Source organism: Notamacropus eugenii, chromosome X (genome assembly GCF_028372415.1).
Source record: "Notamacropus eugenii isolate mMacEug1 chromosome X, mMacEug1.pri_v2, whole genome shotgun sequence".
Lineage (NCBI taxonomy): Eukaryota > Metazoa > Chordata > Mammalia > Diprotodontia > Macropodidae > Notamacropus > Notamacropus eugenii.
The window spans coordinates 11,648,403-11,792,581 of NC_092879.1; the positions used below are offsets into that span (position 1 = coordinate 11,648,403).

Genomic DNA, 144,179 nt, shown 5'->3' on the forward strand with positions numbered 1-144,179 from the left:
TATATCAACGAGGTTAGTATATAAATTGTTCTCCTGGCTTTCCTTATTTCTTGCTTCATTATATATCAGTCCATACAAGGCTTCTCAAGTTTATCTGAAATCTTCATAGTCTTTTCTTCTTATCAGTAATATTTCATTACATTCACATACCACAGTGAGTTCAGTCATTTCCCAACTGATGGGGAAACTTGTTTCCAGTTTTTTGCTAATATGAAAAGTGCTGCTACAAATATTTGCATATAGGGGACTTTTCCTTCTGTTTCTTACCTCCTTAGAATATATGCCCAGTTGTGGTATCACCAGATCTGAGGATATGAACAGTTTAGTGACTTCTAGTATAATTCCGGATTGTTTTCCAAAATGATTGGACCAATTCCCAGTCTGTCTCCTCACAGTTTCTCCAACATTTATTTTCATTTTTGCAAGTTGATGGCAATCTGATTAGTAATTTGGAGCATAATTTCATATAATTATTGATCATTTGGAGGGTAGACACCCCCCTAATTCACCAGTGGGTTTGAGACCCCTCGGTTACCTTCAACTTGGTTTAGCCCGTCTGCTGAAAGGATTTACCAGGGCATGGCTGCTGTACATACAACAGTTTCCAGGAGCCACAGATAAGAGTTAGGTGGAATAGGTGGACATCAAAGGTGGAAAGCAGCCCTGAAAAGGGCTTGGCAGCCTTCACATTGGAGGTAGTAGTCTTCCTGAACACACTCAGTTCACTTACCTTGGTAGTGTACTTTCCAGGGATGTACACATTGATAATGAGATTGACGCATGCATTGCTAGAGCTAGATCAATGTTTGGGAGACTCTCAAAGAAAGTATGGGAGAGAAGAGGTATTAAGACTGCCTACCAAACTGAAGGTCTACAGAGCCACTGTGCTGACCTCATTGTTGTATGCCTATGAAACATGGACAGTCTACCAGTGTCATGCAAGGAAACTGAATTGCTTGCATTTGAATTATCTTAGGAAGATCCTGAAGATCACCTGGCAGGATAAGGTACCAGACACTGAGGTCCTTTCTCAAACTAAACTGCTAAGCTATGCTTCAGAGAGTGCAACTCTGATGGGCTGGCCATGTTGTCTGAATGCCAAATGTATGCTTGTCTAAAAGACTATTTTGTGGAGAACTCACACAGGGCAACACTCTCATGAACTTTGGAACTGAGTGTGTGACATGGGAGACCACTGGCACAGGACTGTTCAGCATGGTGTGCCCACATCAGAGAAAGTGCTGTGCTCTATAAACAAAGCAAAGCACAACTGAAGTAATTCAAAAGAAACATAAGATGTGAAAATTTCAAGAATTCACCCCAAATGTTTACATGGACTTTTTGTGCCCAACCTGTGGTAGAACATTCCAAACTCCTAATGGTTTAATCAGCCACAGTCAGACACAATGTAACTTGACTCTAGAATAGTGATGTCATTTTGGTCCTTTTTGAGAATGAACAACCAACCAACCAACCATTGATCATTTTAACTTCTTATTTTGAAAACAGTATGTTTTTATCTTTTGATCACTGATCTTTGGAGAAATGTCTTTTGGTCTTATATATTTGTGATAATTTTCTAAATATGCTGGATATTAGATTTTCATTGGAGATATTTCCTAAAAAGTCCCCCCACCCCCACCCCAACCTCCCCAAGAGGCAACTGGTGGCACAATGCATAGAGCACTGGGCAGGAAAAGTTTGAGTTCCAATCTGGCCTCAGGCATTTACTAGCTGTGTGACCCTGGGCAAGTTACTTAGCCCTGTTTGCCTCAGTTTCCTCATCTGTAAGATGACCCAGAGAAGGAAATGGCAAACCACTTCAGTATCTTTGCCAAGAAAGCCCCCAAATGGGGTCATGAAGAGTTGGATATGACAGAAAAATGACTAAACAATAAAAAAGCACCTTCTTCCCAGGATTGTTGTAAGAATCAAATGTAGTATTTGCAAAAGTACTTAGTACAGTGCCTGGCACATAGTAGGTGTTATATTAATGTTAAGTCCCTTCCAATAATCAAGCCTATCTGAGTGGGCACCTTTTTGTCCTTGTTGTACTGATTTTACTGATTCATAAGCTTTAAAAGTTTATGTAGTCCAGAATTATCTATTTTATTTTTTCTAAATGCCTTGACCTCTTGCTTAAGAATTCTTACCAAATCATAATGTTTCCACCTTCTGTTTTCCAATTTTTAAAATATACTGTAATCTTTTATGTTAAGATCTTTATGTTAAGCTTATTACAAAGCTAAGATTATAGAACTTATCATATGGTACATGCTGTATCAATGTGTAATTCTTAGAAAATTGGTTTCCCAGTTTTCTTAGCAATTCTTGTCCAGTAACTCATCTCCTTGGGTATACTGAACCCTTGGCAACTATGTCTGTGGGCTTGGTCTGACTCAGGCCAGTCCTCTCGTTTGATACCGGAACAAAATGAAACACTTATAAGGTCATTCAAGAGTTAAAAAAAAAGGAATTTTACTTAGCCATAGAAGAAGGCTAGTCAATATGGAGAGACATTTTTCTGAACCTTCAATCACCCTTCAAGGTGATTCAGCTGAGCCTAACTTGCTTACCTGAATTACACACCATGACCTGCCAAAAGCCTTACAATGCACTTGGAACTCTAATGACTGTTTGTACTCAGATGATAAAAAAGTGAGGTAAATGGTCCAAACATTAGTCCTCTGAGCCAACCAAAACTTGAGGGTGATCTCAAAATCTTTTAAGGAAAAATCAACCTAAGTAGCATGGGGGAAAGGATTGGGATAGTTCTCCTATCACACCCCAATTCTTGGTGGTAAAGTCATTAGGGGTTTATAGAAGATCTTCTAATACTTAATGACTAGGGCTATTATTGGTCAACTCTGATCTCCAGGATTTAAGAAGCCCAATACAGATAAGTGGTGCAAAGAGTACTGCTAGCTAGCTGCTTCAGGCAGCTGGTGGCACCACATGCCATAGAGAGCTGGGCCTGGAGTCAGGAAGACCTGAGTTCAAATCCAGCCTCAGTTGCTGACGAGCTGTGTGACCCTGCTCAAGTCACTTCACCTGTCTGCCTCAGTTTTCTCATCTGTAAAATGAGGATAACAGTTCCTATCTGCCAAAGTTGTTGTGAGGACAATATAGGACAACATTTTTAAAGCACTTAGAACAGTACCTGTTTCCCTCAGCTGTACATGGCACTGTCACAAAAACTGACCACGTATTATGGCAAAAAACCTCACAAACAAATGCAAAAAACTAGAAATATTGAATGCACCCTTCTTAGACCATAATGCAATAAAAATTATATTCAATAAAGGATCTTGGAAGCATAGATTAAAAATTAATTGGAAACTAAATCGTTTAATCCTAAAGGACTGTCAAAGAACAAATCATAGAAACAATAATTTCATTAAAGATAATGATAACAATGAGACAACATACCCAAATTTGTGGGATGCAGTCAAAGCAGTACTTAGGGGGAAATTTATATCTTTAAATGCTTACATCAATTTTAAAAAGAGAAAAAGCAAAATTCAAAAATTTTTTTTTGAATCATTGCAATTGGCCATGCAACTAAAAAAACCCCAGAAAAACAACAAATTAAAAATCCCCAATTAAACACCAACATAGACATCCTGAAAAGCAAAGGAGAGATTAATAAAGTTAAAAGTAAAAAAAAAAATCAAACACTTAACCACTGGGCAAATTTGATTTTAAAAAATAAAGAAGAAAAGCAAATGGCCAGTATTAAAAATCAAAAGGGTGAATGTACCACCAATGAAGATGAAATTAAAGCAATTATTAGGAGCTATTTTGCCTAATTATATGTCAATAAAACGGACAATCTAAATGAAATGGATAGTTACAAAAATATAAATTGCTCAGATTAACAGAAGAGGCAATAATAGAAAAGTTAAAATAACCCCATCTTTTTTGTCGTCGTGTCTAACTCTTTATGAGCCCATGGACCTTCTATTATTCTTGACTACCTCTTGGAATCTGTCCAAGTTCATGTCCATTGTTTCCATGATGCTATTATCCATCTTGAAATTAAATCAGCTTTAAATGAGTTCCCTAAGAAAAAGTCCCCAGGAACACATTGTGGGGGTGGGGCGACACACAACTAGAGAATACATGAAACCAGGGTGCATGCATGAGGGTAAAAGTTATCATTGAAGTTTATGTAAGCACTTAATGAATAGATTTTTTTTAAAAAAGCATGTGAATTTAAGTATATGAAATCATCACAGGGTCATGGCACATTTTGGTGGTAAAAACGGATTTGAGGAACACAAACCATTGGGAAGTGCTATTGTAGATACTGTGCCATTGTACACTTGCTCTAGTCAAATTGTGTTCTCTGCTTCACACTTGATTGTGCCTCTAACTCTTTCAGTCTCTGTAACATGGTGCTAATATGAATTGCAAATTCAGAGGGCATTTCTCCTTTGTGATGAATTATAGATTTACGGAATGGAGTACATGCTTGCCATGGTGTCTCATCACCATTACATTGCCTACATAGTCTTTGCTAACAGATTTGCCATGTGATTTCATGCTTGGTTGCCTTCAGGTTCTGTAAAGATCCAAAATCTGGTCCTTTAAGACTCAATTAACCTTTTCCTCTTTTCCATACATATGCCTGCCAGTCTTGTAATAATTCTGACACCAGAGTAAGCCAAAATTCCCACTTTAGTTCCTTGAGGAGACGGTGTCACTACAGAGAGGATTCCTGATATAAGCCACTGCCATTATCTCTGCTGTGAGATGTCTAACTTCGGTTTTGCCCCAAGTACTCTGACTTTGGGGATGGAGCCATCACCTGCCTTCCCTATAGGCAAAGATTATATTTCTGACCTAGGAAATATGAATTCTGCCTCACTTACAAATACGATTGACTTAGCTTGATCCATATGGGACACTTCTAATTTTGGTCTGTCTACCTCCCAATTTCTTTGCTGGGGTGTCCTCTTTGCTCATTCAGGCTGAGCAACTCTTCTTTCCTAGATGGAGGTTTAAAATCCAGTTCCCATTGACTGCCCCCTACTGGGACTGTAACAAGAATTTTTGAGTGATAAAATTGGTTTGCCAGTTCACAGAGAATGTTCTTAATGTATTGGGCTAACTTGGCTATAAATTATTGTTCAGTTTCCAAATTATTTCACAGCTCCTTTCAGTACTCTGATTTTATAGTGTCTTTAAAAGTTTTATACCTAGGTCTACTCAGTATAAGTAACCTCTGTGTGCCAAAATACTCATTACATGACAATACATGAATTATGAAGCCTCCCTATTTTCAAAAAATTGATCTATAATGACAGTACTTAAGGAAATCACAGTGTTTCAATACTGAACAGGTGATGTTATCATTCAGTCAACATTTATTAAGTGTCAACCACAGGCCAGGCATTGTACTAAGTGCTGGGGATACAAAAAGAAACAAAAAACAGCCCCTGCCCTTCAAGGAGCTGACAATCTAATAGTAAAGACAACATGCAGACAAATATGTACAAACAAGCTACATGCAGGATAAATAGGAAATAATTAGGAGAAGGAAGGCACTGGAATTAAGAGGAGCTGGGGAAGGCTTCCTATGGAAAGCAGGATTTTAGCTGAGACTTGCAGGAAGTCAGAGAGGTCAAGAATTGGAGAGGAGGATGTTCTAGACACAGGGGACAGCCAGAGAAAATGGCTGGAGCCAGGAGATGGAGTATCTTGTTTAGGAAACAGCTAGGAGGCGAGTGTCCCTGGATCAGAGTACATGTTGGGAAGTAAGGTATAAGATCATTTGAAAAGGAGAATACAAAGAGCTTCGAATGTCAAAACAGTGAGCATTTTGTATTTAATCCTGGAGATACAGGAGCCACTGATTTACTGAGTGGAGTTGTGTGTGACATGATCAGATCTGTTTTAGGAAAAACACTTGGGTGACTGAATGAAGGATGGACTGGAGTGGGGAGAGACTTCAGGAAGGCAGGCAAGCCCCACCCCTCCAGCAGCTACTGCATGAGGTGAGGAGGCCTGCACCAAGGAGATGGCAGGGTCATAGGTGATGTTGCGGAGGTGAATTCAGCAGGCCTTGGCAACAGTTTGAATATTGGGGTGTGGGAGTGAGGAATCCAAGATGACTCCTAGATTGTGAGCCTGGGGGACTGGGAGGATGTTGGTGCCCTCTACAGTAATAGAGAAGGTAGGAGGCAGGGAAAAGTTTAGGGGGAAAGATAATGAGTTTGGTCTGGGTCATGCTGAGTTTTAAGATATTCAAGATGTCCAACAGGCAACTGGAGGACTTCAGGGTCACATGATGGAACGCTAGGTATCTTTTCAGATGCTCAAAAACTTTCAAACTTTTCCAAAATAGGAGTTACGCACAAGAGATAACACATATTCAGCTGTCTTCATGATCTGACACTTAAGAGATCCAGCGAGGCAACAACCTGATGAACTAATAGAGAAGTTAACTATACACACTCAGCACCCTCTTTTCCACTGGGCTACCCTACTCTGCATTTTAAAAAAGTCAAAAGCCAAAAGCTTGTTCTGGCTGGAACTGAAGTGTACTGGCTTTCTGAGGAACACTGGGAACAGAGGCACAATGCCAATGTGTGCATGTGTGCCTACTACGTGCCAGGAACTGTTCTTTACAAATATTTATTACACATATTATTATCATTTGATCTTCACAAACAGCACGGAAATACAGGAGCTATTTTATCCCCATTTTACAGTCGAGGAAACTGAGGCAGACAAAAGTAAAGTGACTTGCCCAGGATTACAGGTCATAAGGGTTTGAGGCGAGATTTGAACTCAGGTCTTCCTGATTCCAGGCCTAGAGTTCTATCTACTGTGTCACTAAGGTGCCAAGAAAAATAAAAGCAATAAGGAGACATAAGGAAAAAAGACAGAAATTACCAAAGATCTCACAGGGAAGACAACTCAAAGACCCTGAGCACAAGCAGAAAAAACAACAGGGGAAGGTAACAGAAGGGAATGTGGCCTTCAGTTCAGTCAAACAAATCCAGATATCGATGAATATCACAAAACTAAGGAAAATGAATTAATAGCGGAGAGCAGAGAACCATAGCAGGATGTTTCTGAATAGTTTGAGAGAAATAAGAATCGTGAAAGTAGAACTCATGGCCTTCATAGCAGAATAGAATCCACAGTGGCCGAAAGAACCAAACAGAAACAACTGATCAGGGCTGCAAAAACACGGAAAGGTAGGACAAAGTGGAAGAGAAGTATAACACAGTAACATTCAAAGAAAACATCAATTCCGTATAAGAAAAATACTGATTTTTAAGACAGGATGTATAGGGACAACTTAAGGACTCAACGTCTTCCAGAAGAATTGGCACAAATCAGAATCAAATAGGCAGTTGGAGATGCAAGACTGGAGATCAGGAATGAATAAAGAGATTTGAGTTGTTGATGTTCTTGAATTTATCAAACATCATTCTATTGTTTTGGGGCATTGTGTGCCTAATCTGTTAAAAGGATCAACTTATAAACTTTTTAATCCATTCCAAGTAGTTTTGATTGCTACTGCTTGGTAGTATAGTTTGATCAGGTACTGCTAAGCATCACTTTCCCACTTTCATCATTTTCCTTAAGATTCTTGATCTTCTTTTCCTCCATATGAAAGTTGGCATTACCATGTCTCATTTTATAAGGCAATCTGTGGTAGTTAGATTGCTAGCTCTGAATATTAAAGTACTGTCATCTTTTAGTATATTTGCACAGCCCAACCATGAACAATTAATGTTTCCAATTATTTAAATATTTCTGTTAAGTGTTTTGTAGTTATAATCTGATATTTTGTGTGTCTTGGTAGATTATGTCTAATTTATTTTATATATTCTTCAGTTATTTTTAATTAAAAAAAATCTCTTCCTGCTGGGTTGTGTTGGTACTCTACAGAAAAGTCAATGGTTTCTGTAGGCTTACTTTATAATCTGATACCTTGCTAAAGTTATCGCTTTAATTTTTGGCTGAATCTCAAGTTTTCCAAGTTAAACCATCACATCATCTACAAAAATTATAATTGTGGAGTTATTTTTAAAAATCTATTCTTATCCCCCCAGTTTCTTGTTCTTGTTTTATTGCTATAGCTACTATTTCTAGAACCATATCACAGTAATGAGTGGATAAATCTCCAGCATTTCTTCATTACAGATAATGCCACTTCTTGGTTTTAGATATAATCTGCCATGAAAAGGAATGGTTCATTTATTCTTATGCTTTTAGATATATACTGATATCATATTTTGTTAAAAACTTTTTGAAAAAAATCTACAGATCACTATGTAGCTTTTGTTTTTATTAATAGGGTCTATCATAGTTATAATTTTCCTAATATTGAACCAGCCCTGCATTCTTGGTATAAATCCAGACTATTCATACTGAGTACTCCCTTTAATATGATTAGCTTCTTTGCTAATATGCAATATTTTTCATTGATATGCATTAGATATTAGTTTATAGTTTTCCTTCTGGGCTTTCTCTCTCCCTGGTTTAGGTATTAAAACCATATTTGTATCATAAAAGGCATTTGGTAGAATGTCTTCTTTGTCTTGTTTTGCAAACAATTTATGTAATCCTATGTTAATTGTTCTTTGAATGATAGAATTTGCTTCTAAATTCATCTGTGTTGGGGGTGTTTTTTCTGATTTCTTAAAAAACAAGGTATTCTTTTCATTTTTTGCACCATCTTTCCCCAATATTCCCTCCTAACTCAACAGAACGCTTTGAACAAAGAGGCAGAATTAGGCTTAGTTCTCTGAAGCCAAGATTAGACATAGGCCATAAACCGAATTTTGATGTCTCAGTGACTTTCATTTACATTATTATCACTGTGTGTAGGATACTGATTCTACTTTTCTTTGCCCTGTATCAATTAATATGTTCCCATGTTTCTGTCAAATTAACAAATATTTATATGAGTCAGACATTGTGCTAAGTACTTGGGATGAAAAGAAAGTTAAATGGTCCCTGTTCTCTAATAGGGGGAGGTAACATACAAGCAGCTGTGTGCCTACAAGATATACACAGGGTAAAATGGAGGTAAACTCAGAGAGAAGGGACTAGCATTGAAGGGGAATGGGAAAGACTACGACGGGAATGAAGAGAGGAAAGCCAGAGGGTGGAGATGAAGGTGGAGAGCATTCCAGAAATGAGGGACAGACAATGCAAAGGAAGTCAGGAGATGGAGTGACTTGTGCAAGGAACAGCAAGGAGTCCAGTGTTTCTGGATCTTGGGAGAGGTCAGGAGTAAGACAAGAAAGCTACAAGGACCCAGATTGTGAAGGGCTCCTTGAATTATTTCTGGATTCTGTCCCCACTTTTCTCTGATTCCTTCATCTTATTTTCCATAGCTCAAGAGTATTTCATTAAATGTATATACCACAAATCCCCAACTGACTGGCACTCATTTTGTTTCTACCTTTCTGCTATAAGAAACAATGCTGCCACTGTATTCTGGTATAGATGTGTTTGGTCCTTTTAACTTCATTTCATAATTCACATTCTTTTATTACCTGCTCCACCTCTATCATACTGATCTTTTGGGGCACAAGCCCAGTGGTGTTATATATCTAGGCCAAAGGCTATGAATATTTTGGCAACTTTTCTGAAACAAGTCACAGCTCCCCAAATATATCAATGTTACCTAACTGCCCATAGCACGGCTTATCTGCCTAGCTGATGGGTGTAAGGGGAAAACTTCAGTTGTTTCATTTAATGAGTGATTTGGATCACTGACACTTGTTTCTTGTGAATACTTTGTTTCTTCTCTGTAATTCTTCTTTTAAAAGACTGTTTATATCCTTTGACTCCTGATCACCAGATTCTCACTTGCAGATAGAGATAGGTGTTGTGAGCCCAGGGCTCTGGGATTGAACATGAGAATCGCTGGGGTGTGCAAATCAGTGGGCCTTAGGTTAGGGTATAAAAAGGATGAAGGTGGGCTGTGGTGGGGTATGTACACACACACACACACACACGTGGGGAATGTAAGCTCCTGGGATACATGGAAATATCTTGGTGAAGAAGCCTAATGTATTAGGTAGAGTCATTTGGATGCCTAAGGGCTCTAGGATTGTGGTAACAATGGGGTTATGGGGGTTTATGTAACAAAGGTTTATGAGCAGAGAGAAGAGCAGCAAGCATGTAAGGTGGCCTTAGAATGTCCCTAAGGTTGTGGAGTCACTTGCTCCATCTTGACTGTCACTGACCACCATCTTGAGTGCAGAACTCTAGGAAAATATACTAGGATCTTGCGAGTTGGCTGTGTGGGACACAATAGGCATACTATAATGGGCTTGCTAAAGTATACGTAAAGTATAACAAGCCTACCCCTCAGGGTATGGAAAAGGTGGTTTTATTGGAAGGGTATACCAGTGCAGGGGGAGAGGTGACCAAAATTGGCCTATTTAGTCTTCCCCATATGTGACATTGTACCTCATGTTGCAGCGGATTGAATACTAGATTTGCAACCAGATGTTGTAGGTTCAAAACTTAGCTCTGTCACTTACGAATCATGGGATCTTGGGCTTCAGTTTCCCCATTGGTAAGATGGTGGTGTTGGGACTGGATGAAAGGGACTCTCAGAAGTCCCTTTCAGTTGGAAGTCTCACCCCCCAGTAGAACATGAAGTCCCTGATACTGTAAAGGGGCTATTTGCATTGTTTTTCTTTCGTCACAGCTAGGGGATCACCAAATGCTTGCTGAATTAAGAAAGTGCAGGTCTAGAGTTCATCATAAAGGTGGCAGCCGAAACCACAAGTTAATGGAATTGCAATGAAAGAGAAGTTTTTGTCTAGGCCAGATGCTTAGGGAATAGTTTTATTAAGAGGCTAGAAGGAGGGGGCACCACAGCACAGAGTGCTGGGCCTGGAGAAAGGAAAATCAGAATTCAAATTCAGGCCCAGACAATGACTAGCTGTGTGACTTGGGGGCAAGTTACTTCATCTTTATCTGCCTCAGTTTCCTCCTTTGCAAAATGGGGATCATAACAGCACCTGACTCCCAGCCCTGTTATGAAGATCAAATGAGATATGTGTAAAATGCTTTGTATGTAATACTTAAAGTATGTAATACTATCTATTACGTATAAAATAATATCTATGTATAAGATACCAGTACTACAAACGTGCTAGGTCTGGAGTCAAAGGAGCTGAGGTCAAGTCCTGACTCTGATGATCTTAGGCAATTCACTTCTCTGCCACCAGCTGCATTTGTGTGGAAGAGGGATGAGACAGTGCTGCTTAGCTCCAAGGGGCAGAACTAGGAATAATGGGTTGGGTTGAAATTGCATAGAGGATTTAGGTTTGACATATGAAAAACTTACCAACTTACTGAAGGACACAGACAGGAATCCCACAGGATGGGCAGCCACAAGGGGATTGCAATCTGCTTGGTTGAAGGGAATATTGATATCAATGAGATCCCAGATCCACCTTCATCCCTGACATTGCTGTCCCAAAATGCTGCTGTATCTCTGGAGGTAAAGTCGATGGGATGGCCACTTGTTGGGAATGGTGAAGACAGAACTCCTGGCTGGCAGACAAGCAGAACAGATGGACTCAGGTCCTGTGAAATTCAACCCTGGTAATCCATTACCTTTGTGTTTAGGTGGAACAAAGGCCAGAAAACAGAATTTCATTTTCATTTCTGTGTACACTCATCCTGTAGGTTCCCATAAGATCTTCAGTAACTGGAGAACTGAATCATTGTAAAACTCTTCACAATGTCACTCACAGTCCCTGGTGGCTCAGATGCCTTTTGGTTGCTTAGGCAGCACTTTTAAAATGGACTTTCCTCACCATCCAAACACTGCCCCACTCTGGCAGAAGTAACAACCTCCTGGATGCCAAAATGAAGTCACTGGAGCAAATGTTTTAAAAACAAAGGACACTCACATTTCTGTGTCGTTTTATTTCAAGAGGTGAAGCTTTTCAATTACACCATCAATGAGCTCATTCTTTAAGACAAGAGCATCTTTGTTAAAAGTGGTTTTATACAGAACCAGAATCAACAGCAAAGTCAATTCCCTGAAACATGCACAGTTAGGTGCACTGGTCACTTGGTGCAGGTGTGGACACAAAAGGGAATTGGACTTTGAAACCATTTGCTTCTTTCGGTGGCTGTAACCCAAGGATGCACAATTCTGTTCTGGATCAGAGAAGCTAAAGTAATATTAAAAAAAAAGACTGGAAACGGCTACTGTGATAGACCTGGCCAATGAGAATAGACATCAACATGGGGGGAGGCGGTAAGAAGGGAGACAACAATACTTTCAATGTGTAGTTTGGGTTTAAGGGAAGGCGGTGAAGGAGCAGGTACTGATAAAACTGTGAATTATGGAATGCAGTTAAAAGGATAGGCACTGTGAGCCACATGATGTGATGCATATATAGTCAAGGCACATGGTTGGGATAATTCAAGAGGAGCTTCAATCTGAAGAGAATAGAGCACAGACACCAAATCTTCAGTTTACAAAGGGGTCAAAACTTCCTATAATCTCACTGAAGGGCACTTGTTGAGAAATCTACAGACAGACCCCTGGTTCCTTTTCAGACATACTCATTTCCTGGATAGCAGGTATGTCCTTTAAACTATATGACTTCTAGTTAGGTTGCAAAACAGGCTCATTACACTGCTTTATGTTCTTTTTGTGCACCACACTATTTGCTTTCTTTCCATCTCTACTCTAGTCAAATGATTTCTGAAGTCATTTAAATATTTAAAGGATCCTTCCCCCCTCCCACACCCATTGAAGGCTGTTCAGTCACCAAAATGTGCTTTGCTTGGTGACCTGAGCTCTGGCCAACGTATTTGCTCAATCTCTTGTCCAACTGAAGACAGCCACTTAAGGGGCACAGGCCTGGCCTTGAAGGAAGTACAGTCTGTAGCTCAGCAGCCAAACCCAAGACAAGGGATGGGAAGAGAGTGGGACACTCTCAGCTACCACACCAGCTCCACTGCTGACTTGGCATTCAGTTTATTCATTCAAGGCAACACAACTGTTAAGCCCCCAAAAGTAAAAGATTTCCTGTGTTCTACTTAAATAACTTCCAAGCCAATCCAAGCTGTTAAGAGTCTCTCTTCCTGTAACATGCTTGGCCAAAGCAGTTCTACCACTTTGGGAACAAGAGGGTTGATCTGAAGAGCCCCTCCCCCCAAGAGGACAAAAATACTTAAACACACGACAGGGAAAGTAGCAATATTGTTCCAACTTTGGACATGAACGAAACCATTGCTTTTTCAACTCAAATGCAACAGAGAAGCAGAGGAACAGTTTGGTCCATTTTTCTGAACTGGATGCCAGAAAATACCATAGGGGAAGAATGGGCTTGAGGAATTCCAACAGGTGCTTTCCATTAATCATTGATCTGATCCCCACCTGGGTAGCAATGATAGGTCTTGAGTGGACTCTATGTGACTGGATGGACAGCACCAATCCTGGAATTCCAAACCCCCAAAGGAGCAAAGGTGTGCCCCCACTACTGATCATCCCCACTACTCGGGATGGTGGCCGTCCATGCATATCAGAGGGGATGAGGCTGAGATGCAGCATTTGGATTCCATTAAAGTGCAAATGCTCTGGTGCATACAGTCACACCAATATGTGTGCCCTCTTTATTCTCAAGTAGCAGTTGGAGACCTGGGTGGCTCCATCTGGGTGACAACAAAGAGTTCAAAATGACAAGTCCCTTTCCAACCAAGGTGGCACAGAAGCAGTGACTGGATGGCTCCATTTGGGGGACACTGGGATACACAAAGAAAAAGTGCAGTCTGGGGATGATGGAAGAAAAGTGGAAGGAAGGGATGAATAGTAGCAATCAGGAGGAAGTTACTGGGGTTGTTTCTTAAATCCTTGCTCCCTCATGTTCTTGGATTAAGATGGTTCTGAATTTATTTTGCCACGCAGCTTGGCCAGGTGAGCCCCCCACAGGCGACTGACACAACAACGTAGATGAAGATCTGGGGAGAAATGACATTTCTGTTTGTGAGCAAAGTACAAAGTGCTTTTAGGACATTCCACCCAAAGTACATTACATCAGGGAATTACCTCACTATAGCCCACTGATCCCCATCCTTCTGAAAGTCAGCAAGAAGTTTGTAAAGTACTTTAAGTTAGTTTGTGAAATGCTTTCCCCTTATGATAACCCTGATAAGGCAGCTCCAGCATGTGTTAGTATTATGCTCATTTCACAAAGCAGAACTTCTAAGCTCAGGGACCACTTGCTGATGATTAGTCAGCTAAGAAGTCTCTCAGCTAGACCTTGAACCCGGGTTTCCAGACTCTTTTCTATACAATCCTTCCCTATACAAATTGACAGGCTCATTGATCAAATTGAGAAATTCAGAATTTGTCTCATTTTTTTTTTAAGTCAGGCACCAATTTCTTTGACAGAACTGGGGTTTATGACATTTCAGATGCAAATGTTAGTGGTAGTCGGTGCCACCTCCTGGCAAAGTGTACCATACTCCATGTAGTAGAACATGCTCATGTCTGACACATTAAGGGAAACTGAGGATATCTGGAGACAGGTGAAGTTCAAAGGCAGGAGAAATCGAAGACCTAACCTGGAATATACTACAGACTACCTGGAAAGAAAGAAAAAATAGATGGGGAATTTGGAATGCACCTAAATGGCATAGACGAGAGACTTCTTGACTTGCTGATGATAATTTTATCCTTTACTAGGTAGACAGGGAAATTCTATTTTGAATCTGACTTTCACTACTACAGAGGAACTAGTTGCTAGGGCAGAGATGGCAATACTGGGGGGTAAAAGACCACCATAGAAGGAGAGAAAATTTGGGCAAGATCTGACATGTCATTTGGGGAAAACAGACTTCAAAGGCCAGATAGGGAAATGCTTCCTGTGAAATACCCAAGAAGGAAATTCTAAAGACACAAAGGGAAACAATTTCAATGAGGAGGGAAAATGGGATTTGAGAACATACAAATGTACAGGAAATCCACCATGTGACTTAGATTTGAAAAAGGCAATATATAGAACAGCAATGAGGCCAGGGAGAAGAGGATAGAGAAGTGTGGTACTTGGTGTAGGTGGACTCCCTGCCACCTCTGGGTGAGGCCCAGTGGCCTCCAGGTGGGTCCAGCATGAAGCTGGGAGACATGAATGCTAGAGTCTGGATCCAAAAGGATCTTGAAAGAAGAGAACCTTGGGGGTGAATCTTATACATTGAAATTCAATAGGAATAAATGTGAAGTCTTGTACTTGGTCAGAAAAAAATTCAGCTTCACCAGCCTAAGATAGGAGAGATTTGGTAAGATAGCAGTTTGTCTGAAAAAGATCTGGGGGGTTTTAATGCACTAAAAACTTGGTGAGTCAATAGTGTGATGTGGCAGCCAAAAAAGCAAATGCAACTTGGGACTGCCTTAAAAGAGGTCTGACTTCCAAGACTAAGAAGGCAACAGTCCCTTTAGACTCTGCCCTTGTCAGACCTAACCTGGAATATTGTGTTCAGTTCTAAGCAACCAAGATGGTGGCTGGCCTTTTGTCACGTCACATGAGGAGTAGTTGAAGGAACTGTGTATGTTGAGCCTTGGGATGAGACAACTCATACGGAATGGGATAGCTAGATTCAAGTATCTGAAGAGCTATCATGTAAAAGAAAGATTAGACTTGTTTTGCTTGGTCCCAGTTGCCAGCAAGAAGTAGGTAGAAATCATAAATTTGAGTTTGACGTCAGAGAAAACTTCCTAATAATGACAGCAATCCCCAAATGGAAGGGGCTGCCTCCAGAAGTGATGGGATTCCCCTCCATACAAACAAAAGCTGGATGACTACTTGTCAGGTATATTATAGTGAGGATTCTTTCTGAGCAGTGGCTGGACTGCTAAAGCCTCTTCTACGCTCAAATTCTGTGATTCCCAGGATATGGTATTTTTAAAATTTTACTCAAAATTTTTATTGATTTATTTTGCTTTTACTTTCATTTTCAAGTATTTCTCCTGTCTCTCCCCATAACCAGGATGCCATCCCTTGTAAAGAATGAAAAAAGGGAAAACAAAAGCTATTTGGTAAAACCCAACCAATACATCAATCAAGTCAACTGCACATGACCTATAAAGAGATCTTAACCATTTCTGATCTAATTCAAAACTTCCCTGAAGTAAATGCTACTTGACAGTACCTTCACTATTGCTTTCCCCTTTCTAATGATGGAGAATTCGCTAGCTATTGTGGCAGTTATTCCTTTCCTGCACAGTTCTACTTGTTAGGAATTTCCCTAGATTAAGGCAAAATCTGCCATCATGAAACTTCTCTCAGCTCTAGATCTGCTTTCTGGGATCAAACAAAATTTTAAATTCATCTGGACTCCCCACTTTACCCTAGGCAATTTACTGAATGTTTCTGGTCCTCAGTTTCTTCATGGGGATGATGGGGATGAAGTAAAAGTCTCTTGTAGCTCTAAATCTTAGCTTCCTAATCTCCTTTCAATATGATAATTCTTCAGACATTTGAAACCAGTAATTCAGGCTTTCCCCCAATTTTCTCCTTCCTGGGTTAGATATGTCAGTTCCTTTAACTGAACCTACCATGGCACAGTTTAAGGTCTTTCCTCGTCCCCTGAAGCTTTGGAAGTAACACAATTTTTACTGACTGTCTCTCCTAATGCGTGGCACCAAGAAGTGACCACTCCCAATGTTGTCTGGATCAGGGCAAAGGACAGCAGGGCTAGCACTTTCCTCATTCTGGCCACTGTATTTCTCAAGTAACACCAGCATTGGGTCACTTTGCTTTTTTGACTAGCACATGACACTGATGGCTTCCTTTGAAGCTCCCACAGTCCTCTGAACTGTCTTCTCCTCACACCCTGTACTAGTGCAGCTGACATTTTTGCCCCCTGAGCCACAGGGCTTTACATTCATCATTGTTAAGTGTGAAGTGGCACTTCGATCACTACTTATCATACTATTCTAGATTTCGACTACCCACTTCCTTTTTTTTTTTTTATTATTATTATTTATTTTTAACACAGTTTATAACAGATAAAGCAATTCAAACTTCTGGTCAGGTGATACTTCTTTTTAAAGCATTTACAATATGGACCACAAAAGAATTTTTTTAAAAAATATTAATCAACTGAGACACAAATAATATTTAAGTTGCTAACTTCACAAGCTCTTGACCTCATTGCCTCCACAGTATTACTAAGAATTAAAGGACCCTAACTTACCATTGTTGGTCTAAAGTCCTAAGCCTAATAGCTTAATTTTAGATAGCCTCGGATGTTCCCCTATCCATAATCTATAATTGAATAGATCTGGTATTAAGCTTACAAACCTTCTGACTATAGGAAATTGCCACCAAGAGTAGGGACGTGGCAGGGATACAATATCTCCCCAACTTCATGGCAATTCCAGGCAGGAGTAGATTATCCACTTGCATTCAATCAGGCTTGATGTCTACCAGGTGTCAGTGGGGAAATTGAGTCAGGAGAATCCCACCTCAGCCCATGCTGAACAGCCACTCTCCCACCCTTCCCTTGAGATCACCTATGCAGTTCATACCAGCATCTCACCAGTTTACTGGCATCATGGATTGGAGGCTCAGATCACCTCTCTTGCTACCCATACCTGGAGTTAGACTCAGAAGAACGGTCACTTAATAGTCCCATGGCATCTAGAAATGGCAAGTTCCAATAACCAGGTTTCAAATATGATTATAGTCTGACTTTGGCTAAGGAGCATCTTTTGAGGCAAGTCTTAAGTGGCTTACATGCTTTTCTATACATGTTCTAGTTCCTGATTACATGGCAATCATAAAATCAAATTTACCATTAAAACCTTGACTTTTCCACAAATGCCAAATTTTGCCCGAGGTTACCTTCCTCTAGGAAATTTAGACTGAAATTCTTTTCCCCAAACTAAAGATGTCATTGATTTATTCTCAGTAATTAATTCAGTCTATTGTTTTAATACTAATTGCTTTTACCTCACTTTGTAACATGTCCAATTTTTCTCTCCATCACTCCCCTCCTCCCACTTCCTAATATCTTGCATTCTGATTACTCCTTCCCTCAATGTACCCTCCCCTCCATCACACCCCACCCCTCTCCTATCCCTATCTTCTCTCTTTTCTTGCAGGGCAAGATAAATTTCCATACCCCATTACCTGTGTTTCTTATTTCCCGGTTATATGCAATAAAAATTCTCAAAATTTGTTTCTAATACTTTGAATTCCAACTTCTCTCCCTCCCCGCTTCCCTCCCCAGCCCTACTGAGAAGGCAAGCAATTCAATACAGACTAAATATGTGTTGTTTTGCAAAAGACTTCCACAGTAATCATGTTGTGTAATACTAATTATATTGCCCTCTGACCTACCCTATCCCCCCTTATTTTTCCCCCCTACAATTGACCTTGTCCCTCCTCGAAAGAGTTTATTTCTAGTGACTCCCTTCTCCCATCTGCCCTCCCTTCTAAGACCACCCACTTCCTACTTTCATGGTATTGGCACACCATCTCTACCATCATGCAAGTCACTGAGCAAACCTTCCAAGCCTGACATTGGAGATGCCTAACCCCGCTCCAGATGTGTCACAATGACTGACAGGAGATTAGCAAGAAAGATAGGCAGGCAAGTCAAGCTCAGGGAAATGAATGGTTTGGAAGAATTCAGGTTCTAAGAGGCCCAGCACCCTTTCAGTGAGCCAATCAGCTGGCAGGTCTTGTGGATTCTCCCTTACCAGTATCGCTAGCCTGCATCTTAACTCTCATAGCCACCACTCAGCATTCACATGGTGTCTCCCCTCTCCAATTCATCCTCTACACTTTATTGTACAGACTTGACCATGTCACTTCTCTGCTCAATAATGTTCAGCAGTTCTCCTCTATTGCCTCAAGGATCAATTTCAAAAGTGTTCCGTTTGGAACTTTAAGCTTTTCACAAAATAGCTCTAACCTACCTTGACAGAAACATCAGTTGCCTTTGCAGATTTGATGTTCCAGTCAAACTGGTCTGTTTACTATTCAACAACCTGGATGCTCCATTTCCTTCCTTAAGACCTTGGCATAGGTCATCTGCGTGCTTGGAAGGCCCCCGATGCTCAGAATCCCCATCTGCCTTCAAGGCTATGCTCCATTATCTATAGGAATTCTTTTGTCAGTTTGCTCTCCCTCCTCAAATGAACAGGTGTAATACATATCTGTTTATGGGTTGTATCTTCACTTCTGGGAGAATTCAATCTCCTTAAAACCAAGGGATGGTACCTCCTAAAGGTCCTGGCCTATAACTGCAAGTTAAAAAGTGCTTTTTGGATTGGACTGAAGAAAGGAGCATCATGGAACAAGGTGAAGGTGATGAAAGCAAGACAAGGCCCAGGGCAAAAGCCTGGCAAGCAGGCAAGGAAATGGGCCCAAGGTACAAGGAGCAAGAACTTGAAATCTCTATCAGGCAGTCTCATATACTTTCAGCCAATAAGCATTTATTACGTGCCCAATATGTGATAAACACTGTGCTGACCACTAGAGATACAAAGAAAGGCAGAAGCCAATCCATGCCTTCAAGGAGCTCAGTCTAATGTGGGAAACACTGAACAAAGAATTATGTACAAACAGGATAAATGGGAAATAATTAACAGAGGGACGGCACTAGAATTAGAAGGGGTTGGGGAAGGTTTCCTGTAGAAGGTAGGATTTTTGCTGGGACTTAAAGGAAGCCTGGGAGGTCAGAAGTTGAAGGAGAGGAGGGAGAGCATTTCAGGCATGGGGGACCCAGCATGAGAGAATGTTCAGATCCAAGAGATGGAGTGTTTTGTTCACAGAATAGCCAGGAGGTCAGTGTCACTGGGCTGAAGGGTACATGGCAGGGAGTAAGGTGTAAAAAGACTAGAAAGTGGCAGAGGGGCTAAGTTATAAAATTCTGAGTGCCAGAGGATTTTTGATCCTAGAGATGATAGTGAGCCACTGGAGTTTACTGAGTAAGAGGGGGACATGATCATACCTCTTATTTAGGAAAATCACTTTGGTCTCTGAATGGAAGATGAGGAGAGACCTGAGGCAGGCAGACCCACTAGCAGCTACTGCAACAGTCCAGCCATGAGGTAAAGAGGGCCTGTACCAGGGTGGGGGCACTGACAGAGGAGAGAAGGGAACATAACTGAGAGATGCTGCAGAGACGAATGCAACAGGCCTTGGCAATACGGATATAGCTTGGATCTGGGAAAGTGAAGAGTTCAGGATGATTTCTAGATTGTAAACCTGAGAGACTGGGAGGACGGATGATTATGCCCCTCGACAGTAACAGAGAAGGTGGGTGGGGGACAGCCTAAGGGAAAAGATGTCAAATTCTATCTGGAGCATATTAAGTTTAAGATGCCTATAGGACATCGATGGACATGCCTAATAGGTAGCTGATCTGAATCTAGATATCAGCAAAGAAGCTAAGGCTGAATAAATAGATTTGAGAATCATCAGCAAAGAGATGATAATTAAATCCATGAGAGCCAATGAGATCACCAAGTGAAGTAGGATAGAAGGAGGAGAGAAGCCAACCCAGGAGACTCCTGGGAGAAGCCCTCTGAGGGTACAAGTTGGATAAAGGTCCAATAAAGGAGATTAAGAATGGTCAGATGGAAAGAGAACCAAGACAGAGTTGTGTCTCCAAAACCAGAATAGAAAATCAAGGAGGAGTGATCAGCAGTGTCAAAGGTGAGGTCCAGAAGGATGAAGATTGAGAAAGGCCACTGAATTTAGCAATAAGGAGATCAGTGGTAAATACTGAAAGAGCCAATTCACTTGAATGATGAAGTCAGAAAGCAGATTGTAGAGAATTAATAAGAAAGTGAGAAGTGGAGGCACCTATTGCAGACTCAGCCTTCTCAAAGTTAAACCACAAAAGGGAGGTGAGAAAAGGGAAATATGGATGGATGGATCAAGTGAGTTTTTTGCAGATAAGGGTGACCTGGACGTGTGTGTAGATGATAAGGAAGTAGGAGACTGAAAAGAGAGAGGGACGATGATGGGGGAAGGATATGCAATCTCTTGGAGAAGATGGGGATTACTTGTGTATGTAGAAGGGTTGCTTTTCATCCTTCATTTTAAAAGAGGACCAATGACATCACAGGTGATGTCTTGACTATTACATGAATTAGATTTAAATGAGGCAGTTGTCAGCCACATTCTCTCTTCCAGCTTCATCGAGGTTCAGTGCATGAACAGCAATCTCATTATGTGAGGCAGGGGTGGAGGACAGTGACAGAAGGCATCTGACTGTGAGATAAGAAGAATGGGAGAAGAAAGAGGTCTTGGGGAATGTGTTTTTTTCATTAAAACAAAAGGCAAAGTTCTCACCTGAAAAGGCTGAGGAAAGGGGAGTCATGTGAGATTTGAGAAGGGATGAAAGGTTTACAAGAACCTTTGTAGAGAGTGGAATAGTGAGTTAATTAAGGAGACAAGGCAAAAAGATTGACTAGCTTCAAAGACAGTCTGGTTGAGATCATGCAACATGAATAAATTTATAGTGGTCCCAGTCACTCAAGTCAGCACAGTTACATGATTTCTGCCAGGGCAAAAATCAATTCTAGCATGTGGCTAGTTCAGGACTTTCAAGTGGTAACAGATGAGGCATGTGAGAGATATAGGAAGAAAGCTGACTTGACTGGAGTGAGGAATGTAGGGCTGGAAATAAGGATAGATCTAAGACAGCATACTGCCCTGGAGAGATAATAAATCTGACCCAGTAGATTTTTTCTTGTGCTCTTAGGCTGCAGGACTAGCAAGGCCTAACTAGAGAAGTTCTGGGACTCAGGATGACAGGCCAGTCCAAGATACTGATGAGTATTTAACTAATAAATAAGAGTACTTCCTACTTCTAAAATGCTTTAAGGTTTACAAAAGTGCTTTCCGCACAACCCTGTGAAGTAGGCAGTGCAACTACATCAGAATAATCCACTTTTGTTAAGGTCTGGATTTCTACTAACAGTTTTGTCTCGATGCCAAACCTTCTAGAGCAGCACTTCTTAAACTGTGGGTCATGGGACAGAAGCTGCCCCCCATTCCCCACCTGTGACTCATGGTTTAAGGAGCGCTCAAGGGGTCTTGAGTGGAAAAAGTTTAAGAAGCCCTGATCTAGAGTAACCTCTAGTATCCTTCAATATGGACACACATTCACAGGGGGCTCTGCCTGTACTTTCACTGGAGACAGCATCTCATTTTTGAATGGGTTACATTTCAAAAGTCTGCTTACAAATTAATTGTTTGGCACTCAGAATGTATTTTCCCATAGAAACAGTATTTAAAAAGTCTAGCAGCACTGTAGTACATTCCAGTAGCACCCAAGTACATTTGAAAATGCCTCCACATTCCAGAGCTCTAAAATGCCTCAGGTTTTCTGACCAATCCCTTCTCCCTTTGCCTCCAGGCCCTCTACCTCTTCTAGGCCATCATCCCTTCTTGGGCTTTATTTCCCTCTCTTTGCAGTCTTGAAGTTATAGCTAACCAGTTTCCCTTGGCCTAACTCCTGGTACTGGGTTACCGCTCCACCATTCACCTTTTCTGCTTCTTCTTGCACTATATTCGGTGGAATCATAAAACTACGAATCTGTTCGCCAATCAGAGGAGGGAAGGCTGTGGCAAAGCTCTGCTTTTATTCTTTTGCTGATTAATAATCAATAAGTGGAATATGATGAATTGTAATCCCAAAGCAGCTGTTCCATTACTCTGTTGTCAGCTGTCCCTATGGAGGTGAAAGAGTGGAGGAGGCAGGACAGAGCCAGTGGTGGAATCTGTAGCAGTGAGGAGAAAGGCTCCTTGAGGAGAGGCACCTGGCACCTACTAGGTAACTAATAAAAGCTGGTCAGAATGGACTGTATCTTTCATGCTACAGTCCAAGCTCCCCTGGTGGTAGCTCTTCTGGCCTGTGATAGACCTTCCAAAATGGAGCAGGGGGGGAAAGCACATAGGACGGGGGTTTACCTCTGTTGTCAGCTGTCCCTACGGAGGTGAAAGAGTAGAGGAGGCAGGACAGAGTCAGTGGTGGAGTCTGTAGCAGTGAGGAGAAAGAGAAGGAGAAGCAAAGACCAGAAGGAACATTTCTTGTATATAATATATGAGTCAAATATTTGGCTGTCCCATTGCCTATATGAAACACCCATTTTGAGGCACACTGACCAGCGATGAGTATTTGTGGCCTTATTTCAATTCTCATTCACCCCTCTGCAGCAGCCTTTGACACTGCTGATCACTCTCTTCTCCCTAGGTCTTGGGGAGAGCCCTGTTTCTCCTAACTCTCTGACTGCTCCTCTTTTGCCTCCTTTATTAGATCCTCCTCCAGATCACTCCCTCTTACTGCAGGTGTCCCTTAGGGCTCTGTCCTGGGCCCTCTTCTCTCCTCCCTCTATCCTACTTCCCTTGGGGATTTCATCAGCTCCTATGAATTTAATTATCATCTCTATGCTGATGATTGTCAGATCTATCTTTCCTGTCCCAATCACTCTGCTAACTTCCTAATCTCCCATCTCCAACTGCCTTTCAGACATCTTGAACTGGATGTCCAGTAGACACTTTAAACTCAACGTGTCCAAAATGGAACTCTTTTCCTCTAAATCCTGCCTCTCCCACCCCTACCCCACCTTCCCTAGCCTGAAGGGGCCAGGGTCTCCCACTGCATCCTGGGCCATCTCCAGTCATCCTGATAAATATCAGGCCAATGGACTCAGATGGCTCAGGAAAAGAAAGAGGTTGGTGACCTTGCACAGCCCTCCCTGAAATCACCATCTTCCTAATCCCCCAAGCTCTCAACCAAGGAGTCATCCTGGACTCCTCACTTTCTCTCACTCCCATATCCAATCTGTTGCCAAAGCTTGACAACTTCCTCTTTGCAGCATGTCTTGAATAAACCACCTTCTCTCCTCTGACACTGTCACTGCCCTGGCACAAGTCCTCATCACCTCACACCTGGACTACTGCAACAGCTTTCCAGGGGGTCTGCTTGCCATAAGTCTCTCCCTACACCAATCCATCCCCCATTTAGCCACTAAAATGATTTTCCTAATACACAGGTCTGACCACATCACCCCTTACTCAATAAACTCCAGTGGCTTCCTATAATCTCCAAGATCAAATCCAAAATCCTCTGTTTGGCATTCAAAGCCCTTCATGACCTGGCCCCCCTATCTTTTTAGTCTTCTTAAACCTTACTCCCTGGCATGTGCCTTTTGATCCAGTGACACTGGCCTCCTGGCTGTTCCACAAACAAGACCCTTCATCTCTCACTTTCTGGAATTATCTCTAGCCATCCTCCATGCACTGAACAATTTCCTTCCTCAACTCACCTACTGATTTGTCCCAAGTGAATTCCCATCTTTTCCAGGAAGCCTCTTCCAATCTCTCTTAACTCTAGTGTCTTTCTTTGTTAATTATTTCCTATTTATACTTTACATGCTTCTTGACTGACCTGACTGATTCATGCCCAGTCACATGCTTTGAAGAGATAGGGATCCTCCCTTAAGTACTATTATCCTGAAACTGAAAATTCAGCTTTCTGATATCAGGTTAGAATTTCCTGAGTTTTAATCATGACATTGCTATTTCTATCTCAGATTCAGAGGACCAATAAGGAGCAGTTAAAATGAGAGATAATAGGCATTCTAAAAACTGAGAGATTCTTAGCACCCTCCAGATTTATAACTAAAAAAGGAGGGGAACTGGTCATTGATGAGAGCAATTTATCTTGACCTAATGTCAAGAGAGTTAGAGGGAGGCTGCCATCATTTTGGGCAGATTCCTTGTGGAGGATTTATGGGAGGACACAGGCTATACAAGATGGGCAGCCATGGATGGATTGTGATCTCCACAATCTATCTGGAGGACATTAACACATGAATGAGATCACAAGAGATCACAGTGGATACAGAAGTATTTTCATATGGCCCAAGGAAACTATGGAAGCTATCATTTTCATTATCTTGTCAGTGAGAAAGGTCCATTTAGAGCAGACATCCAACATCCTGCTTAGTAACGTGAAGCAGTTTCTCAGTAGCTCACCTTCCCTAAGGACGATGGGAGCTAGTCATGCTCATAGGAGAGCACAGAGAAGCTTGTTGAACTTACCATAGCTGCGATGATGATGATGACAGTGAGTTTCAGGTTCTTCATACACATGGCTCTGGCAAGGTTCCTACTAGTAGTTTTGAAGGTGACCGACTAGAAGAAAATGAGTGAAGAGTTTGATCTGTAATACTCAATATTCAATTCTCTCAGTAACTCTTGAAATATATTGTGCCTCTCCCAGAAAGCTCTGTTGAGTATACATATAAAATTAGGCTTGACCATTTTCTTTACTGTTTTTTTTTTTTTAAACATCTGACTTACAAGTAGAGAAAAGTAAGCAAGAAATACAAAGGGGGAGAAACATACTATTTACTCTAAACAAGGCCAACAGCAAGCAATCTGTTTGGAAAAAAAAAGAAACTTGGGCCTCAAACTTCAGCTCCCAATTGATAATGCCATGTTATTGGCCCATTTCATTTTGGTCAGAGCTATTAAAGGCCCTCCAGTTGCTGCCTGGGAAAACAGACCATATTGCTTCTTAGAGACACTCACCACTGGGGAAAGAGGAGAGGTTGGGGAAAGGGCTAAACAAACTTTAGCAGGCACATGGAACTTGTTTATCCCAATGAGCTTTAGTTAAAGGTTTGTAAAATATAGCAAATCTTTGGGCAGCTATGAAAAATGTCAGTATTTGGTACTCTTTAACAAAAGTTGGCATTTAGTTTCAATGCTATTTCTACAACTAAGCTGCTCATGCTGCAGTGGTTGAAAGAAAAGTAAAACTTGAATTGGCACCCATTAATCAGTTCTCCAGAAGGCCCAAGAGGCTCATCACCAGGAGGCTGTCCACTGGGGAGGACTTTATGGTGATCCATGAAACAAACACAAAGTAGCCCCTAAGTCTTTGGCCCTTGCAGTGATGGTGGGCAAGAGGCAGCCACGAGCTTTGACAAAAGGGCTAAGAATCCCAGTTTTCCAACTGTCTATAAACTTTAACTTGGCTGTTGGGACTCTAAATAGTAGATCCTTGTCTCAAGATCACAAGGAGACTGGGATCCTAACAATCTTGACATTCTGGCTATAAATAGAGCCAGAAGAAAGAAGAAAGTTGCCACCAAATGGAAAGATGGTGGGAGGCACTCCTTGGAGAGGCAAAGGAATTGCCCAAGTTGCTCAAAGGCATACTACATGGTTTTTCATCTCACATTGCCCTGCTCATGATAAGTACCTGCAAAAAAGATCACCAGAGAGTCACTGCAGCTTATGCACCAATAGTTATTGTAAAGAGTGAAGAGGGAGACATTCTACAAAGAACTCAGTGGGACCCTCCCAACTAGGTCAACAGAGGTTTTGGTACTTCAATGACGGTGGGCCTAGCAAGGCTGGCGAGGAATAGACTGGAAAGCACAGTTCAGGAGTAAGGACTGAAAAAGGCTAAAGACTTGTAGACTGTACACAGAAGCCTTATGCCTCAACATCATGAATCTTTGAGAAGAGAATCGCTAGGTGGTACTAGACAGGATGAACACTAAGTAACATTACAAAAGTGAAATGGACTTATATTTGGACAGGAAATGATTTGTTACTGATGTGACTACTATGGTACTCCTGAAGTAGCTATCTACATACACTCAGAGTAGTAGGGAGGATTTTATAGGAGGCCATGTGGTGTAGTGGAAAGACCACAGAACTTGGGAGTCCTAGGACCTGAGTTCAAATCCCAGCTCTAATACTTACTACCTGTGGCACTTAACTGCTGAGCATCAGTTTCCTTATCTATCAAAGGAAGAAGTTGGATTAGATAATCTCTAAGGCCCCTTCCAGCTCTAGAGCATGCAAATGACTACTGAGAATACAATGAAAAACATCGCATTTGATAAAGTACCATTTCTTCCAAAAAGGTGTCTCCTCTCTATGTATCAAAGTTATTTAAGATTTCTTTAAAGATAAAACAACAGATAATATCAGAGAGGACTTAAACAGAGGGCTAGGATTGCATAAGATATTCACTACTATGATGGAGGGGCAGAGCCTCCTGGAAAAAATTTGCAACAATGCAGAGGAGCCTGACTTAACCATCTGCACAGAAAAAACCAAGTGGATGAAGAATGTCTATTACCAAGTTGAAAACATGTCTATCAGTATTAGATACACTATACAAATGGACATTTAGTTGGGCTCAGAATTAAACAGAAAGAGGAGAAAAGGCTGGATTACCTTCAGGAAATTGCAAAGCTCTCTTAATAATACCAAATTTCCCCCCAAAACAGAGGTCTATCTTTTTAATGCCAATATACTTATTGAGGTGAGATATGGAACATAGTAGTCTTTGAAGAATCAAAAATAAGTATTGCAAAAAGGGCAAGGAAAACTCATGATGGGTGTGAACAAACTAAAACATAAAACAAATAAGGAATTTTGCAAAACAGGAGCAAAGGATGTCATTAGGGAAATGCATGATTGAAAAATAAGACAGGCTGGTCATGTGGTGAGGGATAACACCTGGAAAGTCAGTGTTCCACCTATAGCATCCTTGCAATGTGAGGTGACACTAAGGAAGGCCCTCAGCATGTTGGAAAGAATGCTTCTGGCAAGCTTATGGGAGAACATGGACAGTAGTTGAACAGGCTGGGCAGGCACTGGAATCTGCATTCATGGAGGGAACATCCCCAGATCCATTTAAGTACTTGAGTATAATAAAACAGAGTGGCTTACCTCAACTGCCCATCTGGAAAGCACAGATCACACAGTTTCTGTTCAAACCACAAAGCTTTTGATCTCATTCATCCACAAAGAAACTCCACTACTTTACCTTCAACTAAGTCAGGATAACATATCAAAAGCTAAGTTGATTCAAAACTAGAGAAAGATTTTTTTAAATCTATACAATATGAGAAGTAAATAAGCATTATTTCATGTCCACTCTTCAATACCAATCCCAAATGTTTCTTTTTTAAAAAATCTAATCCCAGACTAAATCTGGTGACCTAATAGGGAACCTGTCAACACTCTTTTATTTTGGATCCACACAGACAATGAAAGAGCTACATGAGTTGCACTTGGTTACATCTGACCTTTTCTTAAAATTTAATAAGCATTTATTAAGCATCTGTTATATGCAATGAATGGTGCTGGTCATTAGAAGAAATACAGAGGTAAGACAGATAGATCCACTGCCTCCAAAGTCTGAGTCTTCTTACATAAAACTCGTAGAGATAAATATACTAAAAACTGGAACATGAAAAGTAAATAAGATTGACATAATATGTGATGGAAAAATCACTTTCAGTGGCCAAGGAGGGAAACTGGAAAAGGCTTTCTGGAAAAGATAGCACTTTGAGCCAAACCTTGACAAGAGCACATCCAAAGGCACCAAAGTTCTTCAAACTGTTTGCCTAGCTTGTCTAGAAAGCAAGGTATATAATAGGTCCCTGTTATCTCAAGCTGAAAAGGTCGCTTAGTGGCAGACAATAGAATGCCTTGAATGCAGGCTCCCTAAACACTGTGGAAAGAAGTGAAATGACCCACAAAGCCAAGACACTGACACTTCTGTCCTTTGGGTGGGGGGGAAGGGAAACAAAGCTTATTTCTATGTAATAAGAAAGCCCTCTAAAATATATCTTTATTGACTATTAATGGGGTAAAGCTCTTAATCCTGCCTTTCTTTTATCCTGTCTAGCCTCATATAGACAAACAATGTGCCTCTTTAAAGAACTAAGGGAAGAAGAGGGGAAGATGAAAAGATGAAGCTTCAGTCTGAGATGAAAACCTGTGCCATCTCAGGGAGGACCTTGGAAAGAAGAGAAGCTGGAGTCCCATGTTGGATCTCTCAGTTCCTTCTGGACTCCAAGTGATACATTTCAGGGGAGATCCTGAGCCCCCCTGAGGTCAGTGGGCTCACCGCCTATACAGAAGGAAGAGCTTCAGTTTTACAATCCAGATCAAGCTTCTGAAAGATGGGCCTGGTCAACAGTGAATGGACAGGGGCAAAATGAATGTGTATTGCTATCTGGTTTCTCTATAGCTTTTGGCTTTGCTGCTTCAGTCTACCTCTCCCTTATATTAGCAAGAACTATGACAGACATATAGTTCTCAACAAACATATGAAATGAATGTGACCCCTGAGTAAAGGGACAACTGCTTTTCCAAAGTGATTATCATTTCCCTAAATCTGTTTTGCTTAAGGCTACTCCAGGCAAGGCCAGTCTTCTACATAAACAGAGAAGTGGCTTCGAACCAAGCTGATATAATCTGAGGGGTGGCCAGGAAGGCTTGAAAGAACTGCGATCTCATCAGTGTGGATATTCACTCCACCAATGTAGATCACAACCCCTCTATTCATGAGTTTCTGTGGCCAACAAAACAAAACAAATCAAAACACCCATGCCAAATCGAAAAACAAAAACCAACCACATACCTGGTCATCAGCCTTCCCCAGATAACAGATGTATAGTCTGTCATCAAAACCTTTCTAGCTTGGCAGGCCTGGCCAGACCTTGCCCAGCTTTTGAGAACTTAGTATCACCTCCACACCATGAAGAGGCACTAGAGGAAGACTTTAGTGGAGAATATCTCTCCTCTCCTACGGAAAAAAAAATACTGCAACCAGCTGTTACAATGCCCCAAATTCCACCATTAGAGATTCATTTCCTTGGGGCTTATGAAGGTACTCCTTTCTCCTAAGCTAATAGAAAAGGTGTTTGCTTATAGCATTACCTGATAAAAGGTATGGTTAACGACCAAAGTCCTCAGGCTCGCATTCAAGGCCTCCCCAAACTGGCTCTGTCAAATTCTGGCTTTGGCTTGTACTACCTCTTTTTTTCACATTCTTAAGAGAAAGCCAAGTGGGATTCTGAATTACTTTCTGTCCTTCAGGATTGGATAGGACATTGCAAAATGCGAGGGAGATATGGTTTCCTTAGTCACAATGTGTCTGTCTTTACCCACCTTCAAGGTCCAACTCAAAGGCTGTCATGAAACTTTCTTTAAGCCCTCGAGTTGAGAGCGATTTCTCCCTTATCTGCGTATGTCTTTTTTCTCTCTTTGAACATGAAAGCCCTTTATTGTCGAAGACTTACCTTACTCATCTTTGTATCTCACCAGTATACTGCCTACCACACAGTAGAAAGCATTTAATAACAGCTAATCTGTCTTGGAACCAAACTCTGGAACTTTTCCCCATAACTCAGCCATCAAATCAAATGTGGTTCTTGCAAAATACTTACTGAATCTACCAGATGTTCTGTTTTATCTATCAGTAACTCCAGTCTTTCTCCACGTTGGGCCACTAGATCTGGGGAGCAGGGAAGGAGAGGAAGGAGAAGAAGAGGGGAGAAGCAGCAGAATAGGGAAATTGAGGAAACAGAAAAGAAAGAAAAAGGAGAGTTTAAAATTCTGCTATTTTCGTTCTTGGTCACAACCAAATTTGTCTGATTCTATGGCTGGCACTCTTGAACCATTCATACCCTTAAATTACTGGAAGGAATGAAAAAGACCAAGGCATCGCACTCTCTCTCTGTAAGGAGTGTTGACCTGAAAACTTGGTTAAAGAAAAGGCAACAGACTAAATGCATACATTTTATGATTTAATTAATTAATTGATCAATTCCCTATTAAAGAAAATGGTAACATAATGCATTATGGAGCCAGAAAAATGTTCTGGCTACCCAGTACAGAAATCTTCTGGCTTATATACATTTTGCCATGAGAAAGGAGTTCTCTTAGATAAACACACTGTAAACAAAGTAGCATCAGTTGGGTTTTATGATCCCAAGCTATGGGCATCTTCTTTCCGTGGCATGTCTCTGTGATTTAAGATAAGGAAAAAGTCCCATCATCCAGATGGCAGATATCCTGTCCTAAAAAGGCCTTTGAAGTTGTGGTATCTTAACAGAGTTGACAAAGCTGAAGTTACAACTCAAGGTATCTGTGTTTTTCCTTATCACTAAGATGCCAGAAGAAGGGTCTGGTAAGGAGGTCCCATTTGTTTGCCTGACATCAAAAGGTGTCCTCTAAGTTAAACAAAGGGGACTGTTAGGTCCAGGCTCTTCTTAATTCAAACTTTGGCCCTTATTAAAGTCTAAAATTTATATTAAATATTATCAGGAGATAAGCACCATTGCAAAATGTGAGGAATATACGGAAGTAGCTTGTCCAACAATTTCTCTAATCTTTCTAATCACTTCTATCTACTCTAATAATTCTGTAATCATTTCTAATAAAATGCCTAAAAACTAACAACTATTCACAGTTATAAATATTCAAGCTATTAAAAAACAATCAAATTTAGGAACTGAAATTCAGCTCCCCTTCAATAATGTCATTTTGAAAGATGGTCAGTTTAAGTACCACTAAACAAAAGTTATGAGTTAATTTTAAACTGCTTAGCATAAGGTTTTGGAAAGTAAGTTTGGGTTTGAGAGAGTCAGGATAAAAATGGACCCCACAAGTTGGAGTTTATGGCAGGTTTCTTTTTTTAAAAGCACTGAAACTCAGTCATGTATACTTTTCTCTCTATGAAACTTGCATCTCTAGGGAAGTTGTGGTTTAAGGTAGAAAAGACATAAAACATGTAGGTAGGGTCATACATGATCTTCTTGAGTGGACAACTGTGCTTGGGGGTAAACAGATGGGAGAATCTTTCTAGCCAGTGCAGAATCCCAATGAGCCCAAGCAGCTTGGCTCCTACCCCTCCATTTGCCCAGAGGCTTCTCCTACTACACCACAAGCCATACCAATGTTCCGGACCATGATTCCTTTTAGTTCATCCACTTGGGCTTGAGTCTCCACTACTCTGTCCACGTTTTTGTTCTCGGAGTGATGTTTCTATAAGAAAAGAAGATTTATGTGAGGAAACCTAACAACATGCAATGAAAACTTATTTACACTGCAAAAATTAGTGAGACTGGGAGAAAGCGTGTCTAGTAACTAAGAGGTATAGCCTATTTCTTGGTCAGAAACTTCATCATCACAGGTAGAAATAACACAGAAAGCAGAAAGAGATATTACGGGAAACAGAAAAGGAAGGATTATGGCACTAAAACATCATTTTAAAGTAAGGAAAAACAAAAAATGTGCAAGAAAATATAAAACATGTATCTGGGAGCCTGGGAGTACAGGATGGGAAGGAGGCAGAGAAAGAATAAAGATTTTTCAACAGGATAGGAAAAACAAAACAAAACCCAAGAATGAAATAAGAGTTGAGAAGCTTCAACATTTGGGCCATCATCTATCCCTTTTATCCCTCTAAGATGGTTTAAACATTTTTGCATTCATCTCTGATTACCTGGCACTGTTTTCAGAGAGAGAGAGAGAGAGAGAGAGAGAGAGAGAGAGAGAGAGAGACTGTGTGTGTGTGTGTGTGTGTGTGTGTGTGTCTATGTTAACAAAAGGTAGAAAATATGATAGCTGCACTTTTTTGGTAGCAAAGAACTGGAAACAAACAGTATGTTCATTGACTGAGGAATAGTTTAAGAAAAAAACCACTATGATAAGTGGATGAAATTGAAGATATATAATACAAAAATGATTGTAAATCACTGTAAATATAAAAATAATGTAAATGGAAAAAATAACAAAAAAGAAAATTCATCACTGGGTCATTATCATGGCCTCAGCTGGCCCCGTCCCTCCTTTCCTTGCAGAAGTGGAGGACCACAGGTATGAAAAAACTGCATATACTATCAGACCCAGCTGGTGTCTCTGAGCAGGGTTAATCTGGAGTTACGAACTTACTTTTAAAATATTTTGACATCTGTATTTAAACACAATTTGTTTCCTTTGCAATCCTATGTATTTTATTTTAAGCATTTAAAGATATTATTCTGAGAAAAGATCCATAGGTGTCATCAGACTGCAAAGAGGACCAGGACACAAAAAAGGTTTAAAAAAATAGCACTTCTAAAAAGCTCTCTTTTGTATTTCATCAGGTTAGAAGGGATGCTTCTAAGAGTAAGGGAGAGGCAAAGAAACCTTTAGAAAAGATACATTTAGAAGGAACGGAATTTAAAAGCCAAATATATCATTTAAAAAAAAAGGAGGTAGTTAAGTTCTTTGGGAATCCATATCAATCTCTTTAGAATGGAACTGAGGCTCTCCTCTCTAGGTAAGGCTGGATTTACAAATTTGAGAGTCACCAATCAATCAATCTATCAATATTTATTAAGCACCTTCTTAAGGCACTCGGTTAAGCTCAGGGAACACAAAAGGAGACAAAAGCCCTCAAAGGCTTACAATCAAAAGGCAAAGACAATATGCAAACAAATAAATACAAAGCAAGCTAAGTACAGGACAAATAGGGAAATAATTAAGGAAAGGAACTAGAATTAAAGGCAGTTGGGGAAGACTTCCCTTAGAAGGTGAGATTTTGTTGGGATTTAAAGGGAAGGTCAGGGAGGTCAGCAGTCAGAGTGGTAAAGGCACAGGGGGAAGCCAGAGAGAGGGAGGGGCTTGTTCATGGGACAGCCAGGAGGCCATTGTCACTGGAAGGGGAATAAGGTGTAAGAAGATTGGAAAGAGAGGAGGGGACTAGGTAACCAAGGGCTTTGAATATCAAACAAATCATTCTGTATTTGATCCTGGAGGCCATGGGGAGCCACTGGAGTTTTTGACTAGGAGGAGGAAATGATAGGACCAGGGATTTAGGAAAATCACTTTAATGGAGGAATGGAATCATTTGCAGCAAGAAGATCTTTGTAACAGTGTGCGCTAATGAGGTCACCAAGGGTGTGTATATAGAAAGAGAAGAGTACAACCTTAAGAAAACCCAGAGGAGAGAGAGTTACCATGAGAGGGCGGTCAACAGGGTCATATGCTGCTGAAAAGTCAAGAAGGATTTTGATTGAGAAAAGGCCACTGGACATGACAATTAAAGAGATCGTTGGTAACTTTGGAGACAGCGTCTTCAGTCAAGGAATGTTGTCAGAAACCACGTTATAATGAAAGCAAACAGTTTAAATCCAGAGTTAAAGAATTCATCCAAGGGCACATTGAAAGTAAATGGCAAATTTGGCCTTTGCCCCAGATCCTCTGACTTCAAACTCAATACAGGAGGCCACAGGGTAAAGAGGGGTGGGGTAGAGAATCTTCTAAATTTCTGATTCTATGATCCAACAGAATTGGAATAAAGATTAAATTTTCAACTATTGTACTTAGCTGACATTTTTACTTCTTCTAACTCAGAGAATTTTTGAATTAGAAAAGGACTGCCATGGTCATCTAGTCCTGACCATATCTGAAAAGGAATCCCAACTCTTAACACTTGACAACTGCTCATTCAGTCTCTGCTAGAAGAGCTCCAAAAAAGAGAACCTCACTACCTCTCTAAGGCAGGACTTTCCACTTCTGGATGGCTCAAAATGTTAAGAAGTTTCCCCCCAACATCAAGCGTCTTTGCAAATTCCACCATTACTCCAAGATGATCCCTCAGAGGCCAAACAGCACATGTTTAAGCCCAATAGTCCTTCTGAGTCTTCCCCTCTTCCCCTCTCCAGGCTAAATATCATCAGGTTCCTCATAGGACAGAGGACATGGACTCAAGGCTCTCTACCATCATGGTAGACCTCTGGACTCTCTTAATCTGGGGTCCATGAACTTGTTTTAAAAAAGATTTTGATAATGCTATTTCAATATTTTGTAATTTTATATGTTTTATGCATTTAAAAACATTAGTTTGAGGAGGGATCTGGCTTTACCAGACTTGCCAAAGGGACTGACAACACAAAAAATGGTGAAGAACAAGTCTTAGTCTAGCTTCTCGGGGCTGCTCCTAACTCTAATGGTAACAGAACACAATAGTATGGATGAAGTGTGATCAGGGCAGAATATAGGAGGACTCCTTATTTCTGGAAAGTCTGCCTTTTGGAATGCAATAGCCCAAGATCACTGGGCTGTCTCACAGGGTCAATCACAGGCAGGTCACTAAAGCCCAAGGGACTTTTTGAGACAAACTGATGTCCAACCATGTTTTCCCCATGGCATCCAAAACAGTGGAAGTTTACTGGATTTGAAGTCGGAGGGCTTGGTACAAAAGCTAGATCAGCCATTCACTGTCGATGTGCCCTTGACTGGATGAGTGAGTTCCTTGATCTCTCTAGGCTTCATTTCCTTATCTGTTAGATGAGATCTCTAGCTCTTTATCTAGTATTCTATTAGCCTATGACACATCTTGTATTTGAAGTTGAGTTTTGGAACCTAAGTATAAGACTTCATGCCCACTGAATTTCATCTTATTAGATTCAGCATAATGTTCTAGTGATTTAAGAGCTTTTTGGATCCTGACTGTAATATGTTAGTTTTCCCTTCTAATTTCTTGCCATCTGCAAAACTGATAAGCATACTACTCTCTAAGGCTAGGATTTTATCCTAGTCATTGATAAAAATGTTCAACAGATGGGGCCAAGCACAGATCCCTGTGACACTCTATTGAAGATATCCTGACCCATTAATGATTACTCTTCAAACCTAACCTTTCCAACAGTTCCAATCCATCATACTGTACTACTGTCTATACAATATGCTGTGGATATTTAATGAACTCCTCTCTGTGCAATAATGTATTTTCAAACAATGATAAATTATTACAGATTCTCTTGAATGAGCAAGACAGCAGAGGTTATTCTCTGCACACCTTGGGACCCAAACTCTCAAAATAATGACAATTACATCCCTATCACTATAGGGCATTTCAGGCAAGTTTGTGAAGTACTTTACAAACAAAGACTCACTGATACTCCCAAATACCACCCTTTGAGGGAGGGCAGGTCCGACAGAGTGGAGGCAACTGAGGCTAAAAAAGCAAGTAAGCACTGAATGGTATTTTAATTCAGGCCTTCAAATCCTGCCCTATTCATAACACTAAAAGCAATGACCAAAGGAATAAAAAAAACTTTTTAAAAATTAAAACTTTAATTACAAAAGGATACCCCTCCTATCCTTTAAAGCTCAATTATGTAGCATAACGTGCTGGATGTGGAAGCAGCAGAGATTTGGATTCAAATGTGACCTAACACCTGTGTGATCAGAGGTAACCAACCATCTCACTAAGCCTTAATTGTTTCACTAATGCTAAAACTTGTAACATACATCTGGGAGGGTTTTTGTGAGGGAAGGCACTTTGTAAATTCTAAGATAAAAATGTGAATGACCTCTCGCAAAAGGTCCCTGGCGCCCTGGACCTGGAGCAGAGCCCAACCCTGCCTCAGCGTCTCAGTGCCAAAAGGAGCAGATCTGAGCAGGCTTCAGGGACAGAATCTCCAGCAGCTGCAGGGGTCCCTCCACCCACAGGTGACAAGGGTCGGTGAGAGGGTCTCTTTGGTGGGTCGAGAGGGGAGTGGGGTGCCCCCATAACTCAGGCCCCCTAGGGAGGCAGCAGCAGAGGCAGGAGCAGACAGGGGCTCCCAGAGCAGGCAGGGGCCCATATCCATTGCTGAAGGTCTCTGCATAAACCCCCTGAGGGAACTGAGCCTGGGAAGCTGCCCTGCCCTGACCTGAGCACCTGAACTTAATCTCACACTGAATAGCAGCCCCCGCCCCACAGAAGCCCTGAGGCGGGGAGCAGCATTTGAATCTCAGACCCCAAGTGCTGGCTGGGAGGATCTGGAGGCCAAGTGGGTGTGAAGAGGATACTCAGAAGTCAAGTCACTGGCTGAGAAAATGCCCAGAAAAGGGAAAAAAATAAGACTATAGAAGGTTACTTTCTTGGTGAACAGGCATTTCCTCCCTTTCTTTCTGATGAGGAAGAACAATGCTTACTATCAGGGAAAGATACAGAAGTCAAGGCTTCTGTATCCCAGCCCACCCAATGGGCTCAGGCCATGGAAGAGCTCAAAAAGGATTTTGAAAATCAAGTTAGAGAGGTGAAGGAAAAACTGGGAAGAGAAATGAGTGACATGCAAGCAAAGCATGAAAAACAAGTAAACACCCTGCTAAAGGAGACCCAAAAAAATGCTGAAGAAAACAACACCTTGAAAAATAGGCTAACTCAATTGGCAAAAGAGATCCAAAAAGCCAATGAGGAGAAGAATGCTTTCAAAAGCAGAATTAGCCAAATGGAAAAGGAGGTTCAAAAGCTCACTGAAGAAAATAGTTCTTTCAAAATTAGAATGGAACAGATGGAGGCTAATGACTTTATGAGAAACCAAGAAATCACAAAACAAACCCAAAAGAATGAAACAATGGAAGATAATGTGAAATATCTCATTGGAAAAACAACTGACCTGGAAAAGAGATCCAGGAGAGACAATTTAAAAATTATGGGCCTACCTGAAAGCCATGATCAAAAAAAGAGCCTAGACATCATCTTTCATGAAACTATCAAGGAAAACTGCCTTGAGATTCTAGAACCAGAGGGCAAAATAAGTATTCAAGGAATCCACAGAACACCGCATGAAAGAGATCCAAAAAGAGAAACTCCTAGGAACATTGTGGCCAAATTCCAGAGTTCCCAGGTCAAGGAGAAAATATTGCAAGCAGCTAGAAAGAAACAATTCAAGTATGGTGGAAATACAATCAGGATAACACAACATCTAGCAGCTTCCACATTAAGGGATCGAAGAGCATGGAATAGGATATTCCAGAAGTCAAAGGAACTAGGACTAAAACCAAGCATCACCTACCCAGCAAAACTGAGTATAATACTTCAGGGCAAAAAGTGGTCTTTCAATGAAATAGAGGACTTTCAAGCATTCTTGATGAAAAGACCAGAGCTGAAAAGAAAATTTGACTTTCAAACACAAGAATGAAGAGAAGCATGAAAAGGTAAACAGTAAAGAGAAGTCATAAGGGACTTATAAAAGTTGAACTGTGTACATTCCTACATGGAAAGACAATATTAGTAACTCTTGAAACTATTCAGTATCTGGGTACTGGGTGGGATTACACACATACACATGCACACACACACACACACAGAGACAGAGTGCACAGAGTGAACTGAAGAGGATGGGATCATATCTTAAAAAAAAAATGAAATCAAGCAGTGAGAGAGAAATATATGGGAGGAGAAAGGGAGAAATGGAAAGGGGCAAATTATCTCTCATAAAAGAGGCAAGCAAAAGACTTATTAGTGGAGGGAAAAAGAGGGGAGGTGAGAGAAAAACATGAAGTTTACTCTCATCACATTCCACTAAAGGAAGGAATAAAATGCATACTCATTTTGGTATGAAAACCTATCTTACCATACAGGAAAGTGGGGGATAAGGGGATAAGCAGGGTGGGGGGGATGATGGAAGGGAGGGCATGGGGAGGAGGGAGCAATTTGAGGTCAACACTCATGAGGAGGGACAGGATCAAAAGCGAGAACAGAAGTAATGGGGGACAGGATAGGATGGAGGGAAATATAATTAGTTCTTACACAACACTACTATTATGGAAGTCATTTGCAAAACTATACAGATTTGGCCTATATTGAATTGCTTGCCTTCCAAAGGGAAGGGGTGGGGAGGGAGGGAGGAAAAGAAGTTGGAACTCAAAGTTATAGGAACAACTGTCGAGTACTGTTCTTGCCACTAGGAAATAAGAAATACAGGTAAAGGGGTATAGGATGGAGACAAGGGCAGAGAGGGATGATAGAAGAGAGGGCAGATTGGCAAACAGGGGAAATTAGAACGCTCGGTGTTTTGGGGTGGGGGGAGGGGACAAAAGGGGAGAAAATTTGGAACCCAAAATATTGTGAAAATGAATGTTAAAAGTTAAATAAATTAAAAAAAAAATTAAAAAAAAAAAAAGAAATTCACTCTAAGGCTGGAGGGTCCAAAAACCAACCCTTGAGTGGAGCTTGGGCAGGGACCGATTGTTGTTCAGTCTATGGGCTTCAGAGTGCATTGGGTCTAAGATTTTAGGGAAGGAGGGAGGAAGGAAGGAAGACAGCTCTTCTCCATAATACAATGATCTCCAAGACAATTCCAAAAGATGGAAAATACTATCCATATCCAAAGAAAAAACTATGGACTCTGAATGCAGATTAAGCATACTATTTTCACTTTGGCGGGGGGGGGTTCTGGGTTTTTTCCTTTTGTTCTATTTCTTCTTTTACAACATAACTAATTAGAAATTATTTTTTATTATTGAACATATATAATCTATATCAGAATACTTGCCATCTTGGAGAGAGATGAGGGAGGGAGAAAAATTTGAAACTCAAAATCTTTCAAAACATGAATGTTGAAAATTATCTTTACATGTAATTGGAAAAAATAAAATACTATTAAATTAAAAAAAAAATGTGAATGACTAGTCAGGCTTGAACAATACACATATCCTTCATAAAGCATTTTGACTTGTCACAGACCAAAGTTCAACAAGCCATTTAGAATCATTCAGAATTGAAGTGTCCCAACTTTCAGTTTTCTTAACACAAAAGTCCATTATCTATGACTTATAATCACCAGAATAAACAAAAACAATCATCCCACCGGAAAGTACTTATGATTGCATTCAGGTTCTGCTTTGATAATCTTAAAAGTCAAAATTTCAAAATAAGAGGTCTATAGCTGATCCTTCCATTTCCTTGCTGTAATTCCCTCTACCATCCAGAAATCTAGCTCCTGGTCCCCAACGCTACCATTTCTACAGGCCTTTATTTTTCCTATAACTTCATGAGATCCACTCTCATATTCATGAAATTCTGAAGGATCACCTATTTGGTAAGTCCTCTTCTCAGTCCAAATTTTCAGGGTCCTACATGGTTTTTACATTATTGACCACCCTCCCCTCAAGATGCATTTCTGGGCTGCTGCTTCTTCTCCAGATCCTTGTCCAGTCCTTTTCTGCTTTACACACTCTTCTCATCAGGAACTGGATCCATGAATCACTGTTTCAACTGTCACCTCTAAACTGATGACTCCTCAATCTTAGGGATTTCTAACCTTAACTTGGCCTGTAACTGCCTGCTAAACATTTCCATGAAGATATCCCATTATAACCTCAAACAACAAATGTAATAAGGAAGTCATCCTCCCCTCCTTCAATCAGGTAGCTCCCTTCCCTGCCTGACAGACATCATCATTCTCCCAGGCTCAAAACCTAGTATCTTCAGGGGCAGAGCCAAGATGGTGGAATAGAAAGATGGGCCTGTAGAAGCTCCCCTCCCATAGCACATAAAATACCTGTAAAAAATGACTCGAAACAAATTCTAGAGTAGCAGAAGCCACAAAATGACAGAGTGAAAGAGATTTCCAGCCCAAGACACCCTGGAAGGCCTATAGGAAAGGTGTATCACACCAGGCTCTGAGCAGAGCCCAGCCCATTGGCCACATGATGCACCAGGGACAGGACCAGAGCAGGCTTCAGGGCAACACCAGCAGCAGCAGTTCCCAGATTGCTCAACCCACAAAAGTCAAAGACAGCTTCAAAGGTCAGTGAGAAAGCTCTTTCACCTGGGTGAGAAGGGAACATGTTCGGACCAGAAGCATCCATTTTTGGAGGCCTCAGCTTAAAGACCCTGGGGGAATTCAGCAGTTGATCTGTGTCTCAGCCCTGAGTGGTAGCTCTGGGGTGAGGAGGACCATTGGCTGGTATGGTGGAGCTGGTGGAGGCTCTGGAGAGGGAATCCTACTCACAGATCCTGGGCAGAAGAATGCTTGTGGTTGCTCCCAGACCAGAGAGCAGGCCAGAAGAGGAGTAAACTCCTCTTCCTTGATTGTGCCACCTTGGAGGAACTGAGAACTTACAGGTCCCCAGAGTACACTCTCCTCTTGACAAAGGACTCAAAAGTCAAGTAACTAGCTGGGAAAATACCCAAAAAAGAGGAAAAAAATAAGACTACAAAAGACAACTTTCTTGGTGAACAGGTGTTTTCTTCCATCCTTTCAGATGAGGAAGAACAATGCATACCATCCAAACCCTCCAAAATAAATATGCAATAGTCTCAGGCCATGGAAGAGCTCAAAAAGGATTTTGAAAATCAAGTAAGAGAGGTGGAAGAAAAATTGGGAAGAGAAATGAGAGCGATGAAAGAAAACATGAAAAGCGAGTCAACAGCTTGCTAAAGGAGACCCAAAAAATGCTGAACAAAATAACACCTTTAAAAATAGGCTAACACAACTGGTGAAAGAGGTCCAAAAAGTCAATGAGGAGAAGAATGCTTTAAAAAGCAGAAACAGTCAAATGGAAAACAAGGTTCAAAAGATCACTGAAGAAAATAGTTCTTTAAAAATTAGAGTGGAGCAGATGGAAGCTAATGACTTTATGAGAAACAAAGAAATTACAAAAGGAAACCAAAAGAATGAAAAAATGGAAGATAATGTGAAATATCTCATTGGAAAAACAACTGACCTGGAAAATAGATCCAGGAGAGACAATTTAAAAATTATGGGACTACCTGAAAGCCATGATCAAAAAAAGAGCCTAGACATTATCTTTCATGAAATTTTCAAGGAAAACTGCCCTGATATTCTAGAACCAGAGGGCAAAATATATATTGAAAGAATCCATTGATCACCTCCTGAAAGAGACCTAAAAAGAGAAACTCCTAGGAATATTGTAGCCAAATTCCAGAGTTCCCAGGTCAAGGAGAAAATACTGCAACAAGCCAGAAAGAAACAATTCAAGTACTGCGGAAATACAATCAGGATACCACAAAATCTAGCAGCTTCCACGTTAAGGGCTTGGAATGTGATATTCCAGAAGTCAAAGGAACTAGGATTAAAACCAAGAATCATATACCCAGCAAACCTGAGTATAATACTTCAGGGGAAAAAATGGTTCAATGAAATAGAGGACTTTCAAGCATTCTTGATGAAAAGTCCAGAGCTGAGTAAAAAATTTGACTTTCAAGCACAAGAATAAAGAGAAGCAAGAAAAGGTAAACAGGAAAGAGTAATCATAAGGGACTTACTAAAGTTGAACTGTTTACATTCCTACATGGAAAGATAATATTTGTAACTCTTGAAACTTTTCGCAGTATCTGGGAAGTTGGAGGGATTATACACACACACACACACACACACACACACACACACACGTAGACAGAGAGCACAGGATGAGTTGAATAGGAAGGAATGATATCTAAAACAATAAAATTTAAGGGGTGAGAGAGGAATATATTGGGAGGAGAAAGGGAGAAACTGAATTGGGCAAATTATCTCTCATAAAAGAGGTAATAAAAAGCTTTTTCAATGGAGAGGAAAAGGGGGAAGGTGAGAGGGAAAAGTGAATCTTATTCTTATCAAATTTGGCTTAAGGAGGGAATAACATGAACACTCAATTTGGTATGAAAATCTATCTTACACTACAGTAAAACAGGGGAGAAAGGGATAAATGGGGTGGGGGGATGATAGAAGGGAGGGCAAATGGGAGGAGGGAGCAATTAGATGTAAACACTTTTGGGGAGGGACAAGGTCAAAAGAGAGAATAGAATAAATGAGGGTCAAGATAGGATGGAGGGAAATATAGTTAGTCTTATACAACATGACTATTACGGAAGTCTTTTGCAAAACTACATATATATAGCCTATACTGAATTGCTTGCCTTCTCAGTGGGGATGGGTGGGGAGGGAGGAAGGGAGAGAAGTTGAAAGTCAAAGTTTTAGGAACGAATGTTGATAACTGTTTTTGCATACAACTGGGAAATAAGAAATACAGGTGATGGGGTATAGAAATCTATCTTGCCCTACAAGGAAAGAGAGAAGATGGGGATAAAGGAAGGGAGGGGTGTGATAGAAGGGAGGACACATTGGGGGAAGGAGTAATCAGAATGCACTGTGTTTTGGGGTGGGGGGAGGGGAGAGATGGGTAGAAAATTTGGAACTCAAAATTTTGTGGAAATGAATGTTGAAAACTACAAATAAATAAATAAACATTAAAAAAAGAAAAAAAAGGAAAAAAAAAACCCTAGTATCTTCAACTCTTTCTTATCTTTCTACATATCCAGTTACCAAATTCTGTTGGTTCTCCCTCCAAATTCACCTCTGAACACATCTCTTTCTTTCCATTATCATGGCTACCAGTTCTAATCTTTACCATCTCACACCTCAATTACTCTGAAAACATCCAAGTTTGTTTCTCTGGTAGTCCTCTACCCTTCAACCCAGCCTGCCTTCTGCAACCAGATTAAATTTCCTAGTGAGTACTTTATAAATCATGACATTTTATTGCCCTTCAATCTCTCTCTCCTCCCCCCAGTCAAGGCATGACATCAGGTGGAAAGTCTCCTGTCTTTCAGTCAATAAACATTTATTAAGTAGCTATACGTGCCATGCATTGTGAGGGGTGCTGGGGGTACCAAGCCAAAACGAAACAATACTGTTCTCAAGGGGTTTACATTCTCTGACGGAAAATAGTCTGTACACATCTAAGGAGATGCAAAGAATGACAAGAGAATGTAGGGTTGCAGCTTCCAGTTCAAGACTCCATATAGCCTGGGCTTCCTTCACTGTTTGCTTGAAGCAAGCAGGGCATCCATCCTACAACAGTCTGCCAAAATGAAACCTGGGACAGAACCTTCAGTTCCACTTTTAAGCAGCCAGTTCCCTGACCTGCCTGATGCATCCATCCATCCTAATCTTCCCCTTCTGCTTTCTGTAAAATTCCACTGGACCCAGCCCTGTGTCCCTGGTCCAGTATAGTCCTGCTGATACAGTCACATTCTGGCCTCACTGACTGATTGGAATCAGTGCTCAAAGTATAAGAAAACTGCAGGTACTATCTGAGCATCATAATTTGGGTGACTGACAACAACCCCTCAATCAAAATAAACATTTCTTAAGTGCCTACATGTGCCTGGCACTACTGTGGGCTTACCCCAGGGATATAGAAATGCAAAAGACAGTCCTTGTCCTTAAGGAGCTCATAATCTAACAGAGACAACATGCAAACAAATGGATACAAAACAACCCACATATGGGAGAAATAAGATACAGGAGAACCTTGGTTTATGAGTAACCTGGTTTCTGTATGCTTTGCTGGGAGAGGAAAAATTTTTGGCAAAATTTGTCTTGCAGGATGAACAAAAATTCACAGTCCGAACATCAAACTTTTGTTGAAAAATATCACCCAAATAAGGGTGTAGCAATGAGAGCCACAAATATTTTTAATGATAATGTCACATTTCCGTGACATTCCAAAAAAATGTCAGACACAAGTGACGTTACATAGATTCCTAGTCAGAAGCAAACTGAAAGAAAAAAAAATCAGTGAATCAAAACATGAAAGTGATTATAAAAAACGAAAAAGAAGTGAAGGCAGTAGTATTAATATTACTTTTAGTAAAAGTAGCATATGAGAGAACACTCGACAATTAAATCTCCGATATTCTCCTTAGAAGGATATCCTCCTTCCAAGCAATAATCCTTCCTCCTCCCTCTCGTCTCCCTCACACCTGCCACAACTCCTCTCAAAGGTAAAGTGCAGATTAATTTATTTCCTTTTTAGTTTATATTGTGTACTAACTACTAATCATTGCTATTGTATTTCAGGGGCACTAGGGACAAAAAACTTACTTAAAATTAATTATTTTTATATGAACATTTTGGGGAATGTGGTACCGATCATCCGACTTTACGTTATTTCCTACGGGAAAATCTGATTTGCAAAATGAACAAATCGCATGACAAACAGAATCTCTTAAAGAATTAAATTTGTAAACCGAGGTTCTACTGTAATTAATAGAGGAAAGACACTGGAATTGAGAGGGGTTGAGGAAGACTTCAAGTGAAAGATAGGATTTTAGTTTGGGACTTAAAGTAAACCAGAGAAGTCAGTAGTCAGAACAAGGAAGGAGAGTGTTCCTGGCATGGTGGATATCCAGACAAAATGCCTAGAGCTCAGAGATGGAGGGTCATGTTCATGGAACAGCCAGGAGGTCAGTGTCACTGGGTCAAAAAATACATGTCAGGGAGTAAGGAATGGGAAGACCAGAAGGATAGGTTATAAAGGTTATATACTGAATGACACACAGTGTTTCATATTTTCTCCTGGAGGTGATAGGGAGCCACTGGAATTTACTGGGTGGGGGGGTGACTTATAACTTAGGAAAATCACTTTGGTGGCCGAATGGAGGATGGAATGGGGTAGGGGAGACTTGAGGCAGACAGCAGATATTGCCCCCTAACCTCACTCCCCAGCAGGATATTACAAAAGTCCAGATGGGAAGTGATAAGGATCTGAACTAGAGTGGGAGAGAGGAGAGAAGGGGGCATATTCTAGAGATGCTGTAAAAGTGAAATGGGCAGGCCTTGGCAATAGCCTGGATATGGGGGGTAAGAGATTGAGCAGTCTTTTGCTCTGATTCTTCCTTTACAACATGACTAATGTGGAAATGTTTAATATGATTATACATGTACAGCCTTTATCAGAGTGCATGCGGTCTTGGGGGAGGGGAAGGGGAGGGAAGAGGAAAAATTTAGAACTTAAAATCTTATAAAAGTGAATGTTGAAAACTAAAAATAAAGAAAGGAAAAAAGAAAAGAGTGAGCAGTCCAAGATGACTTCTAGGTTGTGAACCTGAGGGACTGGGAGGATGATGGTGACCTCAATGGTAATATAAATGGTGGGGTGGGCAGCGAGGTGACATAGCAGATAGAGTAGTGGGCCTGGGGTCAGGAAGATTCATCTTCATGAGTTCAGTTCAGGCCTCAGATGCTTCCTAGCTGTGTGACCTTGGACACTTAATCCTGTTTGCCTCAGTTTCTTCATCTGTAAAATGAGATGGAGAAGGAAATGGCAAACTACTCCAGTATCTCAGCCAATAAAACCCCAAATGGGGTCACAAAGTATCAGATATGACAGAAAACTATTGAACACTAAATAGGAAGCTGGGAGGGTTCAGGGGAAAGACACAGGTTCCATTTCGGACATGTTGAATTTCAGGTACCCTCTAGATATCCAGTCTGAGCTGTCTGAAAGGTGGTTGGAGATGTGAGATTGGAGGTCAGCAGAGAGGCTGGGCCAGGATAGGCAGATGTGAAAATCATGAGCATAGAGATGGTCCTTCAATCTTCTGGAGCTGATGAGATCCCCAAGTGAAGTCAATGGACCCTCTGGCAATTTTTATCTCACTTACTAGACCCCCCCATATGAGACTGCCTAGGTTAAAATCTAGTTTTCTAACCCATTAACCCTAGGGCACACATTTTACTTTTTTTACTTAATTTTATTTATGGGTAGGAAATATCTACTGACCAGTAAAGTCACAGTCCTATCTAGAAAAACTGCAGGGACTGGGTTAGTGTTTTCTATTATTTGTTTACTCTAATCTGGTTAGACTCAAAAACAAAATGTATGGACTGCAGTAACAGCCCAAACATCCTTGACCGCAGGGAGGAGTTTTTGATTCTGAAATATTGTATATGCTTAAGTTAACTGCTTCATATACAAATCAGCTCTCTCTGATGTCTATAATTACTGCAATTCTGATGGTAAACTGGCCTTCCCAATAAACAGGAACTTCTACTGATTCTTTGATTAAACTTTCAAGAGTGAGATAAGTTTTAAGAATGAATGAGCAGAGAAAATGTGGAAATTTTTTACGCAGAAAGTTTCATAGCTTTCAAAAAATATGATCTCATCTCATGTCATCTTCATGTTCCCAATACTGGGCAGGTTTGGAATACAAAAAGACAGAGTTAAGAGGGAAGAGACCTTTATTCTTTGCAGAAATTTATAGCATTGCAAACTAATTAGAGACTAAATTTGTGAACAGAAAGGAAGTCTGTTTACTACGCATTCCCTCAATCATGATGAAAATGTAGTTTGAATGAATGCTGAAATATCCTAGTGGGTTTTGGGGGCTACAGCCCCCTAGGACATTTTCACACAAATGCCACTCCCCTCTATCACTCTCCCTTCCCTGAAAAGAAAAAGATTTACTGTTCTAGTGTGAGGGGAAAAAAACTTGATTTCACTGATTAGAAAGTAAACAGAACTGAAGTCAATTTAAAAGTTTAAGCTCCAATGAATTCCAAGAGAAGAAAAAAAGTTTTGTAGCTGTTAAGCCTTTTTTTTGTGTGTAAGAATTTGTTATTCAGTTGTTTTTTGGTGGTCTCTAATTTTTTTGTGATGCCATTTTGGGTTTTTCTTAATAAGGACACAAGAGTGGTTTGCCTTTTTCTTTTCCAGCTCATTTTACAGATGAGGAAACTGAAGCAAACAGGATTAAGAGATATGCCCAGGATCACCCAGCTAGTAAGTGTGAAGCCAGATTTGAACTCAGGGAGATGAGTTTTCCTGATTCCAGGTCCAGCACTCTATCTACTGTACCACCTAGCTGCCCCCCAATAACAGTTGTTAAGATAAGTACTACCTGTTTTTAACTCTTCTCTCTAGGTTGGAAAGCAAGTAGCTTGTTTAAATCGAGAAGCAAATAATTTGAAAATAAGCAAAATATCTTGTCACTGTGTTTCTTATATGAATGATTTAACAAAATTTGATTGCTTAGGTAAATTAAGAAGCAGTCACCTAAAAAGAATTGGAATAGACTATACATACATACATACATACATACATATACATATACATATATATATATATATATATATATATACACATAAATTCTTAAAAACTCAAATTAGAAGAGGTTTGCCTCAACTTTAGGGTCTCAGGGATTGGAAAAATCAGGTCTGTTCTGGTAAGGTAAGAGGTCTCCTAAGATTAATGAAGGCCTCTATCAAGATAGAATCCAAGAAACTGTAAGCATGGAATGCTTTCCCCATTCCTGTGGTGGTGCTGATCAACCAAAGACATAGCCACTGAAAGACAGGACACCTGACCTGGATAATGATGGACGTGACAACAAAGCTGCTGCTTTAAAGATGGTGAATCCAGGAAATATAATACTGCTAGGCCCAATCCTGGCCCTTCGTAGGAATAGGACAAGAGGGCTGAAAGAGAAAAAGTCTTACAGTAAGGGCCTCAATGGTGGCTACAGCTGTAGCACACCTGACTGGCACTGCAACCTCTCTGGGCCCCAGATGACTTAAACAAATTTCAAGCCATGGCCCAGGAGTCAGTAGAAACAAAACTTTTATCTGCTCTGCCCCTGAAGGCTATCTCCTAGGCTAGTCATGCACCTTGCAGCATGGCCCACTTGGAAGACTTGTCAGGACTCCATCCATTAGGATGTCCCTAGTCACTAGGTTAATAGCTGCTAAAGTCCACTTGCATTTACCTTTCTCATAATGGGCAGAATCATAAGTAAATCAAGCAAAACAACATTCTTTAAACGCTAAGTCTTCACAGGCAAGGGCCCGTTGGGCTTATGGGGTAGGGAGGGGAAGGGAGGAGAGAGGCAGCCAAAACTCTGGGGCTGAGACTGGAGGCTTGAGTCTCCAGCAATATCACCACTTGCTCATGAAGAAAGCTAATGGTTGAAGGTCCTTCTTGTGCCCTATCTTGTTAAAAGGTCCATCTAAAATTAACCAACTCAGGATAGGCAACCTAGGATGAAGGGTAATACATGTGTCATCTTTTCAAGAGCAACCAGGTTCAGATAAATTGAAAGCAAGTTGTTTTGTGAATGTAGTTTTGTGAATGTGGATACAAAGGTGCCTTAAAGGTTGAGCTGCCCTTTCCCTGGTTCATCCTCTCAAGGTCCCCTAAAGTCTCTTGATACAAAGGCACCTTAAGGTTTGAGATGCTCTTTCTCTGGTGCCTTATCTTGGATACCATAAAATTTCCCTCTTATCCTGGACCATAAAATTCCTTGTCTCCATTCTGGGTCATAAAGTTTCCCCTGTCTCCCTTATCTTGGTTCATCCATCTTCCTCATCCTGTCCCTAAATCTCCAATGCCCATTAGAAACCCTAGAAATTACATTATCATCCTACAGGTTGTGTATATAACTCTGGTCGTTTTCCTATATCACTGCCTTTTTTTAGCTTCTTGCTAGAACTCAGGTCCATGTGTTTTTGTGTCAATAAAACTCTCTTTGGCTACAGAAGGTCTAAGTGAATTCTTTGAAATTTGAACCAGCTCTCTCATCTCTCTCTCTTAAACAGTATAATGAATGGTTGATTCTGGGGTGCCTGCCAAAGGTTTCACTCCACTCAGCCTGGTCCTTATAAACACAGGTCCCATGGCATCATTAGGACCCAAGAGGATCATGGGCTGCACAGTCCACTCTAAGTCTTCCAGGGCTACAGTCTTCTGGTTCTGCAAGCAAGACACAGACTTTGGGACAATCCAATAAAGAAGAGCCTTTGAAATAGTAGGATGTGAGCAATGGGTGCTCTAAAATCCACTGCTAAAAGCCCAGTGTCGAGAGCTTAGTGAGGACATGTACAGTCATCAAAGTTCACCCTGCCCAATAGAGCCCTACAAACTTAACTGGCCCCTGAATTTTCTTCCGGTTTATCTCACATAATTTGCTCTCTTATCAGCTAGTATCAGATCTTATGCCCAGTTGGCACTATATCAAAAACATAATGGTAGATTTTGAAGCACTCAGGAAATAAGAGCCTCTTTAGTTCTCTGCCAAGTAAACTGTGGCAAAACTATGCGGAGTTCAGATAGCCCCAGGGAATGATGGTCAAAGTATACTTAACTCCTCAGTTAAAAAGGAAACTACTGGAGAGAGGATTTTGGAAGATGGTGGGGTAGGTCAGAAAACTTTCAGCTCTCCAAATTTCCTCCGCAGAAAAAGACAAGACATTGGCCCAGAGAGAATGTAGAGTAGTAGAAATAAATAACAGTCAAGGTAAAGCAGTTGTTCTCCTAAGACAACCTAAGAAGACTCCAGGAAAGACCTGGCCTCTGGAAGCAGAGGTTTGGCCAGAGTGAAGAACAAATACCTCCAGGACAACTCTGGAATCTACAAACAACAAGCCCTGGGGGCAGCTGGGGTTGGGAGGCAGCCTCAGCCTTAGAGAAGACTGACAGACCCTCCACAATCTAGGGACTCCAAGTACAGCTGTGCTGATCAGACACATCCCAGGTTGTGGCTGCAAGGAGAAGGAGGTAGCACACACCTGATGAGTGCAGTAATGAGGGGCAGGGACCCTGCTGGCTGTAAGTACTGTTGGGAGAGCAGAGTGCCTAGTTTCAGTTCCAGGAAAGAAAGGACACCTGGAGTTTGCAGCCACTAGAGGGAGGGTAGGGAGTAAGACCATTTGCAGGACAGGTTGACCAGGGGTTCTAGCCATGGCTTAAGAGAGGAGAGGAGAATCCAAGGTTGAGCCCCAGGACAGACATCAGAAGATACCACTAAGAAGAACCAGAGGCTTGGGACATTATTCCCCATACATTGGGACTAGAACTTGATCACATAATAGCTGCTAAAAATAAATGAATAAAAATGAGGAAGAAAAGGAGAAAGAACCCAACCATAGATAGCTACTATGGGGACAGAGATCTGGATTCATATTCAGAGGAAAAAAAGGAGCTAAAAAAAGCTACTCCTTTTTCAAAGAGAAATATCAAATGGTCCCCAGCACAAAGAGATTTCTTGACAAAAACTAAAAGGACTTTAAAAATCAAATAAGAGGGATTAAGGAAAAATGTGAAAGAAAAAAATAAGAGCAACCCAAGAACATGAATAAAAGTATGTATGTATGCATGTATGTATGTAAAGTCAACCAACTTGAAATAGAGAACCAAAAACTTAAGGAAGAAAATAATTCCTTGAAAACTTGAATTGGGCAAAGGGAAGCTAATGACATTTTAAGACACAAGGAAATAATAAAACAAAATCAAAAGAATGAAAAAATAGAAAAGGATATGAAACAAGTCATCAGAAAAACAAGTAATCTGGAGAATAGATTGAGGAGAAATAATATAAGAATTGTCAGACCACTCGAAAATTATGACAAAAAAAGAATCTTGATATAATATCACAAGAAATTATCAAGGAAAATTGCCCCGAAGATCTAGAATAAGAAGGCAAAGCAGAAACAGAAAAAATTCACCAATCACCACCTAAAAGAGATCGCAGGAGGAAAACTGACAGGAATGTCATAGGCACGTTTCAAAGCACCCAGGGTAAGGAGAAAATATTGGAAGCAACAAGAGAAGAAAAATTTTAATATTGTGGAGCTATAATAAAAATTACACAAGACCTAAGAGTTACTATGTTGAAGGTCCATAGGTCCTCTCACAGTTGTGTTTGTCCTTCATTCTTGAAGAGGACCATAACATCAAGATGATGACATGACTGGCAACTGACTTTGATTTGAGTGAGGGAGGGTTATGCAAGGTCTCACTTTCTCCTCCAGAGCCATCTGGGTCCAGTGGCCTGCTATTCATCAGGATGACGGGAGATGGCCCAGGATGCAATGTAGGACATTGGCCATTTCAGACTAAGGTCTTATCAGATTATCAGGTTACAACCATGGGTAACTTAGTCAGCAAAGTTAAGTACAATCCTGAATGGAAAAAACTGGATATTTCATGAATTAAAAGAGTTCTTGGGGGGGAGGGGAAAAATAAAGTAAAAAGTACACAGCAGAGAACAAAAGAAAACCTACAAGGAAGCAAAGAAAAGCTGGACAGCTTGGAAAACAATGTGTAGTATTTATTATATAGGTTTTCTTAAAATGGAAATTCATTGCTTTATACTGAATCCTGTCATGTTCTGCTGTGTACATGGCAATGTTTATTTCTTTTTTTATTCTGTATTTACATTTAAAATACATTTAAAACTTTTAGAAAATACATAAAAAGAAAACTACTAGTCTCAAATGTTTTCTGCCATAATAATCCCATGCCTGGGCTCTCTGGCTCACCACACTGGCAAGATCAGGGACAGCTATGGCAACTGGCATGACTAACTACTCTGCTCAATACCCAGTAACCAGCAATTACTAATTGCCTTCTTCGTTGGCCATACAGGTTATTTCAAGAATATCGATAACAGCATATTCGAGCCTCATTTGATAGCCGTTACTTGCGAAAAAATATCTTGTACCACATAAAACTCCACTTAGGACTGAATATCTTTACAGAGATGATTCAGGAAACCCCAAGGGGTGAAGGAGGAGAGAGGGGCAAAAAGCATCTGAATGACAGAAGATGAGGAAGAGTGGAGGAGAGAAAGCTCCATTTTTTCTGTAAAATATGAGGCAGGGTTCTCATCTGAGAAAGTGGGAACCATGGGAGGTTGGAGAGATGAAAAGATTTGGAAATGGAGCAGGACACCGAGAAGGAAACCGTCTCAGTAAGGACTTAGTTAAGAGTACATAACATAAATTTGTAGTGGATGTAGTCAGCATGATTCCATGATTTCTCTGGCTTTTGTTCAGTAACACACATATTGAAGTCAAGGCAACAGATAATGGAAGCAATCTAGGGCTGAGGCATGGCAAGGCAAAATCTGAGAGAGGTGAGGAAGGCAAAGGGCTCCAGAGAAGAGGACAGTATAGGGTTGAACTAGTTCAACAAAGGGTCAAAATGGGCAAAGGCAGGGGTGATGAGTTAGGAGAAAAATGAGGGGGTAAGGGTGACAAAGAATCCAAAGAATGGGGCTTGAGGGTACGAGGGAGAAGTAGAGTGACAAAGGATCATATAATGAAGTTTCAGAGCTTGCAAACATGGAAGCGGGGCATCTGTGGGATATGTGTGTAGCTGGAATGGGGTGGAGGAAGTCATGGGAAATCAGCCAGTTGAGGAACTTGGAGGTAAAGGTGTTTGAAAGAGGAATGATATGTAAGATGAAGTTCCCTAGTATGATGGCAGGAGTTGGGAAAGAAAGACTGTGAACCATGTGGTGAACTCAGTGAGGAAATAAGGGAGTGGTCCAGAGACAGCAACTACCAGATTGGGTGATACATATGGATTGAGACCCTCAAAGGAAGAGAGTTTACTGAGTGATGGAGGGAGCAGGGAGCGAGCTGGAAGTGGTCCTAAGGAGTAATCCAATTCCCCTGCCTCAACCAGCTAGTGGGGATGGGAATGACAAAAAGCATAACCAGTGCTAGAAAGGGTGTGCAATAGGTAATATCATTAAAAGGGAGCCAGGTCTCAGTGTCAGAAGATGGAAAGAGTGGAAAAGGAAAAGATTTCAAGATGAAAGCAGGTCTGTTATCTATTGAACATGTATCCCAAAGAACACAATGGAAATGAAGGGGTGGGTGAGTACTGAAGTTCAATAAATGTGAAGTAGCTGAGGGCAGGGTTGGTTTGAGGGGTACAGAATCAGGAAACACACACCTCCTCCTGAGCATGGTAATCCAAGTCCCCAACACAATCAGGAGAAGCCTTACGAAGCCAGCGAAGATTCCCTAGCAGCCCCCTATGTTTGATATGCTTCCCTTTCCACATGATGTAACTTGCTCCCTGCCAAGGTCCAGCATTTAAATCATTCCCAGGGCAAGTAGTTGTCTGAGAAAGACTCATTCCCAAAGTTCCTCTACAATGCACAGAACATCTTAGGCAGTTATAAAAAAAACCATATGGGGCAAGGATAGAGAAGGTACAATAGGGTTTCTAAGAGATGACTTAAATTTTGGTAGGACAAATTGATCCTTTCTGCCCTGGTTCTAGGTAACAAAAATATAATTTTACTATCCCTTTCACTGTCATTAAAGGAGAGAGTGCCATTATCCTTTGCTCACCTAAGATGGTGGCTGGGCACTGTACCTCCTCTTGTCATCTCTAAGGTGCCTGTACATGTGGACGGCCCTGCTTATCTGAATAGCTACTGCCAAGGCCCCAGTCTCCTGCTCAAACTTCACCCAGTGATTTGCTCAGGCTTGTATGTAAGATTCTATAACTAGGATCCAATGCCACTGGCAGGTCCTCCCAAAAGGACCAACCCAGGAAATGGGGAGAACAAAACCCCTGATTTGTAGCTTTTAGGAAGAAGACTCTGTCCATCCCTTAGCCATTCCCAGGTTCTATTATGAGAATTTAAATTTCTTTTTTTAAATTCAATTTTACTATGCTATTCCTCTTGGAACATCTGACTAACTGAAGCTTGACTTTTGTTCATATTAACCTCATCTGGCTAAAACCTGACTAATGAAATGATAATATTAGGGGAAGATGTTTCACATCTGAGATCAGAAGCCAGGAGAAGAGGAAGAAGGGAAAACAGAATCTACAAAATTCTTTAAATCTTCCTAAAGTGATAGCCCAATTGTGACTTCTTTAGAATGTAGTCTTGTTGTTCTGCAAGTGTGGGATTTGCAAACTTGGTGTTTACATCTGTATTTTTGTCTCTTCACTAATCTGTTCTCACTTCGTGTATTCAACCTTAACTGAAGGAAGCATGAGATAATGAAACTATCTGAGTAGGCCTCTGTGACCTGTATGGTTTAAGAGGCCATAAAGATTGTTTTATGTTAGAAAGGTTATTTATCTGACTCTCGGATATAATTTTTGTATATAAAAAGCCCTGTTAGAATTTTGATCTTGGTTCAGGGTTACTTTTTTCTACCTCCTGAACCTGTGTTTAAAGGCAATAAAACCTAGGTTTTTATCTCTTATTAATCTCTTATGAACTCTATTCATTTCTGCCTTCTGGTAGATTTATTTGGAAGCAGTTAGCTATCACATGAACTCAGTGGGAAATATTTCTCCAGTAACACATTGATTGATCAATTGATTGATGAAATGGAAAAAAAAAAAGAATAAAAAAAATCTATACTATTAAATCCTCTCATAGTCCTCCAGCTGGCAGCAATGGGGGGATGAGGTCAAAAAGTAGACTCTTCTTGGGGCCCTAAGAAGAAAAGGTTTGGGGGAAAGTGCCTGCTCACTATGGACAGACTATGAAAACACGCTCCCTAGGCTTTAGAAAGAACATGGGTATCTAGAAAATCAGATGCTGGTGTGGATTTTAACTTTGATTTTGGGTGAGCAGAGAAGAGGAAAGGGAAGGAAGGACAAGGGCTACAGCTCAGGCATCATTCCCCAAACCCCATTCTTCAGGGTGGTTGGTGGGAAGGGAGGAAGGAAGACATTGGACCAGATGTTCAACAATTGCTAAAAGGTCCATTTTTCTTGTTCCAGTCTTTCTGTGGTGTCTGTCTGCTGCTCCATTTCTGGTGCTACTTCTCTTTAGCCACCAGAGGATACTGAACCATATCAAAATGGGGTTAGAGGAGGAAGAGGTAAAAGAGGGTGGAGGGTAATCATAGCTGAAGCAGTGGGGACTACGGGGGTGTCATGTAGAAGGGGCATAAATATAATCCACCAAACCTCTCTCTAAAAAATTTCACCCCCTCTCTCACTATCCTCCATTGAGGAACTGACTATGGAAGAATTCACCTTTATAGGATCAAGTATAAAGAATTCCCCAATTTTTCCACCTGAAAAGGAATAAAGGGAAATTCCCATCTGGAACCACCAATTGATTCAACTGTTTGTACAAGAATAAATCATTTGCAAGCTCTTCTAATACAAGTGTACTACAGCCCAAGCCTGATTCCAATGTCATTGGGAAATAGTTAATCAAATAAATAAAAATAGAATAAAACAAAGATAATATTAATATGTGGTTTTCTAAGTCAATAGGAAGCCCCAGGGATCCTCATGCCAGGTTTAGTGGCCCGTTTCCATCTGAGTGTAAAGCCACTGACTGGATGCAGTTCTCCAATACTCTTTTTATAAAGTGCCTGCAATCATCCCCACTAGACCATACCTTTATCAGCCATAGTTGTTTCTTGTTTTAATCTCTCATGCAACAGTTCTACTTCCTAAATGTGAAAAGCCCTCCCACTCACTGACACCTACACATAGAAGACACTCCTTCTTTAGGAAGTAACTAACAGTAATGTTACTTCTCAGGATCCTCACAACACCCCTGAGAGGTTCTATTATCACTCCCATTTTACAGATCAGAAAACCTACGTTACGAGAGATTAAGTGACTTGCACAGGACTATCTGAGGTGAGATTCAAACTCAGGTCTTTCAAAATATGAGTCCTGCACTCTGCCCATTGCATCACCAAGCTGCCTAAGTAGTATAGCAGGAAGGAGTAATGAGGATAAGCTTGAGGATCTTTTACTATCAGCTATAGTTCTCAATCATGATTATCTGTTTGAGGAAGCTAAGTGGCACCATAGTGGATAGAGTCCTTAGACTAGCCTCAGACGCTTGCTAGCTGTGTGACCCTGGGCAAATCATTTAACCTGCTTGCCATAGTCTCTTCAATTGTAGAAGAACTAATAACAGCCCCTACCTCCCCGAGGTGGTTGGGATGATTTGTAAACTGCTTAGTACTATGACTAGCACAGAGTATGTGCCATGGAAATGCCTTTCTCTTCGCTTTCCCCCACCTCCCATTCTAAACAAGGCTTTTTTTCTTTTTTTAACTAGGAAAAAAAAAATCTGCTTTTAATTAGTCCATTACCCAGAATTCCCCTTTTTCTACAACACCTTTTCTCCTTTCACACAGGAATTTAATCACAAGGCCATTACAAAAGCAAAAATGAACAGAAACAAATAAAAAACCACCTCTGTTCACAGAAAGACTAGTGTAAGCTGTGGGGCACAGTCCAGAAGGTTCCAGGTAGTCTTTTTGTTGTTGCTGTAAATGCAATTAGCCCTCATGAACCATAAAAATCCAATTAAAAATGATTTTAACAACTGATGTTTAAAACCAATACATCATGGGACAGCAAGGTGGTACAGTGGATACAGCACTGTCCCTGGAGTCTGGAGGATCTGAGATCAAAACTGGCCTCAGACAATTACTCACTGTGTGACCCTGGGCAAGTCACTTAACCCAGACTGCCTCTAAAAAAAATCTGACATATCATACAAGAACCAAAAAGAAACAAGGCTTTCCAGCCAGGACCTGAAGGAAGCACTGCACGGGCAATATAAGTGAGCTAGAGGCAGGACCTCTTAAAACTTTTTCCCCTGGCAACACCATTTCAGCATATGTTGGCACTGCATGGGAGTGATGGCATATCGCATGCTGTGTGTTCAGAACCAAGGCTGTGTGATGCCACACTTGCCACACAGGCAAGTGCTGCCAGAAAAACCTCAGATTCATGATGGGTTTGATTTTTAATTAATTTTTTGTCATTGCTTGTTTGGAAACCTTTTATTGTGGTCAAACTTTTCCTGACCCCTTCCCCAAGGGGTCAGAATTCAGTTTAAGAAGCCCTGAGCTAAAGAAATCATTTCTGACACCATTCCCTGACCCCAGGTTTTTACCTGGTTTTAGAATTTAGAATAGTTTTAGAATTCAAACCACCAGGTATGCAAAGCACCAGATGGGGCTGAGCCTAGCAAAGGGAGAAAAGGGGTAGTAGGTATGCCCCCCCCCAACAGTTGCAATAGTGCCCTTCCCCAAGTTTCTACTCTACCCCCAAACACTTCCCCTTCTTTCAAAATTCCCTATTACTGTGAAAGGTACCACCATCTTCCCAGTCACATAGACCTATAACCTTGGTGTCTCTTTCACCCTACACATCCAATCAATTGCTAAATTTTGTCTTTTCTACTTTTATAACATCTTTCTTATTTATCTTCTCCTGTCCATTCATTCAAGTCACTCTACTGGTGCAAACCCTCATCACCTCATGCCCGGAGTATTGGAACAGCCAGCCTTCAGGGGGATCAGCTGCCTCAAGTCTTTCCCCATTCCAGTTCATTCTCCATTCAGCCACAAAAATGATTTTCCTAAAGAACAAATCTAACTACCCACACCTCCATGCAACTGCAGTGACTCCCCATGGTTTCCAGGAACACCTAGCAAGTTTTTTGAAAGCTCTTCCTAACATGGGCCCCTCCTGCCTTTCCACTGGTCTCCATCCATTTATATTCTCTTGGTCACTGTCAGTGACTTTCCCCCACTCTTGGACTACTCTACCTTCCTCCTGGCTTCCTTTCCAACTCCCTGCAAATCCCCCCTTTAGCAGAAGGCCTTACACTTGACAGTTCCCCTGAAAATTAGCCTCACCCCCCAGGAGATAGATCATCCTCCATACACAACACCCTGCATGCTGTTTCTCCCATTAGAATGGAAACTCCTTAAGGGCAAGGCCTATGCTTTGGCCTTTCATAGCATCATCAGTACCTAAGAACCTGGTACACAGTAAGCATTTAACAAATGCTGGTTGACTATTCACTAGGCTCTCTTAATTGGATCTTAAGAGATAACATACACCGGAGGGCCCAGAAAATTAGCATCACATTCCGTCTTGTGACTACCCAACCCCTTCCCAAATCCAGTATGCGTATACAGGTAAAAACTGCAGTTTTAAGGGTTAATTTTGCTGAAAATAAAGCTAAAGCACCATCTGAAAAAGCTATGTGAGAAAAAAAATTATATATAATCTCATTCCAACACCTCCTCTTCCCCAAATAAAGTGTAAGTGAAGTTTTGCCCTTTTGAAATAGCTGACTTTTTCAAAAGTTACTGAGTGATCTGGGTGAGGAAGATGTGGAAATGTCCCTTGTACCAGGTTCCAGATAGCTTGTGTGTGAGGAAGCAGCAGGGTAGGCGGAAATGGGTGGGGAGGGGGAATTGCGTAAGGGCAACAGTTCTAACTGATTCATCCCTCACATGTCTGCCATTATGGGGCTCTTGTGATAGCTTCCTGACCTCAGCTATGTGTCCATGTTCCTGCTCTAATTCTTTCTTTGAAATGCAAAACTGAGACAGTCCCGGGCAAGTGGTTGGTGTTGAGAAAGTCTCAGGAGCAAGAGCGCAAACCAGAGCAGCAGCTCCAGGGGCTGTTTCTCTATTTCCAGGCAAGATGTATTTCAAGCTGCTCCACTAGGATTTCCCTGGAAAAGCTCCTAGTGCCTCTTTCAGTGCTCATTTCAATGGCTCTGGTAAACATAGAATAAACTTGCCAGAGAGGCTTCACTGAGCACCTACTCTGTGTCAGTGACCATATCACACACTGGAGATGCATAAAAAGGCACATACAAAGATATAAATGGGGTAAATTTCAATTAGAGGCAACCTCAGAGGGAAGGCACCAGCAACTCAGGGGAAGCAGGAAGGGCTCCTAGGAGAAAGTAGGATTTTGGCAGATACCTGAAGGAAGCCAGGAGACTGAGGTCAGGAGGGAGAGCATTCCAGGCATAGAGGATAGCCAGTGAAAAGACACAGAGTGGAGAAATGATAGAATTTCTTGTTTGAGGAATAGTAAGGAGGCTAGGGTCATGGGGTCATGAAGTAGGCATAAGAATGGAAAAGCAGGAAGGGACCTGATCCTGGAGGTGATAGGGATATCACTCTAAGAGCTGATCACAGTGCCCGTGATCAAGCCCGTCTTGCCAATCAGAATAAAGAACACCAGTCTTTCACGTGTACACCCTGATAACTGGAAAACTGCTAAGAGTACAAATACTAACCACAGGCTGAGATGACCACTAGCAATGGGTGTACTCTGAGAATACTGACAGGAGCCAGGAGTGCTAAGGCCCTGCCACATGTGATGGGAGAAAAAAGACCCAGATTCTAATCTCTGCTCTTTCAGGGTCCCTTCTATTCTGGATACTCAGGAGCTTACTATGAAAGGAAAGATTATTCACCCAGCAGGGAAGTCTATGGGATGAATGAGACTTTGTTATTCAGAAGATCTTGAGGCAAAATATTGAGAAGAGGTAGAAACTGCAAACAGAACCATTTGATGCTGAAAAAGATCTTACCAGCTGTGCAGCCAGAACACTGGAGAACTCACTGTTCATGGCATAGGGAAGGGCTGTTTGTGCTCTGGAACCGTAAGTAGTCTGGAATCGCTTCTTGATTTCATTCAGGAAACTGAAGGCTCGGGAACGTTCAAAATCCTGAAAAGATACCACCACATCTGTCAAGAGAGCAGCCTGCTCAGCAGATGCTTCAACCTGTTCCATAGCTGAAGCAACAGCCGACACCAAGGAGATGCTCAACAAGGATAATACATGTGGTCAGGAAGGTGTGAACTGGGAAGCTGGCTCTCCAGGAGCAACCTAGCCAGATACACTCTTATGACTGACCAGTGGAAGACCTGAGATGACTGGGCCAAACACAAGGGCACTCAAACACATATATCTTCTTTCTTTCAATCTCCCACTTTCTCACATTAGCAAAAAGTTACCTAAAAGTCTACAAACAGTGAAAAGCTAAATCCTGACTTTGGGATCTGCACATTTTAAATCCTCATCTATAACATCCCCATAAGAGTCATAAGGTCTATACTTTTCTTTTTTTTAAAGTAAAGCAGAAAGCAATCACTGAGAATGGGGGAAATGGATTCTCTAGGTGCCTTATAACTTAAGCAACTACAAGGCCATGATCATGTCCTACAGTACTCAGTATATGGAAAGTGTTCCTAGATTAAAATACTGCCTTGCCAAACTTTCCCAGCAGAGCCTAGAGCTCCAAAATATCATGTTGGCTGATCAGCCTGCTAGTACTCTATGGTTCTCTCTCATCACTGCAGTCCTAGGCCTTAATCTTATCTCAGTAGAAGCTGAGAAATGGAATTGGGGTGGGGTGGGAGGAGACTCAGAATTTGGTTACTGACTGATCTGATCCAGGGAAAATGATCTCAAGCTAGTTCTGGATAGCCACCTAACATGTTTCTATCTTCATCCCTTGGCACAGTCTCAAAGAGTAACCTGAGCAAACAAAGAAAGGAGGCAGAGGGAGAAAATCACAGTGATTATATCTCATTAACCATACTCATTGGGGAATGGAGCCTTCTGATTACTTTAATTTTCTGTTAACTAAGGATTAAATCAAATCCTGATTTTAGTTTAAAAGTTTTGGTGGACATCTTTCTAACACTTTCCTGCCTCAGTACAGTCTAGGGAACAGAATGGAATCTCCCTTTGGAGATTTAAGAATCTGCCAAGTAGAAGCCTTGCAAGCCACTGCTACCACAGTGAGTTTTTAAAAAGTACAGAAACCCTGATGTCGGCTTTTTTGTTGTCATTTGTCTCTGAAACATCCAGAGACACATTCCAAATCACTGAATTTGGGCTAGCTGAGTTTCAGTTACTTTTGTTGCTAGTTTAGGTTATTCACTGTACCATAGTCCCCTACATTTATGTAACAAAACACGATGTGATAGTACTAGAAAATGTAAGTGGGTTATTAGCAACAATTTGTTCCCAAGGTACTTACATCATCAGTGATACAAAGATACACGATCCTGTCTTGGCAGATGTAGTGAAATAGATAACTGTAGAAACAAAGAAAAAATACCAGTAACATTAAAAAAAAAAGTCTTTCTCTCACTATGCTAGAGAAAATGTAAAGCACAGACTATTTCAGAATACCCCCCGCCCATAACATCCTTCAACGCCTCATAATGGCTTTGGGTTCTTAAAGGGCATGTAAGTAGAGGATAGGCCCTCACAGGGCCTACCCAGGCAGAGGCTTTGGGCTTACGTCACTGTATGTCTGCTACTGAAGATTTAGTACAAATAAATCCAACTTATTCTTACTACGTGATTCTCCCTAAAATACTAATCGGAACAACTATGTACAGCCAGTTTTTTGGTGTGAAAATAGGTTGCATTTTACTCCAAACTTTTCCTGCCTTTCCTCTTGATCCAAGGGATGATTCAGTGTCTCTGGCCACCACTCCACAATCAGTTGTCATGGATCTTCTCAATACAGTTCAAGAACAGAAATGACCTGTGACAAAATTAGTTTGGCATACAGTGTTCTAACTTTGAAATCAGTTCTGGGTTCCTGGAAGCTAACTCAAAGATCTATCCCAAAGTCTGTTTTGTAGCATCGTTCTAGTTGCAACTATGAAACTCCCTTTCCCCACCCTTCCATCATTACCAAGCAAGACTCACTTTCCATGTGAATAAGTGAGTTTGTTATTTTCAGAGGGTATTTTAGCCAGAATCTGCTCTGTCACCTCCAGGAAGTTTCCACCACACCAAGCATGTTTGGCAAGGATGGTTGTGCCTCTGGCAACAACTGCGAAAAGGATAGCCATGTTTTCAATCTAACAACAACAACAAAACAAACAAACAAAAAAACAGAAGTGAGACAGAATAGTTCTTCCACCAGAATTTTTTATCAAAAAGCACATAGTGAACATCTAACCAGATGCAGCACTGTATCACATCACTGACTTCTTGATGCTCCCAGACTAAGTCATATTGACAGGTACAAACCTCTAAGACGAGGAATCAGGTCAGGATAGTTCGTCTGTCTCTAAGACAGCATTTAACTCCCTCAAAATTAAAGTGCAAGAGAAACTTAGAGAGATGCCGCATTCGTGGCTCAGTAAGAAGGCTGGAAAAATTCAGTTTTACACTGATAGTAACAACCCAAAGTGCTTTTGTGATGCCCTGAAGGCTATTTATGAGCCAAAGACCTATGGTGCATCTCAGCTACTCAGTGCCAATGGAGACACGTTGATAAGTGATGAGGACATGATCCTGAAGAGATGGGCTGAACCCTTCCAGAGTGTTCTCAACAGAGCATCATCAATCAATACTGCAGTCATTAACCTATATGCCTCAGGTTGTACCTCAGGTTGAAGCCAATCCCTCTCTAGCTGAACTTCCAACAGAAGTTCCTCTCCTGTGGCAAACTGCCTGGTATTGATTCTATTCTAGCTGAGATTTACAAGGTGGGGGGTGGGGGGGAGAGTCCATGGCTCATACAAAAACTGTCTGAAATCATCTGGGTTATATGATGAGAGGAAGTTATCCTTCAGGAGGTTGAAGGATGCCTCCAATGAATATCTCTATAAAGGAAAAAGAAATAGGTTGTCCTGTGACAACCACAGGGGGATCTCTCTCTTAGATATTATTGGCAAGATTCTTGCCAGAGTTCTCCTTAATAGGATGATCCTTCAATTGGAAGATGGTCATCTACCCAAGAGCCACTGTGGTGGCTTCAGGAAGGGCTGAGGAACAGTTGATATGGTATCTGCTGCCTGATAACTCTAGGAGAAATGCCAGGAGCAGAACAAAGGTCTGCATACAACGTTCATCAATCTGACCAGATTTGTGGAAGATCATGGCAAAATTTGATTGCCTGGAGAAGTTCATCAGCATTGTGTGGCAGCCCCCAGGATAATGGACAATGCTCTCTTGCTTTCCCAGTCACCAGTGGAGTGAAGCAGGACTGTGTGCTTGCTCCCATGCTGTTTTTAGCATCATGTTTTCAACAATGTTGTCAGATGCCTTCACTGAAAGGTGGCATGAAGACATAAACAGCATCAAGGTCAGCTACTGCACTGATGGTCAATTATTTAACCCGAAAAGGCTACAAGCTAAGACGAAAGTGGAGGGAGAATTGGTGTGCAACTTTTTGTTCACAGACGATTGTACACCCTATGCAGCTTCTGAGGCTGAAAAGCAACAGAATATGGATCAATTCTCTGCCACTTGTGCTAATTATGGCCTAACAATTAACACCAAGAAAACAGAGGTTCTCGATCAGTCAACATCACAAAATCCACACATGGAACCATTGGTTACAGCAAATTGAGAAATTCTGAATCCTGTGGACAAGTTCACTTACCTTGTCAGTGTACTTTCCAGGAAGGTCCAGATAGATGATGAGGTTGACACACACACTGCCAGAGCTAGCTCAGTGTTTGGAAGGCTCCAAAGGAAAGTGTAGGAAAGAAGAGGTATTAGGCTGCCTACCAGACTGAAGGTCTACAGAGCCGTTGTGTTGTTCAGTTGTTTTAATCACGTCTGACTCTTCATGACCCCATTTGCGTTTTCTCAGTTAAGACACTGGAGTCGTTTGCCATTTCCTTCTCCAGTTCATTTTACTGACAAGAAACTGAGGCAAACAGGGTGAAGTGACTTGCCCAGGGACAAACATCTAGTAAGTATCTGAACTCATGAAGATGTCTTCCTGATTACAAGCCCAGAGCTAGCCCACAGCTCTCTCTCCACCTAGCAGATCTCACTGTTGTATGTCTATAAAACCCAGACCAGCATCATGCCAGGAAACTGAATCGCTTCCACTTGAACTGTCTTAGGAAGATTCTGAAGATCACCTGGCAGGATAAGGTAGCAGACACTGAGGTCCTTTCTTGAGCTGAACTGCCAGAGAATTGCAACTTTGATGGGCTGGCCACATAGCTCAAATGCCAAATGTACACTTATCCGAAAGACTATTTTATGGAGAACTCACACAACATAAGCAAATGCTCACATGGTGGTTGGAAGTAGAGATACAAGGACACTCTCAAGGACTCTCTGAAGAACTCTGAAACTGATTGTGAGACATGGGAGACACTGGCACAGGACCACCCAGAATGATGTGCCTGCATCAAAGAAGGTTCTGTGCTCCCTGAGCAAAGTCAAATTGCAGTAGCACAAAGGAAATATGAGATACACAAATCTAGAGCCATACACAAATCTAGAGCCATCTCCACCCCAAATGTTCATTGGGACTATTTTTGCCTGACCTGTGGTAGAACCTTCCACGCTAGTACTGGTCTGATCAGCCACAGTCAGACACACTGTACCTTGACCCCAACATAGTGATGTCTGTTTGGTTATTTTCAAATACAAAGGACAACAACCAAACCAAATTGGAGAACGAGTTCTAGTTTGTCTTCCTACACTTGCTAGCTGTGTAACCCTGGGCAAATCACTACATCACTGTCTGCTTCAGTCTCCTCAACTGTAAAACAGGGATAAGAACAACCCCAAGGTTGTTGTGAGGATCAAATGAGATAATATTAGTAAAGCACTTAATATAGGGGTGGGGAACCTTTAACCTTGAGGTCACATGTGGACCTCTAGGTCCTCAAGTGAGGCTCTTTGACTGAATCCAAACTTCATAGAACAAACCCCCTCAATAAAAGGATCTGTTCTATGACACTCAGACTCAGTCAAAAGGATGCACCCAAGGACCTAGCAGGCCATAGGTGGCCTCAAGGCTGAAGGGTCCCCCCCACCCCATGACTTAATATGATGCCTGGCATACAATGGGAGCTAAAGAAATGTGTATTCCTTCCCCTTCCATCCCCCACTCAGATAACAAACTGATTTTTCTAAAATGCAGGTCAATGTCACTCCCTGACTCCAAACTCCAGTGGTGCTCTAGCACCTCCAGGATCAAATACAAAATGCTCTGCTTGTCATTCAGGTTATGGCCAGCATAACTCAAGCCCTTCCTACCTCCTCCTGGATGCTACAATCTAATGACAACAGCCTCTTTGCTGCTTCCTTCATAAAACTCCACAGGAGATCACCTGAATTTGGGTATTTCCCACTGCCTGGAGTTCTCTCGTACCCCTTCTCTGCCTCCTGACTTTTCCTGGCTTCCTTCAAGTTCCAGGTAAAATCCCATCTTCTTTGAGAAGTCTTTCCAGATCCTCTTTAAATGCCAGTGCCTTCCCTCTGTTGGTGATCTCCAATTTACTCTGTATCGATATTTATTGTTTGCATGGTGTCTCCCCCATTAGACTAAGTTTTTTGAGGGCAGGCAATGCTTTTTGCCTGTCTTTGTATCCCCAGTGCTTAGCAAGTGACAAGCACATATAGCAGATGCTTAATAAATATCTACTAACTTGACTATGAGTGCTTAGAGTATCAGGAAGACTCATCTCCCTGAATTCAAATCTGGCTCAGACCCTTACTATGTGACCCAAGCTTAAGCCCATGTGACCCACTTCACTGTTTGCCTCAGTTTCCTCGTCTATAAAATGACCTGGAGAAGGAAATGGCAAACCACTCCAGTATCTTTGCCAAGAAAATCCCCCAATGGGGCCACAGAGTCAGATACAACTGAAATGACCAACCAACAACAACCTGACTATGGGAATAACCTACAAAATTATTTGAGAAAGAAGGAAGCGTACGTGGTCTTCTCCTTTAATCTCTACTTGATGCAATCCACCATCAATACCTCAGCCACAGCTTAACATGTATCAAGTACTGGGGAGAGAAAGAACCACATGCCTCAAAGAGCTTATTCTCCTAAAATCTGGAAGATGACCTCACAACTCCCTTGAGAACACTTTCAGCGAAGGCCATTTTCAGGCCAGTTTTCTGTATATCATCCTCAAATCTGCTCCTCTCGCACTTTCCCCCGTCGGCCTAGTTCTGCACAACCTAATCTCCATGTGGCTGCTAGAGACTGAATGAATGCTTCAATAAAGTGTTTAGTATGTGCCAAGCACTGGGGATATGAACAAAAAGCAACCCTGGCTTCAAACAGAGGTGAACATTCAACTGTTCCTTTTGCAACACCATGTTTTCAAGCCATCTCAAACATCCTGGTCCCCCTTCACTAACTAGAGCCACCTGGCTTCTCTAGGACTGTCCTAAAAGGTTGTGTCAGAAGCCAACCTTTTATCATATACGGGATCTGATCAGACCATCTGCTGCCTCCTTATCTGTGTATACTCAGCTGCTTTGAATGCAGCCAAATGTCACATGAGTGTTGAACTTCTGTCGACTCCAATTCTGTACAGTACTAAGGATCCAAATAACCTAACATTTACCTCTTTCTAAGTGCAGCCTGTCCAATTCAGCCTGGTGTTTGAGTTTGCTGAGACGTTCTGGATCCTCAAGCTGTCTTCTAACACACTGGCTATTACTTCCAATTGAGTGGTGCCCACAAGTTTGATCACCAAGGTCCCAGGACAGAACACTGGTGACTTACTTTCCCTCCAAAGGACATCAATCTATTAGTCACCTCTTGTTCTTGGCTGACTCAGGATAGGTAGGTCCCGGGTAGTTTAGGGTTAATATTGAAACAAAATGATCCAACAGAATGAGAGATTTACTTCTAGCCAGAGAATGACATTCAAAAAGAACAGAAACACTGAAGACCCCTCAAGTTGATTTAGCTGGAAGGGAAGCCCCCTTGCCTAAATGACACACTGTGATCCATCAGTCACGCATCACAGGGCACACCTGCAGCTCCTCAAGACTGTTTTGTACACAGTAGTTGAGCAAGTGATCCATGTCAGTCGGCTAAGCATCTTTATTCATGAGCCAACCAAGTCGTGAGGTATTTCTTGACACTATTTAAAGAAAAACTAGTCTAACTTATATGGGGGTAGGGCTAATAATCACAGCTAGCATTTCTATAGTGCTTTAAGATTTGCAAAATACTTTACAAATATGAGCTCATTTGATCCTCACAACAAACCCAAGAGGAAGGTGTTATTCATGATTGCCATTTTAAAGGTTGGGACCATAGTCAGTTGTCCTGACTTATGTCTTACCACTCGACTCCCATAACCCTGGAGGAGAGAGTGAGGCTGACAGTAAGAGCTGCACCAGCTCTGCCTCACTTAAATCCAATTCACTTGAAGACATCATTGGTCTTCCTTCTTCCAGAACAAAGGATGAACAATGGGAATAATTTTTAAAGGTGAGGAGATGGAGACAGGCAAAGGTGAAGTGACTTGTCCAAGGTCACATAGGTTTCTGAGGCTGGATTTGATCTCAGAGCTTCTAGACACCAAGTCCAGCACTTTGTGCCCTGTAGTGCCCCCCAAGCTACTAGGACATTGAGAAGATGCTGTTTCTATCCCATGACTCTTTCGATTCTTTTATTCAAACAGTTCAGAACAAAAATGTCAATAGGCTAGAAGATGGTCTAAATTCCAGGTTGCTGAAGCTAGCCAACAATGCATGGGATGAAGACATGAATATTTTTGATTGCTTCCTATCAGTATGAGTATTATTGTCTCCATTTTAAAGCTGAAGAAACTAAGGCTCAGAGGATAAATGACTTATTCATGGTTACACAGTAAGTAGCAGATGCCCTGACTCCTAGTCTAGTGCTCCTACATCATCTGCTTTCTCTCAAATCTTTGAATATCACACTGTCAGTCCCATTCTGGGGCCCAGCCCTTACGGTTTTTCTTCCTACCCTAAAATTTGGCTAAAAGGGGTTAGTATCCCCAGACTGCTCTCCAGGCACCCTATTACATTTTAACAGCCCACTTCCTCTCATGATCCTTCCGTAAGCAAAATTCCTATAGACTGCAGGAATATGTCTTGTTTGAACATGTACTATTTACATACAGAGAGATGCTCCTATGAGCTTCCCAGAAGCCTTTCAGTATCATGTATATTCTGGTGGTGCTGGGGATGGGGAGTGCTGGACCTGAGTTCCAATTTGACTTCAGACATGTCCTCGCTGTGTGATCCTGGACAAGGGATTTAACCTCTGTCTCAGTTTCCTCAGCTAAAAAACAGGGTTAATAGCAGGGTTGTTGTGAGGATCAAATGAGGTGCTAATTATAAAGCCCCTCAGCACAGTGCTTGGCACATAGCAAGCAATTAATAAATGCCTATTCCCTCCCTTCCCAATTGCGGGAATTCTTAAACTTGGTTGATGTCAAAAAGGGGTTCCTGTATGCAAAAAGGCTGGAAGGGACTGGTGTAAACCAGAGTGACACACAATTGTAAGTATCTCAGAACCAGATCAAATGTAATTGGGACATATCTAACAAACTAAACGAAAAAGGCAGTAAACATAGATGTGTTTTCCAGGTCGATATGTGACCTCAGGGCTCCTTATGAAAGGTTTAATGGCCCGGTTTTCCATTGACACAGCTGCTCTGAACCATCCACGATCCTCACTTCTTGACCATCTTAGTGGATAATCCTAACTCCATAATAACTACAAGCAGAAGCTGAAAGAAAAAAAAATGGATTTCCCATGAAAACTACAAAAATCCTTAGAAGAGAAAAAGTAAGAGACAAAGAGTGAAATAAAAACTCCAGAGAAAAGAACTGAAGTGGTGTCTGACTGAATGGAAACACATAAGCAGTTTTTCCTCTCCTTTGATTTTCAGTTGAAAAGCCTCTTGATCAGAATCATAACTGCTTGTTATTGATGCCTGTAGGTGCCTAACACCCATGAATCACTACACTTTGAATATGAAATCTGATTGTAGGAAGAGCCAGGAGGTCAGTGTGGCTAGATCCCAGAGTAGAGGAGGAGAGTAAGATGTAAGAAGACTGGTGAACTGTGAATTGACCAGTGTGGGAAGAGGCTGAGCCACTGAAATTCAGCCCCTAAGGAAACAATCATCAGAGGGAAGGGAGCAGGGGAGCCAGCAAGTGAATGACAGGGGGAAGTAAGGGTTCCTGTTGTTTTTATTTTAAAAAGACTGAAATTAGCAAAGATTTCAGGGAGAAGACAATTCAAAGACCTTGAACATAAGCAGATAAATCAACAGGAAAAACAGAAGAAAATAAGACCTCCAGATCTAGTAAATTGAGTTCAGAAGTCCATGAACAAATACTGCAAAATAAAGAAAAACAATCTCACATTGATGAGACAGAGGACCTTGTGGAATTTGAGGAGAAGATAGTTCCTGAGTGGCTCAAAAGAAAAATGAGAATGAGAGCAGGATTTATGGCCTATACAACAGAAATAACAGGCACAACAGAATAAATGGAATCTATCGTAGCAAGCCTCACCAAAGAAACAAAAAAAGAAAACAATGGATTTGGAATGCAAATACACAGAAGTAAATTAAGGCCAATCTAGAGACAATCTAAGGATCATAAGTTTCTCAGAAGAACATGACAGGACAAAAAACTTTAACAGACAAAATGAAATAGCAATTTTAAAAAATTCCTAAATTGTGTCCAGAAAGACAGGATAGGAGGGGACCAAGGCCACAAACTCCAAGATACATAGCGTGGTTAAATTTAACAATTCAATTCAGAAAGAAGTTTGGTAAGTCATCAAGACAAAGACCTTCAAAATATAAAAGAAAAGAAACCTGAATAATAAGATTATTTAGTGCCCACTAGAAAATGTAAGAGGGAATAGAAATGGGTTCCAAAGAGTAATGGAGCTCAGGTTGCAGCCTAGGGTGAACTAACTGGCAAATCTGACCTAAACCATACAGGGAAAAAATGGGAGGTTCAATATTAAAGAGGTGGTGTTTTTTGTAAAGAAGTCTTTTTTGAGACGAATATAGTCATAATACCTAAACCAGGGAAAGATAAAATGCGGAAAACTGTAAGAAAATGTAAAAAATATTAAACAAAATCCTATCAAACATATTACAACAATATATATGAGAAATCACTCATTATGGTCAAGTAGTATTTATACCAGGGAGGCAAGGATGGTTCAACATTAGGGAAACAACATAATTAATCATATTAAAAATCAAAACATCCCAAACCACAAGATTATCTCAACAGAAGTAGAAAAAGCCTCAGAGTACAACACTCTTTTATGCCCAAAACCCTACAAAGTATAGGCATAAAAGGACCTTTATAAAAAAGCATCTATGTAAAACGAAAAGCAAACATTACATTCAATGGGGACACAGTAGAACCTTCTCCAAAAAACAGCTAAGTGGAAAAATGATATTGACTCTCCCTATTATTACTTGCTATGGTTCTGGAAATGCTAGCACTGGCAATAAGATAAGCGAAAGAAATAAAAGGAATAGATAGGTAAAGAGAAGATAAAAATATCCCTGGTTGCTGACATGACGGTATACTTGGAAAATCCTAGGGAATCAGCAAAGAATTAATAGTTTCAATAGAGTTGCAGGCTACATAATAAACCTTCAAAAATCAACAGCATTTTATATAATAATAACAAAACATAATAGGCAATAATAGAAAGGGAAATCCCATTCTAAATAACTAAAAAATTCATGAAATAATCTGGGTAATCTACCTACCAAAACACCCAAAAGACATGTATAGATTCAATTACAAAGTGTTCCTTAAAGAAAGACTATCTCACAGGCATCAAAATGATTAAGATGTCAGAAAAGGAAAATGACAAATGCTGGAGAAAATATGGAAAAACAAGTATACTAATGAACTTTGGCAGAGTTGTGAACTGGTCTGATCATTGTAGAAAGGAAGCAATTTTGAACTACACTCAAAAAGCTATTAAACTGCAAACCTTCTGCCTCAGAAACACCATTTTTAGGTCCATAAGTCAAAAAGATCAAAGAAGGAAGAGGATCCATAGACACAAAAATATTTATAGCACTTTTTATTTTTTTTGTGGTGGCAAAGAACTAGAAACTGAAGGTATATCCATCAATTAGGGAATGGTTGAACAAGGTGTGGTATATAAATTTGATGGAACATTATTGTACTATAAGAAGTGACGAAAGAGACTATCTCACAAAGACCTGGGAAGGTTTATATGGACTGATACAAAGCAAAGTAAGCAGAACCAGGAGAACAGCAATAAAAAATAAAAGATAATCAACTGTGAAAGACTTAGTAATTCTGATTAACACAACAATCTACTACAACCCCAGAGGACTCATGATGAAACATGTTGCCCACCTCCAGAAAGAGAACTGATGTGCTCCAAGAGCAGATGGAAGTTTACTTTTTCTATTCTTTTTTTTTTAACATAGCTAATTCAGAAATTTGTGTTGCATGACTTCATAATTATAATGAGTTGCTTTTTTTTTTTATTTCTTGCCTTCTCAATGGGCAAGGGAAGGAGGCACAGAATCTGGAACTGAAAATACAATGAAATTTGATTTTAAAAAAAGAAATTAAAGAACAGCTTAAGTAACTGGAGGAATATTAAGTGCTCATGGCTAGAGCATACCAATATAACAAAATGAAAATACTACCAAAATTAATTTATACTTTTAATGTCAGACCAATCAAATTAACAAAAGATCTAACCTATCAAAGGAACTGATAAAAAAAAAGTAGGGACAAAAAGAAAATACCACTTCCAACCTCAAACTAGATTATAAAGCAGCAATCATCATAACCATCTAGTAATGGTTAAAGAATAGAAAGAAAGATCAATGGAACAGACTATCAACCAATAAACAATTATTAATCACCTACTATGTACCAGGCCCTGAGCTAAGTGCTGGGTGTACAGAGAGGAAAAAACAGTCCCTGCCCTCAAGGGGCTTACAACCTATCGGGGAAGACAACATGCAAACAAATATATACAAAGCAAGTTATACATAGCTACATGGGAAATACTTAACAGAAGAAAGGCACTGGAATTAAGAGGGCTTGGAGAAGGTTTCCTGTAGAAGATTTAGTTGGGACTTAAAAGGAAAGCAGGGAGGTCAGAAGTTGGAGCAAAGGAGAGAGAGCATTCCAGGCATGGGAGACTGCCAGAGCCTAGGGATGGAGCATCTTGTTCATGGATCAGCCAGGAGACCAGTGATACTGAATTGAAGAGTACATATCAGGGAGTAAGGTGTAAGAAGCCTGGAAAGGGATGAAGGGGGGCTAGGTTATGGAGGTCTTTGAATGCCAAACAGAATATTTTGTATTTACTCCCAGAAGTGATAGGGAGCCACTGAAGTTTATTGAGTGTGTGTGTGGGGGGGGGTAACATGATCATTTTGGTGGCTGAATGGAGGATAGACTGGAGTGGGGAGACATGAAACAGACAGACCTCCCCCCACCCCACCCCCAAGCAGGTTATTCCAGTAGTCCAGGTGAGGCTCTACACCAGGTTGGAGAGAGAATCAAAGGAGAGAAGAGGGCATATTCCAGACATGCTGCAGAGGTGAAGTCAACAGTCCTTGGCAGCAGCTTGGATATGAGAGGTGAGAGAGACTGACGAGTCTAGAATGACTCCCAGGAGAATCAAAAATTCAATCACCCAGTGTTTGAGAAAGTAGATAACAAAAATTAACCTAGAAAAAACTCCTTACTTAATAAAAACTGCTAGGAAACCTGCAAAGTATTCTAACAGAAATTAGGCTTAGACTAACACCTTACACCATACTACACAATACGTTCTAAGTAAACACATAACCTTAATGCTAAAGATCATTCTATAAAATAATTAAGAGAAACATCACATGCCTCTTGCAGCTGTGGGTAAGATACGTAGTCTTAACCGAAAGAGCAGAGGCATTTACAAAAGATAAAATAGATAAACCGATTACTTGAAACTGAAAAGCTTCTGTACAGACAACATTAAGGCATCTAGGATGAGAAGGGAAGTAGTTGAATGGGAAATTCATATCAAATTTCTCCAATAAGGGTTTGGTATCCAAGGTATATAATGGCTATATGACCTTGGCCAAATCACTTTACCCTGTTTGCCTCAGGTCCCTGATCTGTAAAATGAGCTGGAGAAGGACATGGCAAGCCATCCCATTATCTGTGCCAAAAAAACCCCAAATGGAGTCACAAAGAGTTGAACATGACTTAAAAGACTGATTAACAAAAACATAAAACGCTAAAAGCCATAGGATAAATAAATAAATGGTCAAAGCATATGAACAAATAGTTCTCAAAAAGATTGCGAAGTATCCATAACTACATAAAAGAATGCTCTAGATCACTAATAATAAAAGAAAAAGAAAACATTTCTATGGTACTTACTGTGTGCCAGGTACTGTGCTAAGCACTTTACAATTAATTATTATCTCATTTGATCCTAACAACAGGCCTGGAAGGTGTTATTATTATCTCCATTTTCCAGATGAAAAAATTGAGGCAAACAAAGGTTAAGTGACTTGCCCAAAGTTAGAGAGCTGCATTTGAAGTTGGGTCTTCCTGACTGGATGCTCAGGGGTCTCCTACTGCCTCACCTAGTGCCTGGCTAACAAAGAGAAAAGGAAATTCAAAGAACTCTGAGGTTTTTACTTCACACTCTGCAAATTGACAAAAATGCCAAAAAAATGGCAACAGACAACATTGGAAGGATGGGATACATTGCTGGTGGAGCTGTGAAGTGGTGCAATCATTTTGGAAAGAAATTTGGAATTATGCAAATAAAATGACTAAAAAGTCCATATCCTTTAAATAAGAGACTCCATCACTGGGTTTATACCCCAAGAAAGTCATTGATAAGAAGTCTCCATACATTCCAAAATATTTATAGCTGCATCTTTCATGATAGCAAAGAATTGGAAACAAAGTAGATGCCCATCAATTTGGAAATAGCTAAATACACTGCAGTACACGAATGTAATACAATGCTACTGTGCTGTAAGAAATGATGTATATGATGAATGCAGAGAAGCTTGGAAACATATGAACTGATGCAGAGTGAAGTCAGCTGAAACAAGAAAACAATACACATCGTGACTACAACAATGTAAATGGAAACAATGACAAATGAAAAAAATCAAAAGTAAATACAGCAAAATTATAAAAATCGAGAAGAACCTGCCCCTTGGTGGAGGAGGGAGGTCCATAGGTGTTACACATGGACTGTGTTTTAAGACTTTTTCAATGTATTGATCAGCTGCATTGATTTTTTTCCCCTCTCTAATAAATAGTATTTGTCATATGACATGGCTCTTTGGAAGGGGGAAAGAGGAATTCTTGGGGGAATGACTATAGTGACAGAAAAACAACCAAAAACTATCAATAAAAACCTATTTAAAAAAAATTTATTTAAATAAAATATATATATGTATACATATGTGTGTGTATATATGTATATATATATATAGTATATATGTATATATATATATATATATATATATATATATATACATACATATATATGAAAACAGACTTTCTGGGTGCTATTATTTTTTAATGTGCATTAAAAAGAAAAAAAATACAGCTATCTATCCTCACTTAGCTTTTCTCCTCTCTTTCTCATGTAATTTTTTATTGGACTAAATCTCAAAGAAAGGGGCATTAGAAACACTAGAGGTCCTTGATATCATTAGATGATGATCAATCAACTACCACTTATTAAGCACCTACTATTTGACAAGCATTGTACTAAGTGCTAGGGATGCTAGGAATACAAAGTAAGGGGAAAAAGTCCTAGCTGTCACAAGGAGCTCATTCTCAAGAGAGAGACAACACGCTAACAACCCCACACATACAAGATACATACAGAAGAAACAGGGTCATCTCAGAGAGTCTGGAGAGCACTGGGAAAGACTTCTTGCAGATGCTGGGCCTGTAGTTGAGACTTGAGGAGGCTGAGATAAAGAAGGAGAGTTCTCCACATGTCCGTTAACCGGCACTTCTCTGTTTAGTCTATGTGGGATACCGTGCTAAACGCTAGGGATTACACAAGACAATTTTTCCCTCCAGGAGCTCAGAGACACTTGGAGAAGAAAATATGCAAACAACTATGCACAAACAAGTTCCAGCCAGTATAAATGGGAGAAAATCAACAGAGAGAAGGAACTAAGCATTAAGGTTCTTAAGGGGCTCCCTGAACCTGTCTTCTTGAGTTGCCATATTTTCTAGACACTCCGGACGTGGACTATGCAGGAGGCCCTGAACATGTCAAGGATGAAGCTCCCCCTGAGCTGACATAATTTGTGGTTTGCACCCCAAGCTGGACTCCCTGTGTATCCTTGGGAGTCAAGACAGGCGCCAGTCAGTCTGCACCAGACTGAGAAACTGTTTGTGCAGCTGGGACCCTTCTATCTTCATGGTCTAGCAGTTCCCAAGGGAATAGAATGCTACTTTTGCCATGGCCTTTCTCCTCCCCTTTGGAAGGGGATTAGTCTTTTTCCCCTCCCCATAACCTCCCCCTTTCCCTGTAACTTAAATACCCAAGGCTTTCCCTGCACCCTTGGGCTCTTAGGTATACAGTGTTCCCACATGCATGTGCTTTTCTCTTGTAATAAATCCAGATGCAGCGCATTTCGCATGGACTCATGATTTTTCTTTCTTTTTTTTGGTTAACATTAAATGGTGGCAGTGAGATCTGGAAAGGCTTTTCTCATAAAAGGTAGAATTTTAGCCTGGGAAGCCAGGTGAAAATGAGGAGTGAAAGAATTCCCGGTATGGGGTACAGCCAGTGAAAATACATAGAGTGAGGAGATTACACAAGAAAAGCAAGGAGGCCAGTGTCGCTGGATCAGAGTATAGGAGGGGAGTAAATTGTAAGTACAATGGAAAGGTAAAAGGGACCCAGATTATGAAGGACCTGGAATGTCTGAGAATTTGATATTTGATCCTGGAGGTGATAGGGAGTCACTGGAGTTGATTGAATTGGGAGATGATATGTGTAGATCTGGCACTTTAAGAAGTTCAGTCTGATAGCTGAGTATAGAATTGGGGTAAAGGGGAAAGCGAGGGAGAGGGAAAGGGAGAGGGAGAGGGAGGGAGAGGGAGAGGGAGAGGGAGAGGGAGAGGGAGAGGGGAGAGGGAGAGGGAGAGATCTGATATATGGAGATCAACCAGCAGGCTATAGCAATAGTCTAGACATGAGGTCTTCCACCAGGGTGGAGGCAGTATTAAGAGAGAAAAGAGTGGTCAAAATTGACAGAATGTTGAAACAGAGTAGATACAGAGGGTGAGGGAGAAGTTGAGAGCTTGGGTGACTGAGAGGATAGTGGTGTCCTTAACAGTAATAAAGAAGTTAGGAAAAGAGGAGGACTTAGGGGGAAATATGAGTTCAGTTTTGGATACATTGAGTTTAAGATGTCTACAGGACATTCAGTTCAACATATCCACTAGGCAGAGGTTCAGGTTTGCAGAGAATTAAGATAAATGAGAGGAAAGGAAGTTGACACACCTATTGTATACAGCCTTCTCAAGGAGTTTGGTCACAAACGGAAAAAGATATATGGAATGACAGTGGGAAGGGATGGATCAAGTGAGGGTTTTTTGAGGTTAGGAAAGATATGGGCATGTTTGTAGGGAAGCAACCTGTAAACAATTGTAAGCAATGCAAACTGCTGGAGAAGACAGGACGGCACAGGATCAAGGGTGAATAGAGAGGGGTTTTCCTTGGTCAGGAGATGGGCCACTTCTTGTGAGATAGGCAGGGGCAGAAATCGTGGCAGAAGGTATCTGGGAGATGTGAGCTGAGAAAGAGGGGCTCTTGGCTTCAGTTTTTCAGGAGCTGTGAAGCACATCTTAGGGTTCTTAGCTGAGAGTGGGGGGAAGGGGAGCCATGGGAGGTTTAAGGAGGGATAAGAAAGTCTGGAAGACTTGTTGTGGAGAGGGGAAGAGTAAGGTGAGAAGGGAGGTACAGAGGGAGTGCCAAGCAGGAGTGAGGACCCAGTTGAGGCTACATGATGGAAAATCACAGTGAACCCAATCAGCATGGTTGTGATTTTTTCCAGCTTTGCTGAGCAGCAATGGATTGAATAGGATGCTATAGAGCTGAACTGGTTCACTAAGAGGTCAATATGGGCAAAGGAGGAGGGTGGAGTCAGTGTCAGCTTCACAGCTTAGGAGAGAAAAAAGGGCTGGAGGGATCAGTGGTTGTGGTTTGGGAAGGTGAGGCAGAGGGAGAAGAAGAATGACAACAGATTGTGATCAGAAAAGGGAATTCCTAAAGATGGAGGCAGTGCACTTGTGGGTGGTAGAAAGGTCAAGGGTATGACTATCTCTGTGTAGCTAAAGCACGTAGAGAAGTAGGTCATGGGAAATAAGTTGAGAAACTGGGAGTTTAGTGTTTTTGTGGAAGTATCAATATGTATGTTGAAGTCCCCTTGTATAAAGAATTAATATAAGTACTTAAACTCTTTAATAATTCTTTTGCATTCATTCATTCATAGCCCAAACTCCACTCATTTGCAAAATGGACATTTCTAAAGCACAGGTCTGATCCCTGCTGGAGAAGCTCTAATGGCTCCCTCTAGGCCCTAAGCCTAATACAAAGTCTTTTGTTCTTCACAACTGGATCCCCCCACCAACTGTCCAATATTATTCCATTTTACTCATTCATGCATGCTACATTCCAGCCTAAGGTGTTTGCCAGTTGTTCTCTGAAAACATTTCAACTCTTATACCCTGGTATGGGTACTCCACTGTGACTGAAACACATCCTGTCTTCACCTCTGCTGCTTAGAATTGCTAGATGACTCCAAGCCTCAGCCCAGGTGCTGCCACCCTGTACATTAAGACCTTTCCTTGTGCTCCTCCCACCCCCACTCTCTGGGGAGAGGGTTGTCTTCCTCCAGATTTATCTGCCTGACTTTGTGTTAGCTTTTGATTGACTTATTTGTATAAATAATGCATTCCCTTCCACTCCCAGGCCAAGAGGTAGATGAAAAGGTGGACAAAACCTTTTATTTCTTTCTAACTTGGGCATTTAGTATAGTGTCCAGCACAGAGTTAAATACTTAATAAATATTTGCTGAATTTAGCTGAAAATGGTTAAAACCAACAATTACAAAATGAGTCAAATACAAAATGTCTATCTGATTTAAAATGTACTTTACAAAGAGGCATTACTATTCAGACATGGCCACTCCGTGGATTTGTTTTGAGTGAATATGCTTCTTTGTTATTAGCTTGTTGTTTTTTTTTTATATAAGGGATGGGGGTGTAGAAGAAGATGGAAGCCAGCAACAGTGATGCCCCCCCAAAAAAGAAAAAGGCAGACAATGAAACATTTTACATACAGAGAAGGAAATTCATAACAAAGCAGAGACAAGTAGGAGAGTTTTGAAAATACCATGTTGAAGTTATTACATACTTTCAAAAAAGTTGGCTCTATGGAATCTGAGTGCTATCAACCTTCCTCTTTTTGTGTTCTTTGTTGTACATAGAAATGTAAATAGTAGGCAAACGTCAAATATTTGCAGGCAGGTTGACATACCCATTCTTATGGTCTCATATGCAACATTTATATTAAAACAGATTTCATCTTTACTCTTTTCCCCACCCCCACCATTCAGAAATGACACGTTGATTTGTAAACACCTTCAACAATGAAGTCTCTTAACAAAAAACTGTAGCCTTCCAAAGCAGTAAACAAGAATCCAAAGTCTGGGTTAAGATGTTCCAAATGCTTCTTACCTATAAATAGGGCCCACCTTTATAATCAGAGGCCAGTCAAATCATTAGAACCAAATTAAAGTCCACATCTTTGCTTTGGACCCCGTACTTAACTGAGTTTTTTCATGAGGTTCTTAAGATTACAGGAGACATTTCCTAAAGTTTGACTGGGCATTACATAGGCAGTTTATTCAGCTCAAGCTTTGGTTGTTTTCCCGAAAGAAAAAAAAAACATTTTAACGGATTCCATCACTGAAGGGACAGAATGGTACTGAATAAGGGCTAACATACAGCTGGAGCATACTTAAATTATTTTCAAAGAATTAGTATGAAGTTAGAGGGGGTGGGAGACATTTTTTTAGAATTCAATAAATATCAATCAAGGAGCACTTATCAGCACTGCAGATAAAACTAAGGCCACTCCCTTGCCCTCAGGGAGTTCAGATTCTAATAATGGAAAGAGCAGGCAAACAAGTCCACAAGAAATCTCCAGGGCCAAGGCAGAGGAGGAAAGACCTCAGGAAGAAGGTGGTATTTGAGCTGAGTCTGGAAGGAAGTCAAGGAGATTTAAAAAGTGGAGGTTGGGATAGAGAGGCAATTCCAGTCATCCTGATGAATATCTGCTCACTGGATTCAGATGGCTCTGGAGAAGTGAGGCTAGTGACTCCCTCACTCAGAACAAAGTTAAGTGCAAGTCATGTCATCATTTCTTTGATGGCATGGTCTTCTTCGGCAACAGGACAAACACAATTACAGGTGTGGGGGCCAACCAGGGCATGAAGCATGATGGGAGACCCCAAGGAGGTCAGTGTCACTGGATCCTAAACTACACAAAAGGAAGGAAAATGGACAGGATGGCCATTTCCAGGTTCTCCTGGTCGACTCCCATCACTCAGTAACCTTTTCTCCTATGGGCCACAGTAAATACAGCACTCAGCCCAGAGTGAGGAAGACCCAAACTCAAATCCAGCTTCAGATCCTTAACCGCTGCCTGCCTCAGTTTCTCCATATGTAAAGTGGGGATCGTAACAGCATCTACCTTCCAGGGTATCACCTCAGATGAGGTAATATTTGTAAATCACTTAGTATAGTGCCTGGTACATAGTAAACACTACAGAAATGTTGGCTGCTATAATAATAATAAATATCATTATTATTATTGAGGTTCATATAATCTGGGCAGCCTGGAGTCAGGAAGACTCATCTTCCTGAGTTCAAATTAGGCCTCAGACACTTACTAGCTGTATGACTCTGGGCAAGTCACTTAGCCCTGTTTGCCAGAATTCCTCATCTGTAAAAATGAGCTGGAGAAAGAATGGCCAACTACTCCAGTATCTCTGCCCAGAAAAACCCAAATAGGGTCATGAAGAGTCAGACATAACTGAACAGCCACCACCATACAATCTACATCTTCCACCCAGTCAAATTCTGGTAGTTGTCCTGCCCTCCCCCCCAGGTCATTCCCCTCCCCCAATTCTCTTCCTCAATCAGTTCAGTGCAGGACTCAGTCTTTCTCCCCTCTCCAACTCCTGCCTTCATACTAGGGGACTTTGGCATACATACTGACTCTCCCTCAAACACCCTAACCACTCCATTTCTCAACCTACTAACTTCTCATGAGCTCATCTCAGCCAAACACAAAGATGGTCATATTCTTAATCTTGCCATCACCCACAAATGCACTACTTCTGTGTTCAGAAATTTTGAATTTTCCTTATCTGACCACAATCTATTTATTGACTTTTCACCTCTCCCTCTGCCTTCCTTTACCAAACCAAAATCTTCATCTGAACTGTGACCTCTCATCCCTTGAGTCCTCAATTCTCTCCCAGGCCATCTCCCCAGCACTAGACACTCTCATCTTCTGCCTACCTTGACCCCTTGGTGAACAATTCAACTCTACACTGGTGTCCTGTCTTGAGTCCCTCGTCCCTCTATGATATCTCTAATTACACCCAGTCAAGCCTCAGCCTTGGATCACTCTCACCATTTGTCACCTGCACTCTTACACATGTGCAGTTGAACAAAAATGGAGAAAGTCACACAACTATTCTGAGTGGGTCCACTACAAATTGATATTACATACCTCACCTTGGCCCTCACTGTTGCTAGGCAATCCTACTTAGCAATTCACTCTCCCACTGTTCACAGCACCTCTTGCAAACCTTCTCATTACTCCTTCAACTGTCCATGGCTTCCCTCCTCCTCTCCCCCTCTCTCAGCTGAGAACCTTGCCTCATATTGTACAGAAAAAAGTTACAGCTGTTCACCATGAACTCCCTCTTCTCTTCTCTCTCATCTCCTATCACTCAGATGCCTTCTGCCCCTCTCCTCCTTCACTCCTGTCTCATAAAAAAGTGGCCTCACTGCTCTATCCATTTAAGTGATCCCATGCAATATGGTTTCCTCTGACAGATTGTCCCCTTGGTCACTCCCCACATTTTCCCTTATTTTTAATCTCTCCCTCTCTACTGGCTCCTTTCCTCCTGCCCACGGCTCCCACGTTCCTCAAAAAAACCTTCAATTGGTCCAGCTCTTTGTAACTAAACTCCCATCTGGCTTCTGATCCTACCAAAAGTTTTCTCCAAAGTTACCAATGATCTCTTAGCTGCTAAATCCAATGCCCTTTTCTCAGTCCTCATTCCCCTTGACCCCTGTGCAGCCTAGGACACTGCTGAACTTTTCCTGGATACTCTCTTCTCTTCTTGGTTTTAGAGACACCCCTCTTTTCTGATTTTCCCCCTACATCTCTATAGGTTCCTTCTCAGGCTCGTTTGTTGGATCCTCATTCCCTCTAACCACAGGTGCCCCTCTGAGTTCTGTCCTGGGCCCCCTTCTCTTCTCTTCTCTTCTCCTTCTATATTACTTCACTAGGCAATCTCATCAGCTCTCATGGATCTAATTACCATCTCTATATTGATAATTCTCAAATCTACTTATATCCTGCCTCTCTGTTGACCTTCAATCTAGAATCTCCAACTGCTTTTGAACTGGACATCCGAATCTTAAACACACGTCCAAAACCGTTATCTTTCTGCTAAAACCTTCTCCCCTTCCCTCATCACCTTGTGCCTGCTTCTGGATCTCCTTGCCTTAGCTCTCCAGTTCATTCTCCACTCTGATATCAGAGTGATCATCTTAAAACACAGGTCTGACCATGTCAAGCTTTCCATCACCCCCTTCCCTCCAACTCCAGTGGCTCCCTATGGCTTCCAGAAACAAATACAAACTGCTCTGCTTGGCATTCAAAGTCCTTCATAACCCAGTCCCCTCCTTCCTTTCCACTTTTCTCACACCTTACTCCCTGACAGGTATTCTTTGATCCAGTCATCCTGGCCTCCTGGCTATTTTATGAACTACACAGTCCACCTTTGGCTTTGGGCATTCTCTCTAGCTGTCCCCCAAGCCAGAGATGCTCTCCTTCCTCCCCTCCACCTACTGACCTCCCTTGGCTTCCTTTAAGTTCCAAGGAGCCTTCCCCAACCTCTTTTAATTCTAGCACTTTCCCTCTATTAGTTACTTCCTATTTATGCTGTGTATAGCTTGATTTGTATATATTTGCTTGCATATTATCTCTTCCATTAGATTGTAAGCTCCTTAAAGGCGGAGACTGTCTTTTGCTCTTTTTGTACCCCCAGCACTTAGCTCAGGGCCTGGCACCTAGTAGGTGATTAATAGATGTTTCTTGATTGATTGACTAAAAAGGTGAAAAGGAGACAGGTACTGAAGTGCTTTAAAAGATAAAAAGATTTTATGTCTGATCCTGGAGGTGACTGGGAGTCACTGAAGTTGGGGGGGGGAGAGAAAGTGACATGGTCAGAACTGCTCTTTGGTTCCCCAATTGATAAATGGTCAAAAGATAGGCACAGGCAGCTTTCAGAAAAAGAAATCAAAGCTATCTATAGCCATATAAAACAATGTGCTAAATTGCTACTGATTAGAGAAATGCAAATTAAAACAACTCTGAGGTACTACCTCATACCTACCAGATTGGCTAACATGACAGAAAAGGAAAATGACAAATGCTGAAGGGGATGTGGGAAAATTGAGACACTAATGCACTGCTGGTGGAATTGTGAACTGATCCAACCATTCTGGAGTGCAATTTGGAACTATGTCCACAGGGCTATCAACCCGATCTAGCAATTACAACTACTAGGTCTGTATCCCAAAGAGTTTAAAAAAGAAGGACCTCTTTGTACAAAAATATTTATAGCAGCTCTTTTTGTGGTAGCAAAGAATGTGGAATTGGGGGGATGTCTATCAATTGAAGAACAACTTGTGGCATACGATTGTAATGGAATACTACTGTCCTATAAGAAATGACAAACAGGATGATTTCTGAAAAACATGGACTTATGTGAACTGATGCAAAGTGAAGTAAGCAAAACCAGAACACTGTACACAGTAACAGCAATACTGTATAAAGATTAATTGTAAATGACTTAAGCTATTTTCAGCAATACAACGATTCAAGATAAGTCCAAAGGACTCATGATGAAAAATGCTATCCAACTCCAAAGAAAGATCTGATGGAGTCTGAATGCAGATCAAAGGATATTATTTTTCATTTTTTTTTGGCCTGTTTTTTTTCACAATGTGGCTAAGATGGAAATATGTTTTGTATGATTGCACATGTATAACCTATATCAAATTGCCTGCCATCTCAGGGAGGGGAGAGGAATGGAGAGAATGTGGAACTGAAAATTTTAAAAAAGACTGTTAAAAAATTTTTTTACATGTAATTGGGAAAAATATTATTCAAAGAAAATATAAAATAAAATAAACAATAAAATAAATGCCTTGGTGGCAGATTAGTCAGAGTTGAAGTATTAAAGGTAACATCCACTATGATGTCAGAAATAAAAAAAAAACTGCCCTTTGGGTACTTTGACAACTAAATGGAATGGACTGGGGAAAAATTTGAAACAAGGGCTTCAACAGAAGGCTATTTGTCAAATTCCAGATGTGCTTATCAGATTTAGTCAGATGCTTAAAACATTCTTGATGAAAACTGTTGGCACTACTACGTAGAAGTATCTTAAAGTATAACGTCAGCTCACATCAGCAGTAACCTCTCAGACCAAAACACCCCTACCTGGCTACCAATGTACAATATGAATTGTTTGCTCAATTAGAATGTGGGTTCTTTCAGAGCAGTGAGTGTCTCTATCCTGTATTGCTACACACCCAGGACTTAGCACAGTATTTAGCACACAGTGCCTCAGTGCTTTCTTCCTAAATGTATCATTCCTTCCTTTATTCCCACAGCTTTTGCAATCAGTGACAAATCTTTGTCCCACACTGGAGTGGGGCTTGTGGGTATGGAGGTGATACCCACATATCAACTTTGAAGATCAGTTTATTTAAAATGGAGGTAAACAGGTTAATCACTAAATTGGTGGCAAGCAAAAACATCTGTCACAGCAACTCCTTTTGGAACAAAGAAACATAGTTAAGCAAAACAAATCCACACATTGCCCATGTCCTTTTAGATCTGCCCTCCAAACGCACCAGCCCTCTCTGGTGGTGGTCGGTATGTTCCATCGCGAATCCTTGGTGATTGTGTTGACTGTTGACAGAACTGACTGTCTTTACAGGTTTCTACTGTATATAAACTTTTCTCCTGGTCCTGTTCCTTTCACTTTGCCAACAGTTCCTCTAAAATCATCCCCCGCCTCAACACAAAGGTCTTGCCCATCACCTTCATAAACCAGAACTTATTCAGCCATTACTCAATGGATGGGCATCCCCTCAGTTTCAGATTCTGTGCTTTTCTTTATGTTTGTGCTTTTAGTCCCAAACCCACTCGCTAAACCGAAAGGGGGTGGGGGGGATGTCTCCACCACATCAGCTGGAAGCTATAGACAGTCCTCCCCCTGAGCATCTCACGATTCTTCCTCTCGGACAGACAGGAGGGGCCACAGGAAGAGACAGGAAAGGAAGGAAAGAGGCTCCGGGTAAGGGTGGGGCCTACGACCCTAGTGGGGCCCAGGTTCCACCTCTCCCCGCTCCTCCCCCCACAAGCCCCGCCCCGCCGAAGAGAGAGAGGGGAGGGGGAGATGGGGGAGGAAATGGGGGGTAGGAGGAGAGGGGGCGGCCTCCCCCAGAGCGCGCCAGGGGAACAGGGAGGGCACCTACCTCAGTGGCAGCAGGGCGGTCCGCCTGGGCGACCCCAGTCGGCAGCAGAGGCTCGCTCGGCCCAGCTCGCTGCGCTGACGGGGAAGGAGGGAGGGACGCAACCCTAGGTGCGTACGTGGGGACGTAGGGAGGCGTATACGCGCGCACGCCAACGACCAGTTGAGCCAATGGCTCTTCCCTCTGTAACAGAAAGCGACGACCCGGGAGGGGGCGGGGCGGGCAGAGCTCCAAGCCGAGCTCCGAGCTGGTGCCCGGGCTGCGCAGGCGCACTTTCGCCCGCGGCCTTCTGGGAAAGGGAATGGAGTGGGGGGAGGGGGTGTTCCCCCCCTCCCCACCTTCTCTGAGGTCACGATGCATGCTGGGACTGGTAGTTTGGAGCTTCTGCCCGACCTCCTTAGAGGCGGAATGGTCCTGGAAAAAAGGACTTGTCTGGCCAGTCTCTTGACCCCAGTCAGCTGAAATGGACCTCAGGGTGATCTAGTGGCTGAACCTCTGAACTGTCAATCAGGAAACCCCACACACTTATTTGCTCCACCTACTGGACTGCAGAGAGCATTTGTCTCACTCTTGGCCTGGCTCGTATATAGAACAAATAAACAGTGCATAACGACAAACTCCTACACTGCACGATCAATCAACAAGCATTTATTAAGTGCTATTCAAAGACAAAAATTGTCCCTGCCCTCTTGGCTATGATATTCAACGAATGGGTCAACATGTGTAATATAGGTGGAGACAAATGGATATGAAATACATGCAAATAAACCCATTCATACAAAATAGATGGCGATAGGTAGATATGAAATAAGTGCAAATAAACCGATCCATACAAGATAGATGGAGGGAGGGAGGGAGGGAGGGAGGGAAGAAGGAAGGGAGGGAGGGAGAGAGAGAGAGAAACAGAAAGAGAGAGATGAAAGAAGTGCAAATAAACCCATCCATACAAAATATCTACTAAGTAGCTAAAAGTCTACTTCTCTTCCACACCCCAGAAGTCCCTCCAGACATAGCATGTATCCAGGCACATCCCTTGACAAAAGTATAACAATAACAGTTCCCTCAAAACGTTGCATTCACTTCCTAGCAACAATAGACTATTAACAATAGCCATCATGTACCCACGTAGAAATCCCAGATTCAGGGGCTATGATCACTTCTAGTGCTCAACGATAGAATGCTGAATCCAATGTGAACGTGAACTTGGACAGGCTGGGAATTTGCCTCTTTTCTGATAAGCACCTCCGGACCAATCTGCCTGCTGTTAAACCATCATGGAAAAGGGTTAGTGGACTGAGTGACAAGAGTGAGCAAGGACCACTACCTGTATTGTACAAGTAGCCAATTACCCAGAGTAAAGACAACTTCAGAGTTCATTGGCAAGAGCCCAATGGCAAGAGAAAGGCCCCAGGAAAAGATAAACACAGATGTGACACCAAAGCACTGTGAGATAAAAAAAAAAAAAGCCCTAAGTGGAATTCAGTACGAAAGCAGCCAGAGTCAGTGCAAGAACCCAACAAGAAGGCAGTCTAGAGTTCAGCCACAAAAGTACCTAAGCAGAGTAGAATTCAGGACCTCCTGGCAAGAATCCAGCACAAGGGAGTAAACCTTAAGCCTCATAACAAGAGAGAGGCCCAGGTAACTGGGGGTCCCAAAAGCAACAGAAAAATGCCTCAATGGCAGGCCCAGAGGCTGGACCACAGCAGAAGAAAGGCCTGGAACAGAATCTAAACAGCTTCAGCCCAGCATCCAGAAAATCTCTCCAGAACAAAAGGAGAAAGGGCTAGTCAAATCTAGCTCTTTGGAGCCTATCCGGTCTACCCAGGAGGAAAAGTTTGGTCCTGGAATTTGACACCTCAGGCACTGAAACTGTTATGAGCAAAAGAGAGCAACCCTACAAAGTCAAATTGAGCCTAGGAGTAATAGTTTTTGTTTCCTCTTGGCCTAGGCTTTTCCCCTTAATTTCTTTTTTGTTTTATTACTATAGCTAGTACTTCTAATTTAGTCTTGAATAGTAATGGTGATAATGGACATCCTTGCTTTACTCCTTATCTTATTGGAAAGGCTTCTAGTTTATTTTTCCCTTGCTCTTGGTTTTAGATAGAGTCTACTTGCTTGTCCTTCATTCTTGAAGAGAACCAGAATGCCATCACAATGTTTGGGGTCAATATACAGTGTGTCTGACCAATAATGAGCTTAGAAAACTAACAGAAGTCAAGTATAAATAGTCTGTGTGAACATTCAGGATAGAGATATCTTTAAATCCACACATCTTACCTTTGTTTTGAGCTGGTTTTATTCTCTTTTGCTCATTGAGCAGAGCACCTTCTTTGAAGCTAACATGCCATGCTGGATAGTCCTGTGCTAGTCCTATGCCAGTCCTGTGTCCCCCCTGTTTCACAATTAATACAATTTTTATCCTTATAATTTTAAGGAAAGCTCCATTTATTCCTATGCTGTCTAGTATTTTTAAAGAAATGCATACTGTACCTTGTTGTTTTTCTGCATCTTTTTCTGCATTTTTCGTTTGAAATAACCACGTGATTTTTGTTGCTTTTATTGTTAATATGACCAAATTTTCCTCATATTGAACCTATTCTGCCTTTTTGATATAAAACCAGCTTGGTCAGAGAGCATGATCTTTGTGATGTGTCGCCATTGTCTCCTTGCTAATATTTTATTTAAATTTTTGCATCAATATTCATTTCGGAAATTTGTCTATAGTTCTCTTTCTCTGCTTTGACTCTCCCTTGAGTAAAGCATCAAAGACACATTGAAATAATTAGTTGAGATATCAAGAACACAGAAGGAATTGGCAGGACCCTTTCTTTACCTACTTTTTCAAGAAGTTAATGTAGTATTAGAATTTATTTAAAAGTTTGGTAGAATTCTTCTATAAATCCGTCTGGTCCTGGGTATTTTTTTTTTGGTAATTCACTTATGACTTGTTTAATTTCTTTTTCTAAGGTAAGATTATTAAGTAGTCAATTTCCTGTACTATTGATCTGCATTATTTATATTTTTGTAAATATCCATTTCATTTAGGTTTTATTATTATCAGTATTACTGTATTAACATGTAGTTGGGTGAAATAGCTTCTAATAACTGCTTTTATTTTTTTCTTCATTTGTTATGAATTCACCATTTTCTTTTTGATCCTGGTCATTTGTTTTTATTCTTTCTTTTTAAAAATCAAATTACCTAATGGATTATCTACTTCATTGTTTTTTCTTCAAAATAACTAACTCCTAGGTTTTATTTTTTATAACATTTTTTTAGCTTGCAATTTTGTTCATCTTTCCTTTGGTTCTCAGGATTTCTAGTTTGGTGTTTAATGGAAGGCTTTTAATTTGTTAGTGTTCTAGTTATTTTTTTAATTGCATGCCTGATTCATTGATCTGCTTTTCTTCTTTTTTATTGACAAACACATTTAAAGATCTAAAATTTCCCATATTTACTACTTTGGCTACATCTTACAAATTTTCATATATTGTCCCATTGTTGTTACTATTATTAATGAAATTATATATTTGTTTTCTAATTTGTTCTCTAATTTACTTGCTCTTTAGGATTATGTTATTTACTTTCCAACTGATTTTTAATTTCGCTTTAAAGGCATGTTAATGTAATTTTATTGCATTATGGTCAATAAGAGATACATTTAATATATTTGCTTTTCTGCATATGTTAGTGAGCTTATTATGCCTTAATATATGATCAATGTTTGTTAAGGTGCCATGCAATATGGGCAAAAGTATATTCCTATTCATTTTCATTCAATATTCTCCAGAGGTCTATTACATCTAACTTTTCTAAAATTATTTTCAAGTCCTTAACTTCTGTTTTGTTCATTTGTTGTTTGGGTTTATCTAGATGTGAGAGGGTTCAATTGAGGTCCCTTACTATCTATTTCTTCCTGTAACTCATTTAACATTTCCTTTTAGAATTTAGAGGTTATACCATTTGGTGCATATATGTTTAGCATTGATGTTAATTCACTATCTATGGTACCTCTTAGCAAAATATAGTTTCTTTTTTACTGAAGGCTGTTTTTGTTTTTGCTTTTTCTGAGATCATGATTACTATCCTTGTCCTTTTTACTTCAGCTAAAGCAAAATAGCTTCTGCTCTCATCCCTTATTTTAACCCATATATTTATACTGATAGCACTTACTTTATGTAAGTGAACCTGTTCTGTGAGGAAGGGAGGGAGGAAAGAGAGGCAGGAAGGGAACTGCAGACCCATAGAGGGCAAAAGCCAATACATATTTCAAAGATTCGTAAGGGCAGAGGACAGAGAAGCAACACACAGGGGCTGGGGCCAGTCACATGTGGGCCTGGCTGAAACTGAGAGTAACAACACTCAGAGGGCAGACATGTGGGGGCCATAGACACAGATAGGAGATTGCTAACCATTTCCTTTTATCCACATCTCTTATACTTTTCCTTCTCTTTTCCCTAACCCCTCTTTTAGAGTCTGTTTTGCTTCTGAATAATGCCTTCCCTACTCTACCTTCCCCTCCCTCTTATTCCCATCCTTTTTCTTAATCCATTTTCCTGTGGTTTATATATATATTTTTGTATCTAGTTATGTGTATGTGTATTTTTCCTCCTTTACTAGATGAAAGTGATGTTCAAATGTCTGCTCTCTCCTACTTCCTTCTCCTCATATAATCTCCTTTTTGCACAACCCATTTATATGAAATAATGTCCCCATTCTTCCTCTCCCTTCCCCTTTTCTCAGTGTGTTTCTCTTCTCCATCTTTTCCATTCTTCTTTTAAGATGATCAAAACATGACAGAATCACTCACAATTCTTGTGGCTAATTCCTCTATAGTTCTTCATCATAATTGAGTTCTGAGGGGTGATATATATCATCTCCATATAAGAATGTAAACAGTTTTAACTTTGTTCAGTCTCTTATTATCACTTACTCATATTTACCTTTTTTGGCTGTTGTTGCTTTTCTTGACTCTTCTGTTTGTATGTCAAATTTTCTTCTCAGCTCTAACCCCCACCCCCACCCCCATCCCCACCCTCACCCCCTATAGGATTATACTTTGTTTTTCTGATTGGATATTTTTTTTTTAATTGTAAGCCTAGCTCCTTCCCTTCTGGAATATTATATTCCAAACTCTCTGTTTCTTTATGATGGTAGATGTTAAATCTTTTGTGATCCTGACTGTGACTCCTTGGTACTTGAATTCTTTCTGTTTGTTTGCATTATTTTTTTCCTTGACCTGAAAGGTCTAGATTTTGACTCCTGGGAATTTTCTTTTGGGAGCTTCTTTCAGGGGGCGACTGGTGAATTCTTTAAATTTAGACTTTCCTCTGATATTTAGATATCTGGAAAGTTTTCTTGTTTGATTTCTTGAAATAAAGTGATCCAATGACTCTTAAATTGTCTCTCTTCAATCTGTTTTCCAGGTGAGTTGCTTTTCCTAGGAGATATTTCACCTTTTCTTCTATTTTTTTCAGTCTTTTGACTTTGTTTTACTATTTCTTGATGTCTCATGGTGTCATCAGCTTCCATTTGACCAATTCTATTTTTCAAGGAGTTATTTTCTTTAGTAAGGCATTGTGCCTCTTTTGCCAAATTGTTACTTCTCTTTCCATATCTTTCTTCTTTAGCTCTTGCTTCTTTTCCCATTTTTTCCTCTACCACTCTCATTTGACTTAAAATATTTCTTGCTCCTTTTAAAACTCTTTAAAAACACTTTAACTCTTCTAGGAATCATTGGTATATTTGTGTCTAAATTGACTTTTTCTTTTAGGTTTTACTTGTGGATATTTTGAAGTCATTCTCTTCTCTGTTTGTGTCTTGAGTTTCCCCATCACTGTAGTAGCAGCTTTTTATAGTCAGATTCTTTTTTCAGTTGCTTGCTTGTTCCTCCAGGCTGTTTCTTGACTTTGGATTTGATGTTAGAGCTGGACTCTGTGCACTTGTGGCTGGGTGTGGTAGTGGTGGTAGAGAGGATGACTGCCTTGCAAGTTTTTTGTGCTCCAAAAGAGGGGTGATCTGTGGTCTGCAAGTTCTTCACCCAGGTTTAAATCTTGTGACTTGACCCTGGTTGGAAGTTTCAGTAGACTATGTCTGGACTCAGTCACTATCAACTCACTGTGAGACTCTGCAAGTTCAGAAAGACTAAACTGCAGGCTCCTCTTTGGTTTGGGACTTCTACTCTGGTTATTTCACTGAAGACTTAAGGTATTGAGCTAAAGGCTAGAAATGAGTCACAGCTCCTGTTCCTAGGATCAGAGCCACACAGCTATTATTTCTCTCCAGAACTTATTCCTTGCTCAGTATACATCTAAGGCCTCAGCTAGCCACTGTTTCTCTCCATCCTGGACCTGTGACTCACAACAGGGTGGTGAGCCACAGAGCTGCCAAATGGCATGTGTTCTTGTATGCAGAACTTATTCAGGGAAGCCCTAGGATCTCATTCTGCCCCTACTGCTTCCTGCCTTGGTGCCTTCTTTCAGTCTCTGGATGCCCAAATGTTTCCCATTGCCACATGCACTTCTGGCCATGCTGTATCCCCAATGTCCAGAGATCTCTCTGTCTCTCCTGTCTTCCCTGGCCTGGAAAAATAACTCACTCTTACTTTTTCTTGGGTTTCCTAATCAGAATTTTATCTGGTATACTTTCTAGATCTTTGTTGAGGAGGTTTGCTGGGTGAGGTAGGCTAAAATACTTCTCATCTTGACTTCACCTCACTCTCACTAATTAATCCTCAAACTCTCTCTACCTCCCAATTGCCAACAAACATGACTGTCTCTCATCCTGGAAAAAACTCTCACTTGATACTTCCACCCCCAGTAGCTATTGTCTTATATTTTTTCTACCCTTTGTGGGTAAACTTCTTGCAAAGCAATCTACATTTTGTGGTGCCTCCACTTCCTTTCCTTTCTCCTTAACTCTGCAATTTGATTTCCAAATTCATCGTTCAACTGAACCTACTGTCTCCAAAGTTACTAAGGATCTCTTAATTGCCAAATCACTGATATTTTCTCTTTTTTTTTTCTTTTTTTTAAATTTTTTTAAATTATTTTTTAATGTTTAACAATCACTGCCATACAATTGAGATTTTATCCCCTCCACACCTACTCCCCACTACCCCCCTCCCTCCCCACAACTGCATACAATTCTGTATAGGTTCTACATATACTTTCCTATTGAGTATATTTTCACTATAGTCATGCTATGTAGTCAGACTAAGATAAATGAAAGAAATCATATAACAAATCAAAACATGATACACAAACACATACACATACACAAACATGATCTGCTACATTTTGTGAATGACTTCCATATTTCTTTCTCTGAGTGTGGAAGGCATTTTGCCTTGAGAACCACCTTTGGGATTTTTTTTTTATAAGAAGTTCTTGCATTATTACAAAATTCCAAGTCTACCAGAAAAAACTCTTGCACACTGTGGTCGTTGCTGTGCACAAAGTTCTCCTGGTTCTGCTCCTTTCACTCAGCATCAGGTCATATAAGTCCTTCCAGGCCTCTCTGAAGTCTTCTTGTTCATCATTTCTTATGGCACAATAGTACTCCATTACATTCATATACCATAATTTATTCAGCCATTCCCCAATTGATGGACATCCCCTTGACTTCCAGTTTTTGGCAACTACATAGAGTGCTGCTATAAATATTTTTGTACATGTGGGACCCTTTCCCATTTTTATGATCTCTTGGGGATATAGTCCTAGTAGCGATATTGCTGGGTCAAAGGGTATGCACATTTTTGTAGCCCTTTGGGCATAGTTCCAAATTGCTCTCCAGAATGGTTGGATGTGCTCGCAGCTCCACCAACAATGAATTAGTGTTCCAACTCTCCCACATCCTCTACAGCATTTATCATTTTCTTGTTCTGTCATGTTTGCCAATCTTATAGGTGTGATGTGGTACCTCAGAGTTGTTTTGATTTGCATCTCTCTAATCAATAGTGATTTAGAGCATTTTTTCATATGATTATAGATATCTTTAATTTCTTCCTCTGAAAATTGCCTGTTCATATCCTTTGACCATTTATCAATTGGGGAATGACTTGTATGATTATACATTTGGATCAGTTCTCTATATATTCTAGAAATGAGGCCTTTATCCCCAAGCTTAGCTGTAAAAATTCTTTCCCAATTTACCACATCCCTCCGGATTTTGGTTGTATTGGGTTTGGTTGTGCAAAAACTTCTCAGTTTAATGTAATCAAAGTTATCCATTTTGCATTTCATAATGCTTTCTATCTCTCCTTTAGTAAAGAATTCTTCCCTTCTCCATAGATCTGATAAATACACTATTCCTTGCTTCTCCAGTTTATTCATGGTATCAATCTTTATACCTAAATCATGTACCCATTTGGACTTTATTCTTGTGTACGGTGTCAGGTATGGGTCTATGCCTAATTTCCACTACACTGTTATCCAGTTTTCCCAGCAATTTTTGTCAAACAATGAGTTCTTATCCCAGAAGCTGGGGTCCTTGGGTTTATCAAACAGAAGCTTGCTATATTCCTTGCCTACTGCATCTTGAGTGCCAAGTCTATTCCACTTGTCTACCTCTCTGTTTCTTAGCCAATACCAAGTGGTTTTGATAATTGCTGCTTTATAGTACAGTTTGAGGTCTGGTAGCGCTAGGCCACCTTCCCAAGCATTTCTTTTCATTAGTCCCTTTGATATTCTGGACCTTTTGTTTTTCCAAATGAATTTTGATATTATTTTATCCAGCTCTATTTTCTCTTTTTTTGTAATTTTAAAATTCATTTTAAACTTAAATACAAAATGAGAAAAGGAAAAGAAAGAATATTTTCGTGTACACAGCGGAACATAGGAGAGGATTATAAATATAAAACAGTAAATTTCCGTTTCAAGAAAACCTATGTAATAAATACTATGCATTGTTTTCAAAGCTTTCCTTTGCTTCCTTCTAGGTTTTCTTCTGTTTTCTGCTGTGCACCTTTTACTTTATCTTTTTTCCCTTCCTCCCCCTACCCTGCCGTAAAGAAGGCTACAATTAAAGGCAGATGTATATTTACATATAAATATACATAGATATCTATAAACATAACCATAACCATATACACACTCATATACATATATGTAAAACTACATTGTGCATATTTCCACTTGTCATCTTTTTCTCTGGAGGTGGATAGCTTCTTTCTTCAATGGTCCAAATCTTTCCATGTTTTTCTGAATCAGTCAGATTATCATTTTTTATACCACAGCAGTACTCAAACACAATCACATCCTATCCTAGAAATTGTCTATGAAAGTTACTTCTCAATTCTCTGCATTCTTTCTATTCTTGGTTACATTGATTTTATTTATACAAGAAAATTTTCACTTAAAATCATCAAAATTATCCATTTTATCCTTCAACAATGCTCTCACCTTATAATATAATTTAGGGTCTGATACTGCTGAATCTGCTCCCTCTTTTTTCTCTCCTGTTTCTTTGAAATTCCTGAACTTTTTTCCTTCCAGATGAACGTTGTTATTATTTTTTCTAGCTCAGTAAGATAATTTTTTGGTAATTTAACTGGGATGGCATTGAAGAGATAGATTAGATAAAACTGTCATTTAAAAAAAGGTATTGGTTCTACTTACGCTTAAACAATAAATATTACTCCAATTATTTAAATCTGACTTTTATTTGTAGCTCCTGTATCTATTTTGGCAGGTGTACTCTCAGGTATTTTATACTGTCTAGTCATTATAAATGGTCTAAAATAATATTAAATAATGTTAGTGTCACAGAGTGTCATTTCCTTATTTTTCTCTTTTAATTAAATTTATTTTAATTTTAACCTTGTCTGAGACCAAGATTGCTACCCCTGCTTTTTTACATAAAAATATTCTACTCTAGCCCTTTATTTCATATTTGTGTTTTTAGTGTGTTTCCTGAAAGCAAAATATTGTTGAATTAAAACTTTTAATCTGCAAACTGTGTACATTTAATGGACAGATTCATCTCATTCACATTCTAAACTATAATCACTTGTTCTGTGGTTCCCTCCTTCCTACTTTTTCTCACCATCCTTCTCACCCTATTTACTTTATCCATCCTCACTACTCTAATCTACTTCACCTATTTTGCCCTCCTATTCCTTAACCTACCCACCCCTCCAAGAATCCTTCCTTTGTCCTCTCCCCCTACCCTCTTGTTTCTTTCTAAATTTAGAAGACTTTTGTACCCTTCTAGAATATATGTTTTTCCATTTTTAACTCATTCCCTATGAGAGTAAGGTTCCAGCACTACCTGCTCTCCCCCCACTAGCTACTTCTATATCAGTTTTTCCTTTTATGCTTCATTTGTATGAGGCATAAATCTCATTGTATTGTAGGTGTGAATCTCATTATGAGATAATTACTCCTTTTAAATCTCTCCCTACACTTGTATTTTTTTAGAATCACCCCATCATACACAGTTCAGCCTACACCTTTATTTCAAACTATCCAAATAATGATGACAATCATAAGCACTTATAACATTTGCACATGTAAGAAGTCAACAATTTGACCTTATTGAGTCCCTTATAATTATTCTTTAATGTTACCTTATATTTCTCCTGGATCTTATATGTCAAATTTTCACTTAAGTTCTGCTGTTTTTGTCGCAAATATCTGTTATTTTCTGGTCTCTGTCCTGGGACCCCACCTTGGGCACTTCTCTCTACCCCTAGACCACAGTTAGGAATGCCAACCAGGCTGTTCCACAAACACTCTTGCTCCCTCCTGTGGCTGCAAACTACAGTTGTCTTCTCTGCTCAGGAACTGGAACCAGGGACTCTACTCTCTTGCAAGTGCCCCTAGGCAGCAGGCACCCTGCCCCTCTGGTGCCCCACTCTGCAGGTGCGTGCTAATTCCTTCTCCTCTGTAGCCACAGCCCAGGACCACATCAGGTCAGCAGAGCTGTTCTTGGCATCCCTTAACAGTGGAAGGTCCTTCAATCTTCTCCTACTCAACCATCAGACCGCCCCCCCCCACCTTTGCCCACTGTCTGTGAAGTGAAAGTTCTGAAGCTGAGGTTGCCTCCCAGTCCCCAGCTGCTCCCTTTGCTTGTCATTTGTAGATTCCCCAGAATTGGCCTGGAGGTACTTACACTTCACTCAGGCCAAACTTCTACCCCTGGAGACTGAATCTTTCCTGGAGTCTTCTCAAGTTGTCTTAGGAAGATAACTGCTTTGCCCCGCTCCTGTTTATTTCTTCTGCTCTAAGTTCTCTCTGAGGCAATCTTCTCTTTCTTTTTTTGGGGAGGAAATTTGTAAAACCCCAAAGTTTTCTTATCTAATCCTCTATCTTCCAAGAATCCTCTCCCACTGATATTTTCTCAATCCTCATCATTCTTGACTTTGATTCTTGTGTTTTGAAATATATTGTTTTGATGTTCCAATTATAGTAAGACTCCAATATGGTGTCACTTACTTAGCTGTGTTACTAATGCCCATAAAACATATACACAATGGCAGACAGTTTTGTACTTTCCCACTGTTTTGAACAATTTGAACCCTGTGTTAAGCAGTTAGTGATCTTGTGAGTAGATAAAACTCTTGGCTGCTTCAATGACCTGTGAGCTACTCCTTTTTTGCTTCAGATAGCCAACTCAAACCCTCACCCCATTTCTGCTCTTGATAAAGAAATTTTCCCCACCTAAGCCTGGTATCAATAAGAAACCCTGAGGACTTCTCTACCACATATGAGTCTGTTTAAGAATGTTCCCTCCTGCATTGGGCATGGATTGCTTATTCTCAACTAAGCCCAAATCCCTACTCAAATCTCCATTTTGAACATATACTTTCCCCAACATGACTCCCTCTGCCTAAACTGTGTGAGTTTCTTGCAATGCAGGGCTGAACCTCTGTATTTCTATATAGGTTGAATGTATATGGTTGAGGGTTTTTTTTTCTTGTTTTCTTCCTGTACCACATAATAATAAAACTCATGTTTATGCTAGCTCTCCAAGTACTAGTTTTCTGTAAATCCCCAATTCTAAATAAAGTGAGTAAAATGTTTATACCCTTTGAACCAGAGACTCATTATGAGGCTTATATCCCAAGGAAGCTATCAATAAAAAGAAAGTCCCCACATTCTCCAAAATATGTATAGCAGCACTTTTCAAAAGGATTGGAAATGAATAGATGCCCATCCATCGGGGAAATGGCTAAACAAACTGTGGTACATGAATGTAATGGAATATTACTGTGTTAAAAGAAATTATATGTGTAATGAATACTGAGAATCATGGGAAAATTTACATGAATTGTTGCAAAGTAAAGGAAACAGAGTCAAGAAAACAATATACACAGTAACTACTATGCCAAACTATATGCCAAAAAATATCAAAAGTAAATTTACAAAATGATAAAGATCAAATAGGCCTGAAATGAGGGGATATGAGAGGACACCTCGATCTACTTCTTCATGGAGATAGCAGGTCCACAGGTATTACACATTTACATGTTTTCTGATTTTTTCAATGTTTTGATCAGTGGGGCTGGTTTCTTTCTCCTTCCCCACACACAAAAAATTAAATGCTATTTGCTATATGGGTGTAATGGTAATTTAAATGGGAAGATCTTTCCCATTCATGAATAGGCCCATGTGACCTGCCTGGGTCACATGGAAGTCTAAGTCACATGGAGCCTGTGGTGGGAGGAGTTTGCTGAATGGGTGGAGCAGGAAGGATGGAACAGGAAGAGGTGGAGCTGGAGCTGGTTTTTGCAATCCTGTTCTCTCCTGGTTCTCCTCCAACCTCTCTTTCTCTGTCTGCTTTGCTGGATCTGATGGGGTGCTTGTGCTCAAGACTCCAGCCCTAGAACCACACTCTTCTCCAGCCCAAAATCCCTATCTCTGGCAATAACTCATGAGTCGACCCTGTGAGGCAAACTATCTCTCCCTGCTACCCAGGGCTATCTCGTACCAGCAGAACTATCAGGTACTGATTCCCACAGTTACCATATACAATCCAGAGGTCAAGCCATAGATATCAGCTCCCAAGGCTATCTTGTTATAGATGTAGATGCAGATGTACAGACCCCTTAGAACCACACCCCCCCCAGTCATACCAGTAGTGAATGACACCTGTGCCCAAGGTACAGAAACTGTATGTTCACCACCTAATTAGCATACTTGGCACACCACTCCCTGAATCTTTCCTATATAAGCTTTAGCATCACTCCTGTTGGGTTGTAAGTCCCCTAAGGAGCTCTGCCTATCATGTTAGCATTACAGTAAACTCTTTGTCACTTCACTGGAAGACTGCTTGAGTCTGTGAATTCTTTCCAGACAACTCTGCCCTGAACCTTGGTATTTTGGAGTCCCTGCACCCCTCAACTGCATCATTTGATGGTGCCTAACACAGGGCATGTCTGAGGTCTTGAACCCTTTCCTAGTTGAGGTAAGCCTCCTCCCTTCCCCTCATCCTGTATTTAGGTCATCCCACAAGCACCTACAAAGGTTTGTTGGGACTCTGGGTAGAGCCTGCCACAGTCTCTGAGTTGGGCCTGCAACAGGCCCATGGAAGAATTCCCTCTTGACAAGGGAGAACAATTTGTTCCAATGGCCATGAAGGTAGCTGAAACAGGTGCTGTGAAATAGATCTTGATCAGACATTAAAGATGCCAAGGTCATCAACTGTATTCTGGGTCATCACCAATCATCCCGACTTTTGCCTTGCCACTAGACTCTGATGACTCTGGAAGAGAGAGTAAGTCTGAAAACTTCATGCAATTCTGCTTTACTTAAATCTAATTCACATGCAAGTCAAGGCATCACCAATGGTGCCAATGGTCCTCTTGGAAAATGAAGGATGAACCTCATCTCTCCCTTCTTCACTGCCCACTCTACTTCATATGTCACTCATTCCTACAATCTAATTTTGTCTCTCTACTGAAACTGTTCTCTCTGAAGTCATTGGAAAAACAAAATGACATATTTACCTGATGCATCTGTCCATTTTCATTTCTTCTTGGCCTTTTGAGGAATTTTGCAGTGTTGATCACTCTTTCTTCTCTTGGCTTCTATGACACTGGTGCCCCTTGGTTTTTCACCTATGTACCCAACTACTCCAATCCAATCAACATTTATTAAGTGCTCACTACATGCCAGATACTGTGCTAAGCACTGGGACACAATTAATAAGAAAGAAAGACAGTTCTTATCCTCAGGCTGCTTACTATCTATTGGAGGGATACAACACCAAAAGGAGGCAGGAAAACAGGGGAGGAAGACATCAGGGTGCCACCACAGTAGGCATCTTGTTCCATGACACTGAAACCAGACAGGGGAGCAGATGCAGAATGGAGTGAGCTGAGTCCAGTTTCTGCCCTCTATAGAGGAAGGCATTGGGATGAGTTTGGTACTCCCTCTTCAACTCTCTAATCAGAAGGGAGAGGTGGCTGAGGGACAGAGTGTCAATCAAGGCTTAAGTTAGCAACACTTAGTTGAGTCCTTTCAGTTGTGTCTGACTCTCTGTGACAGACATGACTCCATTTGGGTTTTTTTCTTGGCAAAGACACTGGAGTGGCTTGCCATCTCCTTCTCTGTCTCATTTTACAGGTGATGAAACTGAGGCAAACAGGGTGGAGTGAATTGCCAAGGGTCACACAGCTAGTAAGTGTCGGAGGCCAGATTTAAACTCAGGAAAAAAAGTCTTCCTGACTCCAGAATCAGAGCACTATCCAATACAGCGCCACCTAGCTGCCCATTAGCAACATGGTGATGAGATTAGGAGCCATGAGCTCATCCTTCTAGTTTGTGTTTACTTGTTCCTATTTCTCCTCCTGTCACTTATATATGAGTATTCTCTACAGCCAGTGTTGTACATCTCAGGAATCAACAAAGGTATTCAAGGCTACTCAAGGTGTTTTGTTGATTGTCTAGATGTAAGAAAAAAGTGATGGAGAAAATGAATAATGCAAATTCAGCTTCAAAATGTGTCACTTCTACATTTTTCCCCCTGTGTAGAGCTTTGATCTCTACACTTGTGGAATTCTCATTTACTCCCAAGGCTTCAAATATATCTTCCATGCAAATGATATGGGAGTAAGAAGACCTAGGTTCACATTCTGTTTCTGATACATACAAGTTGTGTGACTTGAACTGAATGGATGTCCAGATATCTTAACTTCAGCATGTCTAAAACTGAACTTATCTTTATACCCAAACCCTCCCCTCTTCCAACTTCATGGTTAGGGCAAAGGCCACTACCATCCTCCTACGTGAAACACGCTTGCAACCTAAATGTCATCCTTGACTTCTCACTCTCTTTCACTCCTTACATCCAATCTCTTGCCAAGGCCTGACCATTCTATCTTTGAAATATACAGTATAACCTTGGTTTCTGAATTTAATTCGTTAAGAGATTCTGTTCATCATGCAACTTGTTCGTATTGCAAAGCCAATTTTCCCAATGGAAATAATGTGAAGTCAGATGATGGGTATTGCATCCCCAAAAATATTCATATAAAAATATTTTTAATTTAAGCAAGTTTTTTGTCCCTAATGCACCTGAAATACAATCGCAATGAAATTGTTCTTGATTATATACAGATCCCTGAAGCTCCCTAGACCTCTGTTTCTCCTACAGTCACACCTCAAAAGTTCTTGAAATCCTTGACATTTTTAATCCTTAGATCTTATTAGTGATCTTACACTGGGCTATCCAGTTTTCTAAGACTCAGTTTCCTTTCAAATCACATAAAGGGTTTGGACTCTAAGGCCTCTGAAGGACTTGTCACTTTTTGTTCTTGGACACTTGTGGGTGCACATACAATGTTCATTAGATACTCTAGGCCTCAGTTTCAAGCAGAGTCCATGGAGGGTCCTTAAGTGAAAATGCTTTTCATTTTCAAGCCCAAGCTCCGCTTAATGGCTGTTTTAGAGTGATTATCAATAGCAACAATTTCTCTTTCCTTTCCAGCATGATTTAGTTATTTTTTTTCTTTTGCTCATTAAAAGGGTCATTCCCTGACTACTTCTTAAAGAGGCCTATTCACTTAATGAGCGTTAACTTTCTCTAAGTGAATACCTGAAAAGGTCAGGGTCCTCCACTGCATCCTGGGCTGTCTCCAGTCATCATGATAAATATCTGGTCACTGGATCCAGATGGCTCAGGAGAAGAAAGTGAGGCTGGTGACCTTGCACAGCACTCCCTTACTCAAAACAAAGTCCAGTGCAAGTCATGTCATCATTTCTCTGATGCCATGGCCTTCTTTGAAAACAAAGGATAAATACAACCCATGAATAGACCTAGTTGCCTGAATGGGAACCCAGCTCCCTTATGTCCCCCATCCCCCTTCCTTCTACTCTCCAAAGGAAGGTAAATTTGGAAGGCCAGAGGATGCCCAGTTAATGCTAGGTTTGCTGGTTAGATTTCTTCCTTCCCTCCTTCCTTCCTTCCTTCCTTTCTTTTCCAATGCACTCTGAAGCCCATAGATTGGACAACAAGAGGTCCCTGCCAAAACTCCACTTAATGGATGTTTTTTGAACCCTTCTGGCTTAAAAATGATTATCAATAGTAGCTGTTACTCTTTCCCTCCCAGCTTGATTTACTCATATTTTTTCTTTTGCTCATTAAAGGAGCCATTCACTGATTACTTCTTAAAGAAGTCTATTTACTGAATAGGTGTCACCTCACTCTAAGTGAGTAACTGAATAGGCCTTAGGTAAAAAAGGCCAAGGTCTCCTATTTCATCCTGGGCCATCTTCAGTCATCCTGATGAATATCTGGTCACTGGATCCAGATGGCTGAGGAGGAGAAAGTGAAGTTGGTGACCTTGCACAGCCCTCCCTCACTCAAAACAAAGTCCATGCAAGTCATATTATCACTTCTCTGATGTCATGATCTTCTTTGAAAATGAAGGATGAATACACAAGACCTAACTCCCCTACATTTACTAACAACACTGATGTACTTGAAGTTCCCCAAGCAAGACTCAGCTCTGGGCATTTTTCATTGGCTGTTCCCCATGGAATTCTCTCCCCACTAGTCTCATTATCTTAGCTTCCTTCAAGCTCCAGCAAAAGTCCTTCCTTCTTCAAGAAACTTTTCCTAGTCCTTCTTTATTTTAGTGTCTTCCCTCTGAGGCTACGCTCAGTTCATTCCACATACAGCTTGTTTGTACATAGTTGTTTGCATATCATCTCCTTTATTAGACTGTGAGCTCCTTGAGGTAGTTACTGTTTTCTGCCTCTGTATCCACAGTGCTTAGCAAGTACCTGGCATGTAGTAAGTAAATGCTTAATGAATTTTAATTGACTGACTGACCATGGTTTGAACCTCAGTTTCTTCTTCTGTAAAAAGGGGCTAGAATATCTCTAGTGCCAAATTTGGAAAATAATGAGTGGGCCAGTTTGACTGGCATGCTAGAAGAGTTATGTGAAGGAATAGTAATGTGATGTTAGAATGGAAGGAGAGACTGGAGACCAATTGTGTAGGGATTTAATTCCAAACTGAAGACTTTGGTTGTGGTTCTGGACAACAGAGGGAGCCCCTGGAGCTTCTTTAGTGACATGGTTATTTCTGCAGGATCATTTTGTCATATATGAGAAGGATTGCTTGGACAGAGGGAGGCTGGAGACAGGGAACTCCACAGGGAGGCTGTTGGTGGAGCTGAGGCCATGTGCCATCATGTTATGGTAGTGAAAACAACATAGCTTGAAGCCTTCCTTGAGTGACATGCAGCATCACAAAACCTCCATATAAGAGATGGCATTGAGGACAGAAACAAGTTGAAGGCCCAATGGTAGATGATCCTAGGGGAGCAGAGCAGATTGAATGCCGGCCTTGGAGGCTGTAAGTAGAAATTCTGCCTCTGTTATCTCCTAGTTTTATGACAGTGGTAAAGTCACTTAACTTTTCTGAGACTCCATACTCTCAGCCATAAAACAGGGATAACAATATCTCTAGGAATTTGCTCTTGCTGAGCCTCAGATGCTTACTGTGTGGCCCTGAAAAAGTCACTTAAGCCCTGTTTGCCTCAGTTTCCTCACCTGTTAAAAGAAGATGATAATAACACCTACCTCCCAGGGTTGTTGTGAGGATCCTTTTGCAATTGAATTTATAAAAGTCTTTTGTGTGCCTTGGTAAGCAGATCTCTTATTTTATGTCTTCTGTAGTTATTTGGAACAATATTTCCTTTTCTATTCTTGCCTGTTGTATTTTGTTATTATTATATAGGAATGCAGTTTATTTGGGGGGATTTACTTTGTATCCTACAAGTTTACTAAAGCTCAATTAGTATCTTTACTGCTTCCTTAGGATTTTACAAGTATACTATCATGTTATCAGCAAATAGAGATAGTTTTATCTCGTCTTTACCTATCTTTAGGCCTTTGGTTTCTTTCTTTGGTCTTATTTCTCTTTCTAGAATTTCCAGAACTGTATCAATTAATAGCAGAGAAAGTAGGCATCCTTGCTTCACTCCTGTATTTATTGGAAAATTCAAAATGTTTTATTTGGCATTCCAAAATCTTCGCAATTGATCTCCCTCCTGCCTTTTCCAGTCTTCTTTTTTCCATTTAACATTTTATTCCCCCCCCCATTACAGATAAAAATAATTTTTAACATTTGTTTTTTTCTAATTTTGAGTTCCATATTCTTTCTCTCCCTTCCGTCCTCTCTTCCTCCCTCATTGAGAAGGTAAACAATTTCATATAAGTCATACATGTGCAGTTATGCAAAACATATTTCTATTTTAGTCATGTTGTAAATGAAAACACGTTCCCCAAATAACAAGAGAAATAAATTTTAAAAAACATGCTTTGATCCTGCATTCAGATTGTACCAGTTATTTCTCTGTAGTTAGATAGCATTTTTTCATCCCAAGTCCTTTGAAATTGTCTTAGATCATTGTATTATTGAGAATAGCTAAGTACTTCACAGGTGATCATCATACCATATTGCTGTTACTGTGCACAAAGTTCTCCTGATTCTGCTTGTTTCACTTTGAATCAATTCATGTAAGTTTTCCCAGGTTTTTCTGAAAGCATCCTGCTCATAATTTCTTATAGTACAATAGTATTCCATCACAATCATATACCACAATTTGTTTAGCCATTTTCCAATTAATGGACATCCTCTCAATTTCCAAGTCTTTGCCACCATAAAAAGAGCAGCTATAAATGTTTTTGTACACACAGTTCCTTTTCCTTTTTGTTTTTTATCTCTTTGGGATACAGATCTAGTATTGCTGGGTCAAAGGGAATGCATGGTTTTATAGCCCTTTGGATATAGTTTCCAATTGCTTTCCAGAATAGTTGGATCAGTCCACTGACTATGTGTTAGTGTCTCAATTTTCCCACTTGCCCTCCAACATTTGTCATTTTCCTTTTCTATCCTATTAGTCAATCTGATAAGTGTACCTAAGAATTATTTTTATTTTGCATTTCTCTAATCAGTAGTGATTTAGAGCATTTTTTCATATCACTATAGACAACTTTGATTACTTCATCTGAAAACTGCCTGTTCATATGCTTTGACCATTTATTATTTGGGGAATGGCTCTTATTTTTATAAACTTGACTTAATTTTATCTATATTTGAGCAATGGGGCCATTATCAGAGAAATTTACTACGAAAATTGTTTCACAGTTATGATTACTGTGTATTTCCCTCTATCCTATTTCTCCTCTTTCTATCCTACTCTCTTTCTCCTTTCACCATATCCATCCTTAAAATGTTTTCTTTCTAACTACCACTACCCCAATTTACCCTCCCTTCTATCAGCACTGCCACCTTCCTCTTATTCCCTTCTTCTCCTACTTTCCTGTAGAGTAAGATAGATTTATACACCCTGCTGAGTATGTATGTTATTCCCGCTTTTGACCAATTATGATGAGAGTAAGGTTAATGCACTCCCTCCACCCCTAATTTCCCCTCCAATTTAAAAAGCTCTTTCCTACTCCTTTTATGTGAGATAGTTTATTCCCATTCTACCTCTTCTTTTCTTTCTCCTAGTACATTCCTCTCTCACCCCTTAATTTTATCTCTTTAGATATCATCCCTTCATATTCCACTCACACCTGTGCCCTCAGTTGATATATACTCCTATCTAATAATCTCAAAGTTCTTAGGAGTTACAAGTATCATCTTCTCATATAGGAATGCAAACAGTTTAATGTTATTGAATCCCTTATGATTTTTCTTTCACATTTGCCTTTTTATGCTTCTCTTGAGTCTTGTATTTGAAAGTCATACTTTCTATTCAGCTCTGGTCTTTTCAACAGAAATGCTTGAAAGTTCTCTATCTCACTGAATGTTAATTTTGTCCTGAAGGATTCTACTTGCTTTTGCTGGGTAGATGATTCCTGGTTGATCTGGAGAGGTATATTTACCACTCTCATGGTCTGTGCTCTGGTCTGTGAGTGAGCACAAGTCCCATTTTCTGCCCTGAAATTGTGACCAGAGTCCCTGCTCCCCTGCTGTCACAGGCTCTGGTGTGCTAGTGCTCTTCCTTGCCCTGGGACTGAGACCCAGGTTTGTAACAGGAATTACACTCTGGTCAGTAATGTCAACAAAGTCCCCTGTAAGGTCCTTATGACATTGTCTGACCCCTTTACTATCTGTGGGCTGAGAGCTCCAGAAGCAGCTACTATCACTGCTATTTCAGTTGCCCCCAAGGCCTGCTGCTGGTTTGTTGGGACTGCTCCTGTGCTCACACAGCTGGAACTGAACTATGCCCCTCTCTCAGCCTGGTGTGACAGACATTTCTTGACATCATTCTAATTTGTCTTGGGCTAGAAAATTGTTTCACCCTACACTTTTGTAGGTTCTGTCACTCCAGAATTCATTTTGAGGTGTTATTTAAAGTTATTTGCAAGGGAATGTGGGAGAGCTCAGGCAAGTCCCTGCCTTGTCTCCACCATGCTACCTCCACCCTGCCTTTCCAGACTTCTTATACCTTTCTCCTTGACACATAATATTCAGTTCAGTGACACTGACCACTTTTCCACTACCTTATCTATTGGGTGCTGGTATTCCCTCTAACTGTCTTCCATACCTGAAACGTTCTCTCTTCTTTGTTGATGGCTTCCTTTAAGTTCCAACTAAAATCTCACCTTCTACATGAAGTCCTCTGTAACGTCTCTTAATTCCAGTGCTTTCCCTCTTCTAATTATTTCCTATTTATCTGTAGACAGCTTGCTTGGGATATATTTGCTGGCATATTGTCTTTATTAGATTGGAAACTTCTTGAGGTCAAGGACTGTCTTTTGCCTTTTTTTATATCCACAGTGCTTAGCATAGTACCCAGCACATTGTAGGCATTCAATAAATATTTATTGAATTGAATTAGTCCAGTCTCAGAAAAGAAAGTAAAACAAATTGTAAAGGAATTACCAATGAAAAAGACTCCTGGTTCTGATAACATGGAAGAATTCTGTAAAAATTTGAAGGAACAATTAATACCAGTAGTAAATAGATTATTCTTTTTTTATTCATTCAATTAACATTTATTGAATGTATTCTATGTGTAAGACTCTGTGATGGGAGTTGTTGAGGTAGTTTGGTCTTTATTTTTATGTTCTTTTTTCCTTTTTTTCCTTATTTATTTTTAGTTTTCAACATTCATTTCCACAAGATTTTGAGTTCCAAATTTTCTCCCCACCTCTCCCCTCCCCCACCTCAAAACACCATGCATTCTGATGACCCCTTCTCCCAATCTGCTCTCCCTTCTATCACACCCTTCCCTTCCCTTATTCCCATCTTCTCTCTTTTCTTGTAGGGCAAGATAGATTTCTATACCCCATTATGTGTATTTCTTATTTCCTGGTTGCATAAAAAAACATTCTCAACATTCATTCCTTAAATTTTGAGTTCCAACTTCTCTCCTTTCCTCTCTCCCCACCCATCCCCAGTGAGAAGGCAAGCAATTCAATATAGGCTATATATGTGTAGTTTTGCTAAAGACTTCCATAATAGTCATGTTGTGAAAGACTAATTATCTTTCCCTCCATCCTATTCTGCCCCCTATTTATTCTCTTCTCTCTTTAGAACTTGTCCCTCCCTTAAAGTAATTACTTCTTATTACTCCCTCCTCCCATTTGCCCTCCCTTCTATCATCCTCCACCCCACTTATCCCCTTCTTCCCTACTTTCCTGTAGTGTAAGATAGATTTTCATACCAAATTGAGTATGCATGTTATTCCCTCCTTAAGCCAAATGTGATGACAGTAAGCTTCACTTTTTTCCTCTCACCTTCCTCCTTTCCCCCTCTATTGAAAAACGTTTTTCTTGCCTCTTTTATGAGAGATAATTTGCCCCATTCTATTTCTCCCTTTCTCCTCCCATTATATTCCTCTCTCACACCTTAATTTTATTTTTTTACATATCACTCCTTCCTATTCAACTCACCCTGTGCCCTCCAACTACCCAAATACTGAGAAAAGTTTCAGGAGTTACAAATATTATCTTTCCATGTAGGAATGTAAACAGTTCAACTTTAGTAAATCCCTTATGATTTCTCTTTCCTGTTTACCTTTTCATACTTCTCTTGATTCTTGTGTTTGAAAGTCAAATTTTCTACTCAGCTCTGGTTTTTTCATCAAGAATGCTTGAAAGTCCTCTATTTCATTGAATGATCATTTTTTCCACTGAAGTATTATACTTGGTTTTGCTGGGTAGATGATTCTTGGTTTTAATCCTAGTTCCTTTGACTTCTGGAATATCACATTCCAAGTCCTTCAATCCCTTAATGTAGAAGCTGCTAGATCTTCTGTTATCCTGATTGTATTTCCACAATACTTGAATTGTTTCTTTCTAACTCCTTGCAATATTTTCTCCTTGATCTGGGAACTCTATAAGTTGGCTACAATATTCCTAGGGGTTTCTCTTTTCAGATCTCTTTCAGGAGGTGATCAGTGGATTCTTTCAATATTTATTTTGCCCTCTGGTTCTAGAACATCAGGGTAGTTGTCTTTGATAATTTCATGAAAGATGAGGTCTAGGCTCTTTTTTTGATCATGGCTTTCAGGTAGTCCTATAATTTTTAAATTGTCTCTCCTGGATCTATTTTCCAGGTCAGTTGTTTTTCCAATGAGATATTTCACATTATTTTCTATTTTTTCATTCTTTTGGATTTGTTTTATAATTTCTTGCTTTCTCATAAAGTCATTAGCCTCCATCTGCTCCATTCTGATTTTTAAAGAATGATTTTCTTCAGTGAGCTTTTGGACCTCCTTTTCCATTTGGCTAATTCTGATTTTTTAAAGCATTCTTCTCCTTATTGGCTTTTTTGGACCTCTTTTGCCAATTGAATTAGCCTATTTTTAAAGGTGTTATTTTCTTCAGCATTTTTTGGGTTTTCTTTAGCAAACCATTGACTCTCTTTTAATGAATTTCTTGCATTGCTCTCATTTCTCTTCCCAATTTTTCCTTCACCTCTCTTACTTGATTTTCAAAATCCTTTTTGAGCTCTTCCATGGCCTGAGACTATTGCATATTTATTTTGTAGGATTTGGATGCAGAAGCCTTGACTTTTGGGTCTTCCTCTGATGGTATGCATTGTTCTTCCTCATCTGAAAAGATGGAAGAAAATACCTGTTCACCTAGAAAGTAGCCTTCTATAGTCTTATTTTTCCCCTTTTGGGGGGCATTTTTCCAGCCAGTTACTTGACTATTGAGTCCCTTGTCAAGAGGAGGGTGTACTCTGGGGACCTGCAAGTTCTCAGTTCCTCCAAGGTAGCATAATGAAGGGAGAGCAGTTTACTCCTCTCCTGGCCTGTACTCTGGTCTGAGAGCTACCAAAGCTTTTCTGTTCAGGATCTGCAAGTAGAATTCCCTTTCCTGAGCCTCCACCAGCTCCACCATGCCAGCACTCATCCTCACCCCAGGGCCACCACTCAGGGCTGAGACTCAGATCAGTGACTCAATTCCCCCAGGGTCTTTTGGCCTAGGTCTCCACAAAAGGATGCTGCTGTTGCTGCCACCACCACCTGGGACTGGGGCTAGAGTAGGACCCTGCTCCCTTCTCACCCAGGTCAAAAAGCTTTCTCACTGACCTTTGAAGTTGTCTTTAGTGTTTTGTGGGTTGAGGGATCTGGGAACCACAGCTGGTGCTGGAGATTCCTCCCCTGAAGCCTGTTCCAGTCCTTTTCCTGTTGGTGCCACACAGCCAGGGCTGGGCTGGGCTCTGTGGGCTGCACTCTGCTCTCTACCCCATGTAATAGACCTTTCTTTTTGGCCTTCCAGGCTACTTTGGGCTGGAAATCTCTTTCACTCTGTCTTTTGTGGCTTTTGCTGCTCTAGAATTTGTTTAGAGTCATTTTTTACGGGTAGTTTATCTGCTATGGGGAAAATCTAGAGTACATGGGTCTTTCTACTCCACCATCTTGGCTCTGCCTAAATAGATTATTCTAAAAAATTAAGAAAACCCTCTGTCAGACTGCTTTGATGAGACAAATGTAGTCCTAATAATTAAATCAGGGAAGGATAAATGAAGGAAGGAAGTAGTAGACCAATATCACTTTAAATAAAATCCTGTGACATAGACTGTATCAGTTCATCTAAGAAATCATTCGTTATGACCAAGTTGAATTTATAGCAGGGAGGCAAAGGTGGTTCAACAACAGGTAAACAATCAACATAATCAATCATATTACAAACAAAGACACTAGAAACCTCATGCTTATCTCAATAGATGCAAAGAAAAGCTGTTGTTGAAGTATAAAACTTATTTAAAATAAAAATCCTACAAGCTTCTGTGTCTATAGCACAGAGGGACCATGTGATATATAAACTTAATATTGTGATATAATAAACTTTATATTATTTATATATAATATATAATATATTTAATACAATTATTTATATATGCTTGACATTACTATTTGTAGCAATGATAGTAGTTTGATATCATGTTATAGTGATAGAACTGCAATATGGAGTTACTTAGGCTAAGTGGTCTTAATGCCCATAGAAACACAGAGGGAAAACAGCCACTTGTATTTTTCCACTGTTAACTCTGTGTCAGGCAGATAAGGATTACAGCTTTTTAATTGGATGAACTCTTGAAGTATTGTAGGAACCCTTGAATCATTCTCTTTCCACTGCCTTAGATAATTAATGTTAGATCCTCCCACAAGTTTGTGTGTCCTAATAAAAAACTCCCCTTACTTGAGCTTTACCTGAGCCTGGTATCAATAAGGGACTAGGAGAACTCTTCTACCACATCTGGCTCTGATTAGGAGTATCCCTTCCTACATCTGGCACTGATTACCTGTTCTTAACTAAACCTATCCTTAGGGTATATAATCTTGCCATATAAATCCCAACTTTGAGCATGTTTCCTCCCCAACACATCTCTTTCACCCTTAGGCTTGGGTGAGTTCTTGTATGTGGGGACAAACCTGTGTGTTTATATTGCCAAATTCTGTGTGTGTGTGTGTGTGTGTGTGTGTGTGTGTGTGTGCTTTGTTTCCCTGCTTGCTGCATCATACAGTGATAAAGTTTATGACTTATTGCATCATTTTCCTGAGCTCCAGTTTTCTAGAAATGTCAAACTGAGCTATTTACTTTAACCCAAGCTATGAGGCCCAAAACCCAGACCTTTATAAAATTGTTATAAGGTATCCAAAACTAAAAAGAAACATCTTAGGCAATAAGAATGCATTAGAAGCTTTCCCAATAAATATGAGAGTAAAGCAGAGACACCCACTCTATTAGGTATTGTTTGATATCATTCTAGAAGTGCCATAAGCAATAAATTCTAGTATTGGATAAGAAAAAATTAAAGACATAATGATAGGCAGGAAGAAGATAAAACTATCTTTTTTGCTGGTGACATTATGGCTTACTGGGAAAATTCGAGGGAATTAGCAAAAATAAAATGGAGACAATAACTTCAGCAAAGTTACAGGCTACAAAATAAACCAGGTCTGCACAATATACCACCTTCAGGTTACTTGCCCCAAAATTTAGAGGGCGTAAAACAAGCCTTCACAGTATACTGCACATGGGCTGTTTTGGCAGACTGCAGGTGGCTTTGGGTCTTATGTTGTGCAGGCCTGAAATAAATACTCAAAAATCAACAAGATTTCTATACAATAATAACAAAGTCCAAGATGCCATAATAGAAAGAGAAATCTTTCAAAATGACAAAGCAAATAAATCAATGAAACTAGATAAGGGAGGATCAGAAACAGTGGCACTCACTAACCCAGTGTTTGATAAAGCCAAAAATATAAATTACTTAGGAAAGAACTCCCTGTTTAATAAATACTGTTGGGAAGCTGTCTAGCAGAAATTAGGCTCAAACCAACATCTTACTTCATATTTCTAATACATTTGAAACACATACATTACCTGAATTATCTTAATGATCATTAAAAAATTAGAAAAGAATCGGCTCATACACCTGTGTGTGTGTGTTCATCCTTCGTTGCCAAAGAAGACCATGACATCAGAGAAATGATGACATGACTTGAACTTGATTTTGTTTTGAGTGAGGGAGGGCTGTGTAAGGTCACCAGCCTCATTTCTCCTCCAGAGCCATCTGAATCCTGTGACCAGATATTCATCAGGATGACTGGAGATGACCCAGGATGAGGCAATTGGGGTTAAGTGACTTGCCCAAGGTCACACAGCTAGTAAGTGTCAAGTGTCTGAGGTGAGATGAAATACATACACCTAATGCAGCCATGAATAGAAAATGTATTTCCTATGGGAAGGAGTGGCAGCAGAGGCTCCAGCTCTCACCATGGGAGAGATGTTAGGTCAGGACAGCCAAGGAAGAAATCCCACTCCTCTACTCAGTGCAACAGGGTCCCTTTCCAACCTTTCCTGCTCCAATTGAGAAAGATGCCCTTGGAAGTGGTACTTGAGCTATACATTCGCATGATCACTTGCCCAGGGACTTTTACTCAGTGTCTGCATTCTTGGTCATAATGCTTTCCTGTTATGTTCCCTGTTATGAGTCACAAGGTTATGAAGTCTGACAAGATAAATGCATTCAATTCAGCCAATGTAGTGGAACTTCTAGAAAATTATATGATCAGGTTTGAACAAATACAACTAATACCTCCAGAGGGGGCATTGTTGGCCTACTACAAAAACAAAACACTTAGCACTTTCTGTTCCCTGAACTCAGGCTGAACTCGTCCATACCATGGGGTAGACCAAAAAGTGCTGGTGAAGACACCTCTTGGCTTTCCAGACATCTCTCCAAAAACAGAGTTTTCCATGAGGACAGCTGTCAAGAAACTCACTTGTCCATTAAAAAGATTTGTTGAAGAAAGATTGAGATAATTGAGACATGCCTCTGTAAATGTAGTAAATGAGCTCTTAGTTCCCATTTATAGATCTTAAGAGTCAGGATGAAGGAGAATACTTGTGAGAAGATTAGCAAAAGCTCAAGGAAAAGCTGTCCATCACCATGCATGATCTAGTGCCTTTGCCAGGAGGACAGGCCAGTGCAGCCAAATCACAGATCTTGCGATTTCCATTTGGAGTTAGGCATTTAGATAGTTCAAAGCTGTTTGATGAACAAATTCCTTTAAAACCACACACTTGGAGGGTAGAACCAAGATGGTGGAGGAGAAGGATGGACCTGTAGAAGCTCTCCCCCTTTAGCCCATAAAATTCCTGTAAAAGATGACTTGATTTGCTACATTGTACCTCTCCCTTTCTCTTACTCCTAGCACATTCCACTCAAGAGCAAATTTTATTTTTTTTAGGTATTCTCCCTTCATATTCAGCTCTCTGTCTGCCCCCCCCCCTCTGTGGCCCCAAGATCACATGTGGCCTTCTAAATCCTCAGCCTGTTGACTGAGTACAAGTTTTATAGAACAGATTCTTTTATTAAGAACAACAGTGGAAACAGCCAGTCAGCCATTCACAGCATTAAGACCACCACTTGGCAATGTAGTTTTAGACTCTTTAAGCTAAAGAGACTGGCCAGCTATTCATTCACCTGGAGGTACCCACTGATGGTGCCCATTCACAAGGTAAAAACATCTTTTTCTTCTTTCTCATGGTTCATTCCATTGGTTATAATTCTTCTTTACAACATGACTAATATGAATGTAGATTTGGAATCTATATCAGATTGCACACTGTCTTGGGGAGGAGGGAGGCAAGGGAGGGGGAGCCAATTTAAAACTCAAAAGATCACAGAATTCACCTGCTGCTCTCCCTTTCTGGAGAAGCTTATTCTCTTGCTTCTAAAAAAGCAGGAATCAGAGGACCTAGCTGTGAATTCCAGCTCTACTACTTACTATACTAAATTAGAACTTTAGTGCTAGTTTTGACTTTGAAATATTTGTAGCTTTAGCAGAGCCAGTTGGTGGCACAGTGGAGTATTGGTCTTGGAGTGAGGAAATCTTGAGTTCAAATTCAACCTTGGACTACACTTGACCCTCACCAGTAAAATGGAGATGATAACAGCACCTACCTTGAAGGGTTTTGTGAGGATCAAATGAGGGTATTACTTGTAGAACACATAGCACAGTTCCTGGCACAGAGTAGATGCTACATAAAAATCCCCAACTCCCTTAGAAGACAGTTATTTCTGTTCTTTTTACCTTTAAAAGCAATTCAGAAGTGAGAGCTGAGCTGAACCAAAGCTTCTTGTCCAGCCACGATCAGTGTGCCATGGGAAAAATTGGTAAGTAGTTGAAGTCACTTTTTTTACTCTCATTTGGCTTATTTTCCTCCTTCTTCTTCCATGAGTGGTCCCTTCCTCCTCAGACACCTATATCCCTGTGTTTTTTCTCCCCATCTTCCTATTAAAACTTCTTTCAGATCTCTTACTCACACTGAACTATTAAGGGTTGATAAGCAGCATAGATGGGATTGGGACCGGTCAAAATGGGTTCATCTCGTAGATAGTGCAGTTTAGTAGAGAAAATGTGGGACCTGAGTTTACGTTCTGCCTGTGACTGTGAACAAGGCCCTTCAATTCTCTGAGTCGCAATTTTCTAGCCTGTCAATTAGGGATAGTAGCACCTATGATATTTCAGAGTGTGCTGGGGTTGGTGAGTATACAGAGCAAATGTCAGCCATTGTCACTGTATGGAAAGCCTGGGCAGGGGGGTTTCAGAAGTTGTCTCAAGATCCATGTCTTCATCCTCACAAGCATGTACAAACAGCATTTGTCATGCATTCAGTACAGTGTAGCTACTACTGTGGGGTAGGGAGGAAAGACGTCATATGGAAATGTTCATCTTTCTCAAATTTCTATTTTCCCCAATACCTAGCATAGGGTTCTTTCTCTGCACGTGGTAGATTTTACACACACACACACGTTATATATCAAAATTTATCTGTATAAAATTTGGAAATGATTTTTTCTTCCTGATGTATTTCCCCTCACTACATAAACACACACTCCTTTCTTTGCCCCATTTCCACAGGTGTTACAGGAAAATATCCTTGGGGAACTAATTTCATCTCTCTGAGCTCTGTTTCCTCGTATGAAAAAGGGGCATTTAAGCCTCTGACCCCTCCCAGAGGTATTAGCAATGTAATGGAAATTAAAGGCTTAAATTCAAGTGTGGCACAGTGGAAAGAAAACCGGATTGGAGTCATAATGGGACCTAGTTCCTCTACTTTGCTCCTGTGTGACCTTGGGCAAGTCTCTTAAACTCTTCAGGACTGAGTTTCCTCATATATAAAGTGGGGGTAGTTGATAAGAAGGTTGATGAAGTTGATCTCTTCTGGCTTTAAATCTATGATTCTAAGTGGATGTTGTAGATTTCAGCCATCAGCCAGAGGGTTTTGTCAACCAATCAGGCACTGACAAAAAATGAAGTAGTCCTTACCCTCCCTCAAGGAGCTCACCTTCTACTGGGGAAGAAAACATAAACACAAGGTAATTGGAGGAATGAAGAGAATTTAGGGGAACAGGACCTTGAAGGAGTTCCTGAAATCATACCACATGGATATTCACTAACTCTCCCTATGGATAAGACCCATGCTTTATGAAGTTATGTGTGGTCACAAAATCAGTCAGAAGGGTCCTTAGTGAGCATCTAGTTCAACCTCCTTACTTTACAGATGAGGAAACTGAGTTATACCTAGGTTTTCTGGGTCCAAATATAGCGCTCTTTTCACTAAACCATGCTACAAGTGTTTTTATTTTAGTAAGAAATTGACTTGCTGCTATGGGAAAATTCTTCTATTAAAAAAATCACAGAGGGGCGGAGCCAAGATGGCGTAGTAGAAAGACGCACATACACATAGCTCCGAACCCACAACCCATAGAACAACTACAAAGAAGTAACTCACGGCGAATTCTGCACCCAGAGGCCACGGAACATTGGAGCGAGGGAGATTTCTGTTCCGGAGAGACCTGCAAATCTCTCGTGGAGGGTCCTTCGTGCTGCGGACTGGGCGCCGGGACTGGGAGCTGGGTACAGCCCTGCAGTGGCCGCGGCACCGAGAGGAACAGATCCAAGCGGGCTTCAGGGACGGGATCTCCAGCGGCCGCACAGGTGCCTCCACCCACAGGTGGCGGGGGTCGGTGAGAGAGTCCCTTTGGCGGGTCAAGGGGGGAGTGGGGTGCCCCCATGGTTCGGGCCCCCTCGGGAGACAGAAGCTGAGGGACAGCGGCAGACCAGGGCTCTCCAAGCAGGCAGGAGCCTGGATCCATTGTTGAAGGTCTGTGCATAAACTCCCTGAGGGAACTGAGCCTGAGAGGCAGCCCTGCCCTCACCTGAGCATCTGAATTTAATCTCACACTGAATAGCAGCCCTGCCCCCGCCCAAAGCCCTGAGGCTGGAAGCAGCATTTGAATCTCAGACCCCAAACACTGGCTGGGAGGATCAGGAGGTGAGGTGGGTGTGAGGAAAATATTCAGAGGTCAAGTCACTGGCTGGGAAAATGCCCAGAAAAGGGAAAAGAAATAAGACTATAGAAGGTTACTTTCTTGGTGAACAGGCATTTCCTCCCTTCCTTTCTGATGAGGAAGAACAATGCTTACCATCAGGCAAAGACACAGAAATCAAGGCTTCTGTGTCCCAGCCCACTCAATGGGCTCAGGCCATGGAAGAGCTTAAAAAGAATTTTGAAAATCAAGTTAGAGAGGTGGAGGAAAAGCTGGGAAGAGAAATGAGAGACATGAAGTCAAAGCATGAACAGCAAATCAGTTCCCTGCTAAAGGAGACCCAAAAAAATGTTGAAGAAAATAACACCTTGAAAACTAGCCTAACTCAATTGGCAAAAGAGGTTCAAAAAGCCAATGAGGAGAAGAATGCTTTCAAAAGCAGAATTAGCCAAATGGAAAAGGAGATTCAAAAGCTCACTGAAGAAAATAGTTCTTTCAAAATTAGAATGGCACAGATGGAGGCTAAGGACTTTATGAGAAAGCAAGAAATCACAGAACAAAGCCAGAGGAATGGAAAAATGGAAGATAATGTGAAATATCTCATTGGAAAAACAACTGACCTTGAAAATAGATCCAGGAGAGACAATTTAAAAATTATGGGACTACCTGAAAGCCATGATCAAAAGAAGAGCCTAGACATCATCTTTCATGAAATTATCAATGAAAACTGCCCTGAGATTCTAGAACCAGAGGGCAAAATAAATATTCAAGGAATCCACAGAACACCGCATGAAAGAGATCCAAAAAGAGAAACTCCTAGGAACATTGTGGCCAAATTCCAGAACTCCCAGGTGAAAGAGAAAATATTGCAAGCAGCTAGAAAGAAACAATTCAAGTACTGTGGAAATACAATCAGGATAACACAAGATCTAGCACCCTCTACATTAAGGGATCGAAGGGCATGGAACAGGATATTCCAGAAGTCAAAGGAACTAGGACTAAAACCAAGAATCACCTACCCAGCAAAACTGAGTATAATACTTCAGGGGAAAAATTGGTCTTTCAATGAAATAGAGGATTTTCAAGCATTCTTGATGAAAAGACCAGAGCTGAAAAGAAAATTTGACTTCCAAACACAAGAATGAAGAGAACCATGAAAAGGTGAACAGCAAAGAGAAGTCATAAGGGACTTACTAAAGTTGAACTGTTTACATTCCTACATGGAAAGACAATATTTGTAACTCTTGAAACATTTCAGTATCTGGGTACTGGGTGGGATTACACACACACACATGCACACACGCACACACACATAGAGACAGAGTGCACAGAGTGAATTGAAGAGGATGGGATCATATCTTAAAAAAAAATGAAATCAAGCAGTGAGAGAGAAAGATATTGGGAGGAGAAAGGGAGAATTGAATGGGGCAAATTATCTCTCATAAAAGAGGCAAGCAAAAGACTCATTAGTGGAGGGATAAAAAGAGGAGGTGAGAGAAAAACATGAAGTCTACTCTCATCACATTCCACTAAAGGAAAGAATAAAATGCCTACTCATTTTGGTATGAAAACCTATCTTACAATACAGGAAAGTGGAGGATAAGGGGATAAGCAGAGTGGGGGGGGATGATAGAAGGGAGGGCATGGGGAGGGGAGTGCAATTTGAGGTCAACACTCATGGGGAGGGATAGGATCAAAAGAGAATAGAAGTAATGGGGGACAGGATAGGATGGAGGGAAATATAGTTAGTCCTATACAACACAACTATTATGGAAGTCATTTGCAAAACTACACAGATTTGGCCTATATTGAATTGCTTGCCTTCCAAAGGGAAGGGGTGGAGAGGGAGGGAGCTAAAGAAGTTGGAACTCAAAGTGTTAGGATCAACTGTAATGTTCTTACCACTAGGAAATAAAAAATACAGGTAAAGGGGTATAGAAAGCTATCTGGCCCTACAGGACAAAAGAGAAGACAGAGACAAGGGCAGAGAAGGATGATAGAAGAGAGAGCAGATTGGTCATACGGGCAATTAGAATGCTTGGCGTTTGGGGGGGGAGGGGAGAAAAGGGGAGAAAATTTGTAACCCAAAATTTTGTGAAAATGAATGTTAAAAGCTAAATAAAAAAAAAAAATGAAAAAAAAAATAAAAAAAAAATAAAAAAATCACAGAAAATATCTACCATCCATATGACATATATCTTGGGAAGTCTTTTGTATATTTACTTATTGTAGCTTTAAAAAAAGAGCTAATATGATCTTAGATTGTCTTAATTATAGTGTCCAGAACAAGGGTGGTCAGGGGTGTACTGTATGTATGCCCTCTCCTGGTAAGAACATGGAATAGCACTAGTTTTATTTGTTGGGGATATTTTAGGATGAGAATCGCCAAGATTTGCAGAAGACATTGATCAAGATGGTAAAGGGATCTGAAATCAATAATAAAATTGAAATATACTTTCTCAGATATCAATAGACTGTCTATACCTGAAGAAATAAATTGATAAGCAATTTTTAACACTGAATACATATACAGAACCCACACAGAGCACTCAACTGCTAGAATGAATTTGTAATGTGCCAATTCAGAAAACAGATTCTAAACTAGGTATATTCAAGCATAAATGAAAACTAAGTTTTAAACAGGCAAAAGAACATGTTATTCAGTTGTTTAATGAAAATTGTAAACTTTACTGCAGACAAAAATTACCGTTAAAGATGAAAACTGTTGCAATACATTACAAATTAAAGATGTCAGACTGATGTACAATAGACAATTTACTTATGAATTTAAGGAAAAGAAAATCTAGCTTCTCTTAAAATGAACAGATAATTCAATTAAAGGCCAACAGTGGATTCACTGTAATATTAAGCCTCTTTAACATTCTTATATTCTCCTCTAATAACTCCTTAATGGTATTTTCCCTTTTTTTTTTTCTGATTTCCACAAAGCATTGCTTCCATAATACTGAATATAGTAGTGGCTTTCTCTTGAAGATCAAATGGAATATTATTCATATTTAAGAATGAAGTTAACTGAGGCTTGAAATCATATAAGAAGTTAATAAATAATCTAATTCTCTCATCATCATCCTTTTCTTTTGTTAACTTCTGAGGTTTATGCCCATTGCTGGATGGGTTTTCTCTCTCTACTAAGGAAAGGCTTTGCATTGTATACTTTTTGGCAGATTCAGCATCATTGTTGAATTCTATGTGTTTGGCATTTTTCAGTGCATGTTTTAACTCGGTATTTATGTTGGATATTTTTTTCAGAACTTGATCTTCCACCACTTGCTCCTTATTTGGTTGGTCTTTGGTTTCCTCTGATAGTTGGAAGATTCCCCTTCCTAAATTGTGCACCTGTGTCCCCAGGTAGTCCATGACTGATGGAGCCACAAGAGCCATTTGTCCTAGTATAACCCTTTTCCCTGTTTTTTTTTTCACTTGTTGGAAAGCTTCTTCAACGAGTTTCAAAGCAGAGTCCAGGGATGCTTTCTGATGCACTTTGCCAGGTGCTTTGGGGACTGGTTTAGGAGTTACTTTCACAAATGGTTTGAGAATCAGCTTCTCCAATATTTTCTTAGAGGATTCCTGGGTGGAGTCCATAGCCAGTTTCACAGCTAGCTCCAGGACTGAGAGCACAGCTTTCTCTACTGTTGCATCCTCAGGTGCAGCGTCTTCCTCAGTACCGGATTCCTCAGTCCCTAAAACACTATTGCCATCATCCTCCAAATTCATGTTATCCAAATTGGAGTTGTCCAACTCCCTGTAGGTGTTCTTCTTGTTGTCAGGTGTTTCTTTGGTAGTTATGTTGACCATCTTCTCCTGACCCTTTTTGTCCTGCTCCCTGGGGTGCTGGATGGAGCTCTCAGTCTCCAAAACTGGCTCTTGAATCAGAGGCACCTCAGGTTTCATCTTGTTAGACCTGGAAGATTGGGAGGTTAAGAACACTGGAGTTTCCTCCAGGATCTCCCCTGGGATCTCTGAGATGGTTTCCTTGATTTCGTGCTCCCCTTCAGAGTGGATAGTAGTGCTGTGCTCCTTGCTAGGGGCATCCTGGGTGGGCAGTCTCAGAAATAGCTGCTGCAGGATTTTAGTGTAGTGCTTCAAGATGCCATCTTCCTTGCTCAGGTTGCTGGAGTCCACCTTCATGTCATTCAGGCTCAGCAGCTGTGGATAGGCTATGATCGATAGGGACCTGAGCCATAGCATGGCTAAAAACACAGCTGCCTTGGCGCTTATCTTCCCTGGCTGTCTGCTGGCCATCACAGCAGGACCAAGAGGGAGAGCTCAGGGCCAAATGACGGGCTATACCCAGCTTCAGCAGTTGGCAGCCCTAGTCAAATGAGCCGTTGGCAGCCCTAGTCAAATGAGCCGTTGGCAGCCCTAGTCAAATGAGCCGTTGGCGCCCCAAAGTGTGTGGTCACTAGGGGCGCTGCATCAGCGAGCAGGGACTCGAGGGCAATACCAACCTCTCTCTTCTAGCCTAACCTCACCCCGCCTCCCTCAACCTGATTGACTTGCCCTCTCATGAGGCCTACCCCTCACTGCCCAGCTAGTGAGCAGGGGAGGCTGTGTACTTGCCTCTGCTCTGCGCTCCTTTCCTTTGACCCACGGCAATCTCCTTTTGGCGGCCTAACCTCACCACAGCCAAGCACTAACAGACCCAAACTCAAACCCAGCGTTCCACTGTATCCAGGCTGTAGTGCGTCACAAAAGGAGGCGGGGCCACAGATAGGGGAGGGATCAGGGAGAAAGAGAGGGAGAGGTTCCGAGCTAGAAGTAAAATTAGAAGGCCACCAAATTTTATAGATGAAAGAAAGGAAGCCCGTAGAGATTAGGGTGGTTGGCTCATGTGTTCACAAAAGTAAGACGTGGCCAAGTAGGGATTTAGATTCATTCTTATTGATGTGAAGAGTGAAGAGACAGGCTTGGGGGGTGGGGAGTGGGGGAAATTTTTAAAAATAAGAGTCAGACTTAATAGTTTTGGCTTCCATGGAAGAAACAAGAGAAGAAAGAACTTGAGGCAAATAAAAAAGAGAAGTAAATTCTGTAGATAAGTGGGAAGCTTTTGGAAGAGGAAAGGATGTCAGAGTTTGAATTTTGGGAGGACAAATTTAGCAAAATTTGGGGAAAATCTGAAGAAAAATCTGACCATATCACCCCCCCCCCCAATTCAATAAACTTGTAGCATTGTGCACTTTGAAGCCCATATATTGCACAACTAGAGGTCCCTGCCCAAACTCTACTTAAGGCCTCTTTTGGGGACCCTCCTGGCTTCAGAGTGATTATCAGTAGTAACTGTTGCTCTTTCTCTACTAGCTGGTTTTACTTACTTTTTTCTTTTGCTCATTAAAGGGGCCATTTCCTGTTAACTCCTTAAAGAGGCCTATTTACTGAATGGGCATTGCCTCACTCTAAGTGAGTACCTGAATAGGCCAAGGTCTCCCAGTGCATCCTGGGTCATTTTCAGTCATCCTGATGAATATCTGGTCACAGGATCCAGATGGCCCAGGAGGAGAAGTGAGGCTGGTGACCTTGCACAGCCCTCCCTCACTCAAATCAAAGTCAACTGCAAGTCATGTCATCATTTCCATGATGTCATGGTCTTTGAAAACAAAGGACGAACACAGACAGATAGGCATTAGAGAACCCTAGAGCATCAACTGAAAAACTACTTGAAATAATTGACAACTTTAGCAAAGTTGTGGCATTTCTATGAATTACTAACAAAGCCCAGCAGCAAGAGATAGAGAAATTACATTTAAAGTAATCATAGACATTATAAAATATTTAGTAGTTTACCTGCTAAGACAAACTCAGGAACTATATGAACACAGTTACAAAACACTTTTCACACAAATAAAGTCAGATATAAGTAATTGGAAAAATATCAGTTACTCATGGGTATCCTGAGTCAATATAATAAAAATGGCAATTCTACCTAAACTAATTTACTTATTCAGTACCAAGAAATTGTTTTATAGAGCTAAAAAAATAATAACAAAATTCATCTGGAAGAACAATAGGTCCAGAATATCAAGGGAATTAATGAAAAGAAATGCAAGGGAAGGTGGCCTAGCCCTACCAGATCTCAAATTGTATTATAAAACAGCAATTATCAAAACCACTTGGTACTGGTTAAGAAATAAAGTGATGGATCAATGGTTAGGTACACCAGATACAGTAGTCAATGACTATAGTAATTTGCTGTTTGAGTAACCCAATGACCCCAGCTTCTAGGATAAGAACTCACTATTTGACAAAAACTACTGGGAAAATAGGAAATTAGTATGGCAGAAAGGAGGCATAGACCAACATCTTATACTACAGGTCAAAGTGGGTATATCATTTAAACATAAAAGGTGATATTACAAACAAATCAGGAGAGCAAGGAATAATTTACTGTCAGATTTATGCAGAATGGAGGGATTTATGACCAAAGAAAAAGATAGAGAACATTATGAAATGCAAAATGGATAATTTTGATTACATTAAATTAAAAAGGTTTTACACAAAGCTAATGCAACCAACATTAGAAGGGAAGCAGAAAGTTGGGAAACAATTTTTACAGCCACTGTCTCTGATAAGGCCTCATTTCTAAAATATGTAGAGAACTGAATCAAATGTATGAGAACACAAGTCATTCTCCAGTTGACAAATGGTCAAAGCACATGAACTGGTAGTTTTCAGATGAAGAAATTAAAACTATAGTCATATGAAAAAATGCTCTAAATCACTCTTGATTAGAGAAATGCAAATTAAAACAACTCTGAGATACCACGTCACACCTATCAGATAGGCTAACATGACAAAACAGGAAAATAATAAATGTTGGAGAAGATGTGGGAAAATTATTTTGCTGAGTAGTTGATTCTTGGTTGTAATCCAAGCTCCTTTGCCTTCTGGAATATCATATTTCAAGTCCTCCAATCCTTTAATGTAGAAGCCACTAAGTCCTGTGTAATCCTGACTGTGGTTCCCCAATATTTGAATTGTTTCTTTCTGGCTGCTTGCAGTATTTTCTCCTTGGTCTGACAGTTTTAGAATTTGGCTACAATATTCCTCGGAGTTTTTATTTTGAGATCTCTTTGAGGAGGTGATCAGTAGATTCTTTCAGTCACATTTTATCCTCTTATTTTAGGGTATCAGGGCAGTTTTCTGCGATAATTTCTTGAAAGATGTTGGCCAGGTGTCCTTTTTTTATCATGGCTTTCAATTAGTCTAATAATTCTTAAATTATCTCTCCTTGATCTATTTTCCAAGTCAGTTGTTTCTTCCAATGAAGTGTTTCACATTTTCTTCTATTTTTTCATCCTTTATATTTTGTTTGATTGATTCTTGATGAATCATAGAGTCATTAGCTTTCACTTGCCCAATTCTAATTTTTAAGCAATTGTTTTCTTCAGTTAGCTTTTGTACTGTCTTTTCCATTTGGCTAATTCTACTTTTTAAGGAGTTATCTTCTTTAGTAGATTTTTTTCTATTTGGCCAATTCTGTTTTTTTAAGGAGTTATTTTCTCAAGTCATTTTTTGTGCTTCCTTTTCTAAGCTATTGCCTCTTTCCCCATGATTTTCTTGCACCTTGCTTCTCAATTTTCTTCTACTTCTCTTATTTTTAAAGTCTTTGTTTTAGCTCTTGGAAGAGGAATTTTTGGGCATTGAACCAATTTATATTCCTCTTTGAGATTTTGCATCAAGGTATTTTGCCATTGCTGTCCTCTTCTGAGTTTGTGTTTTGATTTTCTCTGTCACATTGTAATTTTCTATAGTTAGGGCTTCCTTTTTGTTTTTTGCTTATTTTTCATGACTTTTAAAGTTGAGCTCTGCTCCTGGAGTCCCAATGTTCTTGTGCCAGGGCTAGGGACCTGGTCATTGACTTTCTGTGTCAAGGCCTCCAGGACTGGTGGCTTGACCAGTGCACTAGGGTGGACCAGCCTAGTAGTGCCTGTTGTGCTCAGGGTTCTGAGGTTGGCACTTTGCCTGCTGCACTGGGACTGGAGACCTAATAACTGGTCTACTGTGCTACTGGCCTGGTGAGCCAGAACTGTGGGGTATCGGTTGCTGATTTGTGCCATGGCTAAGAGATTCCCACTGGTTTCCTGGGACAATGCCTGTGCTGGGCTGCACTCCCCTTTTATCCAAGTGAGACAGACCTTTCCTGCAGTCCTAAATTATCTTGGCCTGGAAAATTGTTTCACACCATCTTTTTATGTGCTCTGTAGTTTCAGAATTTTTTAAGAGTCTTGACTTAATGTTGTTTCTGAGAGAAACTGGGGAGAGCTCAGGCAATTTTCTGGCTTTTCTCTGCCTTCTTGTCCAATAGCAGCCCTTCTCTTAAAGCCAGAAGAGTGAGAACATAGGTGTGGATGTTGATGTGGTCATTCTTCCCCCCTGCCCTGTTTTGCCCTATTCTTGTTTCATGCCCTTTAGTGAGGTTGAAACTCAAAAGATGGGCCTATGGCAAGATTGTCTACTTGCAAGGCTTTGCTGAAACACCAGGGAGGGGAAATAATGACTTTATTGTCATGAGGATCCTGTCTATTTCATGATCATTTTAAGTCATGCAGCTGAAGTATCCTTGAACTCCTTCCTCCAGGCCTTGACATTCTATGGGAACTAGGGCAGGAGGCAGCTTTTTCCCTTAGTCGTACCATGTTATGTCACCCATGTTGCAGGCTCTCTCTTTTTCTGCTCACATCCCCTGCTCAAGATTCACCATGTCCCTCATATCACAGTGCTGGAGGTGTCTTGACACTATTAGAAATAGCACTAAAGCAAAAATTAGAAAAGCAGTCAGACCAAACCAAGTTTTAGGAGAGCAGAGACATATGGGATAGGAATTGATTGTGAGGGCAATGAGATTCTGAGATGTGAAGTATCTGAAGGAGGGGAAGATTCCAAAAGCATGGAGCACATGTCAAGTCTTCTTAATACCAAAACCAACAGCTTTCCATCAATACTGACTTATTGGCCCTTTATTGAATGCAATTTAATGAAGTTCATCTGGAACAACAGAAAGTCAAGATTATCAAGGGAATCAATGGAAAAATGTGAAGGAAGGTGACCTAGCAGTACCAGATCTCAAACTGTATTACAAAGTGGTTATTATCAAAACAGTCAGGTACTGGTTAAGAAATAGAGTGATGGGTCACTGGAACAGATTAGGTATATAATACATGGTAGTATGTGACCATAATAAATTAGTGTTTGATAAAATCACAAATACAACCTTTGTGGGATAAGAATTTATTTTTTGACAAAAACTGCTGGGAATATTGGAAAGTCTGATGGATCACAGGGACTTGCTTCTACTCCACTGAATTGATGATCACAATGGGTTGGGGTGCTGGAACATCTAATCCACAGGAGGGTATGAAACCATTGAGTAATAGTGAGGGATAACTCGATGTGCCATACTCTACTTCACATTATTAGAAATGTATCAACTCTGGGGAACTTGTTGACAGGTACTTCAAGTATATAAGGGACTTGGGGAGGGGGGACAGACTAAGCTACTCATGGGTAACTAGAGCACTGACTGAATGCCCAAAATATTATACCCTCTCCTGGTGACTAAGCATTCAACTGGCCACACTACCTAACTGTCCCCTTATGACAGCTGAAACCAAGAGAATGAGCTAGGATTGGTCAATACACTACCTTCATTCCTTACAAGTTGAAGTTACATGTGTTTTTCTTTCAGTGAAATGAAAGAAAAAACCAACAACAGCAAAATATTTACTTTCTTCGCTTAGGAGAAGTCCAAGGTTGTCCTGCTTCAACAAGCAACTAAAAGTGTCCAGGGATGACTCATCGTGTCCTCAGTCAAAGACATGGAATAGGTTTAAAGAATTCCAAAGAGCATGGCAAAAAAGAGTAGGACCTCTGACTCCCTAGGAATGAGGTCTATTGGCATTTGGCATGGGCTGTAATGGCTCCAAGGCAAGTTAGGACACCCATAAAGAAAATTACTCTCTCTTCTGGGTCTCCATGAGCCCCAGTTCCTACAGACCATGCTCTAGACAAGCTCCAGTATCTTGGTAGGCACCCATGAGATTCCTAAAAGGATTGCCAGGGGATATGTACACTTCACTTTTTGCAAAGGATCATAGCAAACTGGAGAAAATAACAAGGAGGACTCACATTCTATAAGGAACACTGGAGGCAATCCAGAAATTAGAGATTTGGGGAGCACAGAAGATTTGAGGATGCCTTGGTGAGGTGGATTGATTTAGCAGCTAACCTAAGACACATATTGGGTCCTAGGGATCTCAGACAACTTTCTTTTGGCATAGGTATCAGAAACCTGGCTCAGGGAAAGCCCAAATGCTTGGTTGACAGCCATCCCACAGTGACTGTAGTCTTTGGATATTGTCTGAGGCCATCAGTTGGACAGCCTTCCCAAAGTATGCCTTACTCTGTAGGAAAAAGGCCTCTATGGGACCCAGGTGAACCTTCTTCAGGGACTCATTGACTTAGAGTGGGGAGGTGACCAATTAGATATAGCTCTCCTTCTCTTAAAGTCAGAAGGATGAAAAGTGTGAAGCATCAAATGTAGAAAACCACTTCAGCTAGTATTCAGAGGAAAGTCTGTGCAGAAAGTAACATTCCTTCCTGCCTTGTGCCAGGACTGTTTCCTGTCCTCCAGCAGGGCACAAGATCAAGGGTCTTGTAGCAGGGCTGTTTATCTACAAAGTTTTATTTTGCAATGTGATGTCTAAGTAAAGACCTTGTTGTTATAAAGTTCCTGTCTGTTTCCTTCTCTTTCTAGACCTCACAGCTAAAGTATCCTTGGACTCCCTGCTGTCCCTGACATTCTATGGCAGTTCTCCTCCTCACTTATCCTTCACTCTTTCTATATAGGCAGAAGCTCACACTTTCCGTGCCCAAGATCTACCATATTCCTATCACAAGGTCTGAGAAATGGCACTAAATAGAGATGAGAAAAGCAAACAGAACTGGGTGAAGTATAAGGAAAGAAGAACCATGGGGGAAGGCATATGATTGTGAGGGAAGTGAAGATCTGACATGCAAAGTATCCGAAGGAGGGGAAGATTCCAGAGGCATGGAGAACATATGGAGCCTTAATGCCAAGACCAACAAAAGAGTGACTGAGCCATCCATCAATACTGACTCTTAGGCCTCCTGTCCTATCTCTACAACGTCTTTGTGAGAGTCATTTCTACATGGAATGAGGACCTCTACAATGTCATTCTTCAGTAGAGAGCAGACAGGTTTTCTGGAGGGATATTCACCAATGGACTACATCTTTGTCACCTCAACATTAGCCACAGTGAATTGGGAGGTTTTCCTGTGATAGTTGTGTGCTAACTTTAAAAAAAATGTATTTGATTTGGTAGAGCCAACCATCAACTTAGAATCTCTTTTTGTCAGCCTACATTGTCACCCACCCTCACATCAAGATCACTCAGACTTACATGAAAATATACCACTTGAAATTTCTCTATTCAGTGATGCTAATATCAGGTGAGGCATAAAACAGGGAGATATAAACTTACCAAAACGTAATTGTCATCATGATAAAGGGGTCCTGGAGCAGAGCCCAGGTCACTCAGCTCCAAGGAACCCCCCTAGTCTTCAGAGCTCCACAGCATCTCCCAATGCGTACAGCCCATCTCAATGAGCATGGGTTCTCCAGAGGAGACAACAAGCCCAGGCCAGTGATGATTAGGGCTTATGTGTCCTGGAAAAATGGCTACTCCACTGCACCAACTCTTGTTTTGGAGAGAAAGAGGCCATTTGTGTTGGGACTTGGAAGCTACTTTGTGGTTGTTGAAGAAGCCCTTTTGCTTATACAAATCTAAGAAATTTCAGTGATCCCTTAGCCATAACTTCATTAGACTTCAGAATGCTTGTTGGCAAGGTAATCCTTAGCAGCTTACTTTGGAAGTAATTGATGTAATCCCTATTTTTCAGATCACACTACTGAGGCTTACTGAAGGCTTCATTGAAAAAAGTCTACTAAGTTGAAAAAAGAAGAAAGACCTTCTGCCTGCCAGTAAGATCAGAGCATAAAGGACAGTAAACATCCATTCTAGAAGAGGCCCTTTTCCCTTTCTAGAAATATATTAGGAAGGAAATAGGCTAGGGTACAGAAATATGCTATCTATAGCTAAGAATGGACCCTATTCCATGAGGGAGTGGAAAGGGGTTGTCAGATGAGGAGGCTGGACATTAGGCTGAAAAGTATTTTGGATTCTAAGGGTGAAAAGTGCATTGGATTCTAATATTTCCAATCCTGGCATAGATGTGGCACAGGGTCATAGAGCAACCAAGTTACTTTCTATCTGACCTCTAGTTTCCTCATCTGTAAGATACCTGAAGCCACCTACAGCAAGGCTAAGGGTGTGAGATCCCATTTAATGGTGCATTTACCAATACTGAGTCAGTTTGGGGACTTCTCACCCATTCTGTCGATGATCAATATTAGCAGAAAGGTGCTCCCTACCCAGGACAAACCAAGAAAGCTCTGCTTAGGCCCATAAAACCATGCAAATACATGCACATGTCCTTCATCAAGGGACTTAGGAATTAGTTCAAAAGAAGAAAAGGTGATACCTCTGGAGCATCTTGTCTGAGAGGTGAGAAGAAGGCACAATCAGCAGAGTAAAGTGAGGTAAAGAGGATAAGATACTTAGGATTTCCAGGCTATTTCTAGCCTCAGCTGATGCTCATCTCTCCTCCTGAGAAGTCATTTGAAGCAGAGCCTTGCTTCTTCCTTGACTTATTTTGGGTTTTCGTCTTAATGAGTTAGCTCTATGGGCCTCTAGTTTGGGACAGTCTTCACCAAAGCATCAGAAAGCCCCCTAATCTTAGTGGGGAAGAGCCATATATCAAACTCAGTGGGTTGCAGGTGGCACTAGCAAAGAAGGCACAGTCACCATGGCTTTAATAGCTTGCATTTCCTGAAGATGATTCCCTCCCCAGATTCCCCCAGGCAGAGTAGCAGCCACCTGACTTGTGGCAGATACAGGATCCAGAGATAAACAGGAGACACAGTAGTCTGTGGAGAGTGCCAGGGAGCAGAGAAGGGACACTTGGCTTATAAACAGTCAAGTCCAAGTGACTGTTTCTGAGAGCTAGGATGTTAGGGCCTCTTAATGACCCACTTCCGTTTTCATCTGAGAAAACCCAAGTCTTCATTTCTATCAGCTGTGACATAAAATATTCAGTGTAAAACTGCCCCACATTAGCCAAACAGTTCTTTGATTTAGAATTTCCCATCCATAAAGTTCATCATCCTAAAAATTGTCAGGTAAATTAGTTGCCAGGAAACAATGCATTGCTGCCATCTTTACTCTCAGTCTGAGAGTCCTGATATCAGTCCTCTCATACCCCTGACTGCATACTCTGCTTAGTATTTCTCTAAAAGTACATAACATAAACATGCCGTAGGCCTATCAGGCTGGTGTCAGTGTGGTGGTCCCTACTCCAAAAAAGGTGCATTCTTGAGGGAGATCTGGTGAAAAGAAGTGGATATGCATCTCAAGAAGTCTGTCCTTGCCCTGGATAGTGACATTTCTACATGCAGAAGAAATAATGGAGCCTCAATTCTGTCCTAACTAGTTTGATTCTCATTACTGTATTCTGGATTAAATCACTGAGATGTTTTAAGAGTTTGGAGATCCTGTACCAGAAGTTGCTGTCTTACTCTCTAGTGGACTCTGTCCCAGGCTAGAGCATCTTTTGGTTGATAAATTCAAAAGCAAACAGATCATGGGTTCAGATGCAGGGCTTCCCCGATGTGTGTTTGAGTGCTTCCTTAGCAAAGTTCCAGAGGGCAGAGGTTAAGAAAACCAACAAGACATGTTTCTTCATGGTCATGACAAAACTTGAAAGATGCCAGGTCTGGGCACCAAACTACTCCAGGATGCTCCCTGACATACTAGCGCTTTCTAGGGAATCTGTGTAACTGAAAATGCAGGATCCAGCTGGGCTCAGAGCTAGATATTTCTCTGTGTGGGCTGACTACTCTGTCCTGAAGTACCTTTATTTTTGATGGTGGTATGGCTTAATTACTGTTACAGTCTGGCATTGTGCCAGCTGTTTCTGGAGGACACTTGCCAGTTTCTTGGTAGCTGGGAGTCTTGTTCAAAGGTCTCCTATTTTCTCCCACTCCAAGTCGGGCTGTTGTTATGACTGGACCTCCATGGAACCCCATGGGGCTACATGTTCCTTGCCAGAACTCCCCTCCTCCCATTAGAGATCCTAGGGAGGGCAGTTCAACACAAGACTTGAGATGAGTTTGGTGGAAGGATTGTAGTAAAGGCAAACAAGAGTCTATACTTGATTTTCCACAGCTTTGGACTACACATACCCATTGACAGTTCTGTTGTCCATGACTGTACTGCCAATGACCATCATCCAGCGAGTATCTTGATAGTTCTTTTGTAGGCTGGACAGAATGAACTAATCACTTTTCAATTTTAAATAAGGATGAAACAATTTTGGTCTTTTGAAAATGATTTTTAAAAACCACTTTTCTCTGATTTATCTTTACCTTGTTCATTGTCTCACCCTGGTGACTCTATCTAATCACATCTTGCACTGTCAATTTCCTCATGAGATTTGCATGACTGGGGATGATTTCCAGTTTTGACAGATTGACTCATTAGCTTCTGAGAGCCCCAATTCTCACTTGGTTACTACATACTCTGTAGCTTTTCTGAGCCAGATGCTGACATACTATTTGATATTTTTCGATTTTGCCCACTCTAGCTGATTCAGAGGCAGAATATCTATTTTCAAAAAGCATAACAGCAGCAGTATGGTTATTATCACAAAGAATTGCCAAGTGACTCATCTAACCCTGGAACAGTCAAGTTTTCCTAAATCTTATCCATTTTCTGGCCTTTGCTTGTCTAGACAAGATGGCGGCCTGCTGGCAGCCTCCTCAGCTGAGGATCACAGTGGTAGAAGACCTGTGGGAGTTTCTCCTTTGGCTCTGTGCACTGACAATGTTTGTCTCCAGACATATCTCCTGGTCTCATTCAAGGTGATATGGTCTAAGCTAGCTCTTTGAATAAAACTTTAGCTTGCCAACTGGGCAAAGGATCTCTCTCTCATCAAAATGGAGACTGGAGCCATGGAAGTACAGAATATACCTTACCCTGATTAGGTTTCTTAACTAATCTATGTTTGTGAAAGTGTCCAAGCACCTGATTGGGCCAGCAGTGGACCATATTCAAGTCTCCACATTCTTAGTAGTACACATACCATTGTATTGTGCCACCATTTAGCAGCATTAGGAAAGGGTCTTGACAGCTCCTTGGTAGCCTGAGCAGAAGGAAGGAAGGAATTATTCCCCAAGTAGCTGAGAGCTTCCTTCAGAGCTTGCAAAATACCTGTGGATCTTGGAGGATAAGGACATGCTTCCTCCCTCAGTGAGTCCAGCTTGTCCTTTTCAGAAAAAGCCTTATAAGTCAAGTGTTCAAAGAAAAGGAGAAGACAGGCCACTGGTCAATTTTTTCAATTTTGCACCTCCTGGCACATGTGTGGCCTCTGGTGAATGTGTATAACAGATTTACTGTCACTTATGCCAACTAGGGGGCAGAAACACTAATTACTACTCTATGCATGCAGTCAAATTTTATTAATCAAAGTGTGCAAACAATATCTTTCTCTAAGAACAGATTGATGACCTGCATCTTTAGAATTGAAGCCAAGTCAGTAGATGATGCAAGGAATCTTGGGTTAAGGTTTAGCAAGGCATGATTGGTAATGGGACAAGACGGCAAGAGATCCAAGCACAGGGGATAGTGTAGTTGAGCTGTTTTATCAAGATGTTGAGAAAGGTGAGGGGAAGAGAGTGTAGCAAATGCTACATTTGGCAATGGTCTGGGAAAGAAGTAAGGGGTGCAGGGATTAGAGGTCACAGGACAGACAAAGAACAGGGTATGAGTCCTAAGGTAGAGGGAAGGAAAAAAGAGGATAAGAGTTCATGATAAAGGAATTTTCAAGTGGAACATGGAAATGGGTATAGAAAGATTAAAGGTGTTTAGCTGTGGGGAGGGATGAAAAATAAGTTGAGGAATGAGTGTATGGAAGAACTAGGGAGGTTAGAGTATTTCTTTGAGGGAATGTCAGTATGTATGCTGACATCCCCCAGTATGAGGGCTGGAGTTGGGGAGGAGATGTACTGTGAGCCAAATACTGAACTCATTGGGGAAGGAAGGAGAAAGTCATGGAGGCCATTGGATGACGATTTCTAAATCTAAGTTAGGTGATGAATTTGGATTAAATAAACCTCAAAGGTGGAGAGGTTACTGAGTGATAGTAGTAGAGGGAAAGCCTGGAATTGGCAGTGAGGAGCAAGAAGTATTCTGAATTTCAGACCACCATCAATTATTTGAAGCATATAGAAACAGTTCAGGTAGTACTAAAAAGGGTAGCCTGGGAAGCTGTGTCATTAGGAGGGAGCCAGGTCTCAGTAAAGTCAGAATATTGAGGGAAAAGAAAAGATGTAAGCAGCATTGTTGATTATTGAGGAAGCTTTCCAGAGAACATAGAGAAAGAGATATGTATTTCTTAAGTGAGACATGGTAGGAGTAGTGATGGTGGTAGTAAAATAAAGGAAATAGAAATAAAGCCATTTGGAGATGGTGGGCAGGACTGGTATATTTGCCTGACTTATACTTCAGTGGTTAGCAGACTCCTAATTCCCTCATGTTCTTCCAATCCCAGCATCTGTATTCTAAGAGGCAGGTTAGAGTGTTTATGAGATCCAACCTCATGGGATCCCATTTTTCCAGTGGGGCAAACTGCAGGACTGGCAATGTCCAGGGAATGAATGCTAATTGTTCACTGAATACAGGCTAAACAACTTGATGTCTGAAGACTTCAAGACTAAAAAAAACCATGTTAGAGATTCTGGTCTGCTATAAACCCATGATCTCTTTTTGATACCCATGGGAGTGTATTTAAAACCTTATTTATAGTAAAATGGGAAATTTTTAGAAATAACTTGTAGGGCAATGGATTAAGGGTGATGACAGAATAACTTGTCTTGTTCACACCTATGCCTCGCCACCCACCTGGAACTTCTTGGCAGCTAGAACCCATTGAGAATGGATTAAGATATTAATGGAAGGAAGAATGTCCTTTTGTTTCCCTCCTGGAGTGAGGGGAGTGGTCCAGAAGGAATGGGATAGTTACATGGTTGCTCAGTCTTGGAATATTAATCTAGGTATTTTAAGAGTTCTCTTCCTTGTTGAAGATAACATAAAATCTTTCTGGGGAAGATAAGCATGTTAGAGGTCATAGAGGACTGCCAGTTTAGATCTTTCTCTCACTTTAAGCTAGCAATGGTTTGGATATAGATGAACATTAAACTATATTTTATTGCTTTTGGCAGACCTGACTATTTCTATGCAGAATACAATATTGATGTTAATCTTTTTCTTTGACATTCCTTTTATGAATCCTCTAACTCAGCACTACTAAGGCCAGGAGAATTCTGAGAACCCATTTCCATATTCTACTATTCTATTGATTGTAGTGATTTGAGCCTGAACAAGGGAGGTGATTATGAAGGACCCCAAGCTGATAAACAGCATGGAGAACTAAGCGAGTTCGTAATGATTTGGACTCTAAAGACAGGTCACAGAAGAGATTCAAAGATCCCACATAGGGAGAACCATTTCTAGGTGCACCAAATGTCTAGCAGGACTGGTTTTCAGAACTCTGACCCTAGCTTTCCCTTATTCTTTATAATAAGGAAGCCTATATTGGTTCTCCCCCACTCCTTATTCATACTAATACTAGGACAATAGTAATTCCACTTGAGATATTTCATGGCTATGGGGACCACACATGTTATACTACCCATGGCATGTTTCTTTATACTCAGGAGCAGACTGTCCCGACAATCTGGATCCTTTCAATTCTTTCCCATTTGCTTTTTGAATTTCCAACTCTTCTTCAGAGGAATGAAGATGCAGAGACAATGGGGAGGCCACAAAGATTGGTTTGCATTCCAAACATTCTCCTCTTCCACTCTAACTTTTAACTGATCCATCATCACTCCACTTTACCAACATGTCAGGTCCCCATTAAGTGTTGTCCCTTCCCATTAGAAAGAAGCTCCTTGCAGACAGGGACTGTTTTGTACAAGTTAAATGACATTACTACTTTTAACAGGTAGAAACTCCAGACCTGTTTCCTTCAGTGATATAAGCTCTCGCCATAGTCTTGACCTCACCCATCTGGCCTTACTGGAACAGAATGATAGCCATTCTACTCTACCACCCAAGTCTCTAGGAGTTATGAAAGATCTATGGTATAGACTGAAGTCTCACTGTGTTGTGAGAACAAGGAAGAGATTTTGACTGGAATGCCCACATAGCCATCAGTACAAGGAAACAAAAGCAGGAGTATGGCCTTGGAAAAGAAGCCTCTAGAAGCATTGGTGGTATCTGATAACTTTGGCTACTGACCTCAGATGCTACCAAGCTATAAGGACTAGATTAAATCAAGAATGGAATTCTGAGAGGGGTCAAAACAAGGAGCAAAGGGATTGAGGAGGCAAGATTACAGAGGACAGGCAAAAACCCAGCTGAACTTTTCTAACGTTCTCCACCACACATACTTTAAAATAATGCTTCAAATCAAATTTTGGAATGGCAGATCCAAAAAAAAGACCAGAATGAGACATTTTTCAACTGAAGACAACTTAGTAGGCTGGCAAGAGAGGTCTGTGACACTGGTGTAGGGGTCAGGCTAGAGGTCTACAGCAGAACCAGTGCTGGATGTTGGAGGTAGCCATGACAGTGGTGGCAGCAGCAGCTTTGGAAGCTCTTAGCTCAGAGATGGTAAGGGGGTTGGACATCTGGTCAGAAAGAGATTATAGGGGACTCTTTTCTGGAACTGGATGTAAGATCTGGCACTGTTTGGCAACTCTATCTCCCATAGACAGTTCTAGGCTGCAGTTCTACAGTGGAAAGGAATGCTTGTGGTTATTCTCAAGGGAACAGGAACCCTGGTCAAGGTTCAAGGCAGAGAGATAGATGTTCTGGTGCTCATGACTTCAGGAGAGCAGGGGCCCTAGTGACGTTCCAGAGCCAAGAGGAGAGCCAGGACTTGTAGAGCATTAGGAACCTTTCCTGGATAAAGACCAGAGTGCAGACCAGGAGAGCAATGACTGTAGGAATCACTGAACCCCTTTGGAAGCACTGAAAAGTTGCAGACTCCCAGAATTAGCTCTGAAAGCAGCATTATGAAGAAGCCTGAAGCTTGGAACGCTACTTTTCTAATTCCAGGTGAGTAGAGTCCAACAATAACATAAATAAAGTTCGAAGAAATAGACTGGGAAAATGAACAAACAACAGAAAAAAGGACTTGATTGTAACAAGCTACTACAGTGAAAGGGAAGACTAAGACACAAACTCAGAAGGTAACCATTTGAAAATAGTCAGAAGCTGGGTGGAGCCAAGACGGTGAAGCAGAAAGTCAGACCTGCTCTAGCTCTCCCCTCATTGCTCATAAAATACCTGTAAAATGATTCTAAACAAATTCTAGAGCAGCAAAAGCCAAAAAATGACAGAGTGAAAGAGATTTCCAGCCCAAGACAGCCTGGAAGGCTGACAGGAAATATCTATCGCACTGGGCTTGGAGTGCAATACAGCCCAGCTTTGGCTGCACTGCACAGTGTGGACTGGGCTGGAGCAGGCTTCAGGGAGTGGAATCATGGGCAGCAGCTGCGGTTCCCAGATTTCTCAACCCACAAATGCCAAAGACAGCTTCAAATGTCAGTAAGAAAGCTCTTTCACTTGAGTGAAAGGGGAGTCAGTCCCAGACCCAGGGCACCAGCAGCCATGCGACTGTGACAGCAGCATCAACTTTTGGAGCCCTCAACCCTGGGGGAATCAAGTGGCTGACCTGGGTCTCAGTCCTGACTGATGGTCTTGGGGTGAGGAAGAGTGCTGGCATGGTGAAGGTGGAGGTGGCTGTGGAGAAGGAATCCTATTTACAGATCCAGGGCAGAAAAGAATGCTTGTGGTTGCTCACAGACCAGAGCACAGGCCAGGAGAGGAGCAAACCCTTCTCCCTTTATTGTGCCATCTTGGAGGAACTGAGACCTTACAGTTCCCTAGAGTATACCCTCCACTTGACAGATGACTCAAAATTCAAGCAACTGGCAGGGAAAATTTCCCAAAAAGAGGAAAAAAATAAGACTACAGAAGGTTACTTTCTTGGTGAAAAGGTATTTTTTTCCATCCTTTTGGATGAGAAAGAACAAAGCATACCATCAGAGGAAGACCTAAAAGTCAAGGTTTCTATATCCAAAACCTCCAAAGAAAATGCAGTGATCTCAGGCCATGGAAGAGCTCAAAAAGAATTCTGAAAATCAAGTAAGAGAGGTGGAAGAAAAACTGGGAAGAGAAATGAGTGCAATGCAAGAAAATCATGAAAAGCAAGTCAACAGTTTGCTGAAGGAGATCCACAAAAAAGCTGAAGAAAAATAACACCTTTAAGAATAGACTAACTCAAAAGGCAAAAGAAGTCCAAAAACCAATGAGGAGAAGAATGCTTTAAAAAGCAGAATGGACCAAATGGAAAATGAGGTTCAAAAGCTCACTGAAGAAAATAGTTCTTTCAAAATTAGAATGGAGTAGATGGATGCTAAGGACTTTATGAGAAACCAAGAAATTATAAAACAAAGCCAAAAGAATGAAAAAATAGAAGACAATATGAAATAACTCATTGGAAAAACAACTGACCTGGAAAATAGATCCAGGAGAGATCATTTAAAAATTACTGGTCTGTCTGAAAATCATGATCAAAGGAAGAGCCTAGACTTAATCTTCCAAGAAACTATCAAGGAAAACTGTCCTGATATTTAGAACCAGAGGGTAAAATATAAATGAAAGCAATTCACTGATCACCTCCTGAAAGAGATCTCTGAAGGAAAACTCTTAGGAATATTGTAGCCAAATTCCAGAGTTCTCACATCAAGGAGAAAATATTACAAGCAGCCAGAAAGAAACAATTCCATTATTGTGGCAATACAATCAGGATAACACAAGATTTAGCAGCTTCTACATTAAGGGATCAAAGGGCTTGGAATATGATATTCCAGAGGTCAAAGAAGACAGGATTAAAACCAAAAATCACCTAGCCAACAAAACTGAGTATAATACTTCATTGGGAAAAGTGGAATTTCAATGAAATAGAGGACTTCCAAGCATTCTTGCTGAAAAGATCAGAGCTGAATAGAAAATTTGCCTTTCAAATACAAGAACCAAGAGAAACATGAAAAGGTAAACATGAAAGAGAAACCTTAAGGAACTCATTAAAGTTGAAGTGTTTACATTCCTACATGGAAAGATGTTATTAGTAACTCATGAGACTATTTTTCGGTATCAGGGTAGTTAGAGAGAATATATATATATATGTGTATATATATATATATATATATATATATATATATATATATATATATATATATATATATATATAATGTATGTAGGTGTGTATATGTACATGGGTGTATGTGTGTGTGTGTGTGTATATACATATACGTACACATACATACATACATACATATACATAGACTGAGGGCACAGGGTGAACTGAATATGAAGGGAGAATACCTAAAAAATAAAATTTGCTGTTGAATGGAATGTACTAGGAGTAAGAGAAAGGGAGAGGGAGAGATAGCAGATCATCTCATATAAAAGAGGGAAGAAAGAGCTTTTACAATGGACGGGAAGAAGGAGAAGATGAAAGGAAATAATTAAGCCTTACTCTCGTGGGATTTGGCTTAAGGAGAAGGAGAGGCAAGACAATAGAAGGGACAACAAATTGGGGAAAGGCATAATCAGAAGCAAACACTATTGTGGGAGGACAGGTCAAGGGAGAGAATGGAATAAATGAAGGGCAGGATAGGGCAGAGGGAAATGTGGTTAGTCTTTTACAACATAACTATTATGGAATTGCTTTGCATTGTTACACATGTATGACCTATATTGAATTGCTTGTTTTCTCAATGAGGGTAGGTGGGGAGGGAAGGAGAAAATGTAGAACTCAAAGTTTTAAGAATGAATGTTAAGAATTATTTTAGCATGCAAATGGAAATTAAGTTATATAGGCAATAGAGTGTAGAAATCTATTTTGCCCTACAGGAAAATAGAAGGGAAGGGAGATGGAAGAAGGGTGGGTAATAGAAGGTAGGACAGACTGGAGGATGGGGTGCAAGCTGTCCTGCAGTGAGGGTGAGGAGAGATGGGGAGAAAATTTTGAATTCAAATTCTTGTGGAAGTGAATGTTAAGAACTGAAAAACAAATAAATTATATATATATATGTATATATATATATATATACATATATATATACATATACATATTTTAAATGAGCATGGCCAAAAGCAAAGCCTCAAAGAAAACTTCTAACTGGACACAAGTCCAACAAGAATTTCTGAGAAGCATTAAAGAAAGAAATAAGATTAGTAGAGGAAACATTGGGAGAAAAAAGTGAGAGTGACGCAAGAACATTATGAAAAGAGAATTAACTGCTTGAGACAAATCACAGAAAATACTGAATAAAATAATTCCCTAAAAAGCAAAATGGCCCAAATGGAAAAAAGAAGTACAAAAGATCACTGAGGAAAGCAATTCCTTAAATATTAGAATTGGGAAAGTGGAAGCATTTCCACGAAACATCAAGAACTAATGAAATGAAGTCCAAATAACAAAAAAAATAGAAGAAAATGCAAAACATATCACTGGAAAAAACTAGTGACTGGGAATTGAGCTGAGCTAATTTAAGAATTATTGGATTACCTGAAAGCCATGATTACAAAAGGGCCTACACATCATATTTCAAACAATTATAAAGGAAAACTTCCTCAATATCTTCAATCCAGAGGGCAAAATTGAAAGAGTCCACTGATCTCCTGAAGAGATCCCAAAATTAAAACTCCCAAGAATATTATAGCCAAATTTGAGAGCTCTCAGGGCAAGGAACAAATATTGCAAGCAGCCAGAAAGAAACAATTCGAGTATTGTTGAAATACAATCAGGATAACACAAGATCTAGCAGCTTCTACATTAAGGGATAGAAGGGCTTGGAATATGATATTCCAGAAGTCAGAGGAACTAGGATTAAAACCAAGAATAGCTTACCCAGCAAAACTGAGTATAATTCTTCAGAAGCAAATGAAAATTTAATTAAATAGAAGATTTTCAAGCATTTTTAATGAAAAGACCAGAGCTGAATAGAAAATTTGACAGGCACAAGGCTCAAGAGTTATCATAGGGGACTCAATAAAGCTAGACTGTTCTATATGGGAAAATGATACATGTAACTCCTAATAACTTTACCATTATTATGGCAATTAGGAATCTATATAGACAGAAAGCATGAGTGTGATTTGATTACGTCAGGATAATCACCCCTCCTAACTCCCAAATCAATAGTTGAGAAAGAGGGAGAAGGGAGGGAAGGGAGAGATGGAATAGGGGAAATTTTTCTGACATATAAGAGGTGTACAAAAAAGAGCCTTTACAATGGAGGGGAAATGGGTAGGTGGCAGGTAATCCTTTGATCTTATTCTCATTGGAAGTGGTTCAAACAAGGAAGAATATATATACACACCCACTTAATTGGGTATAGAAATGTATTTTACCCAATAAGGAAATAGGTAATATATATAAGAATATAAGAGATATGGGGGGAGGGAAATGACAAAAGAGAGGGTGGAGGAGTGGCAAAGAGGGAAGCACTGGTCAGAAGCAAAGGCAACTTTTGAGAAGGGACAGGATAAAAAGAGAGAGAAGAAGAAGAAACAGAAGAAAATAAGACGAAGGGAAATACACAGTTAGTGATCATGACTGTGAATGTGAATGGAATGAACTCACCCATAAAACAGAAGTGGATAGCAGAAACCAGAATCCACCAAGATATTGTTTCCAAGAGACACACAAAACAGAAACACACATACATAAGTTAAGATAAAGGGCTAGAGCAGAATCTATTATGCTTCAAATGAAGTTAAAAAAGCAAGGGTCACAATCATGATCTCAGACAAAGCAAAAGTAAACCTAATAAAAAAAAGAGATAATCAGAGAAACTATATTTTGTTTTAAAAGTACCATAGACAATGAAGTCATATAAATTGTTTTTACAGAAAGTTTCTCTGATAAAGTCTTCATTTGTCAAATATAGAGGAAACTGAGCCAAATTTACAGAAATAAGAACCATTCTCCAATTGATAAATGGTCAAAGGTAGCTTTCAAAAACAGAAATAAAAGCTATTTATAGTCATATAAAAAAGCTCTAAATCATTGTTCATTAGAGAAATGCACCATTTCACACCTATCAGAAATGACAAATACTGGAGGGGATGGGGAAGTCAGTTCACTGATAGATTGTTGGAGTTGTGGATTGTTTTGGCCATTCTGGAGAATACTTTGAAAATATGCCCAAAGGGTTATGGAACACTGCACAGTCTTTGACTCAGCAATACTAGGTTTATACACCAAAGAGATCTAAGGAAAAGGAAAAAACCCTATATCTATACAAATATTTTTAACAGTTCTTTTTGTGATGGCAAAGAATTGGAAATTGAGGGTATGCTCATTTATTGGAGAATGGCTGAACAATGGTTTATGGCATACGATTGTGATGGAGTACTACTATTCTATAAGAAATGATGAAGGGGAGTGGTTTCAGAAAACATGGCAAGACCTTTATGAACTGATGCAAAGTGAAATGAGAAGAACCAGGAGATCACTCTGTATAGTAACAGCAATGTTGTAATAAAGATCAATGGTGAACGATTTAGCTACTCTGATCAATAAAATGATTCAAGGAAAATCTGAAGGACTCATAATGAAAAAATGCTATCCACCTCCAGAGAGAGAACTGATGAACTCTGACTGCAAATTGAAGTATAATTTTCTCACTTTATTTTTCTTGTGATATAGCTAATGGGGAAATATGTTTTGCATGATTTCATATGTATAATTGATATCACATTAACTGACTTCTTAGTGGATGGGGGAGAGATGGGAGAGAAAGAGAAAATTTGGAACTTAAAAAAATGTTAAAAATAAATAATAAAAAGTAAAACATTTTAGAAAAGTCATACTAATTATCAGTCAGTTGAAAACATCTATTAAGCCCCCACTATATGCCAGGCACCTTGTTAGGTCATAGGAATTTAAAGAAAGACAAAAGTCAGTCCCTGCTGTAAAGGAGCTCACAATATAATGATAGTGACAATAAGGAAAAAATACACATACAAAGCAAGCTCTATGTGGGATAAATAAGAAATAATTAATAGAAGGAAAGATCTAGAATTTTAAAAGGTTCAAAAGGTTCCTGTAGAAGACAAATTATTTTTGAAACTTGAAAGGAAGCCAGGAGGCAGAGATGATGAGAGAGAGCATTCCAAGCATGGGAGATAGCTAGAGAAAATGCCTAGAGTGGGGAAATGGAGGGTTTCCTTTCTGGAACATCCAGGAACAGGCCTGGATCACTGGATCAAAGAATATATGTTGAGTCATGAGCTCTAAGTTATGAAAAGATTGTAAAGGTAGTAGAGAGGACTACAATATGAAGGTCTTTGAATGTCAAACAGGATTTTGTATTTGATCCTGGAGGTGGTGATAGGAAGCCACTGGAGTAGGGGTGTGACATAGAGCTGCACTTTAGGAAAATCACTTTGGTGGCTAAATGAAGGATGGATTGGAGTAGGGGGAGACTTGAGGTAGGCAGACCCCTAATAGGCTATTACAATAGTCCAGGTGTGAAGTGATGTGGGTAAGCACCAGTGGATGGCAGCGTCAAAGTAAAGAAGGAGGTGTATAGGAGAGGTGTTGCAAAGATGAAATTGACAGACCTTGGTAACAGATTGGGCATGGGGGTTGAGGGGTAGTGCCAGTCTTCCTTGAACACTCATGCACCCTATGGTGTCTGATTTTGATACCTCAACCAGGGGAAATGAAAACTATAGATGAATTTCCTTTATGAATATTGACGTGAAAATTTTAAATACAATACTGGTAAAGGTTGGAGTCTGAGGCAATACATACAAAGATCATACACTGTGGCCAAGTGGGATTTATACCAGGAATTCAGGGCTGGTTCAATATTAGGAAAACTATCAATATAATAGATGCTATCAATAACAAAAGCCATAAAAATCATAGGATTACATCAGTAGATGCAGAAAAATCACTGGACAAAACACCACACTCATTCCTATTAAAAACACTAGAAAGCATAGGAATAAATGGAGGCTTTCTTAAAATGATAAGTAGTATCTACCTAAAACCAAGAGCAAGCATTATATGTAATAGAGATAAACTTGGAGGCTTCCCAGTAAGATCAGGAATGAATTTTTTGGAGGGGGAGTCATCCTAACATAATTGACTCACACCTGTGCCCTCTGCCTATGTAGACTTCTCTAAACTGCTCTAATAATGATAACATTTTTAAGGAATTACATGCATTGTGTTGTGCCCAGTGCTTCATGATCTCATTTGGTGTTTTCTTGACAAAGATAAGAGTGATTTGCCATTTTGTTCTCCAGCTCATTTTACAGACAAGAAAACTGAGATAAACAGGATTAAATAACTTACCCAGGGTCACACAGTTAGGAAGCGTCTGGGGTCAAATTCCTGACTTCAGATCCAGACCCCTATCCACTGAAGCACCACCTAGCTGTAGTCCCCCCATATCCTTGGTTTCCTTTTAAACCATGAATTCTAGGTGAATGAAGGAGTCAGCAAGGGGACTGTGAGCCTGCGGAGGAATGAGGCCAGCACATGATTCAAGGGCAGGTGGGGCTAGGGTGGATGGATGAAAGATAGACATGCTACAGCTGGGCAAGTGGGAGGTCTCAAGCAAAGCCCCTGATCCTACAATAGTCTCCACTCTCCCCTCCTCCTCCTGTCCTGACACCCAGCCTAGCCATTCTTCTGCTTTAAAGTAAAGGGTTTTACTTCTTTATTTTTTTGGTGGTGGGGCAGTGGGAGGCTGTGGAATGCAAAACCTAGGGGCAGGAGTGGAGAGAGAGAGAGAGAGAGAGAGAGAGAGAGAGAGAGAGAGAGAGAGAGAGAGAGAGAGAGAGAGAGAGAGAGAAAGAGCACAGTACTGTACAATAAAATTAACATAGTTGTTTTTTTGGAATGTGGGTTTCTTTCAGAATTCTTTGCATAAAATTGAATTTGCATAATTCAAATTTACATAAATCAAGACCTGTCTGCATAGGGTTGCATACTATGCATGGTTTAAGGCATCCACTAGGGGAATTATCCCCTGATGATAAGGGGATAAAACTATATGATTTTAACACTAAATATTGAAAAAAAAACTTTTGACAAAATTCAACACCCATTTCTATTAAAAAAAAACTTTATAAGGTTTTAGGAAAAATAGACCTTTCCTCTATATAGTAGATGATATCTATCTAAATTCAAGAGCAAATAGTATATATAATGAAGAACAGTCAGAAACATTTCTGATAAGATCAAGGAAAAAGAAAGGATGCCATTATCACTACTAGTATTTATCATAGTTCTAGAAATATTAACCATAGCAATAAAAGAAGAAAAAAATTAAGGGAATAGAGGCAAAGAGGAAGCAAATTATTACTTTTTTGGTAGATGATATGATGATTTACTTACTTCTAAATGGTCAACCAAAAATTAATTGAAATAATAAATCTAGCAAAGTTGTAGTAAACAAAATGTAACCACATGAATCATTAACATTCATATATATTGCCAACAAACCCCAGCAAGAAGAGCTAGAAGAAACAATTCTATTCAGAATAATTGCAGAAGTTATAAAATATTTGGGAGTTTATATCTACTAAGCTACACTCAGAAACTATATCTGTGTGTATGTATGCATGTATGTATGTGCATGTACATAGCATATTATTATATCATATGTTATGTAATATATATGTATATACATATATGTGTATCTCCAAATATGAAATGCTCTTTTTTAGAAATAAAGGTCAACCTAAATAATTGGAGAAATATTAATTGTTCATGGTCAGATCGAGCCAATATAATAAAAATGCTCCCTAAATTAATTTGTTCATCCACTGCTGCTCCAATGAAATTACCAAAAAGAATATTTTATAGGGCTAGAGAAAATAATAATGAAATTTATCTGGAGTAACAAAGGCCCAAGGATTTCAAAAATAATACTTTTTTTTTAAAGGGAGAGAAAGAGCTCTACCAATACTACATTGAAATTGTACACCAAAATAATAATCATTAAAGGATTTGATACTGGTTAAAACATGGAGAGATTGATCAGTGGAACATACTGGGTACAAATAGAAGCAAAGTATCACAGTAACATAGTGTTTGATAAGGACTCATTATTTAGCATTTTGTCATTATTTGACAAAAATGGCTGAGAAAACTGCATTGCAGTCCGAAAGAAATTATGTTTAGACCAATACCTTATATCATATGTCATGTAGTCTGTGAGATGGACAGATTAGAAATGCTTGCAAAAATATTAAACAAATGAATTTATTTTTAAAAAGTAAGGAAATGAAAAAGAAAACAAAACATGACCATAATCTGACTTTCTGTTAAATGTTTTCTATTACAGAAACGTATTAATGTTTAGGTGGGAAAAGTCTGAGCTATAACTGCATACACTTTTTTTAAAAAAAAAAACCAAGGAAATACCGAAGAAATATCCTTGAGAGAAACCTTGTTACCCTCCTCCAGTAAATAAATAGAGGAGGCTTCTTTTTTGAGGAGATCAGCCTGAAACCCAAACAGGATACAGGTCTCTCCAAGCACCATACAATAATTGCCTGCTGTAGATA

General features: G+C 40.5%; 2 protein-coding genes and 2 pseudogenes across 3 annotated transcripts; 2 read left to right on the plus strand and 2 right to left on the minus strand.

Moving 5' to 3' along the window:
* Nucleotides 1–12,972: 12,972 nt before the first annotated feature.
* VAMP7 (vesicle associated membrane protein 7) lies at nucleotides 12,973–84,857 on the minus strand. 2 transcript variants are annotated; one of them, XM_072626028.1, is made up of 8 exons: nucleotides 84,589–84,857; nucleotides 61,645–61,799; nucleotides 60,962–61,019; nucleotides 59,503–59,640; nucleotides 31,754–31,844; nucleotides 30,245–30,312; nucleotides 25,080–25,172; nucleotides 12,973–13,971 (listed from the first exon to the last, which is right to left on the minus strand). In XM_072626028.1, the coding sequence occupies exons 2-8, from the start codon at nucleotides 61,788–61,790 to the stop codon at nucleotides 13,903–13,905; spliced, it is 663 nt and encodes a 220-aa protein (XP_072482129.1). In that variant the 5' UTR covers nucleotides 61,791–61,799; nucleotides 84,589–84,857; the 3' UTR covers nucleotides 12,973–13,902. The 2 variants fall into 2 exon arrangements, with proteins under 2 accessions (XP_072482129.1, XP_072482130.1); XM_072626029.1 differs by lacking the exon at nucleotides 84,589–84,857 and adding an exon at nucleotides 63,332–63,601.
* A 26,532-nt stretch (nucleotides 84,858–111,389) lies between these two features.
* LOC140516254 (spermatogenesis associated 6-like protein) lies at nucleotides 111,390–112,143 on the plus strand (annotated as a pseudogene).
* A 5,920-nt stretch (nucleotides 112,144–118,063) lies between these two features.
* On the minus strand, nucleotides 118,064–119,985 carry SPESP1 (sperm equatorial segment protein 1). Its single transcript, XM_072626061.1, has one exon. It carries the CDS (start codon nucleotides 119,614–119,616, stop codon nucleotides 118,261–118,263), a length of 1,356 nt encoding a protein of 451 aa, XP_072482162.1. The 5' UTR covers nucleotides 119,617–119,985; the 3' UTR covers nucleotides 118,064–118,260.
* A 10,259-nt stretch (nucleotides 119,986–130,244) lies between these two features.
* Nucleotides 130,245–144,179, plus strand: part of LOC140516255 (large ribosomal subunit protein eL19-like) — a 20,998-nt pseudogene continuing 7,063 nt past the window's right edge.

Excerpts from the sequence above, each read along its gene's own strand:
- VAMP7 (XM_072626028.1), bottom strand. The coding sequence starts at position 61,790 with ATGGCTATCCTTTTCGCAGTTGTTGCCAGAGGCACAACCATCCTTGCC. Across the intron at positions 31,845-59,502 it reads GTGTTCTGGCTGCACAGCTG|AAACATCACTCCGAGAACAA; the intron begins GTAAGATCTTTT and ends CTTTTCTTATAG. Across the intron at positions 13,972-25,079 it reads TCATCATCATCGCAGCTATG|ATCTTCATCTACGTTGTTGT; the intron begins GTAAGTTCAACA and ends ATTTCTCCCCAG.
- SPESP1 (XM_072626061.1), bottom strand. The coding sequence starts at position 119,616 with ATGGCCAGCAGACAGCCAGGGAAGATAAGCGCCAAGGCAGCTGTGTTT.